The sequence below is a fragment of the Liolophura sinensis genome, chromosome 12 (assembly GCF_032854445.1).
Source record: "Liolophura sinensis isolate JHLJ2023 chromosome 12, CUHK_Ljap_v2, whole genome shotgun sequence".
NCBI lineage: Eukaryota > Metazoa > Mollusca > Polyplacophora > Chitonida > Chitonidae > Liolophura > Liolophura sinensis.
The window spans coordinates 21,395,988-21,517,883 of NC_088306.1; the positions used below are offsets into that span (position 1 = coordinate 21,395,988).

Consider the following 121,896-nt stretch of genomic DNA (forward strand, 5'->3'; position numbering starts at 1 on the left):
TAACGAGAGCGAGGACAATCTGTCGCGACTGATCGGCAAGTTGCATACGTAGCCAATACCAATACAGATTAATTCAACTGCAGTTGTTACACAATCCCAATTCATTAACCCCAATACAAAAATGTCACCGATAATTTGTGATATACCTAATATAGCAAGTCTACATCATAGACTGTAAATCCAGAGCAGCGTCAACAGAGAAGCGGTAGACGAATGGTCACATGTAACCGGTGAAATAAGGGCTCTCGTCAATTAACCTCAGTTAGGGATTCATTCTAAGTCACAGTTAAGACAATGCCATCTCTCACTTTAACTGAGAAATCAAATACACATGCACAACAGTGAAGTACAGCAAATAATAGCCAGTTAAATATGTTGGTGTTAACATGAGACTTGTCCACGTATTTAAGGGTTCTTTTGGCGAGAATGGTTCCGAGAGGTTCCCATAAGTTTGAATTTTCAAATGTTTCACAGAGTTAGGACGTGTTTTTTTCGCTCTTCCTTTCGCAGTAAAGTCAGACCTAGTTGCTGCCAATCTTATTGACTTGTTGTTTACTATTTGCGAAGAAATATCTCTTCCTGCGCGTTCGCCGTTCGATCGAATTCTTGCTTCCTTGAACCTTTTGGAAGTGAAGTTCACGCAAAACAAGAATTTTGATTGGTTTGTTTCCTTGCGACAAGATCAACTAAATAGTCATTCAACACATTGCGAACTCTCCCAGAGTTCGGGCTTCGTCACAACACACTCGCAAACACCTGTATACAACATAATTTCATTAAACATATGCCGTGAAAGAGATTTTTACCATTTGATTTCAGAAGGAAAACCCCACTACGTCGTTGATGCCTTTCAGGGATTGTGGATGTATTGATTACAGGAAGACCTCTACAAATCGAAGTACACATCACTAAATAGATCACCTAAAACTATGCAGAAATATATTTTCATTTATTTATGTTTTGCTTTTTGTTTTGTTTTGTTTTGTGTTGTTTTTTTTTTTTCAAACATTTGAATTCTAAGGTCGGCTTTATGGACAATATTACCAGAGTTTAGGAACTCTGACGTCACAGAAAGTTTTTCCAACTTTAATCACGACATTGAATGTTGGAATAACTCTTTTTACCCAGGAGTAAAAGATTACTGAAATAATGTTTACCAAGGTTCTGGTAAACATCAGGAAAAAAAGATGATGTGACGCAGAGAACCTAGATACCGTCAGTATGGCTCATAAAGCCCACCATAGTATTCAAATATTTAAATGCCTTTTAACACTTAAAACAATTGAAAGTATTTTACGCATATTTTTCAGTGGTATGTATGATGAACCTTACTTCATATTTTGTCTTTCTTTTACTTTAAATACAATAAGCTCAATATTTATCTTTGCAGACTTCAATAACCTGACAGAATGCAGTTTTCTCTAATTGTCCTCATTTTGATACAACTGGCCTTACACGTCACGGCATATCCAATTCCGAGTGAAACAGAAGAGGTCAAGGTCGATAAGCGGTCCATGGATCAATCGCCATCACTCGCATCAAACAATGGTTAGTATTTCTAAAGTGCCTAAAATCCGCTTTTAGTACCATATCCAAAAATTTGTGAACTTGGATGCCCAATGTTAATTTTAAGATTTTAAGATCTTTTGGTTTAGACTGTAGGCCGTTCTACTAAGGATTAAAACCATCCCACTACAATGGAAATCTGTCATATGATACCGAAGAAATGATAACGATTTTAATAGTAATTATCATATGTGGCACATTAAGTATTTTTGTGATTTGTTTGATTGGTTTTAACAATCCAAGATTTTTTTCACCTATACTATGGCCGTCATTTTCAAGGGTGGAGAACCGGAACCGAAGTTTAGAAGGGTGGAGAACCGGAGAACCTTGACGTTGCAATTGTAAACCATTCGTGGTTGGGCGACCCAGGCCGCTAAGACTGGACAAACTAAAGTGGCATATATACATATCGACATTATTCTGATGTGATAAATTGAAGACAGTCTGTGTTCCAAGCTATTTGTAAGCTATAGGTCCTGACTGAAAGTTGCCTTTCACTGGTGAGTGCAAGTATGAGTAACATTTGCGCCTGTTCATTCCTTGTAGATGAATTCTCCACCATGTTGTCCAAATTCCTATCACGTGATGCTGGTAACGTGAGAAGAACGAGGCGGACGGCTCCGCACCTGCAGGCTGCATGGACTCTGCATATCGTGTGTAAAGTGAACCCGAATCATTCTCGCTGTTCCCAACACGTTGTGCCTGACACCGATCAGGATTTAGACATCATCGCTCGTTACAACCGCCGGAAGTATCGCCATCGGAGACGCCATTCTCATCGCCATTGAGTCGTGACGTCAACTAATCATATATACGTTTGTACAAAGAATATGATTAATTCATGCAGTTAATTTTGTTCTGGCGATATTGTTAGCGGTAACAAAAAGGCGAAGTTTAGATTATTGAGTCAATTAGTTTCTCTCAAACACCGTATGTATGTTGCATATATACAATCTGGTTTGACAATTTTGACAACTGCCGCAAACGTAAACGCAAACATGTCGTTGATTTTGTCTATTTCATTAGTTTTTTTCATTCATTTCGCCATTAACAACAAGTTCATTAACATAAATTTCATTAAAGCTTTACACTTCCATTTACATAGCGTCATGTCGATTTGTATATTTATATATGAAACCGAGACAGTTCACGCTGTATCTACAAACAAAAATACAAAGTATGAAGTACATGCATCAGTAGGAAGGGACAAAAGGGTGGAAGGCATAAATGCGTACGTACACATTTAAATCTTTTTTTTTTCCTTTTTTTTTTTTTTTTTGTCATCTGATCATGTATGATGATATTTATTGATCGCTTTATTGTATGTCCTTGGACGTAAAGACAGTAACAAATATACGTCTCCCATACGACCGAAGTGGTTGATGTCATAGTTATTCATTCAGTCATTCTAATATTCATGAAAGGACGCAGAATACTCTGCTTATTTGTACGTAACTTAACTTTATATTCTTAAAAAGGCAATTTCATTAATGACCTTCCCTTACTTTTTATCATGCCATGTTCAAAATTGTATTACAATTTTACATTCATACCCAGTTATTAAATTGCTTTGTCAAGGCGCACAATTTACCATACATGTTGACTATATGCAGCTCCATGTATATTTGACTAACTGAGATACTGATATTTTTCCTGCCTTGCCAGGCTTTATTACATATTCTTACTGCATGTATTGAGATCGATGGAGTCGTTTTGTATGAATTATATGTATTACATCTATAATATTGAAATAAAAAAATCTTAATTACAACCTGTTTAAATGTTTTAAAATGAATGATTATAAGGCCCATTTATGAATAAAGATATCAGGATATTTATTGCTGTACCCAAAACTCATTATCATGTCAGCTTAGTCATGATTTCCATGTATATAGTCTTACATGAAGTTCAGGGGAGATTACTTCTCACTCTGGTACGACACAGGTGAACATGTGTTCTTTGCACGTTGGAAAGTGCGTCAGTAGCTTGCCAAAATCCCGTGGTTTACAATTGATTTTACTCCAGTCATAAAGCTGAGCACACAGTCTATAAATACGCTTCCTTGCGGCGTTAAATGTCCATCAGTCGTAGGATACATCGATAAATCAATCAGTTCATCGATCACACATTCTTCGGTGCGCCGTTAAATGTCTATCAGACTTGAATTCACAGCGACTGCATTATGGGAGGCTCCTGGGTCATTGCACCGTGCTGGCGTGCTAACCGCCCGGCCACTTCGGCAATACCCGACAATATTTATTTATTTATTTGAGTGGTGTCCAGCGGCGGCCAACATTACGGTGGCAGAGCCCGGGGGAAACCTTCCCACGTTCGGCTGGAGAGGAAGCCAGCATGAGCAGGACTTGAATTCACTGCGACTGCATTCATGGGAGGCTCCTGGGTCATTGCGCCATGCTGGCATGCTAACCGCCAGTCCACTTCCGCAATACCGGCCAATAGGATGTTACCTGATATCTGGGTCTATCTTTTCATCTGATACCGAGATTCTTATATATTTTTTGACTTATCTGATTTGTTTTAAGCGACATACTCAAGAATCTTTCTCCTAAATCACAGCTCCTGTGTCAAGACACTGACATATTTCCAAACACGTGTGCCGCTGACTTTCGAGCCATTCATGGCACGCCATTCGAGTGGAAGACAAGTGGTCTTCATCCAATGCTAGACTGTGCAAATGACCCCACGTTTCGTAAAAGACCACTGGTCTTCCAGTAATAGGAAAGTTCATCAGTAACTTGTCAGTAAGATAGGAAGTTTATCGAGCACTCCGGTTTCCTCCACCGTAAAACTGACTGTCATAGTATAATTGACTGCTACACAACAATCTATCAGTATCTCAGTTAGTCAAATATACATGGAGTTGCATATAGTCAACATGTATGGTAAATTGTGTGCCTTGACAAAGCAATTTAATACCTGGGTGTGAATGTAAAATTCTACTCCCTCGAAAATGGATACTCTAATTCGTCAACCTTTTCAACCGCCTCTGTAACCAATAATCTGAAACATTCTGAGAAAACTATGGGGTGTAGAGAAATAATTTTCACAGTTTATGAAGCTTGCATTTTTTTAATGACAAAAGAAATCATTTTTAGCATCATCTTCATGATAATTGTAGACAGAAATACCACTGAAAAAGGTGCTTTAGTGTTTGAAAAGGTGGAAGATTTACAATCTTATATATATATATATATATATATATATATATATATATATATATATATATATATATATATATATATATATGGAGTTTTGCGTCGTGCTTAACAATTTTTCAGTCATATGACGACGAGGACTGTGTCTTCTTGTGGCAGGACGAAGGCAGGACGAATCCATGCCGTCAAAGTCCTGCCAGAACACCAGAAATGACACCTATCCAGTCACATGATATATACTGACATCTGTACAACAATGCAGTCTTATCTCCCAGCTCTATCCTCCCAGTGCTTAGCACGTAGTGAGGGATTTATTTAATTATTTGATTGGTGTTTTACGCCGCACTCAAGAATATTTCACTTATGCGACGGGGGCCAGCATTATGGCAGAGCCCGGACCATCCGCAGGTTGCTGAGAGAGCTTCCCGCGTACGGCCGGAGAGGAAGCCAGCATGAGCTGGACTTGAACTCATGGCGACCGCATTGGTGAGAGGCTCCTGGGTCATTACGCTGCGCTAGCGCGCTAATCAACTGAGCCACGGAGCCCCCCCCCCCCCTAATGAGGGAACAAGAAGTGGCCTTTTAAAAGTATTTGGTATGACCCTACCCCGACTTCGAAGCGGAACAAAACAAAAAAAAAATCTACAGGAATGCGATTATCATGTATGCGTGCTATAAATCAATAAATGATACCAGATGATGTCGAGTAATTGTCTTATCTTGGGATGGTTAACGGAGGAGGGCTTCGGGCGGGGGGGGGGGGGGTGACAGGGGATGGGTCGGGTTTCATCATTCATCTTTACTGCTCCTCCATTCACAAAACATCCAGGTCAAAAATTGTCGTCAACATCGGTCATCTAGGGTTACTGTGAAACCCGGTCATATATATAGCTCAACACGCCTGGGACTCACCCTATCTGTATCACGCCGTGGTAAAGTGCCTTCGTGAATGACATCAAGCTTCGGGCGTAGACGTCATAGTGTGGGCCCATTCCACAGCTGTCGGACCGACCTTCATCCAGGGACCTGCATATTTAGCCACCTAAATTCAAATGAATGAACCAGTTAATACACTGTAATTAAATAATGATAAGGCTTAACGACATAATAGACCTACATTGATGAAAACAAGCGCAATTCCATTATGAACTTATTATAAGTACTACACTTAAACTTGCAGGCGTATCATTATGTAATTATCCATGTTTGGGGGCATGAGACTATCAGGCCGTTTATCAACGATGTTGTGCCTTCAAATCCAGCTCCACCATATGGATGCAATTTTGGGGATGTGACGTTAAGCCATAATCAGTCATTCGAATCCAGTCCTTGCCACGATATGGATCTAGTGTTGACGATGTGACGTTAAGCCATAATCATTCATTCGAATCCAGTCCTTGCCACGATTTGGATCCAGTGTTGACGATGTGACCTTTAGCCATAATCATTCATTCGAATCCAGTCCTTGCCACGATATGGATTTAGTGTTGATGATGTGACGTTCAGCCATAATCATTCATTTGAATCCAGTCCTTGCCACAATATGGATTTAGTGTTGACGATGTGACGTTAAGCCATAATCATTCATTCGGATCCAGTCCTTGCCACGATATGGATTTAGTGTTGATGATGTGACGTTCAGCCATAATCATTCATTCGAATCCAGTCCTTGCCAGGCATTTTTCTGGCTGCTCTGTTTAGTCACGGCATTGCTTCGCTTGCCTGCCTCGTTTTATATTATAAAGGGCGAGGTATCTGTTCAAATCTGCTGTCTGAGTGGTACTACAGAATGTGTTCTGCTATTGCAGTAGATTATTCTGTTAAATATAATACGCACATTCTATTAGTCAAACATAAAGATTCTATTAGGTTAACAGATTATTCTGTTGAATATAACACAGCATTATGTTACAATAACAGAATACATCCTAGCATCACCCCTACAAAAGACTATCTGTTAAAATGAACAGATTCATTTTTTGAGTGTAGGACGTTCTGGTCAATAATTACAATGTCAATTCACAAGATAACGTTCAACACAAACCACCAAACTGAAAGACCTAACAAAGCAGATAAAGTATGAAATAAAGACCAAGAGGAGCAATCAACAGTTCTCAACGATTTTGGAAAGACGCAAGGAATGACATGCGATAACTTGTAAAATACAACATCTTATTCCCCCAAAGGGGAAGTTATGGTGGTGGAATCTCGTGAAAAAAATAAACGCTTTTCTCTGGTTCCAGACAAAATTATCCAAACTTGGCACATTAATTGCGTGTCAAGACAATCTATGCTGTCAAAATGAAATATCCGTCAAAAGAAATCTATCCGGCAAAAGAACAGACAGGAAGGCTCTCCGAAACAGCAAGCGTTTTTATTTATTTATTTACTTCATTAGTGTTTTACGCCGTGCTCAAGAATATTTCATTTATACAGCGCGGGGCAGCATCGTGGTTGGAGGAAACCTGGCAGAGCCTGGAGCAAACCCACGACCATCGGCAAGTACGGACGCAGAGGAAGCCAGCATGAGCTGGACTTGAAATCGCAGCAACCATGTTTAAGCTAATGGGTCATTGCCCCGTGCTGGCACGCTAAACATCTCGCCCACGTAGGCGTTACACAACTGTGCACCATATATATGAGGCTATATACATCATATACATGAGACTTCTTTTTCTCTTGTATATGATGCATATAGCCTCTATACTTAAGTATATGACACATAGACGTTCGTTACAAGCTACGGTTCAAGTCCCCGTACTGTGGTATACACAGCCCAGGTACAAATTCCCGCACAATGAATTGATCAAAGGGATAATACTCTGACACAGCCTAAGGCAAAAGAAAAATTTGCATTTCTGTCCTACCTGCATGGTAAGAGTGGAGACTCGTTCAAAAACTTAATGGGTTTATAGGATGAGCCAGATTCGGATCAGCACCAAATTGCAACGGATTAGTACTTATGTCAACATCGAGCGTTGCATAAACTTTCATCAAAATCCGATTATACATTTCCCCGTAAAGTTGCTGACAGATAGACTGATATCTGGCAATGAAGAATCATTGGAAATTTTCGGATCTCCTCATCGGGAAAGTGAATCACGAAAATTGCAAAAGAAAAGCTATTTATCTGCATAGTTTCATGACAATCCGTGCATTACTTTCTCGTCATGTTGCTCATGGACCGTTGGCCCCGAAGTCGGAACACCTGAGATCGAAACCGGGTAAAGTCATGCATACCAAAGACTTTCAAATGGTATTTCTTAATTGCTGCCTCGCTTGGATATCAGCGCACAGAGGTTAGAGCAATTAAACACGACCGGTTCGGGCGGTGTCAGCATAATAGGGGACTGAGTGCATTGGCTGTCATGGCTGGTGTCATCGGTGTGATGCTTCAGTGCATGGCGGCAGCGCTTTGATGGTATGGACTCGCTCCGCAGCAAGAAGACATGTACGGTATATGTATACACACCTATGCACCTAATGACTCCCAGTCGTCATATGACTGAAAAATTGAAAAGTGCGACGTACAACTCCAAGCATACATACACACATATAGCATCCACACAAGTTTCATCAGTCTCCGTGCGTATATCCTCTTTCTGAAATCCTTCCATCATCAGATGTTCTTGGTAGCAGCCCTGGACCTTCATCCGCCTCATTTGACTAATTTGTAGCGAGAGCGGGATTCGAACATGCGACCTCACTGGTCAAGTCGCAGCGATGGCTGACGTCACACTAGATAGTCGGGCAGCTCACTTGCAGTTTTCTTGCGTTGAAGATGATGAGATTGTAACACAAATCAATAGATCACATACTATCGATGGATGAATATCAAAGATCTACATCACACACATTCAAAGGCAGAAGTAGAACATGTATTCAAAGAAATGTGCAGGCCTACGAGGGTACACAAACACGCGATCAACCACATTTCATGCACAAACTGACAATCCAGCCACACGTTTGCTTTTTATATAGTCCTACAAGATTTTCCAGCTACCTGTTGGATGGTCGTGGTTTTCCCCCGTGCTCTGCTCTGTTGCCTCCCATCATAACGTTAGCCACCGTTGAAAACGGGATGTATTCTTGAGTAGGCCTACCTGCACGGCATAAAACACCAATCAAGTAAATAAATATATTTGTACCCATGTGTGCCGTTTTAAAACATTCAAGAATATTGACGTTATGACATTAATCAGTGATCCACTAATCACGACAATAAGCTCTTATGTTAATTTTATTTAAAAATTAGTTCTCATAAACTTGACCGCTTTCACACATAAATTAACGATAAGCAAAAAGAGCAGAATGATGAAGGCACTATACATGTAGCCCACTCGACCAGCGCCTCATACCAAAGGGTCGGAGGTTACTGATCATGTGACTTTTGTACGACCAAAGTATGCCACGTGACCTTATTAACCAATCAGCTGTTATGTTTGTGACCCGCGATTCTAACCGAGGAGCGTCGTTACTTCAGAAGGCGTCGTGCTACAACAGCTTTTCTTGAAGATTTAGCCGTCTTATCCAAGATTTGACGATACTGGCAGTAACTTTTTTAGCAGCTTCATAAACTGGTAAGTCTTTTGACTTTGAACGGTTAAAGGTATTGTCATATTCCGGTGAGATTTCTTGACAAACAGCGATCGCGGGAATCAACTATCTATCAGCCAGACGCGATGCATCTATTCGTGTTTCTGGATATGTGCAGACATGCGCGTGCTTTAATTTACTTGTCAGTTTTGTTTAAACCCGTTATCTTTAAATTTTTCACAATGCTGTAATGTGTTTAATATTTAGAAGTCCGTTTAGATTTTTTTTAAAGAGGGTTGGAGCGATTTTCTTAATGTAGAAAATTCTGAATGTGATGCACCGCGGAAAGGAACGTTGTGGCAGTCCCTTAAGTGTTGAAATTTACCATGATAATTTGGTCTTCTCGATGCGCACTTAAAGCTAAACATTGAAGTGTTTGGTCTGTTACAGTCTATGGAAACTCAGACACATCGAATTCTTGTTTTGTTGATTGAATGTGTTCTAAATCGTCTGCTACATTTCCGCATTGAATGGGATGTGCTGTCTATTGATTGCTCATTTTGCGCATGCCCAGAACAGCGGCATGATCAACTTCCTCTTTCGTTACTGCAGCTCATAACATGTCATTCTCTAGGAGTTATTTTAATTTGCGTAATTCAGATCTGTACCACTACGACACATTTTACGATTTTATATTTTGTGACCCTTGTTTCTCCCATAGCCTTGATGAAAAATCAAAAGTTTCCAGCCCGTTTCTGAAATTCACAATACCACACGCAACTAACGATTCCACATCACTAGACATGTAGAATCCTTGTGTTTCTTACAAAGGAATGCAAAATGAATGAAATTATTTACTGCAGTAAAGGAAAGTCGTATGTATCTGTAAAACGATACAGAGCAAGTGGATGTTCAGTCACAAACACTCTTGGTACGATACAGCTGTGCTTATGGTAACTTTGAAATGGTTAAAAAGTATGTGAAAAACAACAACTGTAAGAAAAATGGCCCTAGTTGTCAAGTATTCTGTAAGACGGGTCGGAAGTTGGGGGTCATATAACCACGCTTTCGTGTCCAAATCTGGCGGCCCAATGTTAAAGCACTGGGGATAAGGTCACTTTTTGCCACTTCGCTAGCGACCAGTGAGGCCAAGTTGTACAAAATAACATCATGAAAGCTCTGCAGAAATACTCAGACTATCTGAAAAGCTGAAAATTGTACAAATCCAACGGATACAAGATTGTTGACAGATTGAAAAATAGACATGTTCCTATAATGTTGCAATAACGTTGAGAGGACCATTTTCTTCACCTACGCCGTTTGTTACTAAGGAGATTAGGTGGTCTCTTAGGTGGCTTCTGATTCGTCTTACAAAATTATTAATAGTATAAACTTGTTTTTCATGTTGCCTGCAGAGAAGATTTTAAATAATATATTTTTGTCTATTAACATTTATTTTAAGGTACCTAGTTCTGCCCCAGCTGCATATTCTAGGTAGACTTAAAGAACGCACTCTCATGTACTGTTCTCCATTTGCGATGTATTCAACAGAGGCATCAGGCCTCTGTTCCCTTTTATGGTATTTGTGGGTGTTTGTATCACATCATGTTATACAGATCACATGATGTCATGTATTATGCAGAATGTTCTCAGCATCTGAACAATCATTCATGTTAAACATTACACCTTGCATGTTGCTCAATTAAATTAATAGATATCATTTTTTGAATGAATTAATGACGGGCTTAAAGCCAGCAGCATTGACAGTATTTCAGCCACTTAGTGGCAATCCAAAAATTTGTCCTAGATAAGTCAGCAAATGGTAATGTTCTGTGTTATTTTCATGATTTGGACAACACATCATCTGTTGCAGTATGAGGCATGTGACAAACAGCTGGCTAGAAAGGGAGGGCTTTGAGGAGAATAAGAATGGCGAGTCAGACAACTCCAATTTACCCATCCTCAACCGAGAAACGAAAGGACGATAACTCTGACCGAACTGCCTCGAATTCGCACGCTCATATTTTACCAGCGCCATCTGCAGGTCATGGAGACCAGCATGTAAAATTTCAGGTAAGAATGACAATAATAGTAATATTGAAAAATCAAGGTGACAAGCTAATTAAACCATTTTGGTAGGATTTGATATACCAGCTTATGTTTGAAAGCTGAAAGGCCATTGTAAAGCGTATTGTAATTCCCCGGGTGCTAAGAAATTCGAAATATGTCAAGGTATGTGCCAAAGGTGGTGTCTCAAAAAATTACTGCATGTGTTGATCTTAAGGTTTTGCCTTGCAATATGACGCCTTGATATAGAGTGCAATCAGATATAACACGACCCAAATCTTGTCCCTTAAAAAATCTGTGATGTACTTTCATGTGAGAAAAGCTAAAACTGTGAACAAATAAAGATTTTTCACCAAGAAATGTACGTACATAATGCCTTTTTATTTGCGCAAGGTTGCATATAACATGCCCTGGAACTTGTCCCCTCGCTATAGCGAGGCTGCACTGTAGTGCCAGGGGAAGTTTGTAGCACTTTTAATATGGGAGAGATAGGAGAAAATGAAATCTGAACACCCTGCTGTCATGGCTATAACAAAGTGGCCTCAAAAAGGGATGTGTTTGGACACCCTCTTTCACATTTCTGGCTGCCTGCATGATAGCCTGATAGCTACCAAGTCTTTTGTTGTTGTTAATTTCTAAATTATTAAAATTTTCAAAATTACCTGAAGCATTCGGAACCTATGTTTGTTTGAATTTTACTCTTTGGATATGGCTACCTATGAAAAATTGTTTTCTCGCAGCCTCTACAGAAGACCACAATTGTTGCTCGTCCAATTGCTCCAGCGCCAATACAAGCCCAGATGACGTCGCATACATTAGCTCGTGTTGGACCGGTCCAGACTGTGGGCAGTGCACTTCCAAGCAGTAAGTTTGTTAAGATACCGAATTCATTGTTAATGAAATACATTGGTTTTTTTTCTTTTAATGTTTCACAAGAAGATCAGTGCTTCTCAGATCTACTTCCAATTCATATTATAAGTATGCTTTTGAAAAGCATAAATTTTGGGTTGATTATACCATAGCTGTCCTTCAAGAAATAGGGTACATGTGAGTCAGACGTGAATTTTTGTTTCTTGTGAGGTGTTTTTGTTTTTGTTTTTTTGTTTTTTTTTTTGTATTATTATGACTAATCAGAAAAACTGAAAGTTTATATAATTTGACAAAAAAACAAAGAAAATTTAAATTCTAGGATCTGTTTTAGAGGGTTAGTTGGGCTAGAATGCCCTGATTCTTCAAATCTTAGAAAATAAGATATGTACTGAAGAGCCTGTACTAGGGAATTTGTCCTAATCTGCTGGGTTACATACATCCATACATCACTTTTACCACTCCAGATACATTAGTATCCACAGGGGCACCCTCAGCATTACTGGCATCTGCGGGTGGCAGTCTGAGTCACTCGCTGACCGGGGGAACAAGCACAGCAGCCACGGTCAGTCAGCCAGGCATGATCCAGATCGCCTCCTCAGTCTCTGGGGCGCCCATGAACTCCATGATGCGTGGGGCGCCCATGCAGCCAGGGTCTGGCCATATGCAGTTCCCCTCACATCTGCCTAAAGGTAGTTAACTATTATTACCTTATTTCTTCAGTGTTATGTGCAAAGTTTTTTGCATGTTTTTATATTTAACCCCAGATGCCCTAATGTGGAGAAAGAAACATTTGTTTCAAGATGATCTAATCTGGGCCCAGCGCTATGACATCTTAATACGTGTTCAATAAACCTTTGCATTTGTACGTCACGCAACAATAAGACACAACATCATACATACGTAGCTTTGACTCCTATGGCCTAAGCATGCCGTTGATTGGCCTAAAATGCATGACCACTGTGGAGGGAGTAAAACAGAGTAGCAGCATGAAATTTGCAGTTTTTGCCACATTTTCTTCATTTTTGGGGGTAGAATAGACCTTAACACCTGCATCTTGGTGTTTGTTTTGTCACCCAATACTCCTGAACCTTGTTTCGTACCGAGTCAAATCCGGAGAATGGCACAAGGTTCAGCGATAGCAGGTTACACAACACACACCACTATGGCTTAGTTACACTTTAAGAGAATGAATACACACCTAGAAGTAATAAGTGATTATGTGGTTCTGGTAGAGTACCTATATTTTCATCAGTATTTTGACATTGTAGCTGACAGTAAACTTGTCATTGGGATAGGCCAGAATTTGTGGGCAAGGGGTTGACCAGAGCACAGGTAAACATTTGAGGCATGTTTGTCTCCTTCCTAGTCCCGGTCGGCGATTTGACATTTTACCTGACAGCAGTCTTTTAGGTGTCGCCAGAACTGCTAGGGCCAAAATTAATTGACCTTGGCTCGTTTTACAGTGTTCATCTGTTTGTCCAGTGTTGGTTGACTACTTGGGGTAAGGCGGAGCCACTTTTTCTTTACCACTTCAGGCTTTACTTTTGAAGGTCTAGGTACAGTCATTCAACTACAAACAATCAACCAACACCTAAGACCATTTTTTGACTTTCAGGTGCAGCTGCTGCAGTGTCTGCACTTACAGGTCCTAAATCAGGTCAGACGGTTGCCACAGCAATCCTCCGCCCGGGCACCCAAGGAGCGACCATTCAAATTCCCGTGTCATCGACGCCATCTGCCCCGCAGACTTTTCATCAGCACATACAGCCTCGTGGTGGCACCCTCCAGGGAGCACTAGTTACCCCCGTACGCCCTGGCACGCCACCCATTACAAGGGCAAGCTCTCCTGTTATTACGGCCCAGCTTCAACAACATGTGGACCCTGCCCAGGCTCATAGCAGGTACATTTATTTATTTATTATTTATTAAGGTGGTGTTTTACTCAAAGAATAATTCGCTTATACGATGGCTGCCAGCATTATGGTGGGAAGAAACACTGGCTGACGTACTGTTTCCATACTGTTAAGCTGTTAGCAGTTAAAACATTACTGCAAACACTTACCTTATTTTATGCAGTTTTCTAACTATACAGAATAAATTTGGACAGACTGGTAACTGTTGAGGTTTTTTTTTCCCATACGACTGTTCAGGTAAAATAACTATAAGCAGGATTAAGCAGGACACCTGTACAGGGTCATGAGAAACTAAAAAAGAATGAACAATAGCCTGATGCTCTGTGTTTTGGAGATGTTCAAGTTGCTCTGTAGTCAAACATTTATCACACTACACTGTCAAGTTATTATCAGATCTTGTATGTATTTATTCTTGGCTGAACCCTCCCTAAACCTCAGAACCACCAAATAATGAATAAATAGATAATGTTTGTGATTTTCCACATTTTTTTTCAGGTCCCAGCCAAATAGCATGCAGTTGACATTACCCCAGCAAAGGACCAATGTTGAGATGTCAGCTAAACTGCAGGCCTCGCGTGCTGGTGCGGGGGAGGTAACTGGGAAAGCTCCAGCCAGGATGTTAGTGGACACATCTGTTAAACTGCAGCCTGGCAAGACAGACTCCTTGACCAAGCTTCAGCCTCCCAGAACGATGGAAGCAACTGCCAAAACGGGACAATTTCAGAGGTCAGTTGTGGATCCAGGGGGCAAAACTCCAGCCCACAGAACAACTGCTGGAGAAAACAGTGGTAAAATGCAACAGAGGTCGTCAATGGACGCGTCATCAGCCAAGATTTCTGTGCATAGGCCAGTCATGGATCCAACAGGAAAAGTGCTGTCGGCGAAAGTCATTGGTGACTTACCTGGTAAAGTGCAAACGCATGTGCAAACTGTGCCATGGACAATGCTGGATACCACTGGGCCAAAAGTTCAGGCTCAGAAATTAACAGGTGTCGAAGCTTCAAACAAAATACCATTGGATAGCAGTGGTGCTGGTAAACTGCAGCTGCAACGGACTGCTCTTGACGGCGCTCAAAACAAAGTGCAAGTTGTGCGGGCCACTGCAGACACTGGAGAGAAAGTGCAAATTCAGCGCGTGAGTCGGGACACCCCAGGAAAAATGCCACAACACAGGGGTGGTCTCGAACTCTCAGGGAAACCCCTGCAGTCCCACCTCTCTCATCCCCAGACAAAGACAGTGCATTTGCCCCAGCCCTATGCCAGCACTCCCCTATCATCCAAAGTGGTACTGTCCCAAGTACCTGTGACAAGCGTTAACCCGCAGTCTCACCAGGGACTTCATCAACCTATCACCTCCAAACCTATCAAACCAGGTAAGACAGGTGGTAGATCTTATTTGTGCATATTACCTACGCTGTTTTTTTTTTTTCCACTTTTTTTTTTTTGCATTAAAGTCTTTGTATGATCATTGATTAAAAATTGAAAGTTTAGAATTCTATTTTGATATGTCATGCTCACTGTATGCCATTTAAATATGCAAAATGAAGGTACAGTAAATCATGTGACCTTTAATTTCATGGAATTTTGTAATACAAATGGGTGATTGGTTGGTGTAAAGTTACATGAAGTTTTATGTGAATTACTGCTGTAAATTACCAAAATATGTAACATTCAAGAAGTGCAGAACAGTAATCAATCTAAAATCTCGCCCACAACGATAGGTAAGTTGCTCATTATTCATGATTCCAAGAATTTCATTGACCATATAATGGTGTTAAGAGGTGTGTTTGCATTTTGGGGTGATATCCCACTGAAGAAAAAAAAAATCAGCATAAGAAGTAGTCATTGAAGATATTTTTTTGCCTCTTAAAATGCACTTTTGTTGTTGAAAAAGTATAATGGTCTGTTTAGATGAGTTAGTCACTGGTATAATTCCCTCAATTGACTTTTTGGGGAAAATATCTGCCCAGGAGATTTATCCCTCGTGATTCCCTTTAAAAGATTGGATGTTGGACACGAAACTACATGTAAAAACTGGAAAATGATGAGAAAAATAAATTTAAGTTATTTTTAGAACTGTGTTTTTGTGAACACAGCATCCTGATTAACGTGAAATGAACTGGAAAAGTGTGATTTCCTGAACTTAAAAATTAGAGCTGCACTTTGTCAAAGTTATCAAGAGTTACGTCCCCTTAATAGAATCCAGTTGAGTCCATTCATGGTTTATGAAGAGACTTTTTTTGTTTTGAGACTGGCTTAACGATAAAGTGAACACATTTAAAAACATGACAAAATAAAAACACATGTACTGAAACCTTGAATGAGGAATAATTTTAATGGATGTCTTTGTTAAGGTCGTAACTGATTTATGTATGGTGAGTGCGGGGCCCACAATGTGTACACGTATGCAAAATGCACTAAGTTGAAACTTGCACATAGAAAGGGTATGCCTTAAACTAATGAGTAAGGAAAATAATGAGCCTGGGTAACGACAGGCTCCAGGATTAACATTCCTGAAGAATTTCTTGAGGGGTACAGGTCGCCTCCCGGTGACCCGCCTACTTTAGCGGGATGCCGTGGAAGATGTGATCTGCCCGACCCCAGCATTTCAATTATAAAGTTGAGACCCATGACCCACATCGCTGGAACTACTTTTGAACATGTCATGTGTGACATTAATTGAGTTACTTCGTGCAGGGCTGTGAAATCATACCATATGTAGTTCGCCAAAAAAGAGGTAGAAATTCTTCATGTGCTTAATTTACATAAATACCTATAATGCAGTAAGCACATTTGTAGAATGTATAATTGCTTATAGACAGCGTTTAAAACTATAAAGGTTTTGTGAGTGGGGACATGAACGAAAGTGCAGCGCGTGTGAATAGAATCAGAAATAGGACGAAGATGGCACATGGCTAATTTTTTTCACAGGTGCAACAGATAAACATATTTATATTCATGTAGAGAAAATGTCAGGATATAAATAATAAATAGAATATAAATAATAAATAGAATATTGCCCAGTGAAGGTAATACCATAAATATTGTTCGCGTCTCATGGGTTATCATTTCCACGTCTTACTCGAACAATAGTTATGGTATTCAATCTTCACTGGGCAATATCCTCTATGTAGTATTCTACTTTCAACGCTACGAACATCTGTCCCAAAAATTAGAAGAATTAGGGTACATACATTTTTATTTAATCACAGGTAAGCAAACCTCTGCTCTGGCTATTTTTGCAAAACTTCATAAATCAATGTTTACTGACTTTTTTCATAATTGACATATGTTTTAAATCGCCACACAGCGATGTGATCTACGAGAAAAGTTACCAAAAATTGATTTTCAAAGTTCTGTCAAAGAGGGCCCTCAACCGTTTACTCAGAAATTTGCAAAGGTTGCTGAAAGTTTTCTATTGAATTGTCATTCTCAGGTGCCAGCAGCACTGTTATAAGTGAATATGATTGAGTGACTATCAGGGTATTGACCAATGAGATTTAGAGTTCAAATCCAGCTTTTCCTGCAGCAATTTTAAGTCAGGTGGTTTGTCAGGTATCTCACAGACGGCATTGGTTTACTCTAGGCATAGACCTGACCACTGTCATGTGAGTGAGAAATTTTAGAGTAGTGAGGTAGATCTGTGAATTGTATTTGTCAGGAATTACATGTAACTTGTATGTGTTGTTTCAGGTGTGATGCCTCTGTCTGTCAGCAGTATCAGTAGTCAACTCAACACCAATCTGTCTGTCCCCTCCCTGACCACAATAACTACCTGTACAGGCATAACCTCCACAATGACCACAACCTCAATACCCATAGGTAAGTGTGTGTACAACGCTATCAGTGGTCTGTCTGTCCCCTCGCTGACCACAATAGCTACCTGTACAGGCATAACCTCCACAATGACCACAACCTCAATACCCATAGGTAAGTGTGTGTACAACGCTATCAGTGGTCTGTCTGTCCCCTCGCTGACCACAATAGCTACCTGTACAGGTATAACCTCCACAACGACCACAACCTCATTACCAATAGGTCAGTGTATGTACAACACTATCAGTAGTCTGTCTGTCCCCTCGCTGACCACAATAGCTACCTGTACAGGTATAACCTCCACAATGACCACAATCTCAATACCCGTAAGGAAGTCTGTGTACAACACTATCAGTGGTCTGTCTGTCCCCTCGCTGACCACAATAGCTACCTGTACAGGTATAACCTCCACAACGACCACAACCTCATTACCAATAGGTAAGTGTGTGTACAACACTATCAGTGGTCTGTCTGTCCCCTCCCTGACCACAATAGCTACCTGTACAGGCATAACCTCCACAATGACCACAACCTCAATACCCATAGGTAAGTGTGTGTACAACGCTATCAGTGGTCTGTCTGTCCCCTCGCTGACCACAATAGCTACCTGTACAGGTATAACCTCCACAACGACCACAACCTCATTACCAATAGGTAAGTGTATGTACAACACTATCAGTGGTCTGTCTGTCCCCTCACAGACCACAATAGCTACCTGTACAGGTATAACCTCCACAATGACCACAACCTCATTACCAATAGGTAAGTGTGTGTACAACACTATCAGTGGTCTGTCTGTCCCCTCGCTGATCACAATAACTACCTGTACAGGTATAACCTCCACAACGACCACAACCTCATTACCCATAGGTAAGTGTGTGTACAACACTATCAGTGGTCTATCTGTCCTCTCGCTGATCACAATAGCTACCTGTACAGGTATAACCTTCATAACGACCACAACCTCATTACCCACAGGTAAGTCTGTGTACAACACTATCATTGGTCTGTCTGTCCCCTCGCTGACCACCATACCTACCAATAGGTAAGTGTGTGTACAACACTATCAGTGGTCTGTCTGTCCCCTCGCTGACCACAATAGCTACCTGTACAGGTATAACCTCCACAACAACCACAACCTCATTACCCAGAGGTAAGTGTGTGTACAACACTATCAGTGGTCTGTCTGTCCCCTCCCTGACCACAATAGCTACCTGTACAGGTATAACCTCCACAATGACCACAACCTCATTACCAATAGGTAAGTGTGTGTACAACACTATCAGTGGTCTGTCTGTCCCCTCGCTGATCACAATAGCTACCTGTACAGGTATAACCTCCACAACGACCACAACCTCATTACCAATAGGTAAGTGTGTGTACAACACTATCAGTGGTCTGTCTGTCCCCTCGCTGACCACAATAGCTACCTGTACAGGTATAATCTCCACAATGACCACAACCTCATTACCCATAGGTAAGTGTGTGTACAACACTATCAGTGGTCTGTCTGTCCCCTCGCTGATCACAATAGCTACCTGTACAGGTATAACCTCCACAACAACCACAACCTCATTACCCAGAGGTAAGTGTGTGTACAACACTATCAGTGGTCTGTCTGTCCCCTCCCTGACCACAATAGCTACCTGTACAGGTATAACCTCCACAATGACCACAACCTCATTACCCATAGGTAAGTCTGAACAAAACTAGGATGTATCATCGGTCTGTCTCTTGCCTAATCACAACTGCTACTCACAGCTCTGAATACAAGTGATCAGCAAAACCACAACATGAGGTGGGGAAAACAAATTATTGTATGAGATTAGACCCATAGTGTGACCCTACTCCATCCTTCCATCCATGCAAGATGAAAGTGAAAAAGTGCAGGTTGCAGTCGATGTTTTCAGATCTTTTCACAATGGAGATATGGCAGGGGGGAAGGTGAAATCTGGACACCCTGCTCAATGAAAAGGTTCTGTTTGAAGAACACCTTACCTTTCTGTCTAACCCCCAGGCTTACTGTCTGACTTTCTGACCTCCAGAAAATAGCCAATATTAGAACGTACAGTTTTTTGGTTGATTGATATCTAGACTACAGTTTATAATAAATGCTGAAGTTCCCCATTTAGTAAACTCCAGGAGAGTATGATGATTTTATATCTTACTTTGATAACACCTGATGGTACAGGTGAAAATATGAATAATTGTTTTTCTGTTTCTGACATCTCTCAGAATTAGGTGGCTGTAAAATGTGAGCAGATAATAGTAAACAGTGGTGCTTTATTTTCTGAGTGAATCAGTAAGTAGCAAAACCAATCTTCTCAGACTCCTTCATACATACACGCATTCCAGTTCTTTACGTGCGTATACAGTATATTTAAAATATGGATGAACCTGATACAAGATTTCACACTTAATTAACTTTTGACATGTAACTATTGCTTTACAATTTCGTAAGTTCTTCACCTTTATATCTTACAGCTAAAGTTACCCCTCAGCGCCATCATCAACCACAGTTGGCTCCCTTGACAGGCACAACAAGTACAACGACGACCCCTGGGGTCATATCGATGACGACGGGTACTGGCACCGTGACAGTTCAGGACATGCACATCGGGGCCCAGCCTCAGGTGGGTGGTGTCTACATGTCGTCCGTGAACCGAGGGTCCGCGGGAGCCACACCCATTACAACCTCCATGGCCATGTCAGGCCAGCCCACACATGGAGACACTCGCACAGAGAGGTAAGCGTATCACATTGCGCAGTAGAGGTCTGCTTATGGTTATACAGTTCAGATGCTTGTCTTTCAATCCTTAACATTGGCAAGGCGTTGGTTCTGTCCCTGCATCTTACAGGGAATGCTGTATTTTGCCATGTAGAATGGATCCTTGGTTGGTGAAAAAGCGTGTGAAGCTGTACCCTAAATGACCTAAAATTTCGTCCACGACTAAGTTGCTCATTTTTCCAGATTCTGGGAATTTTGTTGATTTTAGAAAAGTGTTTTGAGAGGTGTTGGGGAAAGTAGGATGATAATAAGTAATATCTCATGACATTTATTTGCCTCCAAAAATGTTCTTTTGTGGCCGGATTTTTAGGTCATTTAGGGTATATGTGATTTACTCTTATAAGTCAAATATTTCTAAATATTTCTTGTTATTTTTCACAAAATGATTACAGCAGGGTGATTATCATGAATGACAGAAAATTTTTGTCCTTGACTATGTTATTCCTTGTGCAGTTCAATTCAAATTGATATGATTGACATGTGGACATGTGTCTATACAATAACCTGCAAACTTACTCTAAAATGTGATTTCTCCTTACACTACTTCCTCTAAAATGTGATTTCTCCTTACAGTACTTACTCTAAAATGTGTTTTCTCCTTACACTACTTCCTCTAAAATGTGATTTCTCCTTACACTACTTCCTCTAAAATGTGATTTCTACTTCCTCTAAAATGTGATTTCTCCTTACACTACTTCCTCTAAAATGTGATTTCTCCTTACACTACTTCCTCTAAAATGTGTCACCTTACAGTACTTACTCTAAAATGTGTTTTCTCCTTACACTACTTCCGCTTAAATGTGATTTCTCCTTACAGTACTTACTCTAAAATGTGTTTTCTCCTTACACTACCTACTCTACCTTCGGTAAGTCGTCTCGATGAAGCAGCACTAGATAAAAGAAAAGTGGAAATCTGTCCTGCTACAAGGAGGCACATTACATGCACTCTAAGGATTCCTTCGTCATCGTATGACTGAAAAATTGTTAAGTACAACGTAACCCCAAGCACTCACTCACAACATTCTTATGAAGGTCTTGAGGGTAATCACACTTAAACACTGTATTAAATTTTAGTAACAATTTAAATTTATTCATAAAACCTTAAAATAGGCATTTGCAGATGGATGTCTAACTGTTTTGTCCCATGTCTGTTTTCAGAGCCAGTGGTGTGACTCACATGGGTCAGTTTATCTGCTCGGACTACTACACAGGCAGTTATGGGATGCCCCCAGGGGCCTACCAAACCATGGTCTACCCAAACATCACCACCTCACAGGCCCTACCCCAGGGTCCACTAAGGCCAAGACTCAGTAAGTTATTACCTGTTACCATGTCTAATGTAGGAAGTCAATACATAAACCTGGTTGAAGTTGGAAACAGGGTCTCCATGTGTTTTTATTGAAAGCAATCAAGATTTGTAGAAAAATCACACTGCATTTACCAAATCAGCCTTCGTTTATTGAATAACTCTGCAGGATGTCGAGGGTGGTGTCAGAAAACTGTCAAATCTGCTGATTTTCATGTACAAACATTTATATTACCCTGTCCTCATTAGGTGATGCTCTGCTTTCAGTCACCAGTCCCACACCAAACCTGGCCGCCTCATTGCAGGCTTCTATACAGGGGGGAGGCTCAGTTACAAGGTTACCCCATACCATGCTGCAAGTAGACTCTTCCAGGTCACTCCAGACACATTTTCCTGCAAACACAGAAGGTTGGTTATTTGCCCCTGCCTTTGAATTGGAATATATGGTTTGAATTCACCCTGTAATTGTCTAACTGACTAAGCAGGTATGGTTAAAAGTCCTGTTGAAAGGAAAAGTAACTCGCTTATATCAAATGGTATATCCTTGCAGGAAAAACCGACAAATTTGATACATTTAGACATGCAGTTGAATGTTGTTGAGATTAGATATTACGATGAAATAATCTAAAGTTTGTAATCAAACTAATTTCAAAGATGGAAAAATTTGAGGAATTCAGGCATTTTTTTTTTTTTTTTGGACTGCATAAAAGTTTACTAAATTTTACCATTTCTGTAATTTTAAAGAGTATATCCACTTTTATTTATACAAATTGAAGTGATGCAAATTATGTCAGGTTCAGATTGAATACTTTTCCATCGAGTCTCAAATTTCACTTTATGATGTGTTCTTCACAGGGAGCAGTCTGACCTCAGAGGCAGTTACGATTACGGTGACCTCTGGCCTTCCCACGTACACGCTGTCTCCCGCGGGTCCGACCATAACCTCCACACAGCCTTCCCAGAATACTCCTGGCCACTCCTCTCAAAGTGCTTCTCCACGGCCAAGTATTCTGAGGAAGCGCACGAGTGATGGGTGAGCATTTTCTTGTAAAAATCCTGACACAGGTGACCTGTTAGTGTTTGTATAGGCCATGTGGCTTGAACAGCACTGAGGACTTTGTCCACTGCGGTTAGCATGGAATATGGAGTTCAATCCCATGTTGGGTCGTGCTTAACGCCACACCATTTTTAAATTTTCCTTCACAGGCAGAATAAATCTTCTTTTTGAATGTTAGAGGAGGATATGAAAATAAAAACTTGAAAGTCATCTAATTTGTGGAAAATGTAGATCGTCCTGGCCATTTTTCCTATTGAAGACATAATTTATAGAATCAGTAAGTCTACAGTAATAGGAAATTCATAAAAACATGGTGATAGAACAAAATGTAAAGGTGCATTTTCAGGTTTAGTTTTGTTACATTTTGGGGTTTTTTTTTAGAATGTCCGTAAAACATGAAATTAAATTGGTGTAGCCTAATACTGAAAATACAAGTTCAGAAAGTGTCATTAAGCTCTGATTGGGTGGTCACTATTCCCAAGTTCCTTTAGATGACAAAATGCTGCAGAAAATTGTAAGAATTACAATTGAGTCTACAGTCTTGGAGTGGGATGCCTTTGAAAAAATTTTGTGGAGAGTTTAAATAGTTGTTTATTTATTTGATTGGTGTTTTACGCCGTACTCAAGAATATTTCACTTATACGGCGGCGGCAGCCAGCTTTATGGTGGGAGGAAACCAGGCAGATCCTGGGGGAAACCCACAACCATCCGCAGGTTGGCGGCAGACCAGCATGGGATGGACTTGAACTCACAGAGGCCGCATTGGTGAGTTTAAATAGTTTGAAAGATTTATAGATGTATGTGCATATGTATTTTGAGGATTTACCTTTTCTGGCAGTGTTTGTGTTCTGTATGGTTGTCAGGACTCCAGTGAAGAAGCCTTACTGCGCGCTGAATGACAACCAGAGCCCACGGCCAGAGTCTGCTCCTCAGTCAAACAACAGCTCCCCTAAAACTCCAGTGTAAGTCCTCACAAACTGTTAATGCTGTACCGATGTGTGCTTGATGCCTCGTTAAATTTTATATCTAAATCACATCGTCAGACTTCAAAGAGCGTGCCGAACATGAGCTCCTCAAAAACTGGAGTCCTTTCAAGCTGCTGATTGCTTCTCTCGTTGAATTTTGAGTTTCATTAACATTCTGAAACTTGAACTATAAAAATCAAAAATATTGCTCAATAACACGTTCAGAAAAAGTTCAGGTGGAATTTGTGTAACGCATTATCATTATAACAATTTGAGTTTAGTTGAACCAGTCCTGAAGTCTTCATCACATTCATATGTGCTTTTTCTTAAATCTGTCAGTTCATGCCTATGGGACTTTCGCACTTCACATGGCGGACATGTTTTTTAACAGAAATGTCACGAGATCTCAGGCCATGAAATTTGGCACGAAAAAAAAGGAATTTTTTCGCGTGTCAGTTACGTGGAGTGTAATTGTGCAGACTGATAAATTGGTTACGATGATCTGTCCCCCTGAATATGTCCAAAAATGCAGTGCTTGAACTGCGTAGACCTCAACAGGTATATTAGAGTTACCCACAACAGATTGCCGGCTACCCTCGGGGTATGATATCACGACAGCTAACACAAAATAGGAGCCATGCAGCTGTTACAGCTACCTTTTCCCAGGTTGTTTTAACACTCGTCCATTGGCAAACAAAAAACAAGCGCCAATACAACTGTGAATGAAAGCAGTCATTTGGTGCCGTTATGCTGCAAAGTATTCTATTGAACTTGATCTCAATGCCATTGTGCACTAAATGCGGTCACCAGCTTTCTGCTCTGACCAAATTGTGTTGAGGTTCACCCTCTGTTTATTAATCTGGCCAGTGCATTTGCACTGTCTCCTGTTATTTGTGCCATGAAGTCCAGTCTACAAACCACCTATTAACTTAGCGGCCGTGTATAGGTAACCCCTGAGAAGGCTTCGGTGTTCAAACAAGATATTAAAACTTTTGGCTAAGGAAGTACTGTTCGACTTTCAGCCACATTTTCCTGTCGTGAACATGCGCACTAAATGTCTCCTCTGTTATGTACACAACACGTGTTAGTTGGTGGCATTTGTTAGTCATGTATTGTGCTCTTGTTGAGCTAGCGGTAGGCGGAAAAAGTAGCAGTAAGCAGGGAAAGCAGCAGTAAGTAGAGAAAGCAGTAGTAAGCAGAGAAAGCAGTAAACGGAGAAAGGTGATATTCAGTTTGAACTGAATTTATACTTTCAGTAGTCAAGTAGTGGTTATATCATTTTGCTCTGTGGAAGAAACCATTTTATCAGACAGGGATGGTGAGGGCTACGCCAGTTGGATAGGACACACACTACAAGTAGCTAACTGTAGAAGTAATTATTAATCTTCAAAAGAAAATAAAATACTCAGGGATATAACACATGTTGGTCTGGCCTGGAAAGCCATGTGATTCCTAGCGGGTGTGACAAATATGTTTTATAGAGGCTTCCTGATTCACCCTGATGTATGCTAATCATCGTTCATGCTTTTCGCCATTGTGCTATTCAAGGGTTCTGCTGGACATGTTTGATGGCAGACTGTACTGCAATACAACCAACTCCATATGCAAATTAATAGGCTTTGCTGAAGTTAGAGTAAATAAAATTAAAAAAATCTGCTAGGAAGTACTGTAGATGGCTTTATTAGCAACATGTTCACATAACCAATTTGCTGCGAACGATTGATGTGTTTTTCGCATCGTGGCGAAACCGAGCAATCAGTTATTGAAGGCTTAAATCCTGTAACCAATTTTTTGGCTAAGTCAACCACCCAAATGTCATGGCCAGAGATCTCACATTACACGGGAGCTGGAAATATCTGTTTCATGAATTGAAATTCTTCCTTGGAAATCTGCAGAATCAAATAAATAAATAAATCAAAGGCGACTGTCCGCTACTGGATGCTAATTGGACCATGGCTGCTTTGTTGTGGCAAGTGTAGTGGTGCGCATCTGGAAATGTAAATGTCGCTTACTGTGCTAATGTTTTTAATCTCTCTCTCTTTCTCTCTCTTCAGGACGGAATCACGAGAGAACAGCCAATCATCGACTGACACAGCCTTATCAAATGAGGCCGCTCCATTGACCTCTGAGTTCAAGGTCAAACAAGAGCTGACAGATCCTGCAGACAACTGTAAGTCCCAAAAAATCAACACTACCTTTTTGTTGACAGCAGTTGTAGCCTCCTTTGGTCTTGAGGCTTTCATAATCTATGTTCTTCTAAAGTTTTGTGCCTCTGTCTGTCTGTCTAGTCACACTTGGAGGGAGTTTATGGATCTGGAGCCACTTTCACAAACTTTCTAAATGATATTTCTTGTAATATTTTCTGTAAAAGATGTTTTCTGGGTGATAGTGCCATAAGTCATTCACAAGAAAAACCATGCAAAATTGAGTTACGAAATTTTGTGAAAGTGGCCCCAGCTAACCAAAAGGTGCTTGGCAAATTCATAGGCCTCTCAATTTACAACATGTGCCGAGTATTAGTGCAGACTGCTTGAGGGTAGTTCTGGCAAGTGTGTATTTATGATTTGTGCTCATTATTTAACAATTGCATGTTTATATGTCAACAGCAGTGCCAGTTCTGAACAATGTGGAAGCATCACCCAGGAAAAAGCCTCGGAAACAACTTCTGTAAGTCTCCATGTTCATTACATCAGTAAATGTAGTTGGTCTTGAACCACAACTTTAGGTTACATTTTCAGATAGCGAAATAGGCCTTGGAACGCTTTGACTGGGCAAGGGGTGTCATGTCTGGTGTTTTCAGCATGGTGTTCCAGTGAGGCAGCGCTTCAGAATGTAAACCTGTCAGCAGTGGGTTCCTTTCGCAAGGCTGCAATAAACTCGTGTCGAAAAGTAATGTGTAACCTAAAATCGTGCTAGCTGACAGTCCAGAATGGACTGGAAAGGTGGATGTTGTAAAGTAAATAGTAGATCTATGAGGAATGATCAGGATAGTGATAGACCAGTGAGTTGACATGATTAATTTGTGAGGAAAAGTGAACCAGGCCTTTGAATTAAAGACATAAAGAAATAAAGTCTGAGTGTGCTAGTAAAACAATAGAGAATCAGGCACATCTGACCAAAGCATAAGTCTAGAGGGGATTAATTTAGGTGTGCTAATCACACTCCTGGTCATTTGCAAAGGGTGTGTTAATCAGCCACGAAAACCTGAGTGAACATTTGTTAACTGTTACAATACAGAATAACATTTTTATATTAGCTCAAGGAGCTGAGGAGCAGACCAAAAAGCTTTAAAAATCAATGTCCCTAATTCCTCAACCTTTTTGCATATGAAGGAGCAACTTTCAGTGCAATATATGTCTCTTTTTTTAATTGGTTTGATTGGCCAGTTTCTGGGCTTCACAGACATACCAGACCTTTAGTGAAACATTGTAATGTGTATGTAAAACTAAAGGAGTTTTATAGACTTGCAGCAATGTCATAGATTTAAGGTTTAACAATGTACTTTTTCTAAGAAGCACTGTGGAGGAGATTAGAGATGCAACATCATCCGACGAAGAGGTGGAGCGGCACATGGAAGTGAAGGAGGAGAGGCGTGACTCCATCAAACAGGAAGTCAAAGAGGGTAAGTTTATGCCTTATATATTTATGTATTTATTTATTCGATTGGTGTTTTACGCCGTACTCAAGAATATTTCACTTATACGACGACGGTCAGCATTATGGTGGGAGGAAACTGGACAGAGCCCGAGGGAAACCCATGACTATCCGCAGGTTACTGGCAGACCTGTCCACGAACGGCTGGAACGCTAACCGGCTGAGCCACGGGGGCCTTCATGGGTTTCATAGGAAGAATGCTTACTGTAAACCACCCAAAGGGTTAAGTCAAGAAGGAGAATTTATTGTTGCAAATAGATGACATAAAATATTACTACTGGTTTCCAAACAACCCTTCAAACATCTTTTTAAGATCAGTACAACTGTCAGAATTTTGTGGCGATATTTTTTTTTGCAGGAGAAAAAGGTATTTGAAAAAAAATATTTAAATTTTTTTGTATGGTAGGCATTTTGGGCCACCATTTGGTACTTTCATTGTTGCATAATAATGTTCTAAAAAGGATGTGGTAGCGTGTCTAACAGATGTATTTGAATGTGAATTTTTTATTTTTATCCAAACCAGGGCATTTAACATGAATAATGATAATATTTATGAATATATTAAAAATATGAATATGATCAAAATCCAGATTTAGCAAATTAGTTAACACCAAATTCTAGTGCAAATATATTTATTAAACACGTGGTACATCTTCATTTATAACATTATTACGCAAAGACTGAATATACCAAAAGGTTGTCCCAAATACTAATAAGTATTTCTATGTGTGTTTTTCTCTGTAAAGAAAAATTGGTCACAGTAACAACTTTTCACCATCTTTCATCTGAACTTTAAGTAATTTTATGTTTTCTCCACCTTTAATTTAGGCAAAACATCTGTTTTATAGTGTTTAAATTGTACCGGGTGCATCTGTGTCTGATGGGCTTAGCACGCCAGTGTAGCGCAGTGACCCAGGAGCCTCTCACCAGTGCGGTCATGCTGGCTGCCTCTCCGGCCGTATGTGGGAAGGTCTGACAGAAACCTGCGTATTGTCATGGGTTTCCCCCACACTCTGCCTGGTTTCCTCCCACCATTATGTTGGCTGCTGCTGTATAAGTGAAATATTCTTGAGTATGGTGTAAAACACCTATCAAATAAATAAATAAATAAATTTAAATTGAACACATTTTGAGCCCATTTTAGATAATCTGTTCGGAGGTGGTATTTTTTATGGTGTGATTTTATTTGATTTGTGTAGATTCTTTTAGTGCACTGTCTTCATGTCACAACAAGCTTTGTGTGAATACTTTGGGAATTTACACCACAATCTTTCATGTTACACTGCAGATGTTGTAACAAAGCTGTGGAAGTGTTCATAACTACCACATTGAATTGCCATGGTAGTTATGTTGCCATAGTAGTTATGTTGCATTGTCATGGTAGTTATGTTGCCATAGTAGTTATGTTGCATTGTCATGGTAATTATCTTGCATTGTCATGAGAGTTATGTGGCCATGGCACTTACATGCATGTACTTGGAATTCCCTGCTGGCTTTGCCCAGTTTCCTCCCACCATAATGCTGGCTGCTGTCATATAAGTGAAATATCTGTGATTACTGCATAAAGTTTTGCATTTTTCTTTTTCGCCTTCTCTTTGGTAATTGATTTTTTCATCATTGTTTGTCTTAGATTTTTACGATGAGGAAGGCGTTCGATGGACCGTAGAGAGGACGAAGCCAAACATCTCCATTATGAATTTCTATAATTGTTCCTGGAAAGCTCGGAATAACCATTTTAACAAGTATCAGGATGTCAAACCAAAAGGTGATTTATTTCAACGTGCATGTGTATGTTAAATGTGGGCCTTAGCAAAAACACCAATAGGTGAAAGTTTCAGGTAAAGGTGCAAACTCTTATCTGTAAAGGTTAAAAAAAAAGGGTCCGTCCATACATGGCGTGCGTGGGAAGGTCTGCAGCAACCTGCGGATGGTCGTGGGTCTCGCCTGGCTATGCCCAGTTTTCTCCCACCATAATGCTGGCCGCCGTCGTATAAGTGAAATATTCTTGAGTACGGCGTAAAACACCAGTCAAATAAATAAATAATACCTTCCATACCTGTAGTATCTCCTTATGTTCTTGAGGTGATGGAACAGCATGTTTCCCCCGTGTTCCTTCCACCATAATGCTGGCCATCGTCACTTAAGTGAAATCATCATTTCTTGAATATGACGTAAAACATCAATCAAATAAATAAATAGAGCTCGAACTTGAAACTCCCCTATTAAGGGGGGAAAAAAGGTATGTATTTACTTGTGTTATGAAGAACAGAAAAGCATCCTTTCAATACCACAGGTATCTCCCACCTTATTGCTGGCCACAGTCGTATGAGTGAAGTATTATTGAGTATGGCATAAAACTCCAATCAAATGAAATTTGTGTTCAAACCCAGCTTGAATTATGACAGGACCTACTAATAAACTTTTGTGTGTTTCAGAAGAGAGGCGACCAACTGTTAACGAGCTGTCAAATAGCAAAAGTGTGCTTCAGAAAGCCACAGGATGGAGACTATACTACATGGCTGCACAGTTAGAAGATCTGGTATGTATACCACTGTACTGTCACAAGTACCCTTCTTGATATGTTGCTATGAGTGAAATATTCATGGGCATGGCATAAAATCACTAATGAAATAAATAAATAACATGCATGTGAATTGAACATATCAAAACCCAATAAAATTGATAAATTAATTAGTTATGGATAGTTCCTGCTGGTTGAGTCTGATTCATTAAACATTCATTTATTGTCTGTCCACAGAATGACCTGGAGAAGCAGATGTGTTCTCAGATCACAGACATCCAGTCGTCCCTTGCCCCACGGGTGAACACCCAGTCCGGTGCCCACACAGAGGAGGTAGCTGCTAGTCGGGTGCATGAACTCACACAGGTAAATCTCATGGCATTAAGCATTACGCCACAACAGTTTAAATTGTTGAAGGCATATTTACAAAACAGAGGAAATTCATAAAAACCTCAAAATCAGACAATATAAATACATGGATTTTCAGGGTTTTTGTATTCCATTTCTGGCTTTTGTTAGCGTTGATCGTATTTAATGTGCGTAGATGGGGGTTTTTTTTCTGTAAAACACAAAATATAATCTTCGCCATGCCTTACCTGCAAACAGAGGAGGGATCAGTTGGTTAGCCCAAGCGTCACGTAATGACCCAGGAGCCTCTCACCGATGCGGTCGTTGTGAGTTCAAGACCAGCTCATGCTGGCATTCTCTCTGGCGGTAAGTTGGAATGTCTGGCAGCCAGCTGTGGATGGTCTCTGTCCGGTTTCCTCATACCATAATGCTGGCCGTCGTCATATAAATCAAATATTTTTGAGTACAGCGTAAAACATAAATCAAATAAATAAATACCAGCAGTCTTGGTAGACCAAGTTCACAACGGTTATGGTTAAAAGCCTTGGTGATTGGCCAATCTAGCCTGGTGACGCCAGTGTTCGGTGTATTCTGATGCTCTCTTTGACACACTAAGTGATTCACAGTATTCACCTTGTGAAAGAGGAATTTGTAACTTCCTCGCTTGGCGTTCAGCATCAAGGGGATAGTGCAACGACTGATTGACCCGTATCAGTATAATGGCTCGGGTGGCGTGGCTTATTTGCCATTGGTAATCTGTCTCAGTGAAGTAGCACTATATAAAAGAGTGATGGGAATCTGTTCTGCAACAAGGAGGTACATTACATGCACTATAAGTACTCCTTCTTCCTCGTATAACTGAAAAATTGTTAAATATGACATGTGACCCCAAGCCCTCACTCACAAGAAGACACCTAATGATTCCTCCTCTTCGTATGACTGAACAATTGTCAAGTTCGACGTTAAACCCCCAAGCATACATTCATTCATTCATTCAAAGAGAAATAAATGTCTGGGAAGTAGAAAATCTGAAGTCTAGTGAAAGTTGATTATCACTTTAGCTTTATATGAATGATGTCATTTCTGTTTCCAGGGTAACATTCAAAGATGTCAGCTGGTAAATGATCAGCTAGCAGAGGCCAGAAACTCCATGCTGAAGATTTTAGACCACAAGAAAAGAATTCTAGAAATCATCAACAAGCACATGAGCAAACGACCAATCAAGAAAAAGGAAAGGTCCTAGCCAGAAGTTGTTGTGTTGTTTTTTGGGGGGGTTTTTTCGCTTCAGGTTATTTCTTTCTTCTATGCTTTTATCATCGTAGAAAGAAACTTTCATTGCCCTGAACAAGTTTGGATTCCATGTCGTTCACATGAAACTGTCTCTGGGATGTCATTGGATGATTCCAGTGGGCAATTCCAAATTCTCTCTCTGCTGATTGGTGCAAGACTGAAAAAAAACAGCCAATGAGAGCCATTGTTACAAGACGGTCATGTCTAGCCAAAGACTCACTGGACAAAGCTCCAAATGTTGACTTTTGTTTTTATTATTGAGATCTGAACCAGACCCGTGGCTGGCTGGTTTGTGTGCAACATAACTGTTATGTTGGATTTTATCGTTGAATTTAATCAGAATTGGGTGCCAGGTTAGTGCTTGATTAGGCCCGATTTTTAACTGCTTGTACATTGTACAGTTTATTGTACAACACAGTTTAAAGTATCCTCGAACATGTTGATGTACAGAGGACAGAGTGATTTACATGTGTACGATTTGCAGTTTGAGTCGTTATCTGTTTGAAGGTTACCGTTGTAGTTCATACATGGACAGCGTAGATATTATTTGTCATGAAATTGAGGCAGGTTCTTCTGGAAGCATTTTTAACCAAGGCAGCAGATACTCCAGTCAATCCAGCCTCTGTCACAATTGGAGAAATTGTATCTGTAATTTTTTCATTAGGTGTAAAAAAAAAAAAACCCAACAACGGCCCGTATTCAGGATGAAGCTTCATAGTATTCATCGCTTCACATGATGAGTGGAACTAGTGCATGAAAACTCTGTTTCTTTTTTGTTTGTTTGTATTTTTTTTAGTCTCATGCTTTAAATCGCTCACTTCCCCCCCCCCACACCCTCCACCCCCGCCTTCTCCACCCCCAGGTACGTGTTTCACTTTATGTGAATGATATCCAACATTTTAACTGTTACAGATATGAAACTCAACACAGCAGTTGAAGGTAGTTTCTGTAGAATCATTTAAAGAACAAACAGTAGTTATTTCATAGACAAATTTTCTAAATTTCTTGGCTTAACTTTGAGTACACTAGAACAGCCTACCCCAGGTGTTTGTAATTATCAGTTGAACTAAATCCCAATAGAGGCTGATGGCATTAGAAGGACCGACTGCCATTCTTACTATCTCATTAAGTGATGATAAGTTTCCTTGCGTATGGCCAATTCCACAAAGCCAATTCCGACTTAAATCAAAATTTGAAATACTATTTTATAGCTTATTTTTGGGCCGAGGTTCCTATTCCACAAAGCCAGTTTTGATTTGGGTTCAAAATTTGAAATATAATTTTAGCGCTTAGTTTCAAGGCTTGTAAATGAAAATTTTTACCACCCGACAAGTGTTATAATAATATCTGGTGTGAGAGAAATGCAAGGCTGGGCTATGTCTTGCCTGAGCTGAATTTTAGGTATGGTACATTTATTCAAGCATGACCACGGCTGAAAGATTTAACCCAGGAATCCTATCTCCACTGCCAGCCAGTCAGCATTGATTCTCTATCCCTTTAAGACAAATGTGTGAAAATTTCAATTTCTAAAACTAAAACAGTGTATTAAAGTTTGACTGATTAAAGTCAGAAATGTCTTTGTGGGATTGTGCTCCTGGTACATCAAAGTTTGACCATCTCCTATATATTGTTTTAAGATAAATGTGTGAAAATCTCAGCCTCCAGTGCCAAAAAATAAACATTGTTCAAAGGTTATATATTTTGACATCAGAAAGTGGTTTTCTGGAATAGGCCAATGAAATGCCTCTATTGAGATCTTGCTTTTATGATTTCCAAGTTCTGAACACCAGCGTTTGAGAACGTCCCATACCGCCATGAAACTGAGTCTATATTGCTACCTTCAGTAGGCCTGTCTTACAAGCTTGTTGCAACTGCCATAGCATTTGCCACGACGACATGTCTCTTCTGTCTATATGTTGCCATGGTGACATATCTCTTCTATCTAAATGTTGACATGATGACATCTCTCCTCTGTCTGTAGGTTGTCATGATGGCATATTTTCTCTTGTCTGTATGTTGCCATGATGACATCTCGCCTCTGTCTATATAGTGTATGTTGTCATGACCTCTCTCCTCTGTCTGGTTGTTGTCATGATGACATCTCTCCTCTGTCTATAGGTTGTCATGATGGGATATTTTGTCTTGTCTGTATGTTGTCATGATGACATCTCTCCTCTGTCTATATATTGCCATGGAAGCATATCTGTTCTGTCTCTATGTTGCCATGGTGACATCTCTATTCTGTCTATATGCTAACATCGGTCCTCTGTGTATTGCCTTTTTTCTTACACAGGGCTCATGTGACAGCCTATTTAGACAGACCCCTGGCTCATGTGACAGCCTATTTAGACAGACCCCTGGCTCATGTGACAGCCTATTTAGACAGACCCCTGGCTCACTTGACTGCCTATTTAGACAACCCCCTGGCTCATATGACAGCCTATTTAGACAGACCCCTGGCTCATGTGACAGCCTATTTAGACAGACCCCTGGCTCATGTGACAGCCTATTAAGACAGATCCCTGGCTCATGTGACATCCTATTTATACAGACCTCTTCCTATTTTGACTAACTCTAAAGTTAACTCATTTAAGTTAAGTTAAAGAGAGTAGCTGTTTAACCTGAAGTGACAGCCCTAAGGTGTGATCTCTTGTCTCTGCTGTCGGGAAATCAGTGTTGGTTCTGTATGATTGCTGGAATCATAAATCATGGGTCATTAAAATTTCACCTATAAGTTCAAAAAAAATGTAGCATGTGAGGATCTCCTACTGAAGAAATGGAAGTTTCAGCATTACATGAACTATTTTAGGACATTTCTTTGCCTTTACAGATGCTCTGTTTAGGTGGAACTGTATGCCATAGGCATAGATGGTTAGGGACAGGTGAAATGTTCAGTAGGTATGAAGTGTTAACGTGGACCAGTGGCAGATCCTGGTTTACTCGTTATGATCTGACCAATTGTCAAGCTTATAGAGAATCACTGTTGTCATCTGTGATGGCAAGCACAAATTCACATTGTCTGTGCTATCTACAAAGAAAAGCTGATCTCCTGTTTTTAAACCATGCTTGACTTACTAAGAGCCCACATTTGACCCACAGTCTCAGAGCCCACATTTGCTCCACAGACTCAGAGCCTGAAATTTGACCCACAGACTCAGAGCCCAAAATTTGACTCACAGACTAAGAGCCCACATTTGACCTACAGACTCAGAGCCCACATTTGACCCACAGTCTCAGAGCCAACATTTGACCTACAGACTACAAAAATTCTGCCATTTTATAGCAATATCCCAATACTCTTTCTTAGTTTTCTCAAGTATTTTGCAAATGCCATGTTTCTTTTTGTTATGCCAAAAAGAAAATTCATTTTCTGGTCCCAGCTTAAGTACTATCCAGGTAATGTGTAGTTTTCGCAGCATTTCAGGATGTACCAAAATGTGGAGGAAATATTTCATCTTGATGTTGGATTATCTATTTTCACTTCATGATTTACCATACAATGCAACGAGGCCAGATTCCACAAAGCCAGTTTATTTAAATTAAAATTTTAAATGGAATTTTTGAAGTGTTGTATTAAAAATTAGAAATGTTTTACTAGTATTTATGTTCAGACAAAAACATCAGAATTTGATCTTCTTGTTCCATGTGTTGTTGGATGTATAGACGTTTTAGAATCTTTGACTTAAAGTGAAAACTCGCTTTGTGGAGTAGATCCCAGGGGCCCTCACCAGCTGAGCACCCTTCTGCCCTAAATCCACTAGCCGGTTTACCACTGAGGTTGTGAAGTGTAAACTCAGCTTCCCCTTGATTCAGCTGCAGCTTTGAGTCAGGAGTGTTTTTGGTGACCTGAACGAGTACAGTAGTTTCAGGGTGTACGAAGTATGATAGAACACCAATCAAGTATATATACACCTACGCACTGAACGCCGTACTCGGTAAATTCTGCAGATTAAAATTTGTCTTGAGCTACAGCATTTTACAGTTTGGGTGTTGACCCGCATACTGCCTGCATTATGGAAGAAAGCAGTCTGCTAGAAACCTGCAGATGGCCGTGGGTTTCCACCTAACTATGCCCAGTTTCCTGCCACCATAAAGCTGGTCGCCGTCGTATAAGTGAAATATTCTTGAGTACGGCGTAGGACACCAATCAAATAAATTAATAAATTATGGAAGAAAGCTGTCTGGCGGGTAATGCTTTGTGTTTAATAGTAAAACTTAGCAACCGGCTCAGATGACAGATTGTACTAGTATAGTGTTACTACCAGAGGACTGCTCAGCTTGATGAAGTGATGCACCAGTCTTTTAAAATATTTTTTGCCCTAAGAACTAAATGAATTGTTTGTGAATTCTGGGCAGAAAGGGTGAAAACACATAGCCTGAGTCGATAGATATTGTAAATTAACACGCTGTACAAAAGGCTAATCTTGTACATGTAAGTTGTGTAAATACCATCATGGACTGTTTCTTCTAACCACCTATCCCTATGTGCTATAGTTCTTCTCCCTCATATCAGCTTTTTAATCCTACTCGGTACAAGCTTTGTATCAGAGTGTATCATACGAATCATGCTGTCTGAGCACTGAGAATCGGCCAATTAAACTTTACATGTCATACACATGCTTTTGTCCCGGTTTTGATTTTTTCCTCAGTCAGTGGAGTGAGGGTTCTGACTGACTGTTTCTGTCCAATTGTTATAGCTGTGGCCTGCAGTCTATCACAGGTTCAAATCCAGTTTTGGCTGATTTGGCTTCAGTTTGAAGTTTTGTTGTTTTTCAGCTACCTGGAGTAGGTCAGTGTAGCAAATTCTCTGGGTAAGCTGGTTTCCTCCACCCAATGTTGTGACTGCTGTTATAATTGTGGAAAAATTCTCAACCTGTTAAATATTAATCAAATAAATGACTGAAATATGTAGATTTGATGTGGTGGAGAGAATATGCAAAAGTGTATCAGTACTGATTGCACCCCTGAGGTTGAGGTCAGCGGCACTTGTGCAGGGCTGTTCACGCAGTCTCCCAACAATATGGTCTGCCTATCTCTGCGTGGCACAGAAAAAAGTTTGTCGGTAACTTGCCAAAAGCTTGGTTTACCCAGGTTTTCTCAACTCTTAAATCTGACTGTGAAAATTTCTTGATGACCAGTTTAGCAACAACAGTTAATCGTAAGAGAGGTTTGCAAGGCACCTGGCCAAGGTAAGTTGTCTACTTCAGGCACATATTCCTTACAGCACATGTGCCACACCCTGTGTACACTCGCTTTACATCACTTGTGGACAAGTTTGAGCTTTGGAACCTGTTCGGTGTAGACTTGTTTAGCCTTTGCCTCACTACTGGTATCCTTGCATGGAACTATTTAATCAGCATTCATCAATAAAATTATTTCAGGTGATGTAGATAAAAGAGAATGTGTGTGTATATTCAGTATTATTACAATTATGAGAAAGAAAGATTTGAGTTTTTGTGTTTTCTGGCATCACTTCAGGCTCGTCATGGTGACCCCATGCAGCGACCTTGGCATTGTTCAAGATTTCTGTACAAACTTTGTTAATGGTGGCAGTCATGTAAAGCGAAGGTGGGGAGCGACACATGCGCTATTTGGAGAATGCTTCAGGCACTCCACTTTCACCCTGTCCATAAATCTAACCACCATCATATGCTGCGTAAGCGAAATATTCTTGTTTAACACCAACCACTCATGCTGGCTTCCTCTCCGGCTGTACGTGGGAAGGTTTGGCAACAACCTGTGGATGGTCAGGGGTTTCCTCCGGGCTCTGCCTAGTTTCCTCCCACCATAATTGCTGGCTGCGGTTGTATAAGTGAAACATTCTTGAGTACAGCATAAAGCACCAATGAAATGAATAAATCATAAGAGACCTTGGTTCAATCCCAGGTTGGGTCATGCAGGAGATAATTCATTAATCATTCTGTACATACATTGTACCTTAGAATTGTTACTCAGCGTGCTGGAATTGGCTATCTTTGTACGTTCTTTGTCTTCCATTTTGTGATGTTGCGATTTAATCCATAAAGGGCACAGCAGAAAAAAAAATTCACTGAAGCACTCAAAAACCAAATCCTGTATTTCAACAATATTATTTTATATCTGAAAACATGGAAATACATTCATCTGCAGAAGTACATTTTACAGGAAAACCAAGATTTCACAAAGTACACCATCTAGTTTTGTCGACATACGACTGTCAACTGGCTACAGATCGAGGCTATTTTTTTGTGACATATCATATCGCGTTCACAATGTTGTAATCGTTACACTAGATCACAAAGTCATAATTAATAGGTTTGTCTCGGCAAAGATTTATTAACTATATTATTTGTGTCACATCAATAATAGGTATACACTCATTTATGTTACCGGTAATTTAATGAAGTCATTTTTCAGCATCACCGCTGATGACTTGCGCATTAACTCCTTGTTAATGTTAAAAAAATGTTAAATCTGTTGGATAAAACGGAAGAATACATCTCAATGTGAAAGGTTTAAAACTTGGATGCTAGATACAGAAATAACTTTCAATCAAAACTCCAGATAACTTATTGTATCAAGTCTGCAGCCAGTGCAGGAAACACAAACTGCTTAAATATAGAGGAGATACAATTATTGTTATGCACTATTTATGGCCTCACTCTCTGAATTCGCACAATATTATAAATTCTTCATAAAAATTGAATACATGACCAAAATACCGGCACTGGGTATCGTAAACTTGTAAAACATGTACCACACTATCATTTATTTATCCATTTGTTTTTAATATCCGACGTTAACAGAGTATCCATTTCTACAGGTAGAACAGTTGAATAACTGCATAAATGAGTTTTATGACCTGACGTATACTGCTAATTAGCAAACCTTCGTATCAGTGACCTTGGTAACACCAAGTTCTTGTCTTCTTTTCATATTACTGTACACAACATCACATGGTGGTTTTTTTTTTTTTCTTTCTTTCTTTTTTTGTGTACACAGAAAGCTGATGTAATTGTGCAACAATAGGTTTTCAAGGTCAAAAGGTCAAGTGTAAGTTAAAAGTTATTACTCCGTTCCATTGCAAAATGCTGGCGATGCATGCTACATCACTACAATTGTCAGAACGGTCACATCACACCCCAGCTAAACAAATCCTCCTCTTTTTGAAAGCTTTGGCCAAGCCAAGCTCTGTAGTCAAAGTTAAGGAGAGCAAAATCTTTGACAAGTTTGACAATTTCAGTTTTTGAAAAGAACATTTATTGGATGGATTTCTTTGTGCTTTACATTCTTCCAAGTGATCTGAACTTCTGCCTTGGTTGAGGAGTTGAGATATATATTATCACAAGAAAATATACTTCATTTAGGCGAATTTCTCAACAGTTTGAGCAGATTCAGTTAATAATAGCTTCTTCAAAATGTCCGCATACATCTTCCTTTTAAAAGCATTGATCGATTTCACAAAAAATATTTAAGCTCAGAACAATTTGTACGTTTTGGGGATAACTCAGTGATTTTGAGCACACACAGATAATCAAGTTTTTCCTTCCCACATCTTATTTTCACTACAAGAATACCAGAAATTAACTGTAAAACTAAGTTCCACAAGACCTTAACATCTGAATTATGGTCTACACAGGCTGGAAAATGTGGGACATACAAATAAAAGACAAGATAAATTCACACTAATTTAAAATTTTTTTTTTTAAAGCTCACAGAAAGTTGTATTACAATCTCGAATAAAAATTCTTCCCCGGTTACACACAGCCCAGCAGGTGTAAGGTTTTACAGACAGGCTTGCTTACTGGTGCAGTCTTCTATCTACCAGGCTTATTATGACTAGAATATAGTACACTAGACACTAACACAGGCACAGAAATAAAATTAAGGAAAATTTATATACTACAATCATTCCCAACTCTCCACCAAAATTACTCTTTTTGGCAAGAAAATGGGAAAAACAATTTCATTTCTTTCTTGCCAGTCATCGATCAGATCTGGTCATTTTTGCTGACCATGTAAATGTGCTGGTTTGCATGTACCAAGTTTTTTTTATTTTTCTCCCTTTTCTTTTTCGGACTGTAAAACTACAAGTCTGTTACTCAAGGGGAGTAACTCAGTCAGTAGGGGTACAATTCTGATTGGCATTTAACCCTATATAACCATGCTCTATTTTGCCTTAGATTAATTATTATTTCTTATCCATTTGGGGCTAATTAGTAACATTAATTGATCACATTAATTGACTGACAGCACATGGAAGCAATGATCTTCCAACATCCACACCTTGAATAACATCACCAAAGCTATCAGACTGATTGGAGTCATTTCATCAGAGCGAAATTTACATCACTTATTTTCAAAACATCAAAGTAGAGGATTTTATTCCAATACACACTAACTGCCAATATTCTCCTTCACTGGAATAACAGTCTTATAAAGAGCAGACCTCATACTCACTTGCAACAGGAAATATGATTGGCTGATAAAGCTTGCATCAGATCAGTAACACTTGAGATGAGTGCTTAATTCATGATGTGATTTGACTGGAATCAATATGGCTTTGTTTTTTTTAGGCTAGTTTCTGAGACTATCTCTTAAACATACAAGTACATGTACTTGTATCCAAGTAGTAACAAAGTATATTAACATTTGATAAGGATATATGGGTTTATTATACAACAAAATAATAAATTATCTTATGATCCCTACAATGTATTACCCACCTACATCTTCACTCCCTGCGATAAAAACAAAACAGTACACCTTCACAGGGGTCATCTACAATTAACCTAAAATAATGCATGTTTTTATGACAAACTCTAGCCAACATGGCTACACACGTAAAGGTAAATAGCACAGCTCTATCTGACCAGCTATACACATATATACAAACACACAAAACTGCAGACTTACAAAGCAACAGAATGCATGAAGCAATAAAAGAACATTAGGCCCCTTTTTCCTTCTTAAAACTGATTGCATTAAGAAAAGAGCAAAGTTAATTTCAGTTTTAAAATGAAATTTTCTGAAGAAATTCACTGAAAAATGTGAAGTTCGAAAATCTCCTTTTTTGCTAGATCAAGGACTGAATATCAGATATGGATACCCAGGCCTCGAGAACAAGAGGTCACAGCTGACTGAATGTAATGTAAGAAACCGTCGCTCTAAACTGAGACAGGATGGACACAATAGTTAAAATGGTCACCCATTATATTGACAATGAGTATTTCCACCAGCAAAGCAAATGCATCGATAGTTTAAAAAAGAAGACCATCAAGCCATTTTCACACAACATTCCTCCAGATTGACATTTAACCCATCTGATTTGCATAAATACATATACAAACTATCTGCCTGAAACGTTGACATTTGCCAAAACAAACTTTTTTGAACATGTCTAGATTACTTACATATATAAGATTTCAGACATGTCCGAGAAACTTACTGAATACAGCAATTTTACCTCCCCTCATAGAGAGTTCCTCTGTAATACTTGATACCACACATGTTGCCATGATAGCAAAAATCAACTTAGCCCATGGTAGTCTTGTTGAGTGGAGTCATGGAAAACTGCCAGTACATACTACACGCACAAGAACCTAGATATGCCATCATGTTTGTAGCAGAAAAGGCTTTTAATAATGGGTTTCAATTTTTTTTTCCTATGAGCTTGTTTTAGTTTCTTGGGGATTTAAAAACAAAACAGTTATATATTTAGTAAGTGTATAACATTGCTCCTTTCCACAAGTAACAGGATACAAGAGGACTTCAAACTCCAAACTCCCCTGAAAGGCCGAAGACCTGGCCTTTTCACACTATATTTTTTCTACATGTTAAGCCCATATAAGTGATTACTGGACCGTCCTGCAGTGGTTATCTCCCCTTTCTGTACATCCTCACACATGATCAGTTTAAAAAAAAAAAAAAAAAAAAAATGACATTAAAATTCATAAAACAAATACATGTTACACAAGAGATAAATAAAAGGTGTTTGGGAAGAAAAAAAATGACACAAAGTGACCATAATTTATAATATCAATACAACATATTCAAGAACAACTTTACTATACAACTGTTATGATAAATGTCAGAGTACTGAATTAGTATAACAACATAACATTTTTTTCTGTCAGATCATTGGTCTCAACTGTGTTCATACAACAATACATTATAGAGGCATATTTATCATAGACACATCTGGGGGGGGGGGGTAACTCCGTGTGAATGATCTTAAATTCAGACTACTGAGTTATGTCCCTTAGCTAGAGCACAGGATAACAAACTACAAAGGACAGAGGCTGGGGTATGGGGCTGGGTAAGACAGCGTTTGTAGGGGAAGAGAGTATAAAAGGCAAGACGTGCCATCCATTCAAATGCATTAAATGTCAATAAATTAAACATACACTTTGGTGGACTATATAAAAAAAAAGTTTTCACAAAAAAAAAAAAAAAACAACATAGTATAAAAAAAAAAAAACCAAAAACAAGTGCAAAGAACAAGCCTGAGGCTAATACTGCCATGTTATGTATTTATCTGTCTATAGACTCAACCCATCAGGCAATCGTCACCTTGAAGCAAGATCAACGGAATAAATTTGACCCAAATCTTCACCATCAACCAATTCTTATAATACACAAATGAAAATCTAGAATCTACATGTCTGATATTCAGGATGCAATTACACATACTAAACATTTGTTCGGTTATTTTTTTTTTTTTTTTTTTTTTATCAACAGAACACAAATAACGAATTACTGGTTTCTGGTCAGTAAGCTTTGTTGATAACTGGAGTTTCAAAAAAATTTAATTTTGATGTTGGCTTGGTGAAGATGAACTGGTGTCAAAATTGACAATTACTTTTTCTCTTTCAGCATTTACAACATTAAATATTCATACTACTACCATGTCCGGAAAAAATAGAACAAAACAATAAAACAAGGTATAATTACCCAGCAATTTACACAGCAATTTTCTTTAGAACTAGTAAGCTGAAGTGTGAACAGCTGTTTAAGAGAGCAGCCATAATTGAGTGAACAACGCATTGGGCATTCAAGCTGTAAACGAAAACAACTGTTTGACCACAACTGAATGGAGTAAACAATTCTTGGAACAAAGTCAACTTAACGGGTGATTCTTGGCTGTCTATACTTGATGTACAACACACCTATGAAGTTCACAACATTATTTACACCCATGAGGTTTCAAAATTAGGCACCTACGAAAAAAAATGCAACCATTATTTAATATTTTGATCATCACAGCATGATCATCATATGAACAATGTGTTAACACAACACCGACAGTCAGTTAACATAGTAAAAACCATGGCTAGACATAATCTGTTTTCTTCTTCCTTTGCTTCATTGGGGTATGTGTGAACTTCTCTATCTCTAATCCGTCATTGATGCATTGTGCTTGCGCAACAGGGCGGGGCCTGCACACGTTCCATCCAATCAAATCTCGACTTTGGTATTAAGGGTTGTAATCTACGTGCTTTTGCTCAGGTCTCCTATTGTCATAACCTTTACATTGATCTTTCCTAAGGGTTTTCAATGAGCTAAGCCTCTGTGTCATCGCCTTCGTGACCTTTCAAACGCAGTCGAGCAAAATCTTCAAAAATGAAATCGTCATCTCGATCTCCGTATGTTGGTTCTCCACTGAAACAAAATAAAAAGCATACTTTAAAATCTCCAGCACATGGTGTTTGACACTAGTATTTGAGATTAAATGACAGAGGAGGAGAGGGACTCTGCCAGATTTCCTGTCTGGCTTTCAATACAGTAATAAAGGATAAGTGAAAAGGAGCTTTATAGCGCAGGTTTTAGAGATACTAAGAAAATATTTGTGCACGTTTTCCGTCACTGGTCCAAAAGTGGAAATGTTCCCATTGATGAGCTTACTGTGAATGCGGGATGCTGGAATTAAACTGTTCTGACAGCTTTTCACTGCAGGCTACTTAATTTCTGGGCTAAGCACTTAAGACGTAGGAAAACTGTAGTTTAAAGCCATTTTTACCACCTTAAGAAGAAAGCTGAGAAGCTTCATAAACATCATAAATGCCAAATTAAGACATAAAAATCAAAAGTTTCACGTATCTCTTAAAGCTGGAGAGGCTTACCATTTGGAACAGAGACATCTTCTAAGACTTACTTGGTGTCCAGCTGAATGAGATTGGCATCCAGGGGTGCATCCCCACCCTCTGTGGGAGCAATGCTTGCCGAGCGCGAGGGAGGGGGCGTCTCTGGCGGCTTGGGGTGTGTTAGGGTGAAGGGCAGTTCTACTGCCAAGTCGCTACAACAACAACAGTGACAACACAGGGCTACCTCAAGCAACTACTGTTCTTTGTGGGTACTTTTTTATTTATTGAGCTCTTGTTCATCACCATACTCAAGAATTACTGTCCTGCATAAGGTTTTAAAAATATCACACAAGGAGGCATAAGACTGAGGGTATTTATGAATCCCTAATGCGAAGTTTGCTCAGTTACAGTAATATTTATTGGTGAAATGGCTGGATTCACGGCTGGATTCTGTAAGACGGATCGGAAGTTGGAGGTCACATGACCTCACAGTTGTAGAAAATAACATCGCGAAAGCTCTGTAGAAATACTGAGACTATCTGGAAAGCTGAAAATTATACAAATCCAAGAGATACAAGATCGCTGTCAGCCATTAAAAAATAGGCATTTTCCTCTGCAATAACACTGGGAGGACCGTTTTCTTCACCCATGCCGTTTACTAAGGAGATCACATGGTCTCTAACTTCGAATCCGTCTTACGGAATGACTATATGCTAATTCTCTCCTATGTTATTGGTACAAACCATGTTTTTAAATTCAGAATAAGTCGCAATCTTTACTCCACACCATCAATCTGCAGCTAATATCACAAATTAAATTTTTTTCTCTGAAATTATGTTATATATTTCTGACAGAAGTTTCCTAAATGACCATGAAACCTTTTCCTTGATAATTTCTTACCCTGATCCAAAGCCTAGGATCAATCTGACCTTGACCTTGTATGACACGACAATACCTAGATTCTCCTTCTGGCTTGGGTCACTCACACTAAAATAAGAAAACAAGTACACAATGACTGGTTGAAGTGAGATTTAATTCTTGTCAGGTCTGATAAGAGACTGTGTTGTTGGGAAATGTCCTTAGACAGATCGTAATTTGTTTGGACAATCCATTTTTTTTTTTTTTTTGGTATCATACAAACCTGTTGGTGTAAACAGTGCAGCTGTGTAAAGGTAATACAATCATATTCAAGTTTCTTATTTTTGTTTTTTTTTTTCTTTTCTAGGTTCACTTTATGGAATTGTTGAATGAAAAGTTTAGAGCATTAACGGTTCTGAAAGGGTATTTATGGTTTCGATTTTTCCGAACAGATATCACGGAACGATGGTCAACACTTTCTCACTTACATGGTGGATGACGCTAAGTTGGTGTCCTCGTGCTTCAGTTTACCATCAAGCGCCAGTCCGCGCTTGTCACGATTGTTGGCTAGGAGTGGCGTCAAGTGAAACACTTTACAGAAGCCTGTCTGGCTGGGTTGAATAGGAAACCCATCTCTAGGGAAAAAAGGTAGAAAAGGTCACAATGTTGATTCTGCAAAATGACTGAACAGAGAGTTGGGGGTAATGCAACCTTGCTAATTCTCACAAACCATTTGGGCCGCTATGATGGGGTTGCACTCTTGATAATAATTCTAAATCATCGATATTAGGCTGACTAGGACAATATATATGCACAACACAAATATCTATCTGATAAGTGTTAAAGACCTTTCAGACAGAAGGTCATCTGATCTTTGCCCTGAAGGTCACTGTCTGCTTGCAGGAAGCACTCTTTGCATTATGTCCACGTAATTACCATGGTGGCAAGCGATGTAGGCATGATCTTGTCATGTCAGTTTTGTGTTGGTAACATTAAAGAGTGTACTGTGCAACTGACCTCATATTACTGCATTTCACCAATTAAGAGCTTGTATGCAAAAATACAATTTCAGAAGCACAGAAAGTCCTTGAAATGATACATTTGATTTTTCTGACATTAATCAAACTTCACAAAAAATTCTTAAGTGGCCATATAAGGTGGATGAATCAATCAGAACCAAATCAAACATGTCACTTCAAAAATGCTTAACTTGAGGTGAAATACAGTATGTCTAAAAGCTAGAAGATTGAATCCTACTTTTTCAGCTCGGACGCCAAAAATTCCTCAATAAATACATAAAAATAAATAAATTGTAATTCATTAAGCGGGAAATTATTTATCTTTTTTTTTATCTGATTAATGATTTATGACATACATGAATAATATTTTGTTTATTTGACAATGGACAGATGTTTTGGTCACAGAAAATTAGACATAGTCTGGAGCAAGCAACTCAGACCACACCCATAAAACTTTGGGTGTACAATGAAAATTTGTAGTCCTTTACCGAAAGCATATTATTTTAGCACACTTCACTTTAAGCTTGAACACTGAACAATGAATTTTTAACAACCTGACCATGTGTGTAAATTCATGTCAACATTTCAAAATCACTGGTTACTTAATAATTGCTACAGCTAATAGATTCTCAGGGAGTACCTCTTGCAACAGTTAGTCAAAGGTCGGCCACAATAAAGCTTGAACATCTTGTATATTAAAGTCGAAAACCAGTTCTTTGAAACAACATATTTTGACTCGCACTTTCAAAAAAAATTTTAACACTCTGACCATGTGTGCGTTTTCATGACTGAACAATTCAAAATCATTGGTAAGTTTACAGATGCTATAGCCACTGAATTCTTTGGAAATACCTCCCACAACTTTTAATTGAAACTCAGCAACAACAAACAAGTCCATGAACTGACATTAGTTCCTAAATGAGACAGCACGTACAAGAACCAATGTTGTTTTCCCCTAATTACTTCTTTTTATATGCCTATTAATATCCATTTGTGTATAGAAGATAGACATTTGAGAACAACAGGTTTAATTCCAATTCAATTAAGGCCATGATCCGATGACAATATCAAATGTTTATTATTCATACGGATATAAACTCACCTGACATCCATTCTTTACAATTAACTACAGAACGAATGTCATCAGAAGAAACAAAGCAAAAAACTTCAAAATTACACAACAGACCAATCACATTCATGTACTTCTAATTAGACTCCATGTTGATGATTAATAATAATTAATTAATTAATTAATCTCAAGCTTTCTAAAAATGTTTTCAAATTTTCAATAGGTAAGGTAAATAAAATTATTTATTTTTTTATTTGATTAGTATTTTACGCCGTACTCAAGAACATTTCACTTATACGACCACGGCCAGCATTATGGTGGAAAGAAACCGGGCAGAGCCCAGGGGGAAACCCATGACCATTCGCAGGTTGCTGGCATACCTTTCCCCTTTTGGCTGGAGAGAAAGCCAGCATGAGCTGAACTTGAACTCACAGCAACTGCATTGGAATATACAAAATATTAAATAGGCATAGAAAAGCTCTACCAACTAATTAGTCCCCCAAAATGATACAAGGCTTTGCAATTTAGCAGCACACTGTGTTTGACTTTTCATCCCATACATTTTCTAGAAATCTATCTGCAATGGGAGAAAATGCACTTGTCCATTTGTTTGAATATTATAATTATTAAGCCAGGAAGATCACAAAAGAATACAGACTTTGCAGAATTGTGTCAGTGAGTGTCTGAAGGTCAAAAAGCAATAAAATGGAAGACGACATCACATGCAAGAGTTTACATGTATGTGCAACGTGCAAACATTCACACCAAAGTCACAGAAACACTCAACAACAAAAAAGTCACTGAAAATCAAAATCAAAAATAAAAAACTCAAGACTAACAGGTTTATGAAAAATCTCCTCGCTAAGGTTCGAAACTAAACTGACATTCTTAAAATGACACCTGAAAATTTACTTTATTTCTTATATGTAAATGATGTCACTAAGTGAAATGAGCGAAACGTATATACATGTATATATGCCTACATCATCAAATCTACAGCTTCAGCGCTGATTTTTGCATCTCGCAATTTGCGCGTCTGCAATTTTTTACTGACAATGCAGTAAATCTCATGTTGCAAATTTTAACACAATTCTTAGTATTCGACATGAAGCACAATTTATATGTATATCAGAGTGATATGTAGTACAGTTGTGTATTTCATAGAAGAGTAAAAGGACAAATATGGAGTTATTTTAAATGCTCCATACACAGAAAAAATAATTCAGTGAAGCACCTCCCCCTCCCCCCTTTTTTAAATTCCATATTATCTGTTCTCAAAACAAATGTTTCATCACTTCACAATTTCAAAAAATAATTAAATACAGTGAGCTACCTTAACACCATTTTTCTTTAGCTGCTGAGTATTTTTTTTTTTTAACAGCATATATCATGATCAGTATGAGACAAACATCTGACTATGGCTTACGCGGGCCTGACAGCCATCTAAAAAGGGAAGAAATCTTGTAACTCATGGAACAGTAGTGTCCTGTACCCAGCTAAGATTACCCATGATCACTTGCCTTTTTTATACTCAAATCAATGGTACCCAATTGTTATTCAAGTGGGCTGAAGGCACATCTGTTGCTTCCCTTTCTAGAGGGCTTGTGTGCCCCATTTTCCAAATATTCCATTTTTTTTTTAATTTATATATTTTTTTAAATACAGTGTAATTTGAGAACTCTAACAGTCCGACTAATGTTAGTATAAGCTTCACCAGGTTTCGTAACTTCAACTGTGGTATGATGTTACTTTGTTCCATGCTTAAAACTTAAGAAAACAATGGATTTGTGTTTTTGTAATATAAATAAATCTACTGGATGATCAACATGTATGGCAGTCATTGTCTTATAAACAGCCCAGAGCTACCAAAACAGGACAAAATGCAAACAATTGGCTGTCCATAAACATTCACATGAAACAAGACTTACTCTCTTTCCAAATCAGCCACTGTGCACTTGTACTGAGCGGTGGAGAACAAACAAATATCAGCAAACTGCCGCACTGTACAGGAAAGAAAAACACAGACAGACCAATCAAAAGTCACTATTCAAAAGAAAAAAAAGGAAGTGAGCATTCTCAGCCAATGAAAACAAGGTTGAGATGATGTGGAACAGTGCTGGTTTCTGACCAATGGGAGTGCCTGTATTGAATGAGGATTCTGGGAGTTCCATAGCTGGTTACATGATCAACTGACCTGTCGACGTGATGAATTAGAAGAAAAGTTTCCCATTTTAACACATTTAATGTAATGATCATTTCATGCAAACGATTTTAATAGCATATTTGACTTCTGAAGGATCGCAACTCAAGATAGTTTGTAAAAAAAAAAAAAAAAAGGTTTTTTGTCTACATCGACATGCAACTTATCGAGTCATCAGCACAGAATTCCCAAATTCCTGTAAACATATCTACGCAACAAAAACCAATGATGAAGGGTGAAGGTGTGAGACATGTTGGGGGTGTCGGCCAGCACTTACGCGCTCTCCATGTCAGCCACGGCACAGCTGTACGAAGTTCGTGTGAAGAGAACGATGTCTGCGTGCTGGGCCACTGAAACCCATGCCAAATAAATAGTTCAGTCAGGCAACTTTGACTTGGCGCAGTTAAAAAATTGAAGAATAAAACAAGAATTCATCAGAAAGAATCCAGAATCAACCTATAACAAACTAGATCTCCTGAAAAAAAGTTTAGTTTACATCCTTCAATTGTTAATTGTGCAAAACCACACAGCCAAAATTCCCACAATTTGAACCATTTTTTATTTTGAAATTAAGATGTATACATCTACATTTCATTGAAATGCATATGTTAAGGGAATTAAGAAATTTGACGCATCTCCCATTGCTTCTACAAGTTTTTGCCTATCAAATGAATTCCCTTCTAAAAAAAAATTGAAGTGTAGCAAAGCCATGCTAAAATTTGAGTGGAACAAAAAAACTTAAGCCCATGATTTTCCAAAACTGAAGAGAGACTGTTAAAAAAAGCTTTCCCACTGGGAATAATGGAGTACTCATCCTTGTCAGATATATAACAGCTATTTCATAAATAAATAATTAGGTTGAAGTAAAATTCCCATATGTAAAAATTTACTCTTCAGCTACTTTCGGCCTGGTAGTCCTAACTCAAACATTTTCTTCAGGGCCCTATTTTCCAAAGCGCATTTAGCATTATGTGCAGGACACAACCATGTGACTAACACCATAGGCATGGCGTCGTCATGACAACCACATGCACATAATGTCTCTTTGTAAAATGTATTGTATTTATCTTTTTTTCTTTTGTCAACTTACTAGTTTATATCCCCTAAATGTTGAACTTGTAGTTCAGAACTGTTACAGCCTCTCAGTGATTAGTCCCTCTGTTCATAATTATCTTATTCCTTTAAAATATTTAAGTGCAACATGGCAACTTTACACAGCAGGCCTATACATAGTTCCTATTAAAGCTACAATGCTAAAATTTATTTGATTGGTGTTTCACGCTGTACTCAAGTACATTTCAATATACACAACGACGGCCAGTTTTATGTTGGGACTACAATGCTAGAACAACTCAGAGATGTTCTTTTGCACTATCACATCAATTATAGGCAAATTTTAAGGTATGCCGTTCAACTATGCCATGCCAGGCATAGTGGAAAATTCACTGCATCCAAATAATACAATACCAGTACCTACAAAAAATTTTAATCGTTCAAAAAAAAAAAAAAAAGTGGCGTTAATCATTCAATCAAATATTTTAATAATGACTAAAGGCTTTAGATGAGTCTAGATGTGGAAACTAAAAAAAATTCTATCATCGGTTTATCTGAAACTGATGATTTCCTATCATACTGAGTAATAAAGCATAACGGATATCAATCCGATACAACTCGAGAATCTTGCATTTGTGTTGCGAAATAATTATAAAATGGTACATTCCTATGACTTGCAAATTCTCCGGTTACACTCCAATACAAAAGCTTATTTATCTATTTGATATTCATAGAGGTTTTCTGCTATACTCAACAATAGTTCAGATCGAGCCTATTAGTGGAGGAAACCAGATAAACTGACACAAGGTTTGAAGCATAAGATATTTTTGTGAAGCCCATGTTGGACCATTCACAGGCACCCTGCATTTCACCAAACTTACCATCCAATTGCAAAAAACTGTGCAGTAACACAAAGCACAGCAGTATGTAACAATCATCTTTAAATACAGCTCTTCTGACCAGAAAAAAATATTGGAAAGATGCAAAAACACAAAAAGCTCTGAGAAAAATCCCCGGAAATATCCATTATTCTAAAAGAAAAAAATCTGAAATGAAATTAATCAAACTTAGGACATATTCATGTAACAGAAATCTACGCACAAACACTTTTCACACTTTTATTCCACTGGTGTTCAATGCCATATTGAAGAATTTTCTCTCATCTGATGGCAAGTGGTTTTGTGAGTGGAGAAAACCCAGATCAAACAGTCAGCCTTTGGCAAGTTAATGACAAACTTTCCCATTTGTGTTTCCTTAATCTTATGGATAAAACTGTCAATGTGTATCAAACTTTAAGTATTCAAGCACTATTTGCTAGAACCATGACAAACTAACTGAAGTATGAAGAAAGTTAATTTTCTATCTGTTCAAAATGGAGACAAATGCAACAAATCAAGGAAACCATTACATAATTTAGCTGGGAAATTCACCATATATATATATATATATCGATTTAAAATTTGAAAATTCTTTAGCCCCATACAACAGAAAACATCATAGTCCCATACAATAGAAATACTATAGTCCCATACAACAGAAATCTTCCACAACTAGCTATCCAACTGATATCGCTGCAAAAAGAGTTTTCATATTAACTGTCAGCAATCACAATATTTCAGCAGGCCACATCACTATACATAACCCCTCAAATCTACCCAAAATGTTACAAAAAGTTCGAGACTTACCTGAGATTTTCACTTTCTTCACTGTTTTGTTCGTGTTGTTATCAACCAGTACATTAACAGCAATACTTTCTCCATGGTAATATTTCTGAATCACAACAAATATACATCTATGTATATGTTTGTTTATTTCTCTCTTTGATTGATTTATGTTTTACGCCATACTCAAGAATATTTCACTTATGCAACGGCAGCCAGCATTACGGTGTGAGAAAACCGGAAACCCACTCTCTGTTTATGCATATATTTATTTGATTTGTGGGAGGAAACTGGGGCCTCCGTGGCTCAGTCGGTTAAAGCGCTAGCGCAGCGTAATGACCCAGGAGTCTCTCACCAATGCAGTCGCTGTGAGTTCAAGTCCAGCTCATGCTGGCTTCCTCTCCGGCCATACGTGGGAAGGTCTGTCAGCAACCTGCGGAATGGTCGTGGGTTTCCCCCGGGCTCTGCACGGTTTTCCACCCACCATAATGCTGGCCGCCGTCGTATAAGTGAAATATTCTTGAGTACGGTGTAAAACACCACTCAATCAAGATCAAGATGGGAGGAAACTGGGCAGGGCCCAAGGGATACCCATGACTATCCACAGGTCACAGGAAAACCTTTCCATGTATGACCCCAGAGGAAGCCAGTAAAAGCTTGAACTCTAACTGATCAAACTGGTGAGAGGTTCATGGGTCACTGTGCTAACTACTAGGCCATGCAAGACCTCTTTTCACGTTCTGTTTATCAAGAATCGCACTGGAAATTTGTTTCAACACCAAAAGTAATCCTTTATTTGCCTCTAAAATTGCACTTTCGGGTGTGAAATTTTAGGTCAGTACACTATTTATTTTATTTCATTGCTATTTACAGCCATACTATAGAATTTCTTGCATATGTGATGGAATTTAATTTCATAGGTGGAGGGAAACAGAGTGCCTTGAAGCAAACCACCGACTTTTGGCAAGTTAGCAACATGCCATATGTGTGCGACATACAGATACAAGCCATATTGGTGGAACACATGGTGTTTTCAATGGGTTGAACCTGTACCCTGTGTACCCTGTGGTCTGGAGTGGTCATACCTCACCACATCAAGATCATTCCAGTTGTAACAGGTTTGAAGATGACAGACGGGTTTGAAGATAACAAACACCCATCGGAACCAACAAGGGTTCACTATACATAGACAGATTTCCAGGGAATCCTGTCAAAATGAATTTAAATCAGAAAAAATCAATAATTCAGTCGCTCTTGCCAATGCTAATCTTCTTTCTAAGCAGTAATGCCACAATACATGAAAACGCATCACAGCAGATTTATAGAAACATAGTGAAGGACTTTTATACCTCCTTGTCTAGAGAGGCTTCCAGTTTGAGATTCCCTTGGCTCATCATGAATTCTTTGACAGCCTCAGCACTGGGCTGGGGCGCTGGCTGCTCAGGAGCATATGTCAGCTTTCGTATCGCCAAACGGACCGAGTTCCTGAAACAATCGATAACAAGTACCTTGCTAAAATTTACTGTAACAGACTGTGAAGCCGTAAGAGCTATAAAACATGAACCTAACTCATTTAGGAAACCACAACATGACTACAACACTGATAAATGGTGTAAATCAATAACATGACTTTGGTTTGAATATCACTGCCATACAGCAGCATGGTAATTAAATCTCCCAGCTTTGGGGACAACTTGAAACAAACTCCCTGTGAACATTTTTTACCAAGTTGTAGCTTCATATAAATTCTCATACCATTTTAGCTTTATACGACTAGTCATAATTCATGTAAGACTGCATATTTTACGTGCTGATTTATATCACATTTGCTACGGTGCTTATTGCTTTATGTAAAGCCATACCTTGAAGCATTTTCATATTTGTACAATAATTCATATCCTATTTCATATTTTAGCTTCATATTTTTGGGCCGAATTTTAAGCAATTTACCACAATTTGGAACTCCTACAACTACATTCTGCTCACATCAGCTGCAACCAAAAGACAGTATACAACTGAAAAGATCTGCCCCAGATGTGTAAACCATTCATCCGTATTGTGCAATGATATACTGTGGGTTGGTTTTCAGCTCTAAGCCTTCCTCTGTTTGCTTTCTCTGTACTTGTATAAATGCCAGACTGCAGAAAGTATAATATCCAATCACCTGTCAGGTTCCACAGGAGCAGAAGGATACAAACAAGGACATTAAAACGTCTGACCAATTCTGATTACTAGAAACTCCTGATAAATAACCTGGAGAGCTTACAGCTGAAGCCATGGTGAAAAACATGGTCGTTTGGTGGAGCCTGACGAACATGACAAAAAAAGGGTCACACTCTAAAGCTTTTATGGAATACCTTTTCCTGCCCGCTAGCAAATGAAGTTGAATTTGAATTATTTATTTATTTATTTGATTACTGTTTTACGCCATACTCAAGAATATTTCACTTATTAGTCGACGGCCAGCACTATAGTGGGCATAGCCCGGGAGAAACCGGACCATCCGCAGGTTGCTGCCAGACCTTAGAGGAAGACAGCATGAGCTGGACTTGAACTCACAGCGGCAGCTGAAGTTGATCCTTGCCCTCTTGTAATACATGAGTGTATTAAGGTTTGCCTACAAATCGTAATGGAAGAGACAGGAATGCATGAACACTGCATTACATGCCTTTTGAGTCCAAATTACTTCACGTGGAAAAAGTCCCCGAAAGGGATTTTGATAGAATTTCTTTTTTTTCAATGTCAATTTCTTTAAATTATTATCTTTCTCATTTATAGCCAGATTTTAAAAAATGTATCCCCTATCGATCCTTTTTTTTTCTTTTTTTTTTCCTCATAGGTTCAATTATTCCCAACAAAGTATAGTTTAAGTATGGCCTGCAGTGTTCACAGCTATAACATACCTCTTGTGGGGTTTCTCATCCATGTTATCTGCCACATACGTCTTGAGCTCATAATCCACCCCACACGGCTGAAACACCACAAAATGATTGATTGATTGATTGTTGTTTAATGCCTCACTAGATATTTCATTTATACAATGTCAGTCAGATTCATGGGTTGTGGAAATCAAACGGCGCAGTTAAAGAATTGAAATTCTAGCAGTTCCCACAAAAACATGCATTTCTGTACATGTGATAAATGAGATAAATAATCTAAATATGCAATAAAGCAATTTGTGTACCAGTTGTTATTTCGTCACTGAATTACTGCATGCTGATAACTCTCCTGTATTGGAGGAGAGAAAGATAAAGGCATCAGGCCCATAGAATCACAAAGCGATCTTAGACTTAAGTTTAAATTTCAGTCTAAAAATTTGGTATGTTCCTTTCCGTTATTTTGGCACCACATTGTTTTACAATAACTTCACCACAATTTACGTCATCAATCCATATTTTGACATTGTTTCATTAGAAATAACAATTTTAAAGTGATTTGAAATTTGACTTTGGTCCAAGGTAGCTTCTTGATCCCAGAGCCAGAACTACATGTAAACAACCTCTATCCCTTACCCAATGATTCAAAAGTTGCATTCAAAAATTCCAATAAATAATATAAATATGCAATAAATCAATTTGAGTAGTTATTTCATCATTGGATTATAGCATAATGACAACTCTCATGTTTTGGAGGAGAGAAAGACAAAGGCATCCGAGTTACATTTGGACAACACACCTCCACTCCTACCCCAATGATATAACCGCCCCATTCCAGAATTTCTAATCCCTCATACTACACAGTCACCTCCAGAAATTTTTCCACAGATACCAAAATTACAAACCAAGATCAAATCAAATATTTCACAGCTCTACACATCTTTGTGGATGTTTTTTCCTTTCTGTATTGCAACTTGGAGACATGTAAGATAATGATGTACCCGTCACTTACCTTTCCCGTGTCGCCAGGCGCGGGCTGCAGTGTAACAGACGCCGGCGCATTTGGGGGCAGCTGAAACAAATGTCACGATCATCAGCAATTCCTCAACAATTCTGACCATACCTTTATAGTCTCAGCAATTCAGCTGGAATGTTGCGAGACAAATTCTTTAACCCAAATATAAACAAAAGTGTCACCCATTTTTTAGGCGTATGAAAATTGATTTCTCTAGTTCATTTTTTGAATCGTAATAATTTTGATTGATACATGTAGCTTGCTATTTTTGCTGTTTACAGACTGAAATACTGCCCTGTTGTGGAAAATGACTGCTTCAATCTAATTTACTTTCTTAGAAATCACTCAAAAAAGCTGAAGATTACACCTTGCACTCTCTGCTATTTTACTAATAACTAACTTCAACTGTAAAGAACAACACTTGAAGAGAAGAAACTAAATGCAATACATTCTCATAATTTTGAACAAAAAACAACAAACCCATTCCAACCAAAACTCACCTCGAAATAAAATGGGTAAGCATTTGGACCAAGTTTTTTGATGAGCCTTTCCTGTAGCCGAGTTAAGGGTTTCTGCTGGTCCTTTAACGGAGGGTACACTTGCATGGACGCCAAAAACAGATCTTTTCTGAACGTCAGACCTAAGACGTCCAAGTCTTCGCGGCCGTAACGAAACGCTGCTAAAATGTGAGCGAAGACTTTTCTCTCCTTCAGGTAGTCTGGATCAACCAACACTACGCCATCTAGTGGAGGAAAAAAACGATTCAATTTTTACATCAGGGACGTTTTTACATGGTAGATCTGAGTACATATGTGGAACTAAAAACAATTTTTAAAGATAATGAAGTTTACTGAAGACATACATGGCTTTTCAACAATGCCTTAAGTAAATTTGTGCAGAAGATGCACATATTTTAATTTTGTTTCTTTTTTCAGATGAATTTGAAAGGAATCTATGAGGAGAGAGTTTTCATGTATTTCCATTTTAATGTTTCATGTGGACCATTATTTTTGGAGAATAGCCTATGAACTACTGCCCGCCCTGAATACTGTAAGAAATTTTTATCTCTTCTCTTGTAGTTTTCCCCTCAAAGCACACTAAAACTAAACATTACTACTCAAATGACACAACCATATTATCACTTTTCAATAGTTTTGGAGGCCAAAATTGACACATATATTTCAATAATAGTATTATGATGGCAAAAATCTAAATGTGTTTGATTTCCTTATACTTCTGCATTCAAAAGTTGAAGCTGCATCATGGTGTTGAATGAACAGGTAACAGCCAATTCCTTGAACCCACAATCTCTAGCTCTCAGAACTAGGTCATTCTGCAAGTCCCTCATAATTCTTATGCTACCAGGCTAAGAGGTGTGAAAACATTCACGGGAGAGTGGCAATAAAACTTAACCCTAGTATTTCTTGACTGCTCTTTTACCTCCTCTCAGCATGTTACAGTAAGAGGCAAAGCACATTTTTTTCGTAGAAGAGGGCCGAAGTCTGTCCTGCTGGCGATTGCTTGTCAAACCTAGACTCATTACCATGACAACCATGTGTAGCTTCTCTGAGTCAAGTTTCTGTCTGCTCTAGGAAACAGTTCCAGATTTTTACTTGATAGGCTTCTGCGTTTAGGTAATAAAATAAGGCAAAAACAGCCATTTACCACTAATGGCATTTTACACCATTTACTGATACTCAAGAGTAAATCACTTATATGATGTCTGCAAAAGCTTATAGGGAAATTGGAAACCGTAGAAACCAGGTAGTCACATTATATACCTGGTTTTTAACTGCTGCCTTAAAGCTTTACCTAGACCATAGATAATATCTCAGTGAACTATAAACTTTGCAACATCATGCTATGCTTGTAGAATGAACGTGTAATATTTAGTTAATCTGACTGTTAATAAATGTCATATATGGACAGACTCAAACGGTGTTTATTAATACATAATAGCAACGTCCGTTGTCATGGAAGGTGGAAAGGGATAGTCTGAGTGAATCACAGACCTCTGAATAGTCACTGACAAACTTTTGCAAGTCAATTTGACAATGAAAGACAACAATTAAAAACGTCAAAAAGTCATCTGAGCTATCAGCCCCATATGACCATCAGATGCCAAATAAATTGAGAAATACCCTGTCTCAGGCTGGGATTGAGCCTCGGACCTTGTACACTTTGTAGCTTTTAGGATGTTGCACATCTTGCTCATGTAACCTATGGTTATTTATTTATATTATATATTTGACTGGTGTTTCACGCAGTATTCAAGAATACTTCACTTATACAAGGGGCGGCCAGTATTATGGTGGGAGGAAACCGGGCATAGCCCAGGGGAAACCCATAACCATCCGCAGGTTGCTGACAGGCCTTCTCACGTGTAACGTATGGTACTTTATTATATGCATGTAATAACATGTAATATACCTTCTCCACCTATACACACTTTATAAGCACCTGATAAGTCAATGTTATATTACTGTATATGAATTTCAATACACCTCATATGGAATACAAATATATACACATATGTATTACCCCATCACCAATGTTTTATGATAATATGGATTACGAATACACACGAAGGCCTCCCATAACCGCAAATACAGTAACAAACACCAACAAGAACAAAAAAGTCCTGTACCGTATTTGCCTATAATATACACATAGATAAATATCAGAACACAAACAGTTAAATATGTTCTTCACACTAGGTCAAGCTAAGTGTAGCTACAAGTACCTCCTTATAACCCAATCTCTACACCCCCAAAAAATCTGTTTATTACGAGATTTGTCTGGTCACGTCTATGAGTAGCTGCGTGTACTAAAACAAAGTGTACACTGTGTACAGAAATTTCATGTCTCTCACACAAAATTAACAGCTGTTTATCAAAGCAAAGCTCTCTCTCTCTCTCTCTCCTCTCTCTCTCTCTTTCTATATATATATATATATATTTATTTATATAATTTATAGATATATAAGGGATTTCATATTCCTTGAAAATAACATGAAGTTTGAAACTGCAGTTGGAATATAACAGAATGTAGAAAGTTAAGAAGGCGTTTTATTATTTTTTTCCCTATATATATATATATATATATACTATATATATATATATATAAAGACACTGGAACAAGGTATAGCTAGATATTCAAGATGTTTCTTTTTATTATGGAAAAGGTAACTTTTTAATTTACAGATTGCATGATAACATTGTTTATGTCATGGTTGCCATATGGTTTTGCTTGATATGTTGTAAGAGAAATGGGTTACATGCAATTATAAGACTGTGCCCTTTATAAGTATTTTATCTGGAGGCTAATTATTCATTTATTTTCTTGATGGATGCTTCATGTCGCACTCTCTTTATGTCACACTCTATTTGGAAGAGATGTATATTCACATACACACTCCATCGGCCTATGTTAGAACCCTAGCTGTCAAGTCCATATTTAATGGCTGAATGCTAAGTATAAAAGTTTTATATTGAAATCAGTCTTACATCTGCTATTTGTCTCCTAACTTAAGATTGTCATCATCACAAAAAAGAGAAGGTGGAAAACAGACATGTGCCCAGATATACATTTCTGTGTAACAGGGTTTGGAAATTTTTCCCCCCTAAATAAATGGTAATAAATCCTGAACTCTCAAGGAAAATTAAGATATTTCAAGAATGAAGTAAAAGCTCACTGAATATTAGTGTGCAGCTTGTCATTTTCACTAAATCTGTTTAAAAAGTTTAAAGGATACAGGATACACTTTGGTTTTTTTTTCTTAATGAGCAGATTATTATGAGCTATAACATATATAAGTACAAACAAATTTGTCAACTTTCGCTTTGGGGGGTAAAAATGGCTTCAAGATACAGTTTTCTTAAGGCCCCAGCACTCAGTCCGGAAATTAAGTAGCTTGTGCCAATGACAACCAGGATGATTCCTCTTTAAAAATAATTCTGGAAAAAAGACTGAATGGGCCATAATTTTCTTCATGTTGCATAGAAACATAATCTTTGTTTTAGAGTTTGTTTTCATATATCCTTTAATACATCCAAAACAGCACACCAACTGAGACAAGATTATATAGTTTGTAATGAAAACCAAAATTTTAATAACTTATTAGCTATGACAAGCAGCTCTATAAATCGCTCTCTCTGTCAGTTGTTCGGTCAAAACATTGACATCTTATTTTTTAAACAAGGGCCATTAACGGGGAGCATAAGAGCAAGACGATATTAAACTTCACTGCAATGTTAGTCATTGCAGATTTACACTTGTGCAGCACATGGAATTTTTGGGCAATGACCTGGAATCAATTTCATGATGACCTGCACATAGATATAAACTACCATGGCAACATAATGCTTTCAATACTCGTTGCTATGGTAATTATTTAGATTTAACACATGCTCTGAAGGGCTATCAACGTTTCGTAAAAGCAACCCCTGGATTCCAATGTCCTCTCTGTGTCACAATAAAGATGTCATGGTCCCTACTCCCAGTGAGAAAATAACGTCATTAAACCAGGAGCAAAATCTTATGCCAGTTTGTCTGTTCTCATGACTTATTTCAATAAGATGACAACAAACTGGACCTATGTTTACCGTGAACAGCTGTTTACATGATAATGACACGACTAGCGATTGCAACAGAGACGGCCACACCGTGACCATGACTATACTGACATGCACATTCATTCGGCCATATTGATTTCTTGTATTTACCCGATTAACCAAACATTTATTTTCGACGTTTTAACTTAACGTCAACACTGGCCAGATGACTGCATAATGATATGTTTTCACAAACATTTATCCTGTGCTCAGTGTTTACAAACCTGTCAAAAAAACATCATGCCTGGTTTTCATTTCAAATCAAATCTAATTTGATATGTACCCTAATTAGCCTAGTGACCTTTCCATACAATAAATTTATTTCACTGGAAAACTGAGGTTTTCTTTCCTCCTAGTACACAGGAGGCTAGAACCAGCCAGCACAGGTGTGGTACTGAAGCCAAGGCACAAAATTTACACATTAATTTTGTGTTATCTGAAAAAGTTTTTTTTTTACATGCTTATACACATGTAGCATAGTAAACAACTTAAAATTTTGTCTTGATCTTAGAATGGTGTTTTTAAATGTTTGAATGCTTAGGGTATCACGTCGTACCAATAGTGTTTTGAGGTTTGTTTGGAAGATTGGATGACATCCTATACTGGCAAATTGTAACTCTCAACAAAAAAAAACATATAATATGACATTTATTTGCTTCTAAATACAGTATGCATTTTTTGGGGGTCAAGTGTTACGTCATTTTATACACTGTATGAGTTAAAGTAATAACTGCTTATGTCGAAGTGAAAATTTCTGAAGTTAATTCTGAAGTTGAATTACTCTAGTAATCAAAAGCATTAAACATGTATTTATATGAATCTTTTTCACATCAAAGAGGAAACTTGTCTTGTGGATTACAATGCTTTGCAGATCATATCTTCGTATTTTGCATTTTATTGTTATAATTAGAAGTTCCATGGGAACTGGAACCGGATTTAACGAGTTGAGAATGAAAACGTGTTAGTAAAAAGCCCAAGACTTTTTTCATGAAGGAATATACGTTATTTATTTATTTATTTATTTGGTTGGTGTTTTACGCCGTACGATGAATTTAATCAATTCATGCATGGAATTATTATGAAAATGACACCAAAAAATTATTTGTTTGTATCACTAAAGATCCCAGTTTCATAAAATTATGTAGATAATTTCTCTAACTCCCATAATTTTCTCAGAATGTTTTGAAATATTACTTGCAGTGGTGGTTGAAAAGGTCGAAGAAAAAGCTATACATATACAGCTATGACATATTACAACTATTACTACCAAGCCTTTATTCCCAGTCACCGTATTTACGCACACATAACAATGTAAGAAACAGCAACAAAACCCAAAAGCAACTAAGTACATTAATAATTAAAAAAAACACACAAAGAACAAAAGTCACAATCTACCAAGGAAGTTTATGGTTTCCAAGGGGTTTTTAACGCCATTTTCATCTCCTGCAACAAGGAATACACAAATGGGACAATCGGAGTGAGGGTTACACACAAATACATACACAAATGAGCTCATGGGTACCAGGTACCAGGGTGATAGAAATACGGGCCACAGGAAGCAACTTTCACAAAACTTTATAAGACACATTCCTTGTAACATTTTTCGTAAAAAAAAAAAAAATTGTCTGGGTTATGCTGCCATTTACGAGAAAAGTTACAAAAAATCTGACTCACACACTTTTGTGACAGTAGCCCCAGGTTAGACAAAGTCATCACAACATTTCGTGTACAATGTAAAGTACAAAATGACCAAAAACTTTCAATTCATTCATGATGAAGTTGCACATTTTGTCTAATACTGAGTATTTGAGGTGCTTTTACGTTTGCACAATATTTTTTGTTAAACTTGAAACTAATGTCTTGCAGACTGTTTTCAATGAAGATGTATTAGCGCATGGGCTTTCACTTTTAAAATCTATCTATTCAGTTGTGGATATTAATGTATTGACTGTATAGAGGCAAAGCGGTTACAAAACTTTAGATTTACAAGAAAATGTAATAGAACTTTGGTTTAAGCGATGTCTGGAAAAGAAATAGTTGCATGGCATTGTTCACAAAAGTATTACATACTATAGATTTTATTACATGTATGGATAAATAATTTATAATTCCAGAATTTTAGAATCACAAAAAATGTACTTGGCCATTCTGTCAAATATTAGACACTTTGAAAATCCTGATTTAGCTGAAAATTTTGATCACTGACTATCTTTTCCTTTAGGTTCATATCTAACAGTCAGCTTGACCAAGTTCACTCATTTATGTATATATTTGATTAGTGTTTCACACTGTACTTAAGTACATGTATATTTTACTCATACGATGGCTTTTGGCATTATGGTGGGAGGAAACCGGACACAGCCCTAGGATAATGCATGACCATCCACAGGTTGTTAGACTCACTTTATTATATTCTGTGACAGAAAAATCAGGTTGAACGATTGTTTTGGTCGAAGTCACAGCTTACAATCCATTAAAAGCTTACAAACTCTAGACAAACATAAGTCTCTGATACACAATTCCCCAGCTGTTCCATCAACACGTCCTGTGCGGTTAAGATATTGTCAAATGTCACCAGGAATCAGGTACTGTCCACTGTTTGCACGTCAAATACCATGATGCCATGGTGATGGATGGAGTGTCAAAAGATCTGCCCAGATACACACAGCTTAAAGTGCATGCAGGAATCAATCAATCACAATTTTAATCATGAAATTTTTAAAGAAGGTTTCTATGGCAACGGAAAGAACTTACCAATGGGGTCGGTGTGCGTCAAGTGGTCTATGAAGTCCCTCTTCCCTAAATACGTTGTTATCTGTAAGAATAAAAAAAGAATGCACGCAAATCAACAAAGGTTAATTTACCTCCCTTTAGAAACACAAAAATCAGCGAAAATCGAATTGCTCTTGGGAGGAAAAATGGCTAACATTGATAAGTGGATAGGAGACGTTGTCTGCAATTATCAGTCCGTGGTCGTGACCTCAGAATGGACAAGAGAAGTTCTGAAGAAGGTTCGGAGTTGGATTGTCAGGAGTATCTGATCTCATCCGAGCTCTCTTCGTCCAATCAATGTGAAACAGATACTAACCTAATGACTCGACTGTCTGGCTGACATGGCAGATGGAAAAAAAACCTATGGACACAAACTTAGACTTGCTGAGGGTCAATATCCTAATGTCTTCGATTACAGTCAGCCTAAAGGATTCCAGCCATAAAATCAATCTACATTTTCACAGGCCAATCTGACCGACACTGCTCCAACATCAAGGGGAAGATGTCTGCATCACGTGCTATCTTTTTCTTTATTAATCTTTAAAAGTTTTTACATGTTTAGATGTTTTTTCTTTCACTGTATTTGACCTAAAACGTCATCAATGACCAAGTCCCTCATTTTGCCTGATTCTACGAGTTTTTCACCTTAAAATGGTGTTTCAAAGGTGAGATTGGAATATCCTACTGGCAAAATGTAAATTTCAATATATAGCTACAGGTATATTCAAGGGTATCATGCATTTTAAAATTGATATGATTTAAATTAGGCTTATATATAAACCAAGCCAACCCAGTCAAAGACAAATCCTTGTTCAGGATAAATTGCATCCAAAAAATTTCGAAAAAATTTTTTTTAATTGGAAAAGTGTGTGAAAATTAAGATACTTTGTAAATCCATTTAACAGTTACATGTATTGCTCGTGACCCCATGTTTTTTAACAATTTAACTGCAGACTTTATTTCAAGTCAAGAAAAAGTCAAGGATAGAATTTTTCACTGACTAATGACATTGCTGCAAATAATATTTTTTTTTTGTTTCTTTGTTTGATTGGTGTTTTACGCATCCTCAAGAATACTTCACTTTTGCGACGACAGCCAGTGTAATGGTGGGAGGAATTCGGACATATCCCATACACAGTCTGTATTTCTTTTGAATGGAATCTCCTTACTACCATAGTTAAAATAAAAAATTTCTTTAGAAGTTTTAACAGGATTCATTTGCAATAGGTGTTTCATGGCATATAAATTCTCATATCCGCCACGGTACTAAAAGCTTTCATTTTCATGTAATGTGAGATTGTCTTCCATTACAACAGAAACATACCCACATAGGGTGAGATTTGTTAGCATAATTACTCATTTGTGTCTAGAGGAAGAAACAGCTCAGCATGAACAATCTCACTTCTGTACTGCCTCCAAAAAAAAGGGGAGCAAGGCAACCTGTTAATGTGGCAGTCATCTCCTAAGAAGCGAGAAAGTTGCTGGTAGCAACATGAAAACTTGTGGAAACCCTAGCTGTGACAAAAAATATCTTATCAGAAAAACAGGGCATCAATGTGTTAATGGATGATGGTAACTCCAGCCTGTATCAGCTCATAACTGAGTTATGCAAAAGCAGATGTGTGAAAGGGCAATCAGCTTGAAAAAATTTTTCACAATATTACGCGAAACACTGGGAAACCCCAAAAACGATGTATACATGTAGTTTATAAATGTATTTATATACTAAATGCTTTTCTGACCCTTCTCTAATCCTACACACTGCATGTATGCATTTAACCTAAAATTTTGTTCACAATTCCTGATTTTGTGTGATTCTGTCTGTTGATTTGAGAAAGTTGTTCTGATGTTTGATTGGAGAGCTAGTAGAATGTGTCAGTGAAAATTAAATTTTGAGGGGCTAATTTTTCAGGGCAAGTATAGTAGCAGACAATCCACCATTTTCTATTTATTTTCTTCAAGATTAAATTGATCACAAAGTCTGCCAATAAAACTGAATTAATTAATAAAGCAGTATTCCAGAAATATTATAAAAATATCTTAAAAATTCTACATCACTTATCAACAAAATACATAGCGAACAATCATCAGAAACTAAGCACTCATTTGGTGATGCCATTTTGCCATGTTATAGTTCTCTGGAGTGACATCACAAAACCTAGGAGTTCTCCCGTAACATCGTCCTTAAACAATGTGACAATGAGAAAATACAATGTCACATGGATTGCTTATGCTGGGAATAACTTGGGACGACATCTGGAATGCTTTATTCCTACTGGTTTTGGTCTCAGAATAAGATGACCTTTGCGGGCAGAAAACAAAGCTTATGCAGCGATGAAAACGACTGAGTGTCTGCCAAATACAATTATCGAATAAAATATGTCAATAATCTCCAAGATGGAATACAATACCTGAAAGGGCATAAAACAAAGCTTATGCAGCTATGTGAGCAACTGAGTGTCTACACTGAACATCCCTCAGGACTTAGTTTAGATACTCTAGCTAACCAGTGAAATCAACATATCCAGTCAGCATCCAAAAACACAAGTCCAGTGGGTCTGAAACAATGCATATAAAACACACTCTTCATGTAACATGGCACAAAACCATTGCCTCCAGTACCTAAAAACTTCATGTACTACGGCGCGAAACTGGATGTTTTAGTGAACATTAGTCAACCCTATTAACATTGGTGAGGGATGAATGATCAGAATGGAGTGATGACAGAGTAATATGAAAAAGCAACAAGAGTAGGGGGGGGGGGAGGGGGGGGGGGAAGGAACATCAACATCCACTTGTGACACAAACAAAAACGCCTGATACCCAACTAAAGAGTATCAGTTCTGTTCCATGTTCAAATAACTGATGTTTCTTTCAGATTGATGCTCAGTCACGGTGATGTTCGTGGACACAAGCGTCGTGTTTAAGAATCCTGCTCATCCTCGTCCTGCACGGGGTGTAAGCATTTGGCTTAGCTGGCTAAATCAACTTCAGGGAATTTACTAAACACAGCAGGACCTTCTGATTGATAACAGACTCTTTCCTTCAGATTTTGAGAAGATATTTTCATAGTTAATCTGACTTCGGAAAAATAATGCAAAGTGACTTTTCTTCAAGCAATGACTCTCCTGACGCAGTTTTCTCGCCAGCTCACCCTGACGAAGTTACTGCAGTATCCTGAATAACATGAACGCACTGTGACAGGGACAGCCGTTCTCAGTTCCCGGCTCATAACTGTGTGGTCGAAAACGCATCAGTTTAACACTTAAACTAACCACAAAATCCAATTTATTGCATCGATATCTGTCTATCCACTTAAAGAAACCACACTGACAATTGAGAGCTAATATGTTCCTTGACATGACAGCCAATTATGATGTGACGCTTTCAGAGCTAGTGATTGGCCAAGTTCATATGGGCTTCTACAACATGGCTATTCGGGGTAAATTGTCAGTCAGTGCCACATCCCCAATGCTGAACTTCATCTTCTCGGCTTTCAAAACTTTATAGAATTTTTTACATATTTTTCTGAAGTAACTGTGGCCTATATCATTTTTTCTATGTATATAGAGTAGCAGACTTTATGTTTACTTATTTTAAAAAAATATTGCTCTTCTTACTGGCCTACTTCAGTTGCAAGAGAAACTGGACTGAATTATTTTCAGAATTGCGAGAAGACTTGCGCAGTCTTAAGAAACAGAAGCGACACGATGTTTTTAACGATTTACAATGTATGATAGTGAATAAATGGAAATGGTAGGCTAAAACTGAAGTGGCCTGAAAAGAAAATCGAAACGAGTGCTGGTTACAAGTACAAACTCGGACACTTACAAAAATACTCCTGTCACTTGGCTTCACGCAATCTCTAGTGTGCAATCCCTAGTGTGCCTACATGCTGTGACTATCCAGGAATAACCCACTTCTGTGAGGTATTACTAGAGCCAATCGAAGTTTACCATTGATCGGACAATAATTTGTGGTTTTCACAACCTTACCTGAAGATTGATTTTTCATTAAGACAGCGTCAATTTAGTGTCCATGTAATATTACCCCTGTGGTAAGCTGAAATCAGCCGAGTATTCCCAAAGCTTGGAATTTGTCTTGATTTATCTATATATAGTTGCCCTGGATATCAAGTCATAGAGACACATAAAGGCAGAGAATAAAAACGTTTGCGTCATGATGAAATTACGTCCACGCTTCAGAGCACATGATATGGTGTTTTGGTACAAAGGCTCTCAAAATGATAAGTGTAATAAGTATAACAGAAATCTGTTTGATCTTTTTACCTTGTGTTCTGTGCAGTCAGAAAGTATCAAACTTTATTTTATCTGATCGATGATTAGGGCTCCTTTACCAGAGAGGTAGGAGTCAAAAATATCATTTCTACCAAAGATCACAGAGTTAGTGGTAAAGACAAAACGGACCATAGGCTTTCTGTGAATCAACCCAAAAGAAAAGGAGTGCCTTAAATGGTAACGTAATCAGTGCTGGTGTACGCCCTTCGATTAATTTGAAAAGTTTAACGGAAAAAATGATCTCCATGTAACTCAAGCTTCAATGCAGCTTTGAACTCAAGTTATTGTTTTATACTACCTGAAGAAGACAAAGGTGTCATTATTAGCATTTAGTCTTGAAGAGGCAAGGTTTGTTTTACTCATGAAAAGAGTTTCAATAATTACTTTTTTATTTATTTGTTATTGGCGTTTAATTTACATATTACACAAAGGCAGCCATTTCTGTTGTGCACTGCTTGGAGGATTAAACCGCTGATGAACACTTCCACAATCATTCTGTTCGCTCAGAAACAATTAAACAGCTGCAATCATTCTGTACATTTAGAAACATTTCAAAAGTTGCAATTAATCTGTACACTCAGATAAGTAGTCCAGTTGCAATCATTCTGTACACTCAAACAATTTAACAGTTGCAATCATTCTGTACACTCAGAAACAATTCAATAGTTGCAAATCAATTTGTAATGCTCAAAAACAATGTAACAGTTGAAACCACTCTGTACACTCAGAAAGTCAACAGTTGCAAGTCATTCTGTGCACTCAGAAACAATTTCACAGTTGCAATCATTCTGTACACTCAGAAACAATTTAACAGTTGCAATCATTCTGTACACTCAGAAACAATTCAATAGTTGCAAATCAATTTGTAATGCTCAAAAACAATGTAACAGTTGAAACCACTCTGTACACTCAAAAATTCAACAACTGCAAGTCATTCTGTGCACTAAGAAACAATTTCACAGTTGCAATCATTCTGTACACTCAGAAACAATTTAACAGCTGCAATCATTCTGTACACTCAGAAACAATTCAATAGTTGCAAATCAATTTGTAATGCTCAAAACAATGTAACAGTTGAAATCACTCTGCACACTCAGAAATTCAACAGTTGCAAGTCATTCTGTACACTCAGAAACAATTTCACAGTTGCAATCATTCTGTACACTCAGAAACAATTCCACAACTGCAATCATTCTGTAATATGTACACTCAGAAACAAGTAAAGAGCTGTAAGCTAAACTAAAAAACAAAGTGAACAGCTTACCTTCCCATTGGGGCTACTTTTCTTGAAAACTCTGTAGACAGAAAAAAAGAGGAACAATACAATCCTAATGGACAAGCAAAACAGCATTTTAAGCAAGAAAATTTGCAGAGACACAAATCAGATTTTCAGAGAGATAGAAGAAAAAAAATAAGTTTGAGGTGAATTCCTGACATTATTTGACAGCATTTCCCACATTTTCCAGAAGTTGAGGAAAAGAATAATTTTATGTTATCAACCAAGATGATCTGCGTTCTAATAAATGCAGTCTGGACTCGGAACATCTACCGCATCAAGCACGCAGCACCTCTGCCCCTCAACAGTGCATCATGGTTATGTACATGCACGCATTTATACTAACACATATCAGAGTATATTAAATATTGCATTTGTACATATGTATGGACATGTACATGTTCATACACCTGAAATGTGAAGGTATATGGGGGCAAAACATCTAAATCCTCTAAGTCTTCACATAAAAGAGCGGTGGAAATCCATCCCGCAACACGGAGGCACATTTCATGCACTCTGAGGCCTCCTACGTCGTCATATGGCTGAAAAATTGTTAATTACGACGCTTAACCCCACGCACTCACTCACTCTATTAACATACAGTGCTGCCTAACTAAAACACTTTTCATATAACTCTTATCCCTTCCAATAGACTTATAAAGCTAAAAGCCAGGCCAAAGATGTAACAAGATTACCTACAGGTACATTGTCTTACTTTGGTCTGACATACCATTCAGCATGGCAACGAGAGACTGGTCCCTCAACTATGAAGTAATAGCTGTAACTAGCAAATATATGTACATATTATTTTTTTACTTATCTGATTATCCGTGCGGTAATACACATGATATAACTCATGTATTATGAAGACGACATATATGTAAATACATCGCATGTATCTACCATGTGGTTTTTCCATGGTCATGGTGTTTGCCAAATACTAAAATACTTATGCAGTCACAACCCATAATGATCAACACTTTTGTAGGCAAAGTTTTATTTGATTTCCATTTCATATAGTACACTTTTTTTTTTTCAATCTTTTAAATTTTGGAAATAAATCCAGAACACTTTTGAATTGGTTAATATCATCACTTACCAACCCCATCAAATCGGGATGTAATGCGTAAACATAATGTTGTGGTTTGCAGCTGCAAGGGTTACTAGTATTACAGAATATATGTTGAATAACAAGGTAAACGTCCATGGTAAAATGCAGATGTAAAGTGACTAGTGTATGTGCACAATATCCCCTACCCCCAGGGCACCCGTCATCTGCCATCATAGATTAACCTTCAGGTCCCCTCCCCACACCATCCCCAGCTTCCCCTGGGGGATCGACCTGCAGCAAACATGGCAAACCTCATCCAGGCAATCCAAGATGGCCGCCTGGAGGCAGGACAGATCCCATTACTGTCCTCTTGATTTGGGCCCGAAAGCAATAAAATCAGAAGAGCTTGGGAATGAGTCGTGGTAAAGCGGGCGAAATGTCAGGGGTAAAAGGATGAGGGGCACAAGAGGAGACTGGGAAAGGGAGTATAACCTGGAGCCGTGACCAATCTACTCAGCTTGCAGGGCCAGCTAGCCAGCTTTGTAGCCAGAGTATGAAGCGCTCAGAAACCCAAAGTCTACATCATTGTCACAAGACAAGAGAGGGGATGCGGATTGAGGGAGGAAAAAAAAGCCCTACAGATGTAGAGCGACCATTTCCCCTCGTGATGGGGGTTTTAGTAGAAGATGAGCTGTGATTACATTTCACTTCCCATCCATCTTGTGTCGAGAAGAAAGTGCAAGAACAAGCCACCATACCATCTGCACAGTGCAATAAAGAGCAATTAACCAAGAATGGGGAAGATTCTACTTAATCTTGGTGATCAAAACAAGATTTAATGTCCGAACATGTTTCATCGTAAACACATCTCCATGTATGCCTTGGATTTATACAGTATATTTTTCAATCTTCATGTGTGTTTATATACATGTATACAGGCTCCTGTTGCTGTAATTTTATTCTGTTTTTTATAAAGAAAATATTTTTAGTGCTGAAAGCAATAAATTACAATTCTCATAAGTTTTAAAATATATTCTATTATTTTCTTCAAGAGAATAACAGCATATGACCTTTGATTCTCCTTCAGTTTACAACCACATAATAACCTGACTGTTACATCTGAGAAACTGAAGTTGTGAGGCCAGTGTAACTGTGCAGCCTTAAACATATCATTAAAATACAAACTTACTGTCGTAAAGATACACACATGTAAAAAACAGATACAGAACAACAATAAAGGTTGAATATATAAGGGATAAAGAGAATACACTTATAGAGATGGATGCACATACTATGAGTATACAGTTACAATGATTATTAATTTTAAAAAATGTATTATTCAATTTATTTATTTATTTATTTCACTGGTGTTTTATGCTGTACTTAAGAATGTTTCATTTTTACGACGACGGCCGTATGGCGGGTATGGCGGGAGAACACCGAGCAGAGCCCTGAGAAAATGCACAACCATCCGCCGGTTGATGACAGACCTTCCCATGTACGGCCAGAGATGAAGCCAGCATGAGCTGGACTTGAATTCACAATGACTACATTGGTGAAAGGCTCCTGAGATGATGCGTCTGGAACGCTAACCACCTTGGCCACAGAGGATTCCATTTATAATTAATAATGAATTAATAAATATGTGTATGTTTGCAATCATCTACCAGTACATTTGCATGTATTAATTAGGTTGATACACATGTCTGACTTAATCTGACTTACCTGTAATTAAGATTACCTGTAATTATGACTTCCTTCACATTCATATGTGTACATTAAAAAAAGATCCTTTCACAGGTTAGACTTCTTGACTCTTTATAATTACCGTAAGTTGCAATGTATATCACCAATTATCCTATCATTTATGCATGTGCAATATGGTCTACAAATATACAGCATGCACAATATGGCCTCCAAATATACAGTATGTACAATGTGCCCTACAAATATACAACATATACAAAGTTTGAAATGTGAGAAAACAAAATGTATTCCAGTGAAAAGCCAAAAACTGCACAAGCAAAAACTGCACAAGCTTCACACTGATTTATATTGAGAGGTTGTCACAAGATACAAGTACTAATTCAGCATAAACACTCAGACTTTTTCAGAGTTCATTTGCACAAATCAAACTTACACATTAGTCCTGCTATTAAATGTAAAAGATACATGTCATTTAATAGCATTACTAATGTATATTTATCTATTTATTTGATTGGTGTTTTACGCCGTACTCAAGAATATTTCACTTATACGACGGCGGCCAGCATTATGGCAGGAGGAAACCAGGGGAAACCTACGACCATCCGCAGGTTGCTGAGAGACCTTCCCACGTACGGCCGCGAGGAAGCCAGCATGAGCTGAACTCACAGCGACCGCATTGGTGAGGAGCTCCTGGGTCATTATGCTGCGCTAACCAACTGAGCCACACTAATGTATAAGTTTGATATGTAAAAATGAATGTATAAAGTCTAAGTGTTACAGAGAATTCATGAAGTGCAACTTGCCAATCAGGTCAAAATGTTCAGACGATAAATCTGTGCACACATATTTCAGATTCAGTTGAAGTCTCCACCAAAAAAAATGATCAATAAAAATCATGATCCGGGGAATGTTGTAAAATAACACATTAGATCTGAATAAATAAACTGAACAAAAAATGGTAACTCCAACAAAAAAAAAAAGAGAATTTTTACTACCGCATCTTCAAACAACATCACTTCTACACAAAGGCAAAGGTCACATGCTCAGTGTCTGCAAAATTTCATCAAATGTCTTGTACACATTTCTCTGATGACAGCCATATCAAACATTATTCGGGATGAGCGTGGTTTAATAAATGTCACTGTCATGCGAAGAGTGATAATAAAGCACAGTTCATTTCACCTTTCCTTAGCATAAGGATTCTGCACGGACATCATCTGTTGGTCGAATCATTGCATTACCGGCCTTGATAACCTCCCAAACAGGATGTAAGAACAAGGCCCTGACTCCGTGCCCAGCGTTGCGTAAGAAATTGGCACTTTACAGCTAAAATGGTCGTCGAGATTGCGGAGCGATGGTGAAAGCCATGCCCCTAGGGAACAAACCGACGCGAGATTGCATTTAACGCGACTACAAGGATGGCTGCCTCTGAATTACAGACCGGCCGTCAGTATGATACAAGCCTACTCATATCCCCAACTCCCCAACTGGTTTCCCCGTGTACAGGGATTTGTGCACGCTGTCCACATTGTGGGCTTATTGCTACATGTGCTTGCTACAGTTAACATTGGGCAATCTACTCCAATAACATTATTCCAAGGATGCATATATACTGCACAAAATGGCCGCCTCCTCTATGTGTATACTTATCCAATACATACATGTATACATGAAACAATAACAACACATATACAACGTGAACAATGTAAGACCAAAAAAGCAAAACTACACTCACAGAACATGTACCACGCATATAAAACATGTACAACATGTACCCGGTCGATGTGAGTTTAAGTCCAGCTCATGATGGCTTTCTCTCTAGCCGTACATGGGGAGGTCTGTCAGCAGACTGCGGATGGTCGTGGGTTTCCCCCTGGCTCTGCCCAGTTTCCACCCACCATAATGCTGGCCGCCAACATGAAATATTCTTGAGTAGGGCATAAAACACCAATCAAATAAATAAATAAACAAATAAATACAACATGTACCACACATATACAACATGTAACACACATATAAAACATGTACATGTACAACATGTACCACACATATACATCTACAACATGTACCACACATATACAACATGTACCATATAAAACATGTACCACACTTACATGTACACATCAATGACAGGTACCAGACATTCATCTACAACATGTTTAACACACACAACACACAACATATGCACAACTCAAAGCATGTACAACTTAACACAATCAACATATCATATCAGTAGCTCACTGACAACCATCATGCTGTGCTGAAGAATGTCTCACCATGCCATGGCAGTAACATTTACACCTGTGGAGAAAATACCTGGAGACTCTCAGAGTAACGCTAACTCCCCTTTGCCAAGTTACTAACCAACCTCCCCATAAATGTGCATAGATGTTTCCCCCCATGTCACCCATAGAGCGAACCTCAATGTGGTATGCATGTTGACCAACACATGCAATATTAGTAGGAAGCAACTGACCCCCAGGAAACTTCATGTAAGGCCACACTAACAGTTCTATGATCTGTGTTGACAATTTGTTTCCACCAAGGCCACAGGAACAGTTCTATGATCTGTGTTGACAGTTTGTTTCCACCAAGGCCACAGGAACAGTTCTATGGTCTGTGTTGACAATTTGTTTCCACCAAGGCCACAGGAACAGTTCTATGATCTGTGTCGACAGTTTGTTTCCACCAAGGCCACAGGAACAGTTCTACGGTCTGTGTTGACAATTTGTTTCCACCAAGGCCACAGGAACAGTTCTATGATCTGTGTCGACAGTTTGTTTCCACCAAGGACACAGAGAAGGCAAAAAAATATTAAATCAAAAAAACATGAGAATTTTCCAACCAGAATATATATGAGAACTGCTTTGCTGGAGGTTGAGTTGGTGAACATATGGACGCCCTGAGAATGCTGATTTCCATCAAATATTGATAGTAAAGACAGTCGGGCATTGTTTTGTTGATAGCCTATTCGAAATCTATGTGATATGAACATGCCATGTGAGGTCAATAAAATACTTTTATCACAGTCACCCTAATTATCAAAATATTCAAGGTACATCCAGACTGTCTTTTATGGGTCACAGGGTCATGAATATTTTAGTCGTTCACAACGGAAGCCCAACACGATGAACAACAATACACTGCTTTTAAGGCAGCAGTTAGCTACATGAAACCTAACCCACCTGGAGTTTTTTGTCCATGTTAAACATAGACAGGTTTTGACTACTTTGTGAGCTCCATGTAGAGGAAACTTCACTGTTATACCGGCCAGAAGTTACGGCAAAAGCTTAACTGTATTAGCTTGTGCCATGCAATGCATTATTTAATTCATTTTCTAGAGCACTGTCTACAGCGTTCCCTGCGTCTCCTCGTCACCATTGAATCCTGTTGACTGCTTCTCACTCCAGTCTACAGCGTTCCCTGCGTCTCTCCGTCACCATTGAATCCTGTTGACTGCTTCTCACTCCAGTCTACAACGTTCCCTGCGTCTCTCCGTCACCATTGAATCCTGCTGACTGCTTCTCACTCCAGTCTACAGCGTTCCCTGCGTGTCTCCTCGTCACCATTGAATCCTGTTGACTGCTTCTCACTCCAGTCTACAGCGTTCCCTGCGTCTCTCCGTCACCATTGAATCCTGTTGACTGCTTCTCACTCCAGTCTACAGCGTTCCCTGCGTCTCTCTGTCACCATTGAATCCTGTTGACTGCTTCTCACTCCAGTCTACAACATTCCCTGCGTCTCTCCGTCACCACTGAATCCTGCTGACTGCTTCTCACTCCAGTCTACAGCGTTCCCTGCGTGTCTCCTCGTCACCATTGAATCCTGTTGACTGCTTCTCACTCCAGTCTACAGCGTTCCCTGCGCCTCTCCGTCACCACTGAATCCTGTTGACTGCTTCTCACTCCAGTCTACAGCGTTCCCTGCGTCTCTCCGTCACCATTGAATCCTGTTGACTGCTTATCACTCCAGTCTACAGCGTTCCCAGCGTCTCCTCGTCACCATTGAATCCTCTTGACTGCTTCTCACTCCAGTCTACAGCGTTCCCAGCGTCTCCTCGTCACCATTGAATCCTGTTGACTGCTTCTCACTCCAGTCTACAGCGTTCCCTGCGTCTCTCCGTCACCATTGAATCCTGCAGACTGCTTCTCACTCCAGTCTACAGCGTTCCCAGCGTCTCTCCGTCACCATTGAATCCTGTTGACTGCTTCTCACTCCAGTCTACAGCGTTCCCTGTGTCTCTCCGTCACCATTGAATCCTGTTGACTGCTTCTCACTCCAGTCTACAGCGTTCCCTGCGTCTCTCCGTCACCATTGAATCCTGTTGACTGCTTCTCACTCCAGTCTACAGCGTTCCCTGTGTCTCTCCGTCACCACTGAATCCTGTTGACTGCTTCTCACTCCAGTCTACAGCGTTCCCTGCGTCTCTCCGTCACCATTGAATCCTGTTGACTGCTTCTCACTCCAGTCTACAGCGTTCCCTGCGTCTCTCCGTCACCATTGAATCCTGTTGACTGCTTCTCACTCCAGTCTACAGCGTTCCCTGCGTCTCTCCGTCACCATTGAATTCTGTTGACTGCTTCTCACTGCAGCACAATTCTGTCCTAATTTCATTCTTAATATACTTTCTTTATAGTTCTTTGGTTTGTTGTGTTAAACTTTGTTTTGGGAATTAGAGTAAGCAGTTATTGATCCGTAACGTCCATTTTGGTAGACAGCTGGTTTAATTGTCAGTTTTGATGTCTAGATTTGTCCCCATTTGTAAAATCTAGGATAGATAATAATCAGTGTGTCACATACATGCAGCATTTCCCTGTGGTCATAAGCATGGAGCCCAGGCACAGTGGACAGAGATCATACTGATTCTGGTAAATTCTAATTCATCTGTATCCACAGACACAGCAGATAAGAAGCACCGGGGAATCTCGAGGATTCTTGCTTCTTTATGATTTATTATATTTGGTTAGTGTTTTCCACCATACTTAACAATGTCTCACTTTTACAACGGCGACCTGGTTGCTGGCAGACCTTCCCAAGCAGAGTGGAAGGCAACATGAACTGAACTTTAAATAACGGTGACCGCATTGGTGAGAGGCTCCTGGGCCATCGCGCCGCGTTGGCATGCTAACCACCCCGCTTCTTCATGCAATATGAGATTAAAGACTACTGTGCCACATGTATACATTTCAATACATGCATGTATAGGTATACGCTCCTGCCATGGCGAAAACTTAGGAAAAATATTGATTTGCACGTGAAATATACGACACACAAACCTAGTTCCATAAATACATATGCATATACTGTAATTATGAATATGAACTTCATCAAATTTCTTCTCAAGATAGTCCATCATACATGCACATGGGCATCTAGATAAGTAGCAATCTATACATGTATAAACACAAATATTATTTTGACTTTCACTGAATATTTTATATAACACACATGATGTAGACCAAACTCATAATTCTGAGAAACACTTGACGCTGCGTGGTGTGAAAAATACACAATACAGAAACAACAAGATGCGGCCATTGTTTTTTCAGAGCTGCAATTTTCCCCAACCTGGACATACATGTAAGCCTGTTACTACCAACTACATGAATGACACCAGTGAAATACAAATTTGTATGCAGTGTATACAAATTTAAACCATGAGAGCTTGCAACTAAAACCAGGTCTGGATTGTTTTTGTTTTTTTTTTTTTGTTTTGTTTTGTTTTTGTTTTGTTTTTTTTTTGGCCTGACTGGACATAGGTTTGAACTCTGGTTTTCTATTTACATGCAAGCCTACAAGTAGCACAGTGTACAAGACATGCAAATTCTTCAAGCTTTTCAATCACCTCTGCAATCAATATTTGGAAACATTCAGAGAAAATATTGGGGTGTAGAGATATAATTTGCATACTTTTATGAAGCTTGCCTTTTTACTGACACCAACCAATCATTTTGCAGTGATTTTCATCGTAATTGTATGCCTAAATTCCACTGACAAACAATGCTTTGTCGAAAACACTAAAGATTTACATGTATATGTATTAAAGCCAAACGAGTGCAACATTCAGGATCTAACTGTACCATCATCCAAAGCAGATGGATGGAGGGTAAGTGCATAAGCACTAAATTGGTACCCTGTACCATCAACTGTAGCTTGAAGAAACCTGGCTCTGATCACTATACTCCTATAACCCTCCTATAATTACAGCCCTACGACCATTATCACCTAATGCAAATTGCCCACAGCTGGCTGTTTATTATACAACGTCTGCAATTTACATGTTGGAATAATCCTTGTTTTCTGGCCTTAGGGACAGGCTGGGGGTGGGGGGTGGGGGGTGGGGGTAGGGGAGGATACCATGGGGGCTACAGGGAAGGGGGTGGCAGCATAAATCATAGCCAATACAGGTTGAGTTAATAAGCTTGCCACCCACAAATCAACCTAAACAAATAGAAACTCAGCAAAACAGGCCCAGTTCGAATATATATACTTTGCAATACTTCCATTTTCCACTTATACAGTAGTGCATCTCTTATACAATGTAGTAATTTATTTTCTATTTCTCAGCATGACATTTTTATCATGAAATTATTCTTTTAAACTATTTATTGCCGCATCTGCCAAGTTCCTCACTACGTAATTTATAGTGCATATTCATTATAACATGAGCAATATGTGACCTAAAAGTCGACCCATGACTATTTAACACATGTACATTGCCAGATTTTGGAAGCACCAAAACTGACATTTTACAACATTTATTTGCCTGTATAAATACAAAATTTTCTCATTTTCCATATATCATGTTTTACACTAAGGAATCGTAAAAGAGTTTGGGCTGGAGTGGTAATGTCCTAGAAAATGACGTGGTGCCTCACTGAAATGCTATGCTGGATCCTACACCCGACATGGCACCCTGTGGCAGTACATCAGCTATCGACAGGTAACAATGATTGGGAAATTGCATCGTGTACCTATACACCTGCATATACATGTATAAATAGCGTCATAGTGCCCCGAGGAAATCTAATCGTTGACACAACAGTGGTGTAGCCCTAGGTACAGCCCTAGGTGTCTGTTAGGTATAGCTTTCGCTGCATGACTCACGCTAGCATGTAAACAGATTAGCCAGAAGCACTGTCCGATCAACCCGATCCTCTAAAAGAAAACCTATGTTAGATCTGTCAAAGTCAACTACGTGGAAATCTGATACTGTACATGTAACATATATACAACACTACTGCCTTCTGCTATAGTACATGTAACTTCTAATACATGCATTGATAGTTTACACCTGTACACTTACGTATAGGCATATATCTGACCAACAAGTTATGTTTAATACCTTCAACACCGTCATCAAAATAAAATACAAATACACCAACTGCTTTTTTGTCCACAACATTTGCAAGCAGCACGCAATGCAAGTGCTACAGTATGTACACATACAAGTCTAAGCCAGCCATTAACGGACATTTAGCCTACCTGGTTTTCGATGTCATTATGCCACCCGAAGAGATACCTTCCTGTAATCGAAGTTTACAACTAGCTAGCTGGTCCACGCACTGCAAGTTTGATTCAAAGACAACAGGGTGTATGCACAGGCCTGTCACACTGGAACTGTGATCCAGTCCTAGCATTTCTATGTTGATTTTTGCCCAATCAATGTAATTAGCGCTAATGCCGGGTGTGGTTGCTGCCCGTGCTATGATTGGCGTACATGACAGTGACAGGTGATGCGAACTGCCGATATGCACTGAAAGCTGTGCATGTCAGCTTTAGCCTATAGAACCGATATCTCATCAATAGCAATTAAGTGATGGTTACATGCCAGTATTTCATGCAAACTGCACCCATTATTGACCGTATCGGTACACATATCATGGAGACCTGTGATCCCTCTTTATCACCTATGTCATTGTGTGGCTTTAGTATTGGAACTCTTTTTAGTGAGCTCTTTGAAGGCACCTGTTCTTAGTACCAAATATGCCCTTAAGACTGACTTCAGTTAGTTTTATACATGTATACACCTATGTATACTATATACACAATGCCTGTGTATATACCCTTCTTTGTGGATGCCAAATATTCACCTTCCACAATCAGCTGTCATTCTTGATGAGGGCTTCTACATGAGCCAAGGGATAATTAATTGGCGATTCTGCTAATTAACCAAAATTAGGACAATCGCATCATAGTTAAACACTTTTCCAATGTGTTGTTGAAACAAGGTACGTGACAGCCAGGTACGTTTTACAGTATATCTCTGGACACGTGTACTACATGAAGTACGCCCAGATATCAAAGCTGGTGGTTACAAGCCAATCGTGCAATTGTGCATTTTCTAGTGCATATATATGAGCCTTCAAATACCAAAATTGCTGCTTCAATGGATATTTACATGTAAATGTACATTGTACCTTTAATTACCGAATTGCACCATAAATTTACATTTACTTCATAGTATGTGCAACTAATGAAGCTGGTGGTTCAAAGCCATTTACTGGTACCATCAACCACCAAAGCTGGTGGTTCAAAGCCATTTACTGGTACCTTCACTGATCAAAGCTGGTGGTTCAAAGCCATTTACTGGTACCTTCAATCACCAAAGGTGGTGGCTCAAAGCCATTTATTGGTACCTTCCCTGACCACACAATACTTCAAAACAAACGAGTGCAGCGAGTTGTGCATGGTGTCGTAAGAATTCTAGGTTCATGTTAAACTTTTCTGAAAATTCCATTTTGCATCTGTTGGGCATTTTATTCAACAGCTTATGACAAAACAGAGAGCTTTCACAGATTAAGGCATATACCCGAACTCTATAATCATCCACAGTGTTACCTGGATTTCACAACACCCTGTGAAGTCTTCCATCAAATCATCAAACCTTGGACAGAAGTTGGCAATTAACTAAGCAGTGTCGTTTCCACTAATGAATCCTGCCATTGCACGTGTAAGTACTAGCTATTATTGTGCTCCATAAAAGTGGATGGTAATTACAGGACGAGAGGCAATTGCTAAGTGAAAAATACACATAGAATTTCATCGAAAAAGCAATTCTCTGCTTCCGAAATGACAAATGTAGAAGAAGCAAAAAAAAAAGTCAAGCAAAATCAAACTCCTAGTATTGAAATGAGCTTTAATAGTGTTAATTGTATCACTGTCAATTAGAATGATAGGCTAATTAACACCAAACAATGGTTAAATTATAGGTTGTACAGATCTGTAAGTATTGTTCATGCTTGAATGGAAGGGTCAGTAAAATAAAAACTGTAAATTGATACACTAATCTCTATTCATCTGTTTGTTTAACACCAGCCTCAAAAGGAGAAAAACAATACAAGACTAAATGTCTATAATCGCATCCATAACTCATCTCATATACATGTCCACAGCTCAAAAAGTATACTCTTTTACATTTGTGACGTTGGACGACATAGAAACAACACAGTTCAAAATCGCATATATTGACAAAAACAATAAAGCGCCACCATGTTATCAATTTTAGCCAATCAGTTTGGAGTTGTTTCTATCACTCACGAATGCGCCCGTTTCCTCCAACATCACACTACCTTTTTCGCACACTGTTTTCCCCTTTGCCCATACGAGCGTGAAGTACAATTGACCCGACATCATGTTTCCTGCTTCTCCAATATGGGGTATCATATAAATCCCAGATTACACATTGAAATGCAGAGTTACTGATCAAGCAGGTCAGACAAAACTGTCATCGGCAATTTTGGTCCAATTTCACAGCCCTTCCAAAATAGCTAAGGTCTTTTTAAATGATGTTCTTCACTGGTATGGGTGAAGGGAACCGTAACGTCCAGGGTAAACCAAGGGCCTTTGCCACAGGGTAAACCAAGGGCCATTGCTACAGGGTAAACCAAGGGCCTATGCTACTATAAGTTAATGATGAACTATCCTACAAGAGACCTGCAAATGTACATGGGCATGTTCTGACATTCACAAACATGCACACAATATCAGAGGAGGGAAATTCATCTTTAATGGCAACAATGCATACTTGTTTGTACGGCTTTTTAACTCTTTAATGTCGACAAGGTCCCTCAAACAATAATAACGAGGCCATCTGGAGATTAGCTGTCCAAGGACAGTCTTTAACAGATTTTAGGGGTCGCACATGTATACACATACATATACATGTGCTATTGCTTTTCAGTATGAACATGAATACAGTATCTAAATTTCAGCTTTGGCCTATGACATCCAAAGTTTTGTCAATTTGGTGTCAAACGTGGAGGAAACAGCTCAATACTGTAACAGTACTTGCTCTTATTGGCCAATTTGCGATTGCTAAGAATGGCCAGTTTCAGACAGATCAACGGTAAGTTGCCATGACAACATGGGTGTAAAGCTTCCTCTATTGATTGGAGAGTGGTGATGAGGTGCAAGATGCATGGGCTAGTACTGCCGCAAACAGTCACATCTTCACAAGTAACATTTCACGTCTTACTTGACCTGTGTCTCCTTCTGGCATGCCAGACAAACTAGCTTTGCGAGAATTTCTTAGTGGGACTTGCTTTCTAGAGCACAGTGAGACCATTTCTCATGGTGGCAGGAAGATTATACCATTACATCCAAGAGTTAGTTATACGCTCTGCAACCTTGCACAAACTGTATGAAAAGGTACACAAGACTCCCTTGGCTTCAGGTCCTATTTTCATGCTTATAAACTTTCTTAATTCTTTGGTGATTTGCGTTATACACTGTTTTGGAAACTGGCCTCATGATTATTGACCTGAAGTGTCCTTATTGATTGATGACTGGTATACGAATGTCACATGGGTATTTTGACGCGCAGATTTTCAGTGACAACAAGATGTGACGTGAGACCAAAAAATCCCCAAATAACAAACACACACACAAATGTGATGATTGAATGATAGAGCAGAACATGTAATGTTTCTTTTTGTTGTTGACATGTTTAAAGTTCCAGTCGCCAGGAAGGCCAATTGCAAATAATCCCAGGCCAATGTGAAATAATTCCTGGTCAATGGGGAATTATTCCTGGCCAATGAGGAACAATTACACAAAGGCCATTGTGGAATTATTCTGGGCCAAGTGCGGAATGTCACCCAAGGGCCAATAAGGAATGAATACGGATGGCCAAAACAGAATGGTTCATAGCCAAAGGGGAATGATCTGTGGTCAATGGGGAATTATTATGGCCAATGTGGAATTATTTCAGGTCAATGGGGAATGTTATTTACTTATTTATTTATTTGATTGGTGTCTTACGCTGTACTCAAGAATATTTCACTTATACGATGGCGGTCAGCATTATGGTGGGTGAAAACTGGGCAGAGCCCAGGGGAAACCCACGACCATCTACAGGTTGCTGGTAGACCTTCCCACATACGGCCGGAGAGGAAGCCAGCATGAGCTGGACTTGAACTCACAGCAACCGCATTGGTGAGAGACTCCTGGGTCATTACGCAATGGGGAATGATTACAACTGCTGAATGACTCCCAATGACCAATAAGGAACGAATCCGGATGGCCAATACGAAACGATTCTTGGCCAATACATGGGGGTTTTTCAATTGCTAGGACACATGAGATACATGTTTGAACAAAGAATTGTACATGTAGATTCACAAACTCTCATTTCAAAAGGGACCTACTGACTGTCAAACTGTCAATTTATTTCTTTATTTGATTGGTGTTTTATGTCGTACTCAAGAATATTTCACTCATTTGACAGCAGCCAGCATTATGGTAGAATGAAACCGGGCAGAGCACAAGGGAAACCCAGGACCATCGGCAGATTACTGACAGACCTTCCTATGTACGGCCGAAGAGAAAAGCAGCATTAGCTAGACTTAAAATCATAGCGAATGCATTGGGGAGAGACTCCTGGGTCATTGCACTGCGCTGGCACAATAAGCACCACGGAGGCCCCTTTTCAAATGCTAGGACACATGAGGTGCATATTTGGACAAAGGATTCATACGTCACGTAGATTCAATTTTTGACTGTCAAACTATCAAAGACACATCCTTGTATGTGTATACTGATACCTAGAGATGGACTGCCAAATCTAATTTCTGGTAAACATTTCCCATGGAACCACCCAAAAGCAGTCTTTTCTTAAAACACTTTGGGAGAAAACAGCAGATATAATTTCAATCAGAAAATGACTCCATGAGGAAAAAAGCATTTCTGAGGAGATAGATGTGTACAGGTTACTTTGTTCTTTGTACAACAGTTACAAACTGTCACGAACTTGACATTATTATAGACAACAAACAATTGAAAGACTTGTACAATGAGTGTCCTGGCGACGGCCCCACCCACTCAGTCATTGATTTCTCTTTCAGTAAGTACATTCAATCAGTATGACGAATGCTTAAGACTGTCATGAATCCATGACTGCTTTAACGCTACCAAGATAAACTTAGAATGGGCAATCTATATGTAGTGCAATGACTTTCTAAAAACAACCCATGATTTGGTTTGGTGGGAAGGACTAAAGTACTATATAAAGTTACCAATTCAACGTGGTACAGAGTGCAAAGTGTGTATAACACCTACACAACTCGCGCACAGAAATATACACAGCTAATTCTCTGATCTTAACGTCCAGTCATATCTGAAACCTGAACATACCCTTCGCATGCGCATTTGATTTCATACAGATCATGCACATCCAACTCAGAACGCAATTTTTCCAATAAAATAATATTTTTTTCTTGGCTGCCAGAAAACGATTATTCGCAGATCAAAAAATATATATATGAAGACAGTACAGTGTTATATATTCCTCTGTTTGATTTAAGCTCTAAAGCTGTACTCAAGAATCTGAATGATTTTCTAGCAAAGCATTTATATTTACATCAAAATGTCCACAGGTGTTTAAGGTTGACAGAAAATTAGAGAATTACATGGAATAAATATGTTTTTCTTTTCTTTTTTGCAAAGTAAATGCTTCCATAAATGGCTTCAGTTGTTTAGTCACAGGCCTAGTTATTCATAAATTCTTATTCAGTTTAGTTTCATTAACTTTTATTTCATTCATTTATGTCTTGTTTCGTTCTATTAGTACTTGTGTACTGTGTAAATGTGCCTGCGTGAGTGTAGACTGGTGGAGGGCCTCAGGGTAACTCAATAATGTACATGTACATGCATCTCGTAAGAGGAGTTGACAGACGATAAAAGTCATTGCTGTATTATTATTATTATCAATGATTTATCATTTGCTGGAGCCCTCTGGTTTTAACAAACCTGTTTGAATGCAGTGCACATGTATACATATAAGGTATGCATTATGACTACGATCCTGATTAAATGAATTAATTTGAACTTCAAAGTAAAATTACAGACTACAGAAACATGGTCGTCATTAAAAGCAAAATGACAAGATTGCAATCATACTTCATAAAAAACATCAAAAGGTACATGAAGTTTTAATTTCATTTGATTGGTATTTTACGCCGTAATCAATAATATTCCACTTTTATCACGGCAGCCATGCAGTTTTGAACTCACAACCTAGACACACAATTTTGAAAAGACAATGACATAAACACACTGGAAATGAATAAATATCCATTACTAAATTCACAAGGATGGAATGATATGATGCCAAAACTTAAAACTGACAGTTTTCCTCATCAGAAATTATTCACAACTTCACAAAAAGGTCTTCCGTGGGATTATAAAATACATGAATCGATCAGATATCAAGCAAACTGTTTCAAGCAACATTAAAATGCTAAACTTTACGCATGAAATACAGCACTTCAGAATTTGTGTTCACGGTGTTTACTTGAACACTGAACCACTGTCAGACCGTCAGAGAGCTCACAGGATAACCAACATCCGCTGCTGGGATGTCATGTACGCGTGAAATACAGCACTTCAGAATTTGTGTTCACAGTGTTTACTTGAACACTGAACCACTGTCAGACTGTCAGAGAGCTCACAGGATAACCGACATCCGCTGCTGGGATGTCATGTACGCGTGAAATACAGCACTTCAGAATTTGTGTTCACAGTGTTTACTTGAACACTGAACCACTGTCAGACTGTCAGAGAGCTCACAGGATAACCGACATCCGCTGCTGGGATGTCATGTACGCGTGAAATACAGCACTTCAGAATTTGTGTTCACGGTGTTTACTTGAACACTGAACCACTGTCAGACTGTTAGAGAGCTCACAGGATAACCGACATCCGCTGCTGGGATGTCATGTACGCGTGAAATACAGCACTTCAGAATTTGTGTTCACAGTGTTTACTTGAACACTGAACCACTGTCAGACTGTCAGAGAGCTCACAGGATAACCGACATCCGCTGCTGGGATGTCATGTACGCGTGAAATACAGCACTTCAGAATTTGTGTTCACAGTGTTTACTTGAACACTGAACCACTGTCAGACCGTCAGAGAGCTCACAGGATAACCGACATCCGCTGCTGGGATGTCATGTACGCGTGAAATACAGCACTTCAGAATTTGTGTTCACGGTGTTTACTTGAACACTGAACCACTGTCAGACCGTCACAGAGCTCACAGGATAACCGACATCCGCTGTTGGGATGTCATGGCATAATTAAAACATACAGACAATCATTAACGAACAAGAACAGTGACCAACCACACTGTAAACATAAACATGATCAGCTGGTTCCAAGTTCCAGCTGGTACGTTATTTCGTTATTTCGGATGGAAGGGGGCGTGCTTCTGTACAAGATGAAATGTCAAAGCAGAAAAAAATTACAGACTGGAGTTCCAATTAGGAAGTTTCTTTTCCTTTTTTTGTGGGTTTCTTTCATGCAAGATTTATTTTTTATGTCAATGATTTCTTTTTTTCCATCACAGGTTTTTATCTTTCTTTTTTTTCGGTTCAAGATTCAAGATAAATTCCTATGCTTTTGCAGGACTGCCATGATATGTACAGGTAATCCTGATCCATTCGATAGCAGTGGAAAGAATTAATTATTTATTTATTTATTTGATTGGTGTTTTACGCTGTACTCAAGAATGTTTCACTTATACGACGGCGGCCTGCATTATGGTGGGAGGAAACCGGGCAGAGCCTGGGGGGAAACCCAAAACCATCCGCACATTGCCGCAGAAATTCCCACGTACAGCTGGAGAGGAAGCCAGCATGAGCTGGACTTGAACTCCCAGCGACTGCATTGGTGAGAAGCTCCTGGGTCATTACGCTGCCATAGCGCACTAACTGAGCCATTGAGGTTCCTGAAAAGAATTAGATGTTATCACTTTTGCGGTCAAGTGAATTCGACTTGATCAATTTTGGTGGGAAAAATATTTCAGTAATTCTCCAACCTTTTCGCATTGTTTGCAAGGTGTTTATTCATACATATTCTAAAGGCATTATCCTGAGTAGAATGTTAAATTACACTTTTTTTAAAGCAATTATTGACCCATCCACCCAACGTAGTTTTGTCTCAAAAATCAAACTGAGCTTCCTCTCCGGCCGTACATGGGAAAGTCTGCCAGCAATCTATGGATGGTCGTGGGTTTCCAACAGGCTCTGCCCGGTTTTCTCCCACCATAATGCTGGTCATCGTATAAGTGAAATATTCTTGAGTACGCCGTAAAACACCTAACAAATGAATAAATAAAATCAAACTGAAAATGTGCATAAGTTGCACTGAACGTCACTCTTTCATATCCAAAAACAATATCTTGAAAATACAAACAGAAAATAAAAAAATACTGTGCACGGTGATAGTACAATTTATACAATGGAATAGGAACTTGTTGATCTTGGACAAAATGTGTTTATTCATGAATTTCATAATAAATTTTTTACTGTACTTCAAAATTTTTCACAGAGTGAAAAGTTTTCCGTGTCAACAACAAACAAAAAACCCCCCAAAAAGGTTCAAGTCTTGACGTTTTTCTGGTTTGAGATGTCACTGCTGTTAGAGCAACAAGCCAACAGCACACTGAAAAAGAACCCTTCAGTTCTTCCAGTCAGAATTGTAGTAACTAGAAAGACTACCCCCATCAGGCCTGGATCTGCTAGACATATGTCTGTGAGCTAAAAACTTGTGTAAACAGAACAAGTGATGTTTGTAAACAAGCCTGCTGGGGAATCAGTGTGTAATCACAACCCCAGTGTAGCACACAAGAGACAACGGAGAACTCCTACAACTTCTTCCTGTCTGTAACAAGACAGTCCAAAGCTGTGAACTCATTTGTTCTTTCCTTTATTACATGCAATGACTGGTGCATGTGTGCTCATTTACCATATATGAAATACACACACAATGCAATGTCACAGAAGAAAAAATGTGTTGTACAGTTGTTGGAACCATTTCTGTAGCTCGTCACAGTCTCCCATATCAGCTCACTACAGGTATCTATGTTAAACACTCTTTAAATACAAAATAAAGGATGAAATCAAATGAAGCACATCTAGATCTGTGGCACATATTAAAAGAATAAACACTGTACAAGAAAACAGATGGATTTATTTTTTAGTAAAATTACTGCAATGGAGTAAAATTCTTCTAAAAACACCAGATTCGTGTAGCTGTTGGATATCAATGATGTCACATCCATATTTTGGTTTGAAAAAGTTCAATGTTTGTGTAAACAACCCCAAACTCAAATGTCACTTTTAGGTCATTTAGGGTGCCTTACAAACAGTAAGACAAATTCCAAACTAATCCTACGATCTCTTTAGTCATGGGCCAATAGATTATTTATACATATAGTGTCATACATCATTCTAACAGGACTGCTACCTGCCGATTAGCTGTAAACTTTTTATGGTAGGAACAGGACACTGATTAGGATGTAGCTGTCTCTGCCAGCCAGAGCTAATGGATTGGATTGGAGAACGTCGTTGTTGTTGTTGTTGTTGTTGGGCTAGTGGTCTCAACCCACATGTACTATACCATTTTCACATACTTTGACAACAGTACTGTGACTGTTTGGAGTAATTAAGGTAACACCAATTTCATTTTCTGTTTTACGGCCAAACCAACAGTGAAAAAATCAGAAAATGAAATAAAAATAAAAAACTCAAAATCCATCTGACTACTATTGCTGCATGTAATTAAAATATGGACAAAAGCAAAGAATTTATTTATTTATTTATTTATTTACTTATTTGACTGCTGTTTTACGCCTTTCTCAAGAATACTCCATTTATACAACGGTGGCCAGCAATATGGTGGGAGGAAACCGTGCAGAGCCCGGGGGAAACCCACAACCATCCGTGCACAGTATGTTTGCATATGTTTATTTGGATACCCAATTCGCCATAAGCTAGTCCAAAAATTAAGCCCAAATTAAACACGAGTTGGAAATTATGAACACAATTGATTACATAATATTTAAAATACTCAAAATACTTCACTTAGAAGACGGCCAGCACTATGGTGGGAGGAAAGCAGGCTGAGCCTGGGGGAAACTCACAATCGAATTAGATTTATAAGACTTTGAATGTGTCCTACATGTAAATTCTAATAATTGTTTTTTCCATTCCTTCTTAGTAAGTCAAAATTAAGCCTTATGCTACATGTATTTCAACTGATTTACATTTTAGACAGGCTATAATAGAAAACTTAATATCTGGCTTAACAATAATGACCATGGATTTGTTTGAAGCCAAATGAATTTTATATTATACTGTCATGAAAACAAAACAAAAAAATGGAGAAAACACATTAAACAATCTGAATAAAATGACAGACACGTGTATAAGAGAGACATGAATCTCATTTATCTTCATAATAACTTCAGCTTTATTTTTTTTTTGGTACAAAAATATGGCCACAGTGGATTTTTTTTCCCCTTTTTCATGACGGTATTCTCATCTAAAGCTTCCTGATGAAAACTGATCAATACATTACTCTAATGAAGAACGTGTATGGACAGGGGAGCTAATCAATTGCCAAAAAAAAAAAACACATTTCTTCTGCGAAAAATCAAGTCATGACAGTGGTGCATATATGCAACCAGAGAAAGATACACCATTTCGCAATTGTGTTGTTATTTGAAATCAAAAAATGAAGCCTTATGTGCCCCAGAATCTTCAGCTTTCACATTTTTCATATGATTTAGGGGAAAAAAATTGCTTTTTTTTGAAATCATAATTCATTGATTTTTACAGTCCAAATCCTTCACACAGATGATGCCAGTCCCAGGATGTAACATTGCTTGCTAACATTATGAAATGTCTTGGTAAAATGGGTTACAAGATAACGAGATGTGAGCTTTTAATGAAATCCTCCTTTAATACCAGTATATGAAATATACATGTAGTGTCATCAGTGTCTCAATGTATGTTTTAATTTGTTACCAATGTTCAAATGAAATTCACATTACTGTAATTCTGCTATTTTTGATTTACTTATTCATTTATTTGATTCCTGTCTTATGCCGTACCCATGAATATCTTACTTATACGATGTTGGCCAGCAGTGGAACAAAACTGGGCAGAGCCAGGGGGGAACTCCACGAATATGGGCAGGATCCTGACAGACCTTACCACTCTGCTCTTTTTTAGTACAGATATTAATGGTGCTGAAAGCAAAAAAACTGCATTTCTCTCCCAGTTTTTCAAGAAATACTATTAGATAAGCATGTTTTGTTTATCAGGTGGACTAACCATATGACAAAAGAGAAACTGTTTATTTCTGATGCCATCAAATGCATACTGGTTAAAAGGGGCAGGCCATATGTCCCAAAAAAAGGGTAGATCGTACGTCCCAAAAAGGGGGCAGACCATATGTCCCAAAATCGGGGCATTCAGTACTTTTGTAACACTCAGTAAAGAGGATTAGTTGGCCTGGTGTCAGTATAATGTAACTGGATGGGGTGTTCAGCGCCTTTGGCAAGATACCTCAGCCACATGCGACAATAACCATTGTCTTGGGTACTATTATATCTATGATAAATGTGAATCATTGTCTTTTGGTTGTGCATGGATTTGAACTGAGAGTTCATGGCTGGAAATCCCTGGGTGCGCTTTATAGGACAAACAGTTTTCAATGCAAACTACCTTTCCCCCACCCCCACCTTCCTGAGGTACATCGTGTTTATGTAACAAGTTAAAAGCACAAAGATGTCTTGATTTGGCTAAGTGGAATATACAGGATATAAATGGGGTAGAAATGTGGATGTGAGATAGACATATTTTAATCTCAGGTTTGAACAGATGCTTTACAACTTACCTCTTAATGATAACATCAAATAAGGCTTTAGCACAACCTTGAAGGCTTAATAACATGTGTAGTTGGAATTACATACCGTAATTCGTCAACCTTTTTGCATGTTTGCAAGGTCATTATTCAAGCATATAATGAAGGCATTACACAATCTGTGTTGGCTGATCAAATTATACTTGTGAAGCCCTGAAACTGGCCAATCCAGCAATTGTAGTATCATTTCCAAAATCAAATTAAATTAAATATGCAAACGTGCATAAATTTCACTGAAAGCTGCTCTTTCAAGTGCAAAAAGATTGAGGAATTAGTGCAAATGACTTTTGTTCTTCATGTACTTTCAGGGCCATATCTAGAAAAAAAACTTGAAAATTCTTATCCTAAACTTTACACTTAAAGTTTTAGTAATTTTTTTTCAAAATCCAACTCAAAATGAAGGTTTTAAGTCTGTGAATGATAGCCATTATCATGAATTTTCGTTCAATTTACTTTTATTACAGCTTGATTAGTTCGGGGAGCACGAAATGCAGTTTGGTAGCACAAACATTTTCCAGAACTGAGTTCATAAGCTACGTTTGTACAGTGTGATGTACAGGTACTTGTTCTAACTTCTCAGTGTTGAGCACCAAACAAAGGCAGCAAAAAGTACCATTTTTAACGTCTTTGGTATCAACTGACCCAGGTTTGATCCCGGGTCTCTCGACTTCAAAGATGAGGCTCTAACCATTAGCCCCTCTGAAGCAGTCAAAACATCGCAACGAGTGTAAGTCATCTCACTCTATTCATCAAGACATGACAAGAGTCTGCCTGTTTGGACATGACTTCGTTCTGGCGCATACTGTTTACAAGGAGCCAAGTCGCTTCATATTAAAGCTGCTGATCATGAAATTCCAAGAGGCTCTGATGATTATATCATATCTACAAAATGTATTAAAAATATTTCAAAAGAAGAAGAAAAATTGAAAGGCACAAAAACATTTGTTTTTTTTTTGCATGTCCTGCACGTATATGATTAACTCACTAATAAGAATCTTCCAAGGAAATCAGTGTAATCAAGTTACAAAAAAAAAACAGACGTAACAAAATACTTGGCTCTGGCTGTATCGGTAAATTAATTACCCAGCTGCCACTAGTTAACAGACAACCAATCAAGGAGCTTCTCACAACTCTGTGAGGAATGTACACCAAGCCAAATGCCCAAGCCAATAACTGCTATCTTGCACATAAACTTCACAGATGCCTTTTCTACCTCGACAGCTGGAGACTTCTTAGCCAGTAGCTCAAGAACAGAATTGGATGCCTTATAATGATATGCGTTACATGTTGTGCAATATGTCTGTGCAGGTGCCGATTAAACTGGTCAAGTTTCACTGTTTGGTTCAAAAACACCAATACATGTAGTGAACAGTGTTACTGTCAATTCCGTTAACAAAAAAATAAGGTTGATTCAAGGCCAATAAGTACAAATATTTATTTATTTATATGATTGGTGTTTTACAAGAATGGTGTACTCAAGAATATTTCACTTACATGACGGCAGCCAACACTATGGTGGGATGAAACCGGGCAAAGCCCGGAAGAAATCCACAACCATCTGCAGGTTGCTGACAGACCTACCCACCTATAAATGCAACTACATACAGGTGCATGCACATGTACCTTGTGTTTGAATGAAAAGCAATCAAACTTTTTCTCAAAACATAACAAAAAGCTAGTGAATGAATTAATACCTACATGTACATTACATTTTAAATTTCCAGTCAAAATACAGGCTACAACGATGAAATCAACAATCTTGATTCTTGGCTTGCTCTTTTTGTTTAATTTTACACAGTACATAACTGTTTACTTACATGCATTTGACAGTCTATTCAAGAAATTTTCAAGTATGTACATGTACACAATTGGACGTTCGATGAGACTGAGCACTGGAGGATAATGTTGCACAGAGCGCCATGCAAGAGACACCTTAAATGGCCTCTAATATCATCCATGACTGAGCTACTCATGTTTCCAGACTCTGAGAGTTTTACTAATTTCAGAAAGATGTTTTTAGGACTGTTTGGAAGGCAAGATGATATCCTACTAGGAAAATTTAAGTTTCAGCTCCAAAAGTAATATCTTATGACATTTATTTGCCTTCAAAAAATGCATCTTGTGGGTCGAAATTTTGTGTCATTTAGGGTAGGTTCATGTAGCCTTGACAGTTGGAGCTGGATTTGAACACTCAACCTCATACATGTCATAGATCAAGGGACAGGTGTCCCGGTAGGATCGAGAGTCAAAATATACCGAACTCTTCACAGTGATGACCTCAACAAAAGTGAAGTCATTCAATATGATGCAATGGTGTCATATGTATCAGATTTTATTTACATCAAGGTAAAACAACATCAACAGGAACAAAATATAACAATAAATTATTTACCAGTCTAAAATTAGGAATATTTGCATGATGCAATTTATTTATTCATTTGATTGTTGTTCTACGCCGCACTCAAGAATATTTCACTTATACGACGGCGACCAACATTACGGTGGGAGGAAACTGCATTATACAAAGTCATCTTCATAATGACCCAGGCACAATCTGAGGGCATCATTTTTCTGTTATTTATTTATTTATTTATTTGATTGTTGTTTTACGCCGCACTCAAGAATATTTCACTTATATGACGGCGACTAGCATTATAGTGGGAGAAAACCGGGCATAGCCTGAGAGAAACTCATGACCACCCACAGGTTGATGGGAGACCTTGACACATACATGTATCTGTTCTAGTTTATTCAACAGGTCATTTTTCTTTTGACATCTTAAGAGCGACTGGATGACCAACCATTTTGACCCCTGAACGTAACACTTTGCCACTGACACACATGTATATGTGTTGATACACAGGCCAGCACTTCATTCCAAAGGTGTAAAAGTGTATACGCCAGCTTACACATAAATAGAAGCCCAGACTTCAAGTGCAATCCTACCCCGTCATGGTGCATTCCTTGTGGTAGGTTATATGCACGCAGGCTTAATAAATCACCCCTCATGCTCTTGGTACAATAGAATACCACCCAGGACTGTCCAACAATCTACATGCTGTTTTTCTTTATGTGTTGACATACATGTATGGTGTGAATAATATAATATAATATATCCTACGTGTAACTACAAAGATACGTGTTACATACTCAAGCTCAGAGAAACACAAGAAATAAATGTTGTGATTTTATCTAGAAATGCATATTTTACACAGGAGGTATTTTCGTTAAATGTTACATATCCAGGGTGACATTTTCAAAAGCTTATTACCGTAAAAATAAAAAGGGTTTAAATTAAAGTATTACAACTGGCTTGGAAATGTCACGCTGGATGTTTTAATAAACAGTTTTGACAGCCTGAAGTCCTATACATGTACGATTTGCAAATGAAATTACATGTACAAATCGTGGTACTAACCTCTTTTCCTTGGCCGCATAATGACAGGGCAAAATACATGTAAGGGCTACGCAGAAACAATCAGCCTTTTCCCCCACAAATACTACTAGGTTTTCAATCTACATCATTGACAAAAAGGTAGCACAGTTTTGCTGCTTTTTTTTTTCTATTACATTTATTTTTTCATTTTCTTTGCCATCACTTTTTTTTTCAATAAAGAACATTTACACACTTGTAAGTATTTGCCTGAAGTCTTCTCGCACTGTCTATGACAGATTTGACAAATTATATTCTTCACAGCTCTTCTGTCAGTGAAAAATTAGAGCAAAAAAGAACTGACAATCTGACAGACACATCCATTCGTAGTATCTGCAAAAGTCTCAACAAAAACACCTTTATACATTTTTGCATATATATTCTACTGTCAATATAAGGGTATCAGACACCTCTTGTTTTGTTTAAAAAAAAAAAAAAAATTTTATGTTAAAAGCGATTTTTAATTTTTCACAAAAGAAGAAATTTATCCTCTCCTGCTCACTGCAAGGAACCCGGGTGCTCGAAACTATGAACAACAACCCCCATTGATCACAGTACAGTGTACCAGTGTCTCACGCCTACTCGCTACATGATGCCACGCCCAAAAGGAGATTAGCTCCCATGACACTCCAGCTTAAGACGCCTGACACGACGCATGATGTGACATTTTCCAGGGATGGATCTAAAATTGATCCCAATGAAAAGGGTTTAACTCTAGGGGTGGAGTATAATCAAGGTAGACAGGCATGACAGGACGGATGCTACGATGGCAGTTGTGTCGTTCAAAAGTAGATACAGGACGATCACAAGCGCTAGCATTCCGTGGCCTATTTCGTCTAATTATCTGTCACAAGGTAAACCTATCAGCATAACGCCTCCGGGACATGCCAAGCTTTCCACATGATATGCACAGATGCTAATGTTAGATCTTTGCTTAAAACCGTTAATGGTAGCATTTACGCGGTACTCACTGATGTTGGAACTTGTTTGCTTAAACCCATTAATGGAAGCATTTATTCACCTTGCAACATTACTTGCTAAGGTATTGGTGTCAGAAATGTATACTCGAAAACTATAAGGCCACACCAATTTCAACTGTTGTTTTCTTGTTTTACAAGGTATTGGTGTCAGAAATGTATACTCGAAAACTATAAGGCCACACCAATTTCAACTGTTGTTTTACAGAAAGAATAAAGTGAGTGCTTAGGGTTTAACGTCGTACTTAACAATTTGTCAGTCATATGACAACGAAGGAATCCTTAGGGTGTATGTACGTGTAATGTGCCTCCTTGTTGCAGGGCGGATTTCCACCGCTCTTTTATTTAGTGCTGCTTCACTGAGATGCCTTACAGAAGGCAAGTAAGCCGTCCCGCCCGAGCCATTATACTGATACGGGTCAACCAGTCGTTGGACTACTCCCTTCATGCTGAATATCGAGCGGGGAAGTTACAACTTCCTCTTTTAAAGTCTCAGGTGTGACTTGACATAGGATTGACCCTGGATCTACCGCTCCCGAAGCAGACGCTCTACCAACTATGTTATCGGGCCCGTCAGAAAGAATGAAGGACGTTTTTTTCAATGTTAGAGGAGGGTACCGTACGTGTCAAAATCAAAATAAAATTGGAAAACCATCTAATTTGTGGAAAATGTAGAATCTGACCATTTTTTCTCTTGAACATCCACATACATACTTGATTAAAAAGCCTAGAAAAACAGCAAAATCTTTTGAATACATCAAGATTGGACAAAATGAAATTTCAATTTTATATTTATTAAATTTTTGCCTTTGTGATTTATTTAATTTTTTTTATTATTATTGGTATTAAAGGCCATACTCAAGAATATTTCACTTATATGACGGTGACCAGCGTTATGGTGGGAAAAGACCTGGGGGGGGAACCCACGGCAATCCACAGGATGCTGGCAGGCCTTCCCCAGTACGACCAGAGAAGCAGTCAACATGAGCTGGACTTGAACTCCTAGCGACTACATTGGTGGATGGCTCCTTGATCACTGCGCTGTACTGTGGTGCTAACCTCCTCACCCACGGAGGCCCCTACTGACACCCCTATATGATGCAGCTACTGATTGTATATGTACATGTCTGACACATGTACATAAATGGACATTTTTGTCTTCTCATATGAGCAAAATGGCACACCGACAGCATTGCCAGATTCCTATAAAATTCCAAATGGACCATGTCCAATAAACCACAAGTAGTAATTCTATCTATGAGTACATCCTACATGTGACCAAAGTCTGTATCAGTACCCTAAAATTGTTCTAATTTTTGGGACATCTTGTCTGGTCTTAGCAGTCAATATATACAGTAATTATACCAGGAATACACAGTTTTTCTTTTCCCACTTGGTGAGTACATCTAATAAACGCCATTTACATATCGCTACTTTTCTGAAAAAAACTGAGAATTGTATAAATTTTATGCTTTCAGCACGACCACTATCCGTCTTAAGAATTAGAAGAATTACCCAGCAGTGTGTACGCACACATATCACGAAACAGTGATGTAGTGAGTTAGTATACAAGAGTATGGGTTATGATACATGTATGTAGGGTCTGATTAGAGTTTTACTACAGCAGTGTACATGTACGATGTTATTAATAAAAGTTTGGAACGGCTTTAATATACGTTCTATTCATAAGTACAGACCCAGCATCAAAACCCCACGGTCATTTTTTATCAGCTTTCGAGGCCTCAAGGACTAATGTAAGCTCATGGGGTGTGTCAGATACCTATAGCCAGTTTGTGGAAGCAGAGGGTCGAAAGTCCAGCTCTGCTTCAGCATTAAAGCTCTGATAAGCTTATGGCATCAGATTCCACCATAAGTGCTGAGCCGAGAGGCATGCACTGGTATTAAAACTGCCTTCGTTAGAATAGGCCTATAGTGAGCATGTATGTACAGCAAAACTTTCACCAGACAGCAGAGAACAGATTAGCACAGCGATAATGAGCAATGGAAAGCCCTCCCCCCCTACACCCCCCCCCCCCCCAATCTAATACCACCAGTTTAAAACCATGGGGTTCTGCCCAGCAGCCTGATGGTGATAGCATAAGCTGCTGCACTGTGCAAGGGCTTCAGTGGCCTGGTGGTTAGCATGCTAGCACAGCAGAACATCCCAGAAGATGCCTCTGACTGAATGATGTGAGTTCAAGTCAAGCTCATGCTGGCTGCCCCGTATCTGGTCCTGGTCCAGCACATGGTCGAGGGTTTCTCCTGGGTCCTGCACATGGTTGAGGGTTTCTCCTGGGTCCTGTACATGGTCGAGGGTTTCTCCTGGGTCCTGCCTGGTTTCCTCCCACTGTAATACTGGCTGTCTTTGTATAAGTGAAATATCCTTGAGTATGGCACATAACTCTTGCGAAATAAATAAATAAATACTGCAGGGTGCAGAACCCCAGAGTAGACAGAACTGCACTGTTCGGCCATTGATCATGCTGAAGGTGTACCAACATGACATGATCACACAGTGCTGATTCTGAAGGCATTATTCTGTGCACACCAATAAAATTATACTTTTTGTAGAGCCCTGAAATAGGCCAATCTAACCAATATAATTTTGTCTCCAAAATCTGATTATAAATGTGCATAAACTGCACTGAAAGTTGCTGTTTCATATCAGGAAAGGTTGAAGAATTAGGTACATAAAATTGAACAAATACTGACCATTAAAAATGTGCTCTCTTGTGAGTATCCCAACCGACATGGTTATACAGTCTGCTAAGATGCCTCCATTCCATATACACTATAATCTCTTAAACACTTCCTTCAAATAACATTGTACCTATGGAGACAACTTCACGTGAGAAGGTCTGCCAGCAGCCTGCTTATGGTCAGGGGCTAAGGCCAGTTTCCACCCACCATAATGCTGGCTGCTGTCGTATAAGTGAATTATTCTTGAGTGTGATGTAAAACACCAATCAAATAAATGCAGACAGCATATGTGCAGATGCAGTTCATGTTGCATAAATACAAGTACATGCAGCCCGCATGCAGTCCGGCTGCTGCACTGCAGCGTGCCTGAAGCAGTGTGATACAGATCAACAGATTAGAAGCTACATGTGCATGTAGCTACGTGAACCATGCGGCAAACAGAAGTTACATGTATGATGCAGGCCAATGCTTCAGCTGACATGCAGGCCAATGCACCACCTGACACGCAGGCCAATTCTTCAGTTGACACGCAGGCCCATGCACCAGCTGACACGCAGGCCCATGCACCACCTGACACGCAGGCCAATGCTTCAGCTGACATGCAGGCAAATGCTTCAGGTGCACACGCTGGCCAATGCACCACCTGACACACTAACCAATGCACCAGCTGACACGCAGGCCAATGCACCAGCTGACACGCAGGCCAATGCTTCAGCTGACACACTAACCAATGCACCATCTGACACGCAGGCCAATGCACCAGCTGACACGCAGGCCAATGCACCAGCTGACATGCAGGCCAATGCACCAGCTGACACGCAGGCCAATGCTTCAGCTGACACACTAACCAATGCACCATCTGACACGCAGGCCCATGCACCAGCTGACACGCAGGCCAATGCACCAGTTGACACGCTGGCCAATATACCAGCTGACATACAGGCCAATGCTTCAGGTGCACACGCTGGCCAATGCTCCAGCTGACCCACAGGCCAATGCACCAGCTGACACGCAGGCCAATGCACCAGCTGACACGCTGACCAATGCTTCAGCTGACACGCAGGCCAATGCACCAGCTGACACGCAGGCCAATGCACCAGCTGACACGCAGGCCAATACACCAGCTGACACGCTGACCAATGCTTCAGCTGACACGCAGGCCAATGCTTCAGCTGACACGCAGGCCAATGCTTCAGCTGACATGCAGGCCAATGATTCAGCTGACAGAAGACCCATGCACCAGCTGACACGCAGGCCCATGCACCATCTGACATGCAGGCCGATGCACCAGCTGACACGCAGGCCAATGCACCAGCTGACACGTAGGCCAATGCACCAGCTGACATGCTGGCTGGCCAATGCACCAACTGGCACGCAGGCTGATGCACCACCTGACATGCAGACCAATGCACCAGTTGACACGCAGGCCCATGCACCAGATGACATACAGGCCAATGCTAAAGCTGACACGCAGGCCAATGCACCAGCTGACATGCAGGCCAATGCTTCAGGTGCACACGCTTTTCATCTTAAGTTTACATGTTCTGTAGAGTTTTTGCTTTAATGGTTTATTAGTGCTTATATCAACACTTCTTTGGTTACCTGATGCTGGCACAGGTCTTCTTGTACCTGATGGACTAGGTGGATTGCCTGAACCACCGGAAAGCTTGCATCCTGAGATATTATTTAGATGTGAAGGCTTTCTGCACCTAACTTTATATCTCACTTGGTACACGGAGAGGTTCTGTATTGTGACATATTATCACACTCAGTTATGGAGATTATTTCATCTTGTTATAGAGACATCCTGCATCCTGACTTATTATTTCACTTGGTTATAGAGAGATCCTGCATCCTGACCTATTATTTCACCTGGTTATACAGAGGTTCTACATCCTGACTTATTATTTCACCTGGTTATGGGAAAGTTCTGCATGCTGACTTATTATTTCACCTGGTTATACAGAGGTTCTACACCCTGACTTATTATTTCACCTGGTTATGGAGAGGTTCTACACCCTGGCTTATTATTTCAGTTGGTTATGGAGAGGTTCTACATCCTGGCTTATTATTTCAGTTGGTTATGGAGAGGTTCTACATCCTGGCTTATTATTTCACTTGGTTATAGAGACATCCTGAATTCTGACTTATTATTTCACTTGGTTATGGAGAGATCCTGCATCCTGACTTATTATTTCACTTGGTTATGGAGAGGTTCTACATCCTGACTTATTATTTCACCTGGTTATGGGAAAGTTCTGCATGCTGACTTATTATTTCACCTGGTTATACAGAGGTTCTACACCCTGACTTATTATTTCACCTGGTTATGGAGAGGTTCTACACCCTGGCTTATTATTTCAGTTGGTTATGGAGAGGTTCTACATCCTGGCTTATTATTTCAGTTGGTTATGGAGAGGTTCTACATCCTGGCTTATTATTTCACTTGGTTATAGAGACATCCTGAATCCTGACTTATTATTTCACTTGGTTATGGAGAGATCCTGCATCCTGACTTATTATTTCACTTGGTTATGGAGAGGTTCTACATCCTGACTTATTATTTCACTTGGTTATGGAGAGGTTCTACACCCTGGCTTATTATTTCACTTGGTTATGGAGAGGTTCTACATCCTGACTTATTATTTCACTTGGTTATGGAGAGGTTCTTAACTTCTGCATCCCGACACCCATGTCCACAGACGCATATTATCACCACCCATACCTGAAACCTTATCATGACTATTCTACACTTTCACATGATGTATATTGGTCAACAAAGTAAATCGATGTACGTAGGAAGATTTTCGCCATCTGTTACATCCAGAACAAACAAAATGCTTGTGAAAACCCCAAGCGGTGAAAAGACAGGAAAGTCTGGATACAGTATTAAACCTAGCTAGCTACTGAAGCACAGTTAATAATTAAAACTTCTTCTACGATCACAAAGTATTTACCTTAGAATATGTACAGACAACAACGTTTACTTGATTTATCACATTTATACTTCTGCATTACAGTAATTACATAACTGAAATTTTCCATCGTTTTATTTACAAATATTAAATAAAATAGCATTTTATAACATTTGCCCGTACGTGGGAAGGTCTGCAGCAACTTGCGGATGGTCGTGGATTTCCCCTCTGCCCGGTTTCATGCCACCATAATGCTGGCCACCGTTGTATAAGTGAAATATTCTTGAGTACGGTGTAAAACACCAATCAAATAAATAAATATAACATTTGCTTGCATTTAACATGCATCTTTTTGACTGAAATTTTGGGTCACATTAATATTGTAACACTGAACTTGCCTGGCACTAATCTTGTTTAGGTTTATTTACTTACAGCTACGTGAAGCTGAGACAATATGTCTTTGTAACATGACAGCATGCACACAGTAGTACTCTTGTACTTAACACTGGTTACTTAAACTACAAAGTATTTGTACATTTCCATGTATATATATAAGTTTGTCTTGAGGGGAAAACCTGCCTGACAAAAATATATATAAAGGGCATAAATGTATATAACGCACAAAAAGGCTCATTTCTCATGCACACTGGAATGTCAAGCTAATTTATTCCATGTCCAGTTTTTTTACCCTGAATTGTTGGACAATGAAACAATTTCCCACTAATAAACAACCATGTATGCCTAACTTTTCAGGCATCACCAGTATGTACATGCTTTGTAAAATTATACTGATGTCTTAAATCTCAACTGTAATGGACAGCTTAATAAAATTCATAAAGCCACATTCATGACGATTTCTCACACGATATGACTAACCCATAGCAATTGCTTTAATTTATTTGGTCGGTGTTTTACACCGTACTCAAGAATATTTCACTCATACGACGTTGGCCAGCATTATGATGGGAGGAAACTGAGCCCGGGGGAAAACCCATGACCATACGCAGGTTGCTGCCAGGCCATCCCTATGTATGGCCAGAGAAGAAGCCAGTAAGAGCAGCAACCTCACTGGTGAGAGGCTCATTATACCGTGCTGGTACAGTAAGCACCACAGCCACGGAGACCCCCTCTTGCTTTGAACAACTAAACCGCAAAAACCAATTACACAAACTTTGTCCTTTGACATGTTTCATGTATTTCAGATTTGTTTGTTTGCTTTGTGTTCTTTCTGATATACAAGAATATTTTGACATTAATTTCCATGACTGTTGACAGTGTCATTCTTCACACTACCGTACCATAATAAAATTGCTGCACACACATCACTAACTGCATCATACTGCAGACATCAGACCTGACGCCTCACTTAAAATGCGTAAAATCAAAAGAAGTTGCAAATACATCATGTCACCATTAAAAAATAATAGGGTCAGGATAAACCTAACAGAATTTTTGTCAACTGTTATATTGTTTAAATTTACCCCGACTTTGGTCTGCCCCATCCAGGTTTTGAACTTCTACCCCCAATGAAACGGTTACAGAATACTGGCATACATGTATACAGTACATGCATGTATATAATGTACACTGAGTATAATACAAGTAAATGTATATAACTCTAGGTCCTTTACCGTCTGGGGCACTAGAGAACATAGGGCCATTCCAAAATGAAGGCAGAATCGATAGTGGATCATAACATATTAGCACTGAGGACAATGTAAGAAAAGCAACCCTACATTTATGGCTTTAAATAATTCATAGACAGCTTCACTATATTTAATCAGCTTTGAACCGCCGAGCTTGACGACACTTACCAGATCTTACTCAATATTGCTTCTGACTGATAATATGGATGTTTAAATTCCAGGGGCTGTAACAGTCGCAGCATGAACCAAGCAACCAATCACCTGTCAGCTGCTGTGCATGGTATATCTTCCTGTATATACACAGTGCATATGTAGAGCCACACACACAGGTACAAGAACAAGGTTATGAGAAAACCTCTGGAAGCCTGTGGATTAGTGCTGTAACAAACTGACAGCATCTTCCCAACAAAACAGTCCCCAACCAGACAGTTAACAGGTTAACGAGCCAAGATGTGTAACCCAGTTTATATACCCAGTCCTCAAGCTACATGCACATTCATTTTTTTAATGGTCGTTTATCGCAATTCTCAAGAGTTTTTCACTGATACGACACTGATGGCGGTCAGTTTCACCAGTGGATGAAACTGGAGTGGCCAGCATAAACCACCGGCCTTTGACTAGTAACTGGCAGACATCCCTTCGTGTGATGTACCCATATGCACACTGTGTTGATGGAATACAAGTGGTGTTTAACAAACGTTCCTTTGAGCAAAGCTCCATACGACTGAGCACAGTGCGAGCAAGCGTAGATATGAATTTATCGACAAAGCCAGGCTAGCTGGATTTGCACGCGCACTTCATTAGTCATAACGATTCAAACTGTAATAAATTCTTCCACCTTTTCGCATGTTTGCACAGTGTTTTACTCAAGCATATTTTGAGAGCATTATTTTGTGTAGTCTATCCTTAAAAGCTATACTTTTTGTGAAGCCCTGAAATTTGCCAATCCAACCATTGTAATTTTGTCTCCAAAATCAAATTAAAAAGTCCATAAATCACACTAAAAGTTGCCCTACATGCGAAAAAGGTTAAGAAATTAGGGTATGTCCATGTACAAAAAAAAAATACCCAAACTATTTATGGTAAACAGGAAAATTTAACATGCCACAAACATGAAAACTTACATCAACACCATCACCAACATTTTCCCACACCATCACACACCTCACCTTACCTCATTATAGCAATCTAAAAATGCTCTGTCACCCTCCACAATGAATGAAAGGAAAATGCTTCTCAAGCAGGCTATTACTGCCCACATTCAGTTTTCTAATTTATCAACAAAGGCTTATAAATGAGCTCTAGATGAAACACATGTTCTCAGGTGATACTATGTGGGAGTCACCCAAAGTTACAGGTACACTGTAGAGCCTGGGGGTAACCCAGGGTCAAATGTCAGAGATGGGTATGAAAAACAAGTATGAAACTCAAAATTTATCCTATTAATGGAGAAATGTGAACTGTCTCAGCAATTTTTCCTGTTGTACAAACATATTTACATGATCAGAAAGCTTTGAAAAATGGCAAAATCACCAAAAATCATCAAGATCTGTTAAAATAAAGAAAGGTGTATTTTCAGTTATATTTTCATTCTATTTTTGAATTTTTTAACACACAACATAAAATTGTGCATGTACATGTACATGTACTTTATTGCACAACAATAATGAAAATCACAGACAAAAATAAATACATCCTGTACAGGAACAAATAAGTGCACTACAATCAATCATACCGTTACAGTAACCATGATTACATGGTAACCATAGAGATTGACAAAGTTCAGGGTTTTTCTACTGTAACACAGTGTTTTTCCATTGTAACACATTATCACACATGTGTGAGTGCATGCTTAGTGTGTTAAGGCCTTGGAGAAGAGCAATTTCAATGCAAATTGACCGAGTTGCCTTCATATAAATAAAGATATTATCCTAATGCGCCGGTGACATTAAGTAACGCTGATGCCTGCTAATCACATGTGCACGTATACACTGTTGACATTTTGCGGAAAGATTGCAACGTGGGCGATCACTTCCACATTATACAAATGTATCATGGAATAATTGTAATAATGGTAATTCGCCAACTACCCCCACCCCCCCCCCCCCCCCACCCCACCTCCACCCCACCTCCACCCACTAAACATCTGCACACTGATTACAACTAAAATATTTCACAGTGCTCTATCTGTGCTGCTATCTGTGCTGCACCCTTTTTTCTTTTTACTTTTTTTTTTTTTGTCTTTCTTTGATCCTGAGATTAATAAATTTGCACTGTTAATTCCATACATGAGAGTACAGACGATGCAAAACCTATGGACACATGCTTGCCTTCATGTACCTTTTAAATTACAGAAAACATTTGTAGTTTACACACCATAATAAGGACCATTCCTACAAAATGTTGTCATCAAGCTAGTAACTCACGTTACCATGGCAACAGGTGAGGCCAAAGCAAATTTTAAAAAAAACAAACCAAAAACGGTAACACAAACAAATTGGGGTCCAGTCAAGACAGGTCATTAGAAGAGCTGTCTGTAGGCCACAGCCTTAAAATGAAGTACAGCTAAGAATGGTATCAATGAATAAAAATTACAGGTAGATTTTACAGCATAAAAGATCCCTCAAACCTCCAACTACAACTCGTTTAGCCTAATAAGATTTCCCTTAACGACATATCTCAGTAATCCTGTCTCGTCATGGAGGTATCTGATCTCCATGACCAATACAGGCCTTTAGGGTGTGAAGACTGCTTTGTGCACATTGGCTGGATAATTAGATATGGGGTAAGGGAGACTACTCTGACTAAAGGTCAAAGGGCAGAGAGTAAGTAATTAAAAGTGGTGTACATGTACGGCTGCTCTGCCTAATTGCACGTATGTGTACATGCCTGTTAAGCATAGTAGATTAGTCCTCTTGTAACCATGTCAGAAATGTGCATCTGTCAATGAGCTACAAACAGAAGTACACACATGTACTTGTGCGCTATACACATTTTTATGCCTCGATACATAAAAATAAAATGCATTTCTACAAACTAATGTATTGGGTTGGAATGACCAATTTTGTTCTGAAATTCAGGTATCGGTACATGTAAACACGTAAGAAAAACTGTTTTTCTCTTTTTTCCCCAATAAATTAGACATACATTTACACATCAGGTACATGTCAAACCACACTCCTTGCACGCGTTTGGAAATTCATAGAAGCATGTGTTTACGTGTAGGATTACCAGATTAGTACAAACTGGCCAATTATTTTGCAGTAACAACCTCTATATGAAAAATATAAATTACAAATAGCAATTAGGCTGAGAGTTTAAAACCAAGGACTCAACTCCGATGTTTGGTAACAGTATTACATGTATCATAACCTACTGTAAAACTTCAACCATTTCAACCACTACACCGCTTTTTTCTCAGTCAAATTTATACATACATTTAGCATGAAAATGATGCTAAAAATGATTTATTTGTGCCATTGAAGAAGCTAGCTTCATAAAGCTGTGCAAATTATTTCTATACACACCAAAGTTCTCTCAGAATGTTTCAGAATGGCAGTTGCAGGTTGAAGAATTAAGGTTGGTTCGAGCAGCTAAAATTAGGAATTAAGGTTAGAAAAGCAGTTAAAAAAGGGCTGGGAAAACCCTCGACACCCTCAACATACATGTACATGTATCACTGCTTAGCAACACATTACACATATGTCCCTCTTCCGCAATTTGCAACATTAATGTGAGAAATATTAACTTCCCAGCTTCAAATAATAATGGTCGCCACACACACTGAGAATGTACAGAGCAGAAAATTAGTATACAGTACATATAAAAACACATTAACTATCATCCTGGTATTAATACCTCACTCTTGTTCACATCATCTACTAGCTTAATTCATTGCATTCTGGCAAAGCTTTGGAGTAGGATGTGTGAGCATGCAAAAAAGTAATTAAACAGCTCTTTAGTTAATCAGAAACATTTATCTATGTAAGTCAATAAATTCTGTACACCCAGAGTCAAGAGTATTAATTTTTTTCTCAGTATCTCTTGAGGGCGGTGCTACATGATCTGTTCAATATAAATAACCTGGCATGTGTTTGTAAATTAATTGTGCTTTTAATTAAGGCAAAGTTTATTAATTTATTTAGAGGACTTATGATACTTACTGGATTGTAGTTTTACTGAGATACTCCAGAATTTTATGTGAGTTTCATTTGTGGAGGGCACAGGAGTTCTCAGTTAAACCACCAGCCTTTAGCAAGTTACTGATAGACTTTCCCACAGCTGACAGACAGACAGACTGCATCACACATAAGACTTTCCAAACAGCCCCAATAACATGGAAGTTGAACAAAATAAAAAGGTTGATTTTCAGATTTATTTTTATTCCATTTTTGATTTTTTTAGAGTTGGCTCGCCCACAAAAAACAAAATAATACCTGTGTCAGCTTATGGAAAATGCTCATTGAATAATAAGCCCCCTCATGCAAAGATATTAATATCAACACATTTTGCCAGCTCGACACCATTAACAGCAGGCTATATTACATATTTCCCCACTTTATGTTCACTGAACACCTCGTGCACTCCAAGACTGAATTTGAGCAGGGCATAACCCGCCTTAATATAGTCAGGTAATAAGCAGCCTAGCTAATTAACAGGTAAATTAATGCCACAGGTAACAGCAGATGGTGTTTGGTCTGGCGTTCAAAGCGCAATTAAAACGCCAGCGCCCTAATATCACAGCAACTGCTTTCATCGAGTGGTCATATATTATCTTCATGCGGCTTCAGTGTGAAATACCCTGCTGTGAGGAACAAATTATAGTGTGCTTCCACAGACGAGCAGATTCGTTTGTAATCACTCATTGGACAGCTCTATCATGATCAACAAGTGTTTCGGAACCTCAACTCACTTTGTACAAGATATGCCGGTCATATCAGAGGGAATAACATATGATGCCAGACATGACTGGTTAATGATCGAAAAACACAGTTCTATTTCAAACTCTTATTTGAATAAGTTCTTCAAATACAGTATTGACATGAAAACCTGATACTTGAATAAGAGGCATAACAACACGTATATAAATGTAATTTTAGATCATTGTCACTTGTTTTTAAAAGGCTTATAAATGCTCTGGTTGTACAGACAAAAGAAGGCGTTGCAACTGCTTTTTTTTTTTTTTTTTTTTTTTTTTGGCCTTTAAACAGAAACTTAGAACATAATTAATTCCACCCTGATAACATACAACTATACATGATGGTTAAAGAGTTAGGGTTAGGGTGGTATCTACTAAAAGTTTTTAGTTTCTACCAAAGTCCTTGACCTTTAAACAACCTTGACTTCCTTCCTAATCGCACTGCCTTATACTGCAGATGTCCATGCCACTGAAATACTCAAGTGAATGTACCAGGCTACTGTATATTACTACTGTAGACGTTATCTCAGACACTATTACAGGAACCCAGCTCTTCATGCATTTAATGAACACATTTACTGCACAGGATAAGCAAGCTAAAAGCCATTGAAAAATTTTTTTAAATAGTGCTTGAAACGGTTGAAGATTTAACAGTATCTTTTATTGCCATACTGAAGAGTTTTTCACTTACTGCATTGGGTTTTCATTTAGAATTGGAGAAGGAAGTCAGAGTTCAAAAGTAGGCGTTTGAATTGAAAGCAATTATGTCACAATTACTATTGATTTAAACAGTAAGGAAGAAGTAGGCGGCTACTGGGCCAGCAGTAGACAGCTATCTGCAGCCTGCTACTTGGCTTTACATTGTACATGTAACATGATATTCTACATGTATGTAAAGTAAAAACGTCTCAGCACCAAAACTAATATTCTATGATCTTTATTTTCCCTTAAAAATGCAACTTTCAGCGCAAAATTTTACATGAAATTCAGTATAAAGTGACATATAGCCATATACTGTCAGTGTCCAGGTCAACCCACTGCCTAGGCAGCCCCTGGACCCTTGCTTAATGGGCCGTGATGGTTGCCCCCCCCCCCCCCCCCCCCCGACCACCCACCTCACACCCACTTTTCATTTCCTTCCAATACCACTGAATATTATACATGTAAATTTACATGTATTATACAAATCAAATTTATATGTAAGCAATCAATTAGTGTGCTAGCGCAGCATAATGACTCAGGAGCCTCTCACCAATGCGATCACTGTGAGTTCAAGTCCAGCTCATGCTGGTGTCCTCTCATTCTGCACATGGGAAGGTCTGTCAGCAACCTGCGGATGGTCATGGTTTCCCCAAGGCTCTGCCCGGTTTCCACCGACCATAATACTGGCCGCCATCATATAAGTGAAATATTCTTGGGTACTGCGTAAAACACCAATTAAATAAATAGATAAATATAGATAAGTATCGAGCACTATTCCCTAGAAAAGGATAGTGTGTCAAGATACTTCTTGACATAACTCTCTAGTACTACATGGACATAAATGTATACACTGGTTTTAAGACCTACACGTGGGTACAGTTTAAATTTACTGCGCACTTGTCAGCATATATAGTTTTCTGTTTCTCCATAGCCATAAACCTGGTCAGCTATTGATTGCTCTGCACTTCCTTTACATTTATGGCTTACAAGTAAAACAACTTCCATGTAACAGCCATTAGTCTTTACACATATAGAGTTTCAATGTGTAAAATGAGAACATGAGCGCAATAAAATTTATCTGTATGCCATATATGATACAGCAACAAATCAGCAGTGATAATAAAGACATACACAGATATAATTTTTAATCTGTCAAGCATGCGTTTTTTCACTATGCGACAAATGGGTTAAGTTCAAATATTACACTCCCGGCCTATGGCCGACAAATAGCAGTGGGTCATTTAATTTGATGAACTAACTTCACACCTCTGGAAGTCCCGTTCAAACTCTGGGATTCCTTCCTCTGACGTGCATATAATTCAACAAAATCAAACTGCTTGAAATCAAGCTTGTTCTATTTTCAATGCATTTAAGGCTCCTTTTGTGCATCAACACAATATAAATGAAGCACTTTAACAGCAGTTCAAAGCAGTCTTCAAAAACAATGCATACATATACATACAATTATTTGATAATACATGTACATCTAGCCTACATGGATGTCACTGACCAATGACCAATACACTGCTAGAAGCCTGGAATTTGTAACTAGTGTACACAAAAGCCAATCAAACTTGTCGCCACTAACCAGAGGTTAATACTATCCGGGATATGAAGAGGAGATATGAAGACCAAACCTCGTATGCTTGTCGCCACTAACCAGAGGTTAACACTATCCGGGCTAGTGGATACGCAGACCAGACCTCATTTACTCGTCACCACTAACCAGAGGTTAATACTATCCTAGCTAGTAGATATGCAGACCAGACCTCATTTACTTTTCACCACTAACCAGAGGTTAATACTATCCTGGCTAGTAGATATGCAGCCCAGACCTCATATGCTAGTCGCCACTAACCAGAGGTTAATACTATCCTGGCTAGTGGATATGCAGACCAGACCTCATTTACTTGTTGCCACTAACCAGAGGTTAATACTATCCTGGCTAGTGGATATGCAGACCAGACCTCATTTACTTGTCACCACTAACCAGAGGTTAATACTATCCTGGCTAGTGGATATGCAGACCAGACCTCATACACTTGTCACCATTAACCAGAGGTTAACACTATCCTGGCTAGTGGATATGCAGGCAAGACCTCATTTACTTGTCACCACTAGCCAGAGGTTAATACTATCCTGGCTAGTGGATACGCAGACCAGACCTCATTTACTTGTCACCACTAACCAGAGGTTAATACTATCCTGGCTAGTGGATATGCAGACCAGACCTCATTTACTTGTCACCACTAACCAGAGGTTAATACTATCCTGGCTAGTAGATATGCAGACCAGACCTCATTTACTTGTCACCACTAACCAGAGGTTAATACTATCCTGGCTAGTACATATGCAGACCAGACCTCATATGCTTGTCGCCACTAACCAGAGGTTAATACTATCCTGGCTAATGGATATGCAGACCAGACCTCATTTACTTGTCGCCACTAACCAGAGGTTAATGCTATCCTGGCTAGTGGATATGCAGACCAGACCTCATACACTTGTCGCCACTAACCAGAAGTTAATACTATCCTGGCTAGTGGATATGCAGACCAGACCTCATACACTTGTCACCATTAACCAGAGGTTAACACTATCCTGGCTAGTGGATATGCAGACCAGACCTCATTTACTTGTCACCACTAACCAGAGGTTAATACTATCCTGGCTAGTGGATACGCAGACCAGACCTCATTTACTTGTCGGCACTAACCAGAGGTTAACACCATACTGGCTAGTGGATATGCAGACCAGACCTCATATACATGTAGCCACTAACCAGAGGTTAACACTAACCTGGCTAATGGATATGCAGACCAGACCTCATTTACTTGTCGGCACTAACCAGAGGTTAACACTATCCTGGCTAGTAGATATGCAGACCAGACCTCATATATTTGTCGCCACTAACCAGAGGTTAACACTATCCTGGCTAGTGGATATGCAGACCAGACCTCATTTACTTGTCACTACTAACCAGAGGTTAACACTATCCTGGCTAGTGGATATGCAGACCAGACCTCATATATTTGTCGCCACTAACCAGAGGTTAACACTATCCTGGCTAGTGGATATGCAGACCAGACCTCATATACCTGTCACCAATAACCAGAGGTTAATACTATCTTGGTTAGTGGATACGCAGACCAGACCTCATTTACTTGTCGGCACTAACCAGAGGTTAACACCATCCTGGCTAGTGGATATGCAGACCAGACCTCATTTATTTGTCACCACTAACCAGAGGTTAACACTATCCTGGCTAGTGGATATGCAGACCAGACCTCATTTACTTGTTGCCACTAACCAGAGGTTAACACTATCCTGGCTAATGGATATGCAGACCAGACCTCATATATTTGTCGCCACTAACCAGAGGTTAACACTATCCTGGCTAGTGGATATGCAGACCAGACCTCATTTACTTGTTGCCACTAACCAGAGGTTAACACTATCCTGGCTAGTGGATATTCAGACCAGACCTCATTTACTTGTGGCCAATAACCAGAGGTTAATACTATCTGGGCTTGTGGATATGTAGACCAGACCCCATATACACATACTTTCTCCATAGAACAGACTTATACCACTACCATTATCAAGCAAGGGTACAAAGGATACCAGCTTAACCCATAATACAGCCCACACTGTAATCACAGATGATTATTTAAAAATGACACATTATACATGTCACTGTTCAGACAACTGTTCATATCAATTACTTATTTGTTAACATTAATAACATTGCTAAATGTTCATAGCAAAGACCCAGCATTGTAATGGGAATAGACCTGGCAGAGTCCGTGGTGAAAACCCAAGACCATCTGCAGGTTGCTGGCAGACCATACCATGTACAACCTAAGAGGAAGACAACATGAGCTGGACTTACATGTATACACTCACAGTGATCGCATTGGTGAAAGGCTCCTGGGTCGTTGCGCTACTATAGCACACCAACCAAATGGCCACAGAGGCTCCACTTACCTGCTAAAACACTTAACTTAAATAGTAAAGATAAATGTTCATATCAGTGACTCGACTGACAGAATGCTAGACGTTGAGCATATAAGTAAATGTTCAACTTACCTAGTGCCTTGTCGCTTGACCGCGTCTTCCTTTGGTGATGACATTGGTCCGTTTTCCCCTGAGCTGGCCATAGGTTCTTAATAACAGGCAGGTATTTTCCTGGAAATACTCCACGATGTCAACGTTGCTTCCGTGATTGATCGTTTCTTCAAATACCAGTATCCTTGAGCATCACTGTTAGTTCTAGCTCAATAGGCAAATAAAGGTGTGGTATATTCTTTCAGTGTTGTAATATTTAATTTTATGTATATCGATATATATATATATATATTTTGAAGTAGGCCTGGTACGGTAATAATACTACACTATGAATAATGTTATAAGCACACGACCAACAGTTGTACAATCAACGGTGCAGAATAAATATGATCGGCGTGGTCACAGTATCAATCAACGGCTTAAAGAGACAGATAATCCCTTGGCTGTCAGGCTGCTTAGGTCCCTGGATGATGATGATGATAGACACAGGGAGCTTGGCATAAATTGCTAGTCAGAGATGGTCTCTAACTAAATCACTGGTATGACTATGTATATAGACAGCTTTCTATGACACAGTATCACTTGAGCCAAGCCCTTTGGTCACATACAAACACACTGACGTGACGTGCTTGGAAGTAGTGACCCCCTGCCGCTCAGACTCTAGTTAAATCCCAGGCTCAGCAGCTACCTACAGCTGTCCATTAGATATACAAATCGATGAGATGAGAGAGAGACGAAGCCCGAAAGCACACGATGTGTGGTGGATGCCAAATTCAGTGCCGAGTTCCGTTACTCTAGTCTGTACTCTCCAAACGACATGGCTGCCTCGCTCAGCCGCTGTGACTAGCCTCCGCCGACAACCTCGTCCTGAACTTTCACTGTTTTCTGCAGGAAATATCCCGAGGATACCTTCCTGAATACGCACAGATTAGCCCGGATACCTTATCCCCACAACACGCCGGTAACTAACTCGCAATTCGTCTTACAACGCTTGATTTCCTCTCGAATTGAACATCATTTCTATCCCCATCTGCCGTGTTTTCCAAGATGCACAAGTCACGTGACCATGTCTAATGCATGTAGTGACGTCAAAACAGGGATTTCCTAGGCACGCCTCACCTATAAATGTAGATAGAGTACACGTCTTTGTGGCGGGTGGGCTAAAGTATATAAAAGAGTCAAAGCCTTTTGGAGATGGAAGAAGTTCCAATTCTCGAACCTTATATAAATACAGTTAATACAGGTTCGCTTTACAATGTCTGCAAGCACCACACTGTGTTAATAAGTCGCTGCATCTGAAAAAAATTGGGTTATAAAAAAAAAAAAAATTATAATTTACTATGTACCGGTGTAGGCTTTTCAGTGCGAGCTATTTTTGGAACACACGTTGTGGCACTTGTTTAAATCGGGTTAGAGGACTGTACATAAATCTTCATTCAGAAATGTGTTTGCACACCAGCATTTTGGCGCAATTTTTATCACAGGTTTAGCACTCTGCATGTCATTAAATCTGATCACCATGCAACATATATACCGGTACTTTACATATTCGGTTTGGATCAGTGTGAATCAAGAGAGCGGTTCATATCTGCATTAGTACCCTATTGAGATAATTTCATTACCAGATAATCACGTCGTTAAATCTATTTATGAATGGTTGACGAGTTAATTTAAATGATTCGTTTGGAGTGTGTGTATCTGACATCATAAATAAACAGATGTCAGTATTTTGTAATGACGTTTTTAGTCCCAAGGGGGCAAGGGTAAACCTATACAACTAATTAACTTCTAACTCTACTATATTTATAAAAATGTGAACATTAAAGGAAAAAGCATTACGATCCAGAACAGCAAAAATGAAGTGTTAGGCCTACACACAATACACCATTGAAATGGTGTTTGAAGCATTTATAGTTTTGAAGGCTAAATATTAGAAATACACAGCTGAATATTAGAAATGTCTCACGCGGATAATAGGCACACATGTATTTGCTGACTATATTTATGTTGCAAATCAACATTAACTCAAAAAATATACATATCATCCAGCAGGCGCGGTACGTGGGAAGGTCAGCAGCAACCTGCGGATGGGCGTGGGTTTCCTCCGGGATCTGCACGGTTTCCTCCCATCATAATGCTGGTCGCCGTCGTATAGGTGAAATATTCTTGAGTACGGCGTGAAACACCAATAAAATAAAATAAATAAATAAATCCAACGGGTGAGGTACTATATCATACCATGTGCCTTGCAGTTTGCTCTAGTGCATGTGTATTATTTACGGGCCTATATAAAAGTGAAAAGAGTATAGCCATTTTGTTATAATTGCTCCTGGAACTGCGTGAAGACCTATAGCATTTTTTCGGCCTGTTTGGCAATTTCCATTCATCAGGGACTGGACAGTATCAACCTTGCCAACACCTTTTGTTTTGTTTTTTTTTGTTTTTTGTTTGTTTTTTTTTTTTGTTTGGTTTTTTTTTCCAAAGCAGACAAAAGTCTCATATATAATTGGTAATACAGAATTTTTCATGGTTCGTGCATACGTACCGGTAGCTCTACACGTACTCTATAAATATCGGTTAGACATTACCAATTGCATGGTTATTCCAGATCGAAGTGTGTATTTTTCTAATTGTTATAAAAATGGAAAAGTCTATATGAGTCTGAATACGTTATGCGTTTTATTTATAAATGTTTTATAGCTCGCCATCCGGTCCAAGTTCTATAAAGTGGAAGAAATGCAAACGTTTGCAGTACGGTGTAAAACCTCCAGTAAATAAAAAAATAAATAACATTTCACTTATACAACAGCGTCCACCATTATGGTGAAAGGAAACCGGGCAGAGCCCTGAGGTAGCTGGCAGACTTTCCCAAGTACCGCCGGAGAGGAAGTCAGCATGAGCTGGAATCACAAGAAAGCTAACCACTTCAACCACGGACACATCACCCAACATCCCCCACCCCTCAGCCCCCACACCACCCCACCTCACCCCCCATCAGGTTCACTTTATAAAGCAAAGCGCAGTTCAGTTTATTACATGTATGTATGTGTCGATTCTAATGTAGGTTTTACCAACCACTTGTAAGGTGTTAATGTCGTCACCAATTTTTTTTCCACCCAAGGCCCGTAGATTTAGACCAGGTGTTAAAATGGTTCATATGTAGGCCTATATCAGTAGACATACGTAATACCATAATATACACTATATTGTCGCAAAAGGTTGTTCCCATAGGTTAAAAGAAGCATAAAACGTTAGGTTTCGCAACACCAACTGTGTATGGTCCGAAGTCGACTATAAGGCCATACATCATTGGACTATATCGTTTCATCCCCCGACGATGGAACAAAGCGATATTACCGATAGCGCATATAGCGATGAGACGAAACGATCGATGACACAATAGTGTGAAACGATGGCACGATAGTGCGAAGCGATGGGAAGATATGAATTTGAATGCTATAATGTATTGGTTTTATAGACCACTTACAAGGTGAGAAAAATCACCATTTTTTTCCGGTCCTCCCAATTTGCCGTATTTTAGTGTTTTGATGAGTGAGCACAGCATATAGGCCTACGTTAAGACATGGCAAAAGAAAAAAAACAAAAAAAAAACTGTTTCACACCGCATGGCATCCAGATTTATAAATACGGTCAGTCAGGCGGCTACCTGATCATATATTCAAGCATTTTATAGCATTTAATTCAGCTTTAAAAAGAATCTGAACAAAAAAATAATAATAACAGAGTTTCTGATCTAGCTTTCTTATTCTTGGTTTTATTTCACTTCATTATATTCCCACGTAGCTCCTGCCCGACATTGGATGCATGGAACAGTTATAATTTATTACATATTTATATTACAGTTAACTGTAGTTTCCCGCCATACTTAAGAATTTGTTGGCGGGGGGTGGGGGGGATGGGGGGGGGTAGGGATGGGCTGTTGTTGTTGTTTTTGTTTTGTTTTTTTTTGTTCTTTTTTTTTTTTTTTTTTTTTGGGGGGGGGGGGTCACCTATACCATGGCGGCCCTGTGCATATGGGTGTGAGACAGCAGAGTGATAAAAGAAAACCTGGTAACACTATAAGCTGACTGATAAATATATGCACGGTGCATTGTGCGAACACAACATGAACTCATCGACTGTGAGTGTATTGAAAACTATAGAGATGCTGCATATGCATGCTTTAAATGTCAAATACATCCTGAAGCATTCAATTGTATATCAAGCCTGTATATCTCATGGAACCCCTGACCTTTAACACAGACCTATGCATTCTGCTCCGCTATCCCGTCAACACGGCCAGGGTTCTCCATGGTCGGGGAGTTCAGCGTACCAGCGTACCAGCGAGGCGAAATGCTCGGTATGAAAAGAATACAAATTGTCAAAATTTGGGCAGATAGGATTTTTTTTATTATTGAAGCAATTTCTTGGCGACAGGGTACATAATATCATAAATATAGCTACTAAACTCTTGTGTGACGCCCCACTGACGTTGCCGGATATACACCCATACAAGACAGCTGCTATAGCATGAGAAGATCCATATATATATATTTGATTTATTTATTTCCTTGGTGTTTCACGCCGTACTTCACGAATATTTCACTTATACGACGGCAGGCAGCATTATGGTGGGAGGAAATCGGGCCCGGAGGGTGGACCCGGGGGAAACCCACGACCATCTGCAGATTGCTGAGAGACCTTCCCACTTACGGCCAGAGAGGAAGCCAGCATGAGCTGGACTTGAGCTCACAGCAATCGCATTGGTGAGAGGCTCTTGGTCATTACGCTGCGCTAGCGCGCTAACCAACTGAGCTACAGAGTCCCCGAAGATACATATAGTCCTGATCAATCTCTGCGTAGATTTTCATGGCTGCTTCCTCATGTAGAGTTTGGACAAGGTATATAGTCACCATTACTTGTATTGGCGGCCATCGATTAATATCTGGAGCTACAACGCTAAATGTTGGCGTTCTCTCTTATGGAAAATTAATACAGGGGCCTGAGGCCAGCTTACTATAGTTTTAGCGTTGTTACCATGGGCAGTAGGCCTATAGGCCGTCACGATAAACTTCCAGAGACACGCAATACTGTCACAAAAGATGAATGTATTTATTAGTTTATAAATTCATTTACTTTATTTTATAATAATATAAAATATGTAGTAATAATTTATTTATTACTAACACGAGGTCGTTCAGGTATATGTATATTATGAATTTGTTTATTTATTTGTTACTAACATGAGGTCGTTCAGGTATATATATTACGAATTTGTTTGTTTTGCATTACATACGCTCAAAAATAATCTGTTAAATTTAACTAAAAGTTTGTTGCTTGAGTGAATGATGTATACATGTATGTATTAGACTAACAGCATATTTATGTTGAATATGACAGATAGTGTTATGCTGTAATAACAGAAAACATGTTAAAATTAACTGACTATTTTTTTAGTGTAGCTATGGATATATGTAAGTATATGTGTCAGCAATGGAATCGGTGCGAAAAACTCTCTAAAAGCGGTATTAATTAGTAATTTCATGACATATTAATGGCCTTATGCTGAGTTTTATAAAGGAAAAGTCATCACTAATCTTGAATAGATTAATTTTCATGGAATTTTGTTTTATGCAACAAGTGACACACATTCCATGGCTTTAATTTATTTATTTATTTATTTATTTATTTATTTATTTATTTATTTATTTATTTATTTTATTTATTTATTTATTTATTTATTTATTTATTTATTTATTTATTTATTTTTCTATCTATTTATTTATCTATTTATTTAATATTTATAGAATATTTCACTTATACGACGGGGGCCAGCATTAAGGTGGGAGGAAACCAGGCAGAGCCCTGGGGAAACCCACGACCATCCACAGGTTGCTGGAAGAACTTCCCACTTACGGCCGGACTTCAATTTAAGCTAAATGTAAAGCACAGCACTCCGAAACAAACAGGGAAAAGAAAGAAGTATATATATATATATATGTATGTGTCTGTGTAGAAGGCATTATTTATGATTGATGGAAACCAAGGAGGCTGGAACTACACCCCATTTAACAATACAAGACTGTGTTCCATTTGCTTATTAGCTGCCAAAACAAACCTCTATATATTCGATGAGAAAAAATGGTTCAGAGAACGTCATCAGTTTCTGTGGAAGATGCTATTTCTGAATCTATGTATACGGTTTTATTCATTCACACGTCGCCAGATGAGGGGATAATATTGCTGACAAGCAGAGTATTGACGCCATAGCTAAATATCTGCGATGTAAGATAATTAACTGGGGATATTATTGCGGACCGGTTTTAATACCAGAGCGAACACAATGATTTACACGCAATAACACATCCAGATCTGGCAACAGTAAATACTGGAATAGTTGTGTTTCAAAATAGAGATGTTACAAACGGTGAAGTGCGTGCAGTGAACAATTTTCTCGGTGTCAGATAGACACGCAAACACAATTGTCTTGTCCTTTATTTCTGGATAGTTGTGTATCGATATATTCTAATATGTCTGAAAGGTTGTAAAGAATGAGGGCACCTAAATGAGTATAACCAGGGACATAACTCATACTAAATTGGCATCATGCCATCACTTTATTCTCCCCAAGTATTATACCTTGGGGTTTGTGTTAGCAAATTTTAGCGTTTTATACACTATTATTGGATGATTAGGCAGGTATTGAATAAAACTGAATCAAGGATATTTGGAATTTCTGGATGTTGTTTGGATATTTTTCCAAAGATATTTCGGCCATTTTGCAACGTTGTTTGGATATTTTTCCAAAGATATTTCGGCCATTTTGCAACGTTGTCTGCTTGTAGAACGTATACCATGCCTTGCTAAAGTAGGCCTATAGACAGAGCTGCTTCGCTGGAAGAACAGCCAAAGATAGCAGATGTGACACCCAAAGCCTTCGTAGTGTATTGACACCAGACCTGCCAGTGCAGGCTAGACTTCAAAAATTCCATTCAAAAAATGGTCAGTGATATTTAACAGAAAGTTTGTTGTCTGAGTAAAGCTAGAATATATTCTGTTATCCCAGTAAATGATTTTAGTATTGCAGCATATTTTTCTGTGCAATATAATGCATATATGCTATCAATTCAACATTAAAGTCGTATTAGATTGACAGAATATTGTGTTGAATATACATTATTATGTTATAGTAACAGAATGCATTCTATCACCACTCAGACAACAGACTTTCTGTTCAGTATACCACCGACACATCGTTGCTTGGAGCTCCACTGACCGCCATTCAGCGGAAGTACTAATTGCAGATTGCTGATTAAATGTGCGTCCTTGGAGTGACATCGACCTTGACCTCTGGTTTGTGTATTTGGCCGACGCATATTGCGTTGAATGGCGTAATGATGGCCATTTAGGGATACCGTTTTTACCTTTTGGTCAAAATTGACCTAAGAGTGTTCGCGTAGCGGTTTGGGGTTCGTCTGTCCGTCCTTACGTCTGTACTTTTCCAGGTCTTTGTTAACACTCTGTCGCTTAAATACTTGTATCCAGGTTTACCGAACTTATACCACATGTATTGGAAACGATAGTATTCATGCGTTTCCTGTGATATTAATTTATTTCATCGATTGATGTTACGCCATACTCAAGAATTTGTTACTACTATCTCACCATGATGCATGTCTGGGATACTACCCCCGAACTTTAGCCGTGCAGTATAATAGCCTGGCAACTCTTGACGGTGGTAGACTGGTGGGGACAGTGCCTCACGATCGTCTCTTACCATTTTAATGCAGTCTCAAGGCCTCACGAAAACGGGGGCGAGGCAATCTGTGGAAAATGCTTGTTCAAGGCCGGGATTTTATTTTTTATCACGTATTCTCAAAAAGCATATGTGTGCTTTTTTGTACACATATATGTTTTTGTACCTCGCGATGTACACAAGACGTGTATCACAGGTACACAATTTGATACTCATCAAAAGTGTAGGTACATAAAGATAATGTATACAAGGTGTTCCTGTGGAATATATCGTGTGTAGTTTTTGTACACGATTGCTTTTACAGTTACATATAGTTTGAGGTGTCGTACATACTATGATGTAAGAACCCGGGGAAGATCATTCGGCCCCTCTCGGCCACGAAGGCCCCAAAACGCTATTGACCCTACAATAGAAACGTTATAAATGAGCCATATTCATCGTTTTGGCCTCTTTGGGCACAATGACCCAAGAGCCTCTCATCAACATGGTCGCTGTGAGTTCAAGTCCAGTTCATCTTCTGGCTTCCTCCCCGGCCGTAAGTGGAAAGGTCTGCAAGCAACCTGCAAATGTCTTTGTGTTTCCCCTGGGCTCTGTCAGGTTTCCTGCCACCATATTGCTGGTCGCCATCGTGTAAGTGAAATTTTCTTGAGTACAGCTTAAAACACTAATCAGACGTAACAGATATCCATCGCGTTGGTGTTATATACATGCCTTGTACTGACGGACGTTTTCATATTAATCTGCAGGCGTTATTTAGTGGTAGTTATCAGAGAGCACAAGCTATGCGATGACAGTAATTGCTGATTGGAAGATGTTATTTAGTTGCCATAGTGAAAAAAATTCATTTTGGGGATTTATAAGCACCTATATTTATTGTGTCAACACGATGATGATATGAAGAGTTCATATCCAACGCGCGACTGAGAATCCAACGTTTGTTCTCCATCTGCACATTATCCACGGACTACCCGTTTGAAATTTCTTGTGCCTAAAATATCGACCGTTTTCCCTCCTTCAATGAAAACTGACGACTGCTTCTCTCTTATGCTTTACCCGCTTTTTTTTACTGTTTGTATAATTATTTCTGTCATAATTTATTTTTTGGAGTAACTGGTGTTTTCTGTTATTTCGGACATGAGTCATGTGATTATCAACTTGGGATGTTCTCTCATAGTTTACAAATGGCATACGAATGTCGGACATAGATTATCATATAGAGCTTTGGTTTAGTATATAATGAGCACTTTTTCATCTCTCGGCCAAAGTTGGCCTACAGGTAAAATGTGTTGGACGCTTGTCGCTAGGATTACCGGGCATACGGTTTGTGTGACTTTGGTTATTTTGTTAAGGTCTTTAGAGTTACTTAAATGGTGTTTGTGACAGGCTTCTTAACGCGATATCTCTTAAGCTCTTTCAGAAGATTTTAATCACTCTTCAGATACATTCTTTTTTCACTTTCTTTGGGCTTTTGGTCCTCTGTTACGTTGGAAAATGTTTATGTGTCTATATTTTCTATTTGCTACACTGTACTCATGGCAGTTGGGTATTTAGTGCTCTGAGTGGCATTTTTTCATAATTTGTCACATAGTGCTTTGTTCATAATAAACGTCACATGTGCAACGCCTTGTTCATAATTGACACACGGCATTTTGATCACCATTAATGGCACACGGCATTTTGATCATGATTTATGGCACACAGCGCTTTGAACATAAATGGCACACGGTGCTGTGTTCATCATTAATGGCACACAGCGCTTTGATCATCATTAATGACACACGGTGATGTGTTCATCATTAAGGACACACGGTACTTTGTTCATCACTGATATCCTCTAGACTTTTGTTCATAATAAATGTCAGCACTCAGTTCATAATTAGTTAAACAGAGCTTTTTGATTTATTTATTTTTTTTTTTTGATTGGTGTTTTACGCCGTACTTTACGAATATTTCACTTATACGATGGCGGTCAGCATTATGATGGGTGGAAACCCACGACCATCCGCAGGTTGCTGGCAGACCTTCCCATGTACGGCCGGAGAGGAAGCCAGCATGAGCTGGACTTGAACTCACAGCGACCGCATTGGTGAGAGACTCCTAGGTCATTACGCTGCGTTAGCGCGCTAACCAACTGAGCCACGGAGGCCCCGAGCTTTTTGATCATAAC

General features: G+C 38.9%; 2 protein-coding genes, 1 long non-coding RNA gene and 1 other non-coding gene across 7 annotated transcripts in view; 3 read left to right on the top strand and 1 right to left on the bottom strand.

Annotated features, from left to right (window-relative positions):
* Positions 1 to 3,337, top strand: part of LOC135479545 (uncharacterized) — a 7,167-nt gene extending 3,830 nt beyond the window's left edge. Inside the window, exons 2-3 of the long non-coding RNA XR_010445859.1 lie at positions 1,391 to 1,548; positions 2,113 to 3,337. This is a non-coding gene — a long non-coding RNA (uncharacterized LOC135479545). The remainder of the gene's footprint in view (positions 1 to 1,390; positions 1,549 to 2,112) is intronic.
* A 5,864-nt stretch (positions 3,338 to 9,201) lies between these two features.
* Positions 9,202 to 32,693, top strand: LOC135479798 (histone deacetylase complex subunit SAP130-A-like). Its single transcript, XM_064759703.1, has 19 exons — positions 9,202 to 9,322; positions 11,152 to 11,351; positions 12,086 to 12,209; positions 12,680 to 12,904; positions 13,831 to 14,116; positions 14,624 to 15,501; positions 17,822 to 17,950; positions 20,429 to 20,690; positions 21,891 to 22,042; positions 22,306 to 22,446; positions 22,894 to 23,071; positions 23,959 to 24,057; positions 26,115 to 26,230; positions 26,667 to 26,727; positions 27,573 to 27,682; positions 29,345 to 29,479; positions 30,150 to 30,253; positions 30,473 to 30,601; positions 31,677 to 32,693. The coding sequence occupies exons 2-19, from the start codon at positions 11,208 to 11,210 to the stop codon at positions 31,824 to 31,826; spliced, it is 3,423 nt and encodes a 1,140-aa protein (XP_064615773.1). The 5' UTR covers positions 9,202 to 9,322; positions 11,152 to 11,207; the 3' UTR covers positions 31,827 to 32,693.
* LOC135479901 (U12 minor spliceosomal RNA) lies at positions 16,575 to 16,725 on the top strand. Its single transcript, XR_010445887.1, has one exon. It is a non-coding gene; the product is annotated as a U12 minor spliceosomal RNA (small nuclear RNA).
* A 9,863-nt stretch (positions 32,694 to 42,556) lies between the features above and the next one.
* Positions 42,557 to 113,013, bottom strand: LOC135478991 (beta-arrestin-1-like). 4 transcript variants are annotated; one of them, XM_064758690.1, is made up of 14 exons: positions 111,995 to 113,013; positions 68,634 to 68,664; positions 63,054 to 63,114; positions 61,695 to 61,742; positions 56,187 to 56,428; positions 55,684 to 55,743; positions 54,699 to 54,766; positions 53,145 to 53,280; positions 51,820 to 51,904; positions 48,810 to 48,882; positions 45,282 to 45,428; positions 44,836 to 44,922; positions 44,007 to 44,147; positions 42,557 to 43,513 (listed from the first exon to the last, which is right to left on the bottom strand). In XM_064758690.1, exons 1-14 carry the CDS (start codon positions 112,063 to 112,065, stop codon positions 43,414 to 43,416), a joined length of 1,350 nt encoding a protein of 449 aa, XP_064614760.1. In that variant the 5' UTR covers positions 112,066 to 113,013; the 3' UTR covers positions 42,557 to 43,413. The 4 variants fall into 4 exon arrangements, with proteins under 4 accessions (XP_064614760.1, XP_064614761.1, XP_064614762.1 ...); XM_064758691.1 differs by lacking the exon at positions 48,810 to 48,882 and adding an exon at positions 49,359 to 49,431; XM_064758692.1 differs by lacking the exon at positions 61,695 to 61,742.
* Positions 113,014 to 121,896: the final 8,883 nt, after the last annotated feature.

Coding starts and splice junctions, on each gene's coding strand:
- LOC135479798 (XM_064759703.1), top strand. CDS start 11,208: ATGGCGAGTCAGACAACTCCAATTTACCCATCCTCAACCGAGAAACGA. Junction 12,905..13,830: donor CCCCTCACATCTGCCTAAAG/GTAGTTAACTAT, acceptor TTTGACTTTCAG/GTGCAGCTGCTGCAGTGTCT. Junction 26,728..27,572: donor AAGCCTCGGAAACAACTTCT/GTAAGTCTCCAT, acceptor ACTTTTTCTAAG/AAGCACTGTGGAGGAGATTA.
- LOC135478991 (XM_064758690.1), bottom strand. CDS start 112,065: ATGGCCAGCTCAGGGGAAAACGGACCAATGTCATCACCAAAGGAAGAC. Junction 54,767..55,683: donor CGCCTGGCGACACGGGAAAG/GTAAGTGACGGG, acceptor GTGGTGTTTCAG/CCGTGTGGGGTGGATTATGA. Junction 51,905..53,144: donor AAGCCTCTCTAGACAAGGAG/GTATAAAAGTCC, acceptor GTTGTGATTCAG/AAATATTACCATGGAGAAAG.